General features: G+C 51.7%; 1 protein-coding gene across 3 annotated transcripts; it reads left to right on the top strand.

Annotated features, from left to right (window-relative positions):
• Positions 1-39,576: 39,576 nt before the first annotated feature.
• GFRA2 (GDNF family receptor alpha 2) lies at positions 39,577-115,572 on the top strand (the record flags this gene model as incomplete). 3 transcript variants are annotated; one of them, XM_084246167.1, is made up of 9 exons in its annotated part: positions 39,577-39,616; positions 44,762-45,076; positions 50,661-50,744; positions 69,755-70,109; positions 105,791-105,900; positions 106,605-106,745; positions 108,613-108,785; positions 114,529-114,582; positions 115,450-115,572. In XM_084246167.1, the coding sequence occupies 9 exons, from the start codon at positions 39,577-39,579 to the stop codon at positions 115,570-115,572; spliced, it is 1,395 nt and encodes a 464-aa protein (XP_084102293.1). The 3 variants fall into 3 exon arrangements, with proteins under 3 accessions (XP_084102293.1, XP_084102294.1, XP_084102295.1); XM_084246168.1 differs by lacking the exon at positions 44,762-45,076; XM_084246169.1 differs by lacking the exons at positions 44,762-45,076; positions 50,661-50,744.
• Positions 115,573-141,475: the final 25,903 nt, after the last annotated feature.

The following is a 141,475-nucleotide window of genomic DNA, read 5'->3' as shown; positions in this document are numbered from 1 at the left end:
GAGAATCAAAAGAAATGTGCAAAATGTGAATAGGTTGAAAATGAGTAAAGTGATAGAACGCATGTGTTACTGTGAGTGGTCAGGAGTAGGACAGAGATGAGTAGGGTGGGGCCAAGTCTGGGGAGTCCCCTATGTACTCCCTTCAGGGGCACCCAGTGCATGAGAGGGAGGTGCTGCATGCCTCCCCCTGCCCTCTAGGCCTGGCCCTGGCCCTGGGGTAGAGCTGACATTAATTCATCCAGAAGAGATGGGTGCTTTGGGTGACTCTGCAAAAGTTGACAAGGTCATACTGCTTGGGGTGGGGGGGCGAGTCCTCCAATGTAATGTTTCTTAGCATGGGGTCTGGGCCTGCAGCAGCATCAGCACCACGTAGGAACTTGCTAGAAGGCAAATTCTGGTTCCACCCAGATCCAATGAGACAGAAACTAGGAAATCAGAAACGGTGTTGGAATCACTTCCAATGTGTGAAACAGCCGTGCTGGGGACTGGGCATTTGGCAAGGGCAGGAGGAGGCTTCTGCTGATTGAGTGAAATGACTTACCTGACAGAAGACGATGTTCTCCTTCTCTGTTTTATCTTCTACCACATTTCCCCCTCCTTTGTCTCCTTCCACTTCAACACCCGCCCCCACAACACAAAATCAACCGCCACCATAGATGACCCCAGAGATGCTCAGACTTTCTGGCTTACCTTGGAGAATAGAAGTGTGTTTCTAACATGGCTTCTACCTCAAAATAAAAAGAAAATGACCAAATGACTAACAAGTTTCTAGGGAAAGGACCAAGCACAAATCAGAGGAATGTTAATGTGACAACTGTAAAATGACTGCAGCATCAGAATGGCGGAAGTCAGAACCGTGGGAACGGCTCCAAGAGTGTAAAGCAAAGGCCGCTCCTCAATGGCAGGAGTATCAACCGGGCTCGCTTGTTTTGGAAAGCAATCTGGCAAATTTCGTGCAATTTATTTTCTTTAATTATTTTTATCAACCACACCTTACTAATGTTTAAAGTGTTTTAGCCACTGTGCTTGACAATTTACAAACCTCGACTCAAATAATTACCATCTTACTTACTTGTGTACCTGACGGCCTTAGCGTCCAAGGAAAGGATCTTGGAGAAGCTGTCACGGTCGGTAATGGGACACATATGGGGGTGCTGTCTGTGGCCCCGTGGGTCCACTGTGGGAAATCAGACTGCCATGGAGGCACTCTGTGGGATCCTCCTAGGTGCTGGAATCGTCTCCCCAGACACCCACAGTGAGGACAGATCTCAGGAACACAGCATGGACTGAAAAAGTAAAATGCAAAATAACATTCATAGCATGATATCTCATATGAGAATTCAGAACACACACAACAGTGCTCCCTAATTTACAAGGATATGGGCAAATTTAAGGGTGTGCAATGAACATATCAGAACAGGTGCTTGTGTGGAGGGGTGAGTTCTAGGAGTGGTGGAGATGGAGGGGGACCGAAGGGAATAACCAGGGCCACGCATTAACAGGACCAAGGCTTGTGTGCCATGTGCTGAGGGTATGTTGATCCTGACTGTCTGAACTCATGCTTAAAAATAAAAAAGGAAAATAAAACTGGCCTTTTCCTGCCAATGGCTCAGAGCTAAAGAGAAACAGGCCTGAGGGAGTAGGCTGAGCACATGGCAGGGTGGGGTGTTTGGTCAGACTTTGCTCTAAAACTGGTCACTCAGATCTCTGTAAAATAATTTTAATAACAATAGCATGTAATAATATGATATTATTTAATAATAAATAATAGTATTTATAATAATAAGTATTTATGATAGTTGTGTCACATGTTCTAAAGTGACTGGCCCATGGCAGGGGCAGGGGGGGAAACCAGCAGTGCTGATTTCCTACTTTTCACTTGAGTGACCCCTCGGAGGTCATTCAGGCCTGGCAGCCCCTGACACAGGCACGTGTGTGCATGACAGGTCAGGGCCAGGTGAGACCTTGTGTGGGTGTGATTCATATCCAAAGGGAGAACCAATATCATAATGGCCCCTCCCCTGGTCACCAGGTGGCCAGTCCTGCTGGAGGCGGCCACAGAGAAGAAGAGAAGGACAGCAATGCCCGATGTTTACATACAGTGATAGAGTCCCGTCCACGACATCTTTTACATTCAGTGTCTCATTCAGTTTTCACAACAATAGTTAAGTAGATATTGTTAGTACTGTTTTAGAAGCAGAAAGTCTGAGGCCCAGAGTGGCCCAGTGACTAAGACGGCCTGCTCCGGCACTGGGCCTGGGCCTGTGGCCTCCAGCCACTCTCCTCTCCTGCCCCCATGAACAAGCTCTGTAAGCAGCAGCTGTCAGTGCCACCCCACGGCCTGGTTGAGTGACCAGGCCCCTTTTCTTTCTGACTCTGAGAAGCCCTTGCTGGGCCTGGGGTGGTTGTGCCTGCTGCCTGGCCCCTTCAGTGCCATCTGAGCTCAGTGCCATCGCTCCCTGGTGTGTCCTACTTAACAAGAAGTGGAGCAGTTTAGAAACAACCCAGAAAACAGAGCCAGGCAACCCACGCAGCCCCAGAGCCCCAACTCCAGGGGCCCGGTGCTGGCTTTGGGCCACTGGTTGGTGAAAAGCACCCCCAGGAGGAGGCGGTGGTGGTGGGTGAGCAGGAAGAGAGGCCCCAGGCTTCCCTGGTTTCTACCCAGACTTCATTTTGGCTGCTGAGGTCCAGAGACTGGAGACCTGGTGGCTCATAGGAAGCCAGGAAGAAAACGGAGATGTTTGCAACTCGGGCACGCTTAGCTCCCAGCCAGCAGGGCACCAGCTTCAGGAGATAGGTGTCTCCTTTTTTAAACCATATTTCACCCATGGTGACCCATTTTCAAACAGACGCCCCCACGCCCCTCTGGTCACCTTTCTCAAGGCCCCCAGCTCTGGGTGGGGAAGGTACCCTGGGGCTTAAGCCAGAGACCTAGTACCCTAGGTTCCCGGAGCCAGCACTCCTTGGGTGTGGAGCACTGGCTTGGTTTCCAAAACACACATGGGAACCTGTCTTCTGAGTTCTGTCACTCTGCATGGTGCTCTTAGGAGCTGAACATGGCGGGGAGGGTGGCAAGGGACATGGAGGCAACGGTGCCAGCCAAGGAGCATCCAACATCTGCATTGACCACACCCTAGACACCCTGGAGACGATGCACTGGGGCACCTGCAAAGGGCTGTGGGGGCTCTTTGGGTGTGGCAGGAGTCATACCCAAGGGGGCAGAGGTAGAGAATTCCTGTGGGCTGGACATACTGGACACACAGCAGGGCCAGGGCTCTCTTACTGCCCCTAAGGGTCTAGTTTAGTTAAAGACACACCTATGTACTTGTGCACACACACAGACAGGGGCACACTCACACAGGTAGAGACACGGCAGCACAGGGAAATTGAAGAACATTAAGCAGGTGGGTTCTTTGGTATAAATTGAGGTGTTCTGAGAAGAGGTTGATCCAGTTAGAACAAATAAAGAAGGTTCTAGAGTGGGAGCATTGTTTGCTTAGGGATATGAGTAGGGATGTATAGGAACCAAATATTCCAGGTATGGACAAAGGCGCGGAGTCTCACTTGCTTTGTGTTCTCGCAGGACTCTGAAGGAGCCCCCCCCTCCCCCGCCCCATGCTGGGATAGGAGCATCTAGACAGTCCTCTCCATGTGGCCACCTGGTGTCCAGCAAAGGTGGGTGCAACTAGGTCTTTTCACACCCAGGGAGACTGGGAACTCTGGGCTTTGAATGCCACTGCACTTTGGTTCATCTGGGCAGGGAGAGATGGTTCTGAAATCTAGGCAAACCTAGAGGAGGGAGAGAATGGAGACCCTAGCCCTGGGGGCCCAAGGGGAACCAGCAGGGTCTCCTTTCACTGGTCACCGTGAGCCTAAGATTCCTCTTCCCAGCCTCTCTCTGCTTTGGGGGGGCCTGACAGCTCCTCCTCCAACCTGTCTTTCCCTGGAATAGGGATTATGATGGTTCGCACCTCCCACCCCCCTCAGGGCTGTGGAGATTAAATGAAGAGGCCTCTAATTTCTTAGCTGGGACCTGGCTAACTCCTTGTATGGCGATGAAAGCTGTTCTGTTTATGGAGTGCCTTCCTTCTTCATCTGCCTAGTGCCATTGCTTACCTTCAGATATGGGTTAGGGTCTCTTGACTGGGGTCTTTGTGCTCCACCTGCTCTGGTAACATAGCCCCAGGGTTGATGCAACCTCATGGCCAACAGGCCACAGGAGCAGGACGGTGGAGGGCTTGGTGCCTGCCTCCTCACTATCTGGTACCTGCCTCACAGGAGAGGCTCAGAACACTTCTGAATGAATGAAAACTTGTGAGTGCTTTGTATAATAGTAAGAATGTACAAAAGTTAGTTAATACGCTTCTCCAGAGAGTAAGCCTTGAGCAAACACATAATGGCGCAAATAGAGCCTGATTTCAAGGCCAAGGCCAGACTGGAACTGGGCTGGGGAAGGTTTGGGAAGCGGGGGTGGGAACCACACCTTGTCTTTCCCTGGCAAGCTCGTCTGCTCTCCCTGGGCCCAAGCTCTCCTGGCATCTAGTAGCAGAAATGCTGTCATTTTCTTTTCAAAGGAAATTTGTGTCTCCTCCACTCCCCTTTCATGCTTTTTCCTAATTATAAAATCAATTGCTGTAAAACACTCAAACTTCAAGCAGTAAGGAAATATTTAACATGGAAAGTACAAAATCTCTTCTTACACATCCTTGTGCCCTGTGAGATAGCTAGGATATGTCCTTGTAGATTTTTTCCTGTTACATCCGCTAAGTTTTGGTTTATTTATATACTTATATATGGAGGTCTATATAGCAGAGGTCGGCTGGCGAAGCAGTATTCTGTCACTTTTCTACATCACTTGACAATATATTGTGGACATTGGTTTTTTGTTTTTGTTTTATCTACACCACATTCTTTTTAATAGCCATATAATATGCCACAATATGCAAGAGGCATCACGGCTGATGGGCCTCTGGATTCTTCTAAATGGAATTGCATTTTGAAGGAGGCCTGAGTGGTGAGGGTGAGGGTGGGGAAATGAAGGTGTGATGCTTTCAGGATGTCACGTACAGGCTTTCCTTCTTCCTCCCACCTCTTTCTTCTGGTCCTGCCTCTGTGAGATGGCAAAATCAGCTCCCTTCCCACCTCCATCCACCCCTTGCTTCTTTTCCAGAGGGCTGAGATGACACCAGAGGGCCCAAGCACACCCCTACCCCACATCTCTTCCATTTACAGCTTTACTGACCTAATCTGCATCCCCTGGAGTGTGGGGTCCAGCAACCCTGCTAATGGTGAAGGCAGGCAAGGTGAGGGGAGGGAGGTGGGTGGGTTGCTGGAGTAATTGCTGGTGAGGAAAGCGCGGGTTACCCCCTTCCAGGACAGGACAGCCAGAAACGACAGAGTCTGCTGTTTGTGATGGCATTTGGGGAATTTGGATGATGAAAAGGAGGCTTCTGGGGACCATAAATATTCCCTAGGCTACCACTTAGCATGGCATTCCCAGGCTCCCTAGGGTAACTGAGGCTGCAAAGGGTGGGATGGGTCCTTTACTTGCCTTTCCTCTCTCTACCGGTTCTCTTGGCCCCTCCTGACCTCTGGAGTGTGAAAGAGGCAGAAGCAGCGGAGCAAGCAGAGAGCAAATTGGTCCCCAATTTGCCAGTTTCGCTGTGACCTCCCTGGGCCTTTATCTTCTCCCTTGTTCTCTTCTCCCACACTGTGACCATGGCCTGAGAAAAGAGCCTGAGGCAGAAGGAGAGAATTAGAGGACTCTGGATAGAATCCTGGTGCTCTTTAAACAGATGGGAAAACTGAGGCTAAGAATCTAAATGGCAATTAGACAACAGAACAGGAGCTAGGCCCAGGCTTTCTGACTTGGGGTCTTGACATCTTCCCTCTCTGTTCACTCCTGACGCCATATTAGTCCATTTGCCAAGGCCCCACATGCCCAGTATAATATCCCTTCCTGCAATATTTGTATACCTGATTCTGAGCTACTTCCAGGAAGCCTGCCTGCCCTGTGCACCCCAGTCAACCACCACCACTGCTTCCTGGACCCCCTGCCACCATTCTTGGTTATGACATTTCACACTTAGCACAGACATCCTGGGGTAGTTATCTTTTTATTTATCTTTTCAGGTGTCACCCATTTTCTGAATTTAGGGTGGAGTCCATGTTTTATAGATCCAGCCAGAGGTGTGGGGTGATCTACCTTCTGAATTCAAACAAAGGTGTGAGGCCTGGTGATTACGATTATCTTGTAAGCACCATAGGAGGAAATGTGTGACATCAGGACTGTCCAGATAACCAGTAAAAAAATATATATCTAGGGCCTCCCTAGTGGCGCAGCAGTTGAGCGCTGGGTTGCGAAGCTGCCCGCAGCCTCTGTAGCACCGGTTCAATCCCCGGCTGCAACCCGGCCACCGGAGGAGGGTCCCACATGGCGCGCAGACCTCTCCTGCCGCCCCCGCTGCTCCCCTCAGCAGTGTACTTCGGTCCTTCTGCCTGCTCTGCTCCCCGCTCTGGCTCTGGTGAATTCTCTCGCGCTTCTGACTGTGCCCAGTGCTTGTATAAATAAATAAAAATAAATCTTTAAAAATATATATATATTTTATATATATATATATATATATATATATATGCTGAGATTTAGTCTCAGGATGAGATAGACAGAAGAAAGGAATTAGAGGTCAATGGTTTTAAGCTCTCCCCTCCCCCTTGTTTTTTTATAACCACCAATCCTTTTGTCAAACGAAATCTTACCCGAAGCCTTATAAATAAAAGATCAAAAGCAGTGCTGCCCAGGTGCAGGCTGAGCCCACATCCTCCTGCTGACTCGTCCCCTTGTCTCCTTAGGAAACTCACCACACAGATATGGAAACTGAGGCCCAGAGAGGCGCAGGAATTGCTGGGAGTAATTGCTGGGCGCAGGAATTGCTGCACACAGCATAGTAGTAGCAGAAGCAGAATTCAAAATTCCACTGCAGGAGGCCTTGTGGGGCCCCTGCCTACTGGACCCTGAGTTTTTGAGGTGCCCCTGGAAAAGTTTTGGGTCAACCAGGCAAGCAGGTCTTCCCCACCTCCAACCCACCCTTGAAAACCAGCACTGGCTGCAGGCTCGGGAGGAGACAGAACGTTTTGAGCAGGAGAGTGAGTCGTGGCTCGTTGGTGCAGAGTGCTCAACTCAACACTTTGGTGACTAAGCCATGAGCCCCTTCTGGGAGCCATAAATCCGGATGTGATGATGTGATTGCTCTGGGAGGAGTCCATCTGATCTTGGACTAGCTGGGTGAACTTGGGTGAATCCCTTTTCTAACTGGGTCCACATGGATAGAAACAGGCGTGGCTGAAGTCATTCTCCAGCCTTGGGTCCCCTCACTGGAGTCTTCCCCAGCCTCTGCGATCGATTCCCATTTTCCCACTTCTTTGCTAATTCATTTCTTGTAAGCAGAGTGGGGAAGCTGGTTTGTTTTCTTCCCTGATGTTCCAGAGTGGAGGGATCAGTACCTCCTTCCTTCCCAGGCACCGCGCACCCCAGCTTTGCTGTCAGGAAATGACTGTCCATGAAGGTGAATAGGCTTCTACCGCTTTTCAGGGCTCTTCTACAGAGATGTCTGTGAGCTGAAATAAGCACCCCCTCTCCTTCCCTGGGAACTGGGGAGGGGCTGAGCGGGCAGGCCACCCACACCACACCCCGTAAGCCAGCTGGCCGAGTCAGAGAGTGTTCAGCAACAAGGCAGGTGGGATCGTCCTGGCCTGGAGCTACTTGGAACCCTAAAAGAGGTTCCAGGCAGGACAGCAGGACAGCAGGTTCCAGGCAGGACAGCAGAGGTCCTTTCAAGAGAGGGAGCAATTGTTTGGTGGTCCCCACCATAAGCAAGTCCCCTCTCCTGGGGAGAGATGAATAAGGCAGGTAGGGCCTTTCCAGTTGGTGCCTGTGGCTGGGAATCTAACACAGGACTGGAGGCAGAGGCAGCAGTGAACTGGTATGCAGACATCTTTTCTCCTCCCTAGATGGAGCAGGTCACACGAGTAGCTGGATGATAAGTACAGGATGAATCTGCTGGGGTATTCAAGGTCACAGGGAAGCCTGTCCTGTCCCCAGGTGTCTCTAATTATGCCCCGAGCCTGCTATTAACACTAACCACTCTTGACAGAGACCAGAGCTTAGACATTGGTGTCTTCTCTCTGGGACATTCACTGAGGGCCAGCAGAGAGTTGGAGAGACCTGTGCAGAGATGAGGAGGGGTGGGGACAGAGATGAGGGGGAAACTGCCGGGTGGGGCTCAGGGCCTCAGGGGAAGGGGACAGAATGAGGAAAAGTGAAAAAGACACAATTCCCTGACCATGCTCCACTCTGAAGGAGCTCCTCGGTCTGGGACCCATTCACGTGGGCTGAGCCAGGCAGGTCCTGCTGGTGCAGCAGTGATGGGACTGTGAAACCAGGCTGGAATAGGCACATGTCTGCCTCCTTCACTTCTAGCTGGTGGCCTTGGGCAGGTAATCTGATCCTCTCCAACCAGCTTCTTCATCTGCAAGACAATGTACAGGGAGGAATAGCGGTGATAAAGTGGGGCACCTGAAGAGTGCCCGGCATGCAGCACGTGAACCAACAGACAAACCTCTTGCTATCACCGCAGGGAAATACCACAGCCATGTTCCCTGAAGCTCCTCTCCACCTGTCTGCTTCGTCCTCTGGATGCCCGTCAGCCTGTCTTTCCCACTAAGGTTCTTTTTATCTGCCCCTTTCCTCCCTGTTGCTCAGCTCATGCCCTCTCTAGCTCCCTCTCTAGCTGTCCGCTGTCCCATCATGCCCTCATCTCCTTCTCTCTGCCTGTCTCCACCCCTCCTCACCCCTCAGCCTGTCCTCCCTCCTCACTGTAGCACTCTCCTTGCCATCTGTTTGGCAGTCTGGCAAACATGCAGTGGCTCCTGTCCCTGCCTGGCCTATCACCCCTCCCCAAGTTCCCTCCACTGGGACTTCCCTTGCTGAGCCCTCACTCCCAGCCCATCTCCCTCTGCCCTCCCACCCCTCCCCCATCTCTGGCCCTGGAGCTGCTTCCTGGCACCCCAGCCTGGTAGGCGGCCTGGAGTGGAGCAATGCAGGCAGATGAGGGCGGAACGTGGTCTCCCTAGGCGAGGGTCCGCCTGCTAATTCCCCAGCTCTGGGTGGAGGATGTGGAGGCCTCATTCAATTATGTCACATCCACTCAGCCTCTCCACCCAGATGACGCAGAGCAGCCCTCTCGCCCTGCCCTGCCAGGATCTAATGGAGAGAGATCTCCTCGTTCTGGCTGACCACAGGGGTCCTTCTGGAACAGGGATGGGCCTGGCCTGTCTAGCCTCCGGGTTCTCAGGCTGCCTTGATTCCTTGTTCACCCTAATTACACACAACAATTGGCCTCTGGAGTTTGTCCCTCTCACCTTAATCGTTGTGGAATTGGATCTCAGTGCCTCTCATTCCATTACTGCTCCCTCCAGCCCCCCTCAACTTGGCTGCTGCTGGAGGAGCCAGGCCGGCTCTGCCTCTCCCTTGAGGTATGAGTCTCGTGAGTAAATGGGCCAGGGAGGGGACTAGAGGGACACTGGGGCCAGGATCCAGGCCAGGCAGCTCTCCTGTCCAAGATATAGACATACTGGAGTTTAGTCCAGGTGTCAAAACTTTACTGACTAACAGCTAGGCCAGGTACTGGAGAGATCCCAGAGAAGCCCCAAATCCTGTCCCTTTCCTCAGGAAGCTTAACTTGAGGAGACAAGACCAACAGAATGAAACAATTAAGGGCAGTGCCAGCCATAAATAGAATTGGATTCAGAGATGGAAAGATCAAATAACCAGAGAGCAAACATTTACTGGGAATTTACTGGGTGGCAGGTTCTGGGACTTACATTATGCCCTTTACTCCCCACCAACCAATCTGTGAGGGAATGATTGTCTCCATTTTCAGCGGGGCAGGAAACATTAAGAGGCTTGTCTGAGCTCAGGCAGCTGGTAAGTGACAGTCAGTGCTCTCCTTCTGTCCATTGGGGCTGGGGTGTGTGGGGGGAGAGGTCCAGAGGTGGGGCCCAGTGGGCAGAGAGGAGGAGGAAGGACAGCTGAAGGGAGAGGGAAGGAGCTTGTGGAGAGTCTAGTGAATAAGGACACTGCAGGAGACAGGGAAAGGGCTGCTGCAGGGACGTGCTGTGGGAGCTTAGGAAAGGGGCCCATGAGTAAGCTGGGGACCCTGATTCACTCAAAGGAGAGTCCAGATCTCAAAGTTTGGTGGAAGGGATCCCCTTCCAGGGAATGGCCTGTAGACCTGTGTGGAAGGACAAATTGTGTAAACCCCCCACCCGGCCCCAAAGGTATGTCCAAATCTTAATGTCCAATCTGGCAATGTGACCTGGTCAGTGTTCTTAGAAGAGAAAGAACCAGGAAATTTGAGCCATAGAAACATAAGGAAAGGTCATGTGAAGACAGAGGCAGGATCAGGGTGATGTTACCCCAAGCCAAGGAATACTGGGAGCCACCAGAAGCTGCACCAGGCAAAGGAAGATTCTCTTCTAGAGCCTTTAGAGAGAACATGGCCCTGTTAGCTTCTTGATTTTGGACTTTGGGCCTCCAGAATTATGGGAGGATAAATTTATTTTGTGCCACCCAGTTTGCGGTAATTTGTTACAACAGTTACAGGAAACTCCTCTCTCCAGCACAGGGAGAATGACCAGCAGTGAAGATTAATGGGAAGCTGCTTTCCCAAGAGCAGCTGGGGTCCTCCCACCCTTCTACTGGGAACCCCTGAAACCTAGTATGATCCCCCACATGTGGCTCATGGCATCAAGACCAGCCAGAGAACTCAGCCTCTTGCAACTTGCGTTGAGTGGGAGCATGCGCTGAACTGCAGAAGGAGGGACCCTAGGGAGCCAGCGGGAGGCAGCTTTAGACCAAACAGAAAGCAAGCCCTGAGCTTCCTCAAGAGGAGCTCCTGCTGGAAAGATAAACAGGTCCACTCAGGCTTTCACTTTGTGGATGATGGCTCCATGACCTATTATTAGAGGAAATTAAGAATGTGTTAGGATAAGAGTGTGGGAAAATAACTGCCTCCAAGATCCTCCCTGGAGGCCACTTCCTGACATAGATTCTGGGTTAGATAAAACAGGTTTCTACTCAGATGGGAATTCTCAGGCCCTGACAGAGTGGTCAACCCCAACCAGTTCTCTATGAGGCCCATTTCCTCCCCAAGGGCCTAACTGACTAGTGGACTCATGTCTACAAGCAATAAGTCTGATTTCCCCGGGGCACCTGTAGTCCAGTCCATGGAGTATTAAGAGCAGAATTCAACAAGGTAGAATGAGATTTGTTTGGAGAGAAGTTCATGATGGACAGAGAAGTCTCCAAGGAGGTCGACATCAGAGAGTGATGCCTGGAGTGTGTCTGGGAGTTAAGAATCTTAACAAGAGGTAAGAAGACAGAGATCTAGGGCATGAATTATCTTTGGAGGCTCCTCAGAGATAGGGTATATGGACAAGGCGAAGAAAAATGAGGAGGCGCTGCTGCGAGGCCATTTATTTGACCACAGGCTTTGTGCTTAAAATGTCCCTCTTCCCTCCCTGCTGGTCCCCAGTAGGGGATGCGGTGCTTGCACACATTGTCCCTCCCTCTTGCCTTGCCAGTAAGTCAAATTGTCAGCATCTGTCCTGCTTCTCGTTCATTCTCTAAGAGAACACTTACTGAGGGCTGCCTCAGTTTCTTTTTCTGTAAAATGGGTAAGTTATATAGCCTTGCACAGGACTGAAGCAGAACAAGTCCTCTCTCAGTTACTCTGTCATTGTCCTCTCTGCAGCTCCTTCTCCTTGCAAGCCCCTTCCCTCCTCCTCAGCCAAGAAGGCACATTAAGGCAGCTATTCTGGGTCCTATTCTCATTTGTTTTCTACACTTTTGCACATGCAGTCCTCTCTGCGTGGAAGGCTTCTCTTCCTCCTGTCTTTCTAGCTCCTATCCGTATTTGAGACGCAATTGAGTCTTGATTCCTCTGTGAAATCTTCCAGTCCACTCAAGTATCTCCGTCCTCCAATTCCAAAGCTCTGGTTATCTGGAGCACTCGCTGGCTCGAACCACACACCTTCTCATTACACCCAGTGTCGATAGCCAGCATTTTATGGCTACCCTTGTCTTCACTGAAAGGGCGGGAGCTGAGTCTAGACGTCTCTGTGTGCCTGTCGCATTAGCACAGCCCTGGGAGGGGAAGAAAGACTCAACTGGGGGGAGGGGAGGGAAGGAGGTGGAGAATAAAAGTGTAAAGGTAGGAGAGGAAGGGAGAGGAAAGAAACACTTACTGCTGTAAACCTCCATGTCTTTGGAAGGGCAAAAGCGGTATTTGTAGGAAGGAAATGAGTGGGGTGCGGGGGTGGCCAGGCGGCCTCAGCCTGGAGAGACCAGCTCCATTCTGCAGAGACAGCACCTGAGTGAGTGGATGTGGAGGAGGGGAGGGCAGGCGAAGGAGTCTGGCCTCTGTTGTTTCCTCTGCTGGTGAGGGGAACTGGGCTGGGGTGCAGGGGTGTTGCTAGGGGGTGGGTGTTGATGCCTTTAGTGGCAGGAGATAAATGAATTCATCCTAAAGAGTGGCTCCTTTTCGAGAAATGTAGCAGTTCAGCTCTTGACTTCACTGCCTTGGGGTTTTAATGAAATGTCAAATATAATTTAGGGCTGGAGTGTTGATGTGTGTATGAGTACCAAGTCCAGCACCTCCTCTTTTTTAGGTCTCCCTGGTGGTTACCTAATGGCGGGGGCGGGGGGCGGGTTTAATTTTTACACTATTTTTTTTTTAAGATTTATTTATTTATACCAGCACTGGGGTACAGGCCAGAGGTGTGGGGGGTGAGAGAATTCACCAGAGACAGAGCAGGGAACAGAACAGGCAGAAGGACCGAAGTACACTGCTGAGGGGAGCAGCGGGCAAGACAGGAGAGTTCTTTCTCACCATGTGGGAAGCTCCCTGGCCTGCCAGGAATCGAACTGGTGCTGCAGAGGCTACGGACAGCTTCACAGTGCTGTGCTCAACCCACTGTGCCACCGGGGAGGCCCAGGTTTTACACTCTACCTGAAAGCGGCATAAGAAAACATCTGACTTTTCCTTGGCTTTGAAATAATAGTTGGAAGAGTTAAAAAAATCACCAAACTTGCATGTATGATATATATAGAGAAAGAGCTAGATTGGGATCTGGGTAATTTGAGACCTGCAGAAATATGTATACTTGATCTGCAGTTTTTTTCCCCCAAATCAGACTTATGGTAGCATAACTATTGACCCATTTTCTCTGTTCAGTACTTGGTGGCTGAGGGCCTTAATCAAGCCATCCCAACCACTTGTCTGCCTTCCCTGTTGCTTGGTGGAGGCGGTCCCAGCCTGAGGTAATTGCAGAGAGCAAGACTAAGTTCGACACCTAAGTTTGGCAGGTGATGCTGCTAAGGCCCAGAGAGGAAGGTGAGGCCAGAAACCAGGTGAGTGTCTGAGCCAAAAGCACACCTGCCACCTTTCTGAATAGACTTAAGAGTTGATGGTAGCAGTTCATGTCAGAAAAATAATTCAGGTAACTTTCAATTTGATTCAACAAGTATTTAAGCAGTGAATGTATTAGAGGCCGTGGACAATACAAAATTCTACGGGACACTACTCATAGGAGATTGTGCATGACTTTCAGGGGGTGAAGGTCTCTGTATGATTGACCAATTATTTTCCAAAACACAAATATGATCATCTTACTCCTGTACTTGAGCTCTGAAGCCTCTCTGATCTTCTTCTCTCCCCAGGCGGGCCTTTTATATTCTGTTCTTCTCTTTCCGCTGCAACTTCCTTGTAGGCAGTGTGTGATGCACACTGCATCCCCTGACATGCCTTGTGGCACCAAGGCCCCTCTGGCTGAAGGCTCCCACTTGGGTTGGTTAGCACTGCATTGGTTGCAGGTAGAGTGGTCCTGGCAAAACAGGGCTTGAAGCTGTAGGACCTTATATTTCTCACACGACAAGAAGGCAGGTAGCTGCCAGACATCATTTGTCTACTCCACCTCACTGTCAGAACCCCAAATTGCTTCTCCCTTTCCTGCTGCCATCCTCAGCTCATTGGTTTTGTCCTCCCACTCAACACTGGATGGTCACAAGATGGCTCTGGTGGCTTGAGACATCACCCCTGCATTCTGGGCAAGAGAAAACGAAGGGACAACAACAAACCTGCCTGTTCTTTTGCTCAGGAAAGCAAAGTCAACCCTAGAACTCTTCCCAAACATGTTTCACATCTCACGGCCAGTTACATGCCCACTGTAAGGCAAAAGAGAGGCTGCAAAGCCAAGAATCTGGCAAGGGAATGGGGATTTCATGAGTGGTTTTAGGGAGTGCGTTGATAAAAACCTCAGTTCCCTCAACCCTCAACTGGGAATAATTTTGAGGTGTGCTTCCTACTACTTCTCAGAGCTTCTCCACAGGGTTGAGTTTCAGACACCAACTGAGATAGCAGACTTAATAAAATGAATCCCTTGGGTTGCTTCCTGCACTCTCTTAGTTCCCTGTCCCCTCATCCCCTCAAGTAGGCCAGTGGTCTCTGGTCTTGGCTCAAGTGTCTACTTCAGGGTGATCCACATTAGGACACTGTCTTAGTCGTCTCCGTATTTTCAGAGGTCAATTCAGTCCTAACTTAAGAGCAGATGCCCAGAAATTCTGTGGAATGACTTGCTGGGTAGATTGGGAGGGAAGGTGTGCAAATAGAGTGAAGCAGAATTGAGTAGCAAAGCAAAACAGCTCCTGCAGGGCTAGAGACATTTGCATTTAGTGGCGCAAACTCTGCTCACCAAAGTGCCTGTGTGCTTCTCAGTATTTCCCATCTTCCTTGCAGTTAGGTGGAGGCCACGTGACAAGGACTGGCCACTGGTTGGGAAGGGAAGTTCCAGGTCACATGCACAGTCCTCTGACTCCCTCTCCTGCCACAGTTATGGTTACTGGGCTCAGGCACTCACCAACACAGCAGGCAGTGGGACCTGAAGCCAGTGGCCCAGTTTTCCAAGTTCTGCATGGAGTACAGCTGGCCCAGAGCGGGCTTTGAGTGAGTAGGAAATAAGCCTCTTGAGCCACGGAGATAGTCTTTGTTATCACAGAGTAATCAAGCCTAAGCTGCACCATCCACTCCCCAGCACTGACTTTTGAGCTCCTGCTCATTGGTCCTAGGTGCTGGTGAGAGAGGTAAGTGCAGAGGTCAAGTCCCTTCTTGTCAGGAAGGATGTGGACAGTTTGCCAGCTCCTGCTTTCTCTGCCAGGTGGGAACAGCTCCTCTTGGCTTCCCTCTTCTCCTCTCCATGATCTCACTCCTGGCATCTTGGATGGAGAAGTTGGAAGATTATAGGTTCGTGGTACTATTGCGCATGGAAGGCAATAATAGGTAATGTTTTTCCAAAAGTTTCAGCTGCAACTCATGGGAAGAAATGTATTTTTTCCCATGTAGACGCATGTGTGCAAGGGTGCACTAGAACCAACATTGGCCATTGGCATAGATCCTGATATTTTGTATTTTGTGCAATTTGGTTAAAAAACACTTATTGGAATCCACTGAATTGATTTCCATGACCCTCTAATGATGTATAATCTGCAGCTGGAAAATGTCAGTCTACACATTAGCGATTTCAGAGAGCTAGAAAACGGTGGTAGATACTGGACAAGGGATGATCTTACAGGAGGACATCCTGGAAGTAAAAGCCCAGGGTTCCGATGGATGGGTAGGAAGGAGCTGGGTCAGTATAGAAAGACCTTCTAGGAAAGAAGACTATGAGTAAGGTCTTGGAGGATAAATCTAGGTATTAGAGAAACGATGGTCAGCTTGCTTGTAAAGAAGTATCCGTATGGGGGTAATGGGAGAAATTAACATTGGCAGGGTTGATTTTCAAAATAGTTAATACCAGCAATAGTTTTAATAACTGATGAACATGGACTTGACAAATTAGACCTTGTAACAGATGTGACACTGCCACCTCCCGGCCCCTTCCCTGCCTCAGGGCAGCAGTACCAGCGTGGGCTTGTCTATCTTTCCGGAAGCAAGATAGACAAGGGAAGAGGTTGGTTGTGAACAGGGGTGGAGGTGGAGCTAGGAATGGCGAGGGGGTGGGGGGTGGTGGGGGGTGGTGGGGGTGTGTGTTGCCAGAAAGCCCTGGTAAGATGTGAAGACATCACTGCTTTGTGCTCCTATAAAAAGAGCAGTCTCATCTCAGTGCACAATTCCACTGAACTTCAGGGTTCTGAACATCTCATTTCCAGGTGAAGTTCCTGTCTGGCTGAAGCCTTGGAGAGATGCAAGACAAAACACAGGGCAGATAGCAAATAGAACTGCCTGTGCCTGGGGCAGGGCCTAGGAGTAGGCTGGCTGTGTTCACAGTTGCTGGACTGAGCGCTGACAGGGGCATCAGGGACTTGGATTCAGAAGTGCAGCCAACAAACTTCCTATAGCATGAATTTCAAGATCTAATAAAGGAAGTGTAACAGCGCCTGCCCCACTGACCTCAGAATTATGCTGTGAACACGTGATGAGGAGCAGTTAGAAATCACCTTGAAATCGAGAAGTATTTTATGAGCATAATCGCAGCCTTGAGATGGTAGAGGGAGCACTTTCCTCCCAACCTGCCTGAGGAGGACAATTTTTGTTTAAATAACACAAATGTCACAGAACTGTCCAAACTACGCAATTTCAGCAATGAAATCTATGAGACCTAACTCATAGTTCTTTTAGTTTTATAACAGGTAAAAATAATGCATTTTCATCAAGATAGAAATAAAAACAATAATAAAAATCTAACATTTATTGTGTGCTGATTATGTGCTAGCAACTATACCAGGTACTTTGCATCTCATTTAATTCTCACAACCAACCTGTGCAATGCATGCTATTATCATTCTCATTTTGTAAAGAAAAACGATGAGAAAGTCTGTGCAACTCAGTTGACGATGACAGGGCATGGTTTCGCCACCTGGAGAGCGCTGAGAAAGCACGCCCCCTGCCTGCAAAGCTTTCCAGTGTATGCTGCCCACGCCCATGATGCCTTGCATCATGGGAAGTGAACCCCTCCAGTCCCAGCTTGGGTGAGGCTGTGTTTTCCCCACAAACAGCCACTTCTTACCCCTACCCACACTTGTTCTCTCTTGATTTTCCCCTAATTTCCTTTTTCTTAACTTCCCAAGAGCTTGGGTAGGAGTGTGGTGCATGGAGCAGATGCCTCAGGACGAAACCATCCTGTTATTTTCCACTGTGGCCCGAGCAATCTTCCTGTCAGGAGGGGAAGCAAAGAACAGGGCAGGGGTGGGCAGACATCTGAGGTCTGGATCAGTAGTTTGAGGTCCTACTCTCTTCCATGTGTATAGCTTCCAATACCCAAGAGAGGAGAATGGGGCTCACTAGGTCCTCTTAAGACCCCATCTATTCCGGGAGTCTCCTTGCTCTCCTCAGCCTCCCAGCTCCTCCCAGGGGAGGTCAACCTCCAGGCACATCTTTGAGAACCCTTGCTCTGCCTTTTGTGTCAGGAGCTCTTCTGCATCAAGGTTCCCTGCTCAGTGACATTTGGCCCCGAGTGGTCCTTCCTGTGCATGTTGAGTTGAATGTCATCAGTGGACCCACAGCTGGTACATTCTAGTAGGTAACTTTCGGGACCTCCAGCATTGGGGCACTAATGTGCTCACAAACCTGTTCAGACTTGCTCTTCTCTACCCTTGATGGGTACTGGTGAGAAAAAACAGTGCAATGAACTTGAATCCCTCATTTACCACTTTCCGTCTGTGTGACCTTGGGCGAATCACTCCATTTTCTCAACCCCAAAATGGCAGATAGTGATACTTCAAAATGTTGCTGTGAAAATTAGAAATAATTTCTGTAAAGTGCCCAGTACAGTGTCTGTCTTAAATAAATGGCCCAGGGTAGGGGAATAAACCAGGAGTCAAGGAATCAAGTCCCATCCTCCACCAGGGATTCTTTAAACTGGAACAAGCAGCTTCTCTCTGGGTGCCCAGGTCTCTTCATTTGTGGAATGAGTAGGTGGGGGTGGTATTTGAGGTCTCATCCAGGTGGGATACTGTCTGACACAGTCCAGCCCTCACAAGGTCCACCTAAGCCAGCTAGGCCTTTCGAAAGAGCATGCTTTTCTAGGCTACTGGTAGCCTCTCCTTTGTGGATTGGGGAAAGCTGGGTCCTTGGCTATCTGAGGCCTGGCTTGGAGAGTAGAGAGAGAAGGGACAGGAAGGAAAGAAACACGGGTGTCTGAGAGGACAGAGTGACCTTGAAGTTAGCATCTCAGGTTAAGGAGGGGCTCTGGTATACTGCTCGTCTCATCTTTAGCTACTATAAATTCTGAGAAGACTCAGTCTAAGCCATAGAACTCCTCCATGGAAAACTGTGTCTTTGCAGCGTCTGCCGACAAGGACGAACGTTGCAAACTCGCAGTCAACGCTCCATCAACTCCCCAGGCAGGGAGGGCCGTGGCTGACAGATGGAGGTGTGTTTGCAGCATGGGTCAGAGGCTGCAGGAGCACCTTCCCGCGTGTCTGGCTCCCCTCTGCCTGTGATCACAGGGCTCCTCAGCCACAGTCACAATTATAGAGATATGGAGATGTCTGTTGCCTCTCAGGGAAGGACCGGGGTGGTGGAGAGAGAAGACAGAGCAATTCTCAATGAGAAAAGAAGAAAAGGTGAGGAAGCAGAATTTGGGTGTTTTGTGCTAGGTGGCATGCCCACGTCAGAGGGGTAGTGGGGCCCTCTGAGCGTGGTGGGGGCACTGTGTATGCATTCATGTGTGTGTGCATGTGGTGCATGCGTGTGCGGTGATGGTGAGGGACAGGGGAGGGAACAGCTGGTAGGGCTTGGAGAAGCCTGCTTTTCACCAAAGGATCTTACCCAGTCATCAGATAACCTGGAACCTTTCCTAAATCTGGTATGATTATTCAGTAATTTCAATGTTGATTCTTGGCAAAATTCCAAAACTGATGACTGAAACTGATGATTTGTGAGTTCTTGGAAAAGCAAGGTGATTGCTAGAAGCCAGCATGAGTTCACTTAGAACAGAGCAGATCAAACACTTTCTTTTTGTCTTTTTGACAGCTGATTAGATGGATAATCAGCATGGCAGGGTGCTGCTGCTGGGGTGGGAGTGGGTGAGGAGTTCTGATAATGTCTTCTCCTGACAAAGTCTGTGTGCACGTGTGACTTAGGTACTGTGGGGTGTGGCTAGCACTCTCGTAAGTGCCCCCACAAAGACTGGGGAGTGGAAACCCATGTTCACATTGATGGATGGGAACAGGCAGGAAGAAGAGCACCACTCCCTGGGAGGAAGTTCACTAGTAGAGAAGGGGGGAGTTGGGGTGAGGGTGAGACCTCACCCAGAGGATGGGACTCATTGTGGCCCACGGCTAACTTAGAACACTGCTGGCCTGGGGCAAAGTTGAGCACTTCTGATTACAGGCACAAAACCTGGGTCCTGTGGGTCTGTTGAACTTCCTCTCACCTAGAGAGCCATTATGGCCCCTGAAAATTAGACCGAGATGCCTATGGCAAGGGCAGTGAGCAGAGTTAGCCTCTGAATCTTTGCTTTCTTTTCAGATGGTGGCCAGGTGGCCTGAAGAAGGGCTGAGTTTTAGACAAGTTCATACAGTCCTGGATATTCTTGGAAGAATCTGGGAATCAGATTCTTGGTTAGGTGGGTAGGACTCAAAACCCTACCCACATGTAACATGGTATAAAAGGAAAATTGACCTTATCTTATATTTGCAGGCTGGTGAGGCCCGGCCCCTTGGGTTGGTGAGTCTGTGAGCAGGCAATGTGGAGTCACTCATGGCAGTTTGTGAGTAAAAGGAAAAAGTGAAGTCCAGTTGACCAGGCACTTTGGTGGACAATAGTCCCTGAAGGGGATTACTTAAATCTCTAATCCTAAACTAGAAGGGGAACTCCTAATATTGTGCCATAGAACTTGGACCGAAACCATATTCAATGATTTCATCTATGACATGGGTGAAGACACAGAAAACAGGATTATTAAATTTTCAGATGATAGAAGAGATAATTGAGGTCCAGAGGAAGAGCAGAGGGTTTGGAAATGTCCTGATAAACTGAAGTGATGTTTGAAACAAACAGATGAAATTTAACAGGAACAAATATTTAGCCCCCTATTTAGGCAATAAAAATGAATTATGTAGGTACAGTTCAGGGAAGCATGACTTGGGAGAATTTCTAATTAAAATCTTGTGTCCTGGGCATATTGAATGCAGACTACCTGATGGGGGCAGCAGAGAGCAGTTGCTTTAGGGGAGCGGCTCAGGGTGGGGTGGGCTGCCTGGGAAAAGAATACTGTGCAGGGCAGCAAGAGGCTTGGAGGCAGAACGAGACACAGGCAGATGAAGACTGGTTTGTGGTTCACAGGTCCCAGGTGTGTGGGTGGTCTGAATTCAAGGGAGGTTGGTGTCCCTGTGCCTTAGGCCCCTCCTGTCTTGGGCCTGCCAGCTCCGGTGGGGGCCACTACTCAGTGGGGGTCTTCCCAGTTTCTGAGGTGGTTTTCACTGGAAACCACACACTTCAAGAGATAGAAAACAAATTAGTAAGAGCCTGGAGTTTGGGAGGGAGACGGGGAGCTTAGTGGGAGAAGGAGGAGCCTGGTGTTGATGGAACAGTTCTGTCTTGATTGCAGTGATGGTTGCAGGAATCTGCTCTTGTGAGGAAACTATGTACACACATAGTACCACCTTAGCTTCCTGGTATAACATAATAGTGTAGCTGACATAACATTGTAGCCATTTGGGGGAAATTGCCTGAAGGGTCTATGAGATTCATCTGTCCCTTTTTTTTTTTACAACTTCTTGTGAACCTGTATTTTTTTTAATTAAAGAAAACAAAGAGAAAAAGCTAATCCAGACTCAGCAATGAGTGCCTGCAGGTGGTAAACTGAGGTGCCAAAAGCACCATACCCCACCCCACCGCTCAGGTGGCAGGCCCATTTCACAAGTGAGTCTGTAGTGGATCCTGTGTCCCCTTGTGATCATGTAGCTAACTGGGAGCTGTGGCTCCCTGCTGCTGCCCAGGATCCCAAGAATATTTTTTTAAAGATTTATTTATTTATACAAGCACTGGAGTGCAGGCCAGAAGTGTGGGGGTGAGAGAATTAACCAGAGACAGAGCAGGAAGCAGAACAGGCAGAAGGACCGAAATACACTACAGAGGGGAGCAGCGGGTGAGACAGGAGAGGTCTGCCTCGCCATGTGGGAATCTCCCTGGCTGGCCTGGAATCGAACTGGTGCTGCAGAGGCTGCGGACAGCTTCACTGTGCTGCGCTCAACCCGCTCTGCCACCGGGGAGGCCTGGATCCCAAGAGTATTAACTACGCAACTCTACCCTAGGAAAAAAATCAAAATTCAAAATTCCAAGTATGGTTTATACTGAACATGTGTCACTTCCACACATCTCAAAGTTGATAAACTTAGATCCATGGTAAGTGGAGGGTGTCTCTATAAAGTTTAAGCAAGAGGGAGACAAAGGCTGCTCCCTAAACCCACAGGTGCCCCAGGTGGGTGGAGGACTTGGGGAGATGCCATATTCTTGGGCCCCTGCTAATGAGTTTGGTTAGTGGTTGCCAGGGAGGGATGCTTTGGGATTTAATGCTGGGAGGGGAGCTCAGCTGTCCCTCTGTCCAGCCTGGGAAGACCTGGCTGAGGGAGGCCAGCTCTGACTTCTGTTCCAGGAGAGGCATGAGTCACAGTGTGTGGTGGGATGCTCCTAGGAGCCCAGGAGCACTGCCAGGAGGACCTTCCACCGGGCTCCTCGTGGCTTCCTAGGAAGTGGCTCCTGCAAGGGCCTGCTCAAGTGTTTGGGAGCATCCAGGTATCTGTACTCAGCTTCATCTCCTGGGGTCAGGGAGATGCCAGCGGCCTGGTCCCAAGACCAGTGGGGAAGGACAGAAGTGTCAAAGACTTGTGCAGGGTTATCAAGAGGCAGCCCCTTGCCCTGATATTTGGAGGTGGGGAGAAAGGGGCTTTCCAGGTTTCTCTTCCTGGTATTACTTGCTTGTTGGGGCTTCCTGTCAGTTCTCAAGATTGGTACCCAGGACACAGGTAGTACTGGGTGTGCCACAGGTCACTGCTCACCTTATTCATGGGACCCCTTTCCAGGAGCAGAGGCCTTTGTCCTGCATGGCCGCTTCTCCTGGGTCCTTGCCACTGTTGCAGTCCTGCTGAGAATGGATGGGTCTTTCCATCTCAGCTCCTTTGATGCTTTCCCCAGGTCCTGCTGGGACCCACCATGCTCCTTGTCCCCAAGAGCCCATTTCTGTTGCAGCCTCAGCATGCTGAGGAGATAGCACCAAGTACTTGCAGAGTTTGAGCGATGCTGTCAGCAAATGCTCTGTCCTGAGTAGGGGGAGGACCTGAAGATATGGGGGCTGTCAGTATGGGACAAAGAAGCAGCCTTCGGGCTCCAGACCACTCAGGAGAGGAGGGAGAGGAAGGGAGGCTGACCATACCTATGTTGGAGACAGACACCCCTGGCAAGTAGAGTGGAGAGGGACTGTATGTTGCAGATCATTTCCACTCCCGATGTGCAAGCTTTTGATGGCAGTGGGCGTCATGTTTGGGCTTGGGGGCCTTGAATTCATTAGAGCAGGAAGAAAGGAACTGTGTCATCTGCCATGTCCCTTTTGTATTTGACTATTTGTGCAGCCTTTGGGGCTCACAAGTTCTGTTTGTTGAGCTGGACTGGTGAAAGATCAGGCCTGGCTTAATCCGCAGCCTATTGCCCACCATGTGTTGGAGGATGATCAGGGAGGTAAAGTATGTGTTCCGGTCATGCCCAGGGATGTAGGAGAAGCAGCATCTGGGGGCTTAAGGTGCAGGCCCCATCACCTGGTGCAGGGTCTGTCTGGCCTTGCCAGAGCTATGTTGCTGGGTGAGCAGTTTGCATATGCTCCTCTCCCTTCCCCTTCCCCAACCCTGTCTCATACCTTAAGGCCTCTCCCATCCCTGACATCCACTGGGCTGCCCAAGGAAGCCACTCCAGGGCTGCTGTTTACAGATCTAACAGGGGTTATAAACTCAGAAGCCATTAGCGTCCAGATGGCAACATGAACATGGATAATGGGGATTGATGCGCCAGGGCTCTGCAGGGCCTGTGGGGGACCAGGGAGTCTGCACCTCCGCTGAAATCAGTGGGTACAAATTGTTCAAAGACTATGAGTGCCAAAAAAGATACATTCGCAGATAGAGGCTCACAAATGCACGTGTAGACCTTTCTCTAGCCCCTGCCCCCAGAAAGGGCCTCCCCAACCTGGTGCTCAGATTTCCTTCCACACCAATCAAGGCATGAACATGAGCCAAGTCCCAGCTCATTAACCTGTTTCCTGTACAAATACTTGGGCACGTACTTGACCCTCTCTGCCTTGCTTTACTCATCTGCCAAATGGGTATGAAACCCTTCTTATCTGTTTTGAAGCATTGTTCTGAGGGCAATATGAAACACTGTATTTTTAAAAATTCATATCCAGCTTCATTCCACAACAGGTTTGAGGCAGCTTCTAAAAATACCTGTGATATGAAGGGATAAAAATAAAAAATATGTGAAATCATTTTACAATTGTACCATAAACATGTTTCCTTATGATCAACTGGTAGCATGTGAAAGTGATAATAGATACATCATTTCTCTGACTCATTTTCAATTTAACATTGGCCTTCAGGGCCCTAACTGAAAGGTAGGTCAGCTGAGAACCTCAGACTCTGAAGCCTACCATCTAGTGGGCTCTGGCAGGGGCTGATTTTGCTTGAGGTTACTTGGAGCGGGGAATGTGTTCTGCTCGTTAACTCTTGCACTTCCCGATAGTTAATGCCAAACTTCCAATGGGCATCCCTATTGCCCCTCGCCTGGGTGCACAGACACAGAAGAAAATGACCAGGTCCCCTCCTACAAGCCTGTCAGGGAAGGAAGAGATGCCACCCACTGGGCTTAACCTGACTTGGGGAAGTTGATGAGTTCTTTCTTATTTCAATTTTTTGTCCATAAGATGGACCTTGTACCACTCCTCTTCCTCCCTCTTAGCAATGCTGGAAGATAAAAGGAGGCAGAGCTCTGATAAGAAAAATTGCTATGCAGATGTGAAAAATCATCATCTCTATTCAGTGCTGCTCCAAAGTGATTTAAAAAAATAACAGCTATTAGGATTTGGGAGTCCACAGGGCCAAGAGGGTTTCCTTAAATACGCCACCGTGGAATTTTTCAGGGATTTGTGTAGGCCACAAACCCAGTGATCCCCCTACAGAATACAAAAGGGCTGTCGCCTCTGGAACATGTATTGAATGTTTAACATGTGCCCCATTGTGGGGTGAGAAGTGTGAATTGTGTCCCCCAGAAATTCCTAGGTTGAATGCCCAGTGCCCCACGATGTGACTGTACTTGGAGAGGAAGCGTTTGTAGAAGTGGTTATGTTATAAGAGTGCTGCCAAGGTGGACCCTCATCCAGTCTTATAAGGGGGTCCTTATAAGAAGAGAAAAGGGGACACGCAGCGATGCCAGGGATGTGTGCCCAGAGCCCAAGGCCACCGAGGACACTGGGAGAAGGTGGCCACTGCCAGCAAGGAGAGGGGCTCAGGAGACCTCAAACCTGCTGACACTTTGATCATGACCTCTAGCCTCCAAAACTGTGAGAAAATTAGTATGTGTTGTTTAAGTCCCCCAGTTTGTGGTCTTTTCTTCTGGCAGCCCTCTAAGACTAACAGATTCTATGGGAAAGTGTAAGTTATTTATACCTTGGACAAATACCCACTGAGTTGGGTGCTAGGTGGTACCAGAGAGAAAATACAGACAAGAAGGATGTGGTTCTGGCTCATAGGAGGCTTGAAGTCCAGCAGGGATGTTGCCTTCCAGACGGGAAAGTGACGCCAGGGCACCTGTGTGTCACAGGTGTGTTCGTGCACTTTGACCAGTGCTGGCTTCAGGTGCTAGAAGCTTAGAGAAGATGGAAATAAAAGAAAGCTGCTATGGGAGGCTTTGTGGAAAGGGGGCTTGAAAGATTGTGGTGGAGGTGACGATCTGGGCTGCCCGGGACATTTGTCGGGAACTTATGGGACCAACCAGCTGGGCCCTGTCAGTGCTGACATGCGGGCAGGTGCCAGGGCCAGGGCCCGCTCAGGGCTTGCATGACCGGCCACGGCAGCCGTCTTCCCCAGGAGCCACAGCTGCCATCCTCTCAGGCCAAACCTTAGCGCTGGGCTTTGACTGGCCCTTCTGTGGTTATTTGCTGCCATTTCTCCAGGCAGATGGGGACTGCTGGCTTTTCATCAAGTTAGCAATTAACAAGTAATTCATTAGGAGCCTAATGAACAAATTATTAACCTGGCAAGCCATGTCCAGCTGCTGAGTGTGGGGGGAGGGGGGTGGAGAAATGGCTATTAATAAGGTCTTGGCGAGGCAGCTGTGGTTTAGTGGTTAAGGCACTGGGTTGGGAGACAGAAGATGAGGGCCCTAGACTCCTGGGCCAAATTCTTTACCTCCCTAGGCCTTATGGGGTGCCCCCAGGGTGGGAGTAACAAAAGCTATTAGTGGGCAAATTAGGTGTCAGAGACAGTCTGGATAAATGCAGGATGTTGTGTTATATAGAGTCTAAGGCTGCTTCTTTCTAACTTCCTGTGATTCCAAACCCCCAAGCCAAGGGGGTTTCCCCTTGACCCTACAATGTTACCAGGTGAGTCTCATTCACCCTGAGTGTGTGCCTGGAACCCTAACATGCAAAGAGCTCTGAAAAGCAGGCAGATGTGCCCAACGTGGCCCTGCCCTCGCGGCACTTACAGTCAGGTTGAGGATGCCAGACAGTCACGCACAGCAGGCTAAGTAGGGTACAAGGCCATCTGTGAGGGGCTGAGAGCTACGACACTGCAGAGGGGACCTGGGGCTGCAAGCTGGCGTGGGGGGGATGCATGCAGGAGGGCAGGGACTCGACGCATGACTTCATTGTGTTTTTCTGATTATAAAAATAACATGCGCTTATTCCCTCAAATCTCCAAATAGAGAAAATTGGAAAGAAGAAGATAAAGATAATCTGTAATCTCATCACCCAGAGATAACTGCTGTTGACATTTTGTGTGTATCTGGGGAAGATTTTGACAGGCAGAGATGGTAGGAGGATATTCGAGGCAGAAGGCATGTTTTGAGTGAAGGCTCTAGGTGGGAAGGGTGAGCCTGTGGTGGGGGCTGTGAAGGATGGGTGTGTGGACCCAGTGGCCTGGACTGGAGCAGGGCTCCTGAAGCAGAATGGAATCTGGTGGGGGAGTGCACTGGGCTGGAGGGCAGGGCAGGCTATTGTGCTGTTTGTGATAGTGTCTGTGCATCAGACCAGAAGCCCAGCCAGCAAGCCAGACACCCTGCTCCTCAATCACATCCGTGATGCAATGGAACTTATTGATGTAGCTGTCCCACTTAGGAGAAATACTGCAAAAACCTCGGCAGGAAAAATAAACTAACACGAAGCTATGGCAGAGTTGCCAAAGGGAGCATGGGGCCAGGGGAGGAAGCCAGGGAGGGCCATGTCTAGTTGTTGGCTGGGGATGTTTCAGATGTGTGACAGGACTCTTCAGGGGGAGGGACCTGTCTTGTTTTGTCCCCCATCCAGCAGGTGCGATCTCCTTTCAAATCCTTGTCTCATCCTTAGGGGCTGTCTAATCCGCAGCAGCTTTATATTGTCATTGTAATAGCAGGGAAATTTACAGTTGACAAAAACTCTTTTCTGTAAGATAATTGAAAAAGATAATCGTTTGATTCTCTCAACAATTCCATAAATAAGCATTTCTATCACTCTTATTTTACTGACAAGGAGATTGAGATTCATAGTGGTAAAGTGACTTATCCAAGGCCATATAGTGAGTGGCAGAAAAAAGAGCAAGGCTGAAAATCCAGACCTTGGATTATAAAGTGTGTGTGTGTGTGTGTGTGTGTGTGTAATTAGTTCTGCTGTGGAAGACAGCAGACAGCATAGCTTGCTGGTAACATGAATAGCTTTTGGTGACAGGATAGTTCTGTATTCAATTTTCTAGTCTTATTTTTTTCACTGAAGCATATGAAGAACCTTGGACTTCTTTATTATATTATATATCAATTAGGCATAACAGTACCATTTGCCTCCCTGGGTTATTGAGAGGCTTAAAGGACACCACAATACAGATGACATAGAGTTTGCACGTAGTAAGCGTTAAATAAATGTTAACAATGATTATTACTGTTTTTACTCGAGCTCATCAGAGTCACAGAGATAACCTATATTTTGTGGTTGTTGCGTTTAGTTCTCTGTTGTGGTCTATCACTTTGGACTTAGGAAGAATGCAGGTCCAGTCCTGTTCCCCAGTGATTGGCTGGCCCTGGGGGTACCAATGTGGAGTTCCCTAAAGGATGCTCTGATTAGCCAAACAAACACCTGTGTTGCAGGATACAGAGAGCTTTCCTTGGTCCTGGTGACATGACATTGATGTCCACCAGATAGTCCACCTATTTCCTCACATCTACCAGTCTGAATGTTGTTACAGGGGAACCTTCAATTGGCCTGAGCAATGTGTTGGGGGTAAAATTGACATATTTCACTCTGGCCAGTTCCCGACACTCTATCCCTCCCTTTTTTTGCTTTAATGATGGAGGAGACCTTGTGTTCCAGGAGATGGAAGATAACAGACTATCATTCTGCCTTGATCCCTGTGCAACTGCGTGGAGCAGAGTGTCCTGCAAACCTACACTGAGCACATTGCATGAAGAATTATAACTTTATGGTGTTAACCCTCAGAGACTTTGCTGCTTTTTGCAGTAGCATAGCATAGTTTAACTAATGCAACCCATTTTGGCTGACTGAGGCTTGACATTTTACATTAATCATGAAACTAATATCTTGCACTATGCAGCTTTCCACAGTCTATTATAGAGCAGGTTCACAACTATCAACTTTTTTGATACTCAGAACAATTTAATACGTGGAAATGCCCCTGGAAAGAGTTCAGCAGTAAATGTTATTTCTTTATGTAATGTGTTCTTTAAAATCTTCATTTTTATACATATACAGTTTTCAATCAACCTCTCTCCCTACTGTACCCTAATTCTACCAATGTGGTTTCCATACTTTTTTGTACTTGTTTGTTTATACATCTGTTTCCCTCACTAGGATAGAAGCTCTTTGACACTGCCACACTCAGACACTGCCAAACTCAGACATTGCCACACTCAGATACTGCCATAGTCAAGACAGAGGCAATGACTTATCGATTTTCCGTGTCAGTGTCTATTGCAGCAGGTCCTTTAATGATGACTGGGTGAGCCACCAATCGTGTGAAACAGGTAGCAGATGCCTACTGTCCTTGTAATGAGGTGCAGCCACATTAAGGGACTTGCCCAGGGTCACATGGCTAATAAGTCACAGAGCCAGGAGCGAATCCCTTCTTCATGACTAACAATCATGGCCTGTTGACTGCCCAGGCAGTTTTGAGGCTCAAGTGGAATCATAAGACATTTCTGTTACTTTTGTATTTCTTATCCCAAAGGCTGGTCAGGAGTCCTGCCAGGAGAAACTGGAGACAGGCCTAACTGGGCTAAGGTGGCATGTTGAGGAGGTGACTGGAATGGAAGTCCCCTGGGGCAAGGGGTCTTCTCTGCCATCCCCTCAGTAGCAGGACAGTGCCTGGAGCCTAGGAGGTGTTCAGTGAAGTGTCCCTTCAGTAGCTGGGAAGGGGGGAGCAGGTGAGGGAAGGCAGGAAAGGAGGCACTCACTTGACATCTGAAGACAGGGGCTAAGGCAGGGGTGTAGGGGCTGGGAACATGCTCAGGGTCCCTTGGGCCCAACTTGTGTCTGTCTCCTGCCCCTGTGGAAGTGCTAGAACTGGGTTGGCTGCCAAGCAAGTGACGCAAGAAGGTGAACCTGCCCAGGTATTGCCCTGGTGCAGCCCATGTGGGTGCTCCCAGACACTCATTAGCAAAGGCAACATCAGCCCTGCCTTCTGGCTTCCCCTCTCCTGGCTCCTCACCATGGACCTGAGGGGCACTTCTCCTCTGGCTGTGCAGGTCCCACCGACTAGGAGCAAACTGGATGGCGCCTTCTTTGCGGTGGTCCACGGCTGAGTCGCACCTGAGGGCAGAGTGCCCCTCCCTCTGGCCGACAGGAGGTAGAAGCTCTTCTGCAGCATGAATTTTAATTATCCTCAGAGTCCAGCAGGGCTGGTTGGGTTTTTGTGGCACAACAGGTCTCCAACAAGTTCCTCTCGTATCCTCCTTTCGAGAGTGGGAAAAGCCTTTGAAAAGGCTTTTGAAAAGCCTTTGTCCACCTCCGGCATGGTTGGGCACACCTCAGGACCAGCCCACCATGTTATTTGAAGGGTGGTGGGAGTTGCTTGCCAGTCACCTCCAGAACCCCAGACCTTAGAACTGGAAGGCAAATAGGAACCATCCAGCCAGGACTTGCAAATGAATTTGATGAATTTGAGTGCCCACTGCAGTGACCGGTGGTGGCTGACTAGAACACAGTACTGGCAAGTCTCATCTGCAATCAATTAACAGTAGCTACCTGGGTTAGCACGGGGGTGTGGTGTGGGAAGGCTGCAGGTTCACCTTCTACCACCTGGTTTCCCTGACTCTACTATTTTAGAGAACTATTAGCTCACGTTAAGGCTTTGTTGCTTCTGTTTCTATTCCTTTAACTTGCAGGTAGAGGAGTCACAAGGTGGTGGTGAAGAATTCAAGAATTGATTGGTTGGGATTGATTGCAAACAAAACCCCATTATCAGTTTGCTGTTCTGGAAAGCAATGCACTGGCAACTCTTTGACTACATAGATTATCATTTGGTTTAGAATGATTTTATCAGTTGCCTTCCAGATGGCAGCTGGCTGAGAGGAAATGGGAAAGGTGAGTTTGCTGGAAGGAAGGTTGGAAATTGAAGGTGGCCCTCTCCTGGGGGTGAGGGAGGACACCAGGGAGCTAGAGGTTTGGAGACACTGGCCACCAGTGGGAGGACATGGGGCCAGCTCTACTCTGCTATGTAAGAAGCTCCTTCTTGGGAGCTCCCCCACCCCCAACCATATATCCTGGCACTAATGCCCCCTCTCTGTGGGCTGGGCATCATCACTCACTTCAGGGGGGTAGGGCTGAGGGTGAACTGAAGTTGCAGCTGCTTTGTTTCTTTAGACTGAAAAATTACTGGAGTGGCTGGGCTAGAGTGGGGCGGGGTAGGGGACTGTTCTACCAACCAGTAAGCACGAGCAGTTCACTGTGTCATGGAAAATGCCAGTGAGGTGACTCCCTGAGTTGACGCCCGTTAATGTACAGTCTTTATAGAATTAGACTTCAAAGTGAGCAGCATAAGCCAATCTAGTTTGAATTAAAAGACGTTAAATGGCAAAAAAAAAAAAAGAAAGAAAAAGAAAGAAAATCCTCCAGTCAGATTTATCAATTTTTCCCAAGGTGAACAGATGGGAAGAAACAGACACACTATTATATGGGTCAGTTATAGCCCATATGTCTAGTAATAGGGGAAACGTGCTTTGAACCAGGTCATAGCCTGAGGTTAGATCAGGTAAGAGGTTTCATTCATTCATTTATTCCACAAGCACTTATTGAGCAGCCACATGTGCCAGCTTCTGAGGTTATGGGATGAAGATGACAAGGATTCTGTCTGCAGGGCAGGTCTGGTGAGGAATATAGACAACAAAACAGGCATTTGCAGCAGAGTGTGGTAAGTGCTGAGCTCTGGAGGCCTCAGCTTGCCCGCCTGTGAAAAGACTGGAGTTCCAGGTCACTGGAGCAGCTCTGGCTGCCTGTGCCACGCTCTGGGCATGGGCTGCTCACGCCTGAAGCAGATGGCAAAGACTGGCCCCAGAACTCACCGTGGGGTCTGGGCTGCCCAAAATGTAGCGACTGCTTCTTGTGTCTGCAGTGTCCCCTGCATGTCGACACACTGTCATTGTGAGTGTCTCATTTCTTCTGCCTTCTCCCTGGTGAGGTTGGCAGGGTGGGGGATTGTTATCCCAGGCCACAGGCACACACATAGCCAGGGGTAGAGCTGGAGGCTAGAACTCAAGTATTCTTTGCTGGCACATTCCATGGGGTGACTCAAATGGAAGATGAATTGGGAGTTAGGATGGAGCACAGAGATGAGAAGACAGTTCCTAGTAGTATGCCCATTGTCCTTCCTTCCTGCCTGCCTCACTTGCCCCTTTCTCCCTCCCTCCCTCCCTTCCTTCATAACCCCTCCCTCCCTCCCTGCTCTCCTTTCCTCCCTTTATCTTTTCCTCCCTTCTCTCTGGCTTCTAATTTTCTTTTGAATGGGAATCTGTGTTGAGGTTACTTAAATATGTGGTGTTACCCCCGACAGTGCTGACTCTCTGGGCTGCAAGCTAGCAAGCTGGAGCTCAAGTCTTAGTGTGGGGCATCTTTCCACAATGCCAGTCTGGCTACTGGGGTGTTCCTCCCGGTGTCAGGCAGCAAGAACATGGAGAGGTGGTAGTACCCAGGGCTGGGAAGATTGTGGAATCCCAAAACTCCCATTGCTATTAGGAGTGCAGACCCCTCAGTGCAGCCAGGCCCTCCCTATACCCCTAGTCCCTGCTGCTATTCAGGAGTTGGGAAGCAGGGGCTGGGGCTCCCTACCTGCTGGGCACAGGTCACCTTGAAGTCAGCTTTGCAGATGTGATGACTTCCTGGTGGTGACTGGCTATGTGGGATGGTTTTAGTGGGAGCAGCCTCTGCTCTGCTGAAACCAAACTGGGTGCCTCAGGGAGGCTGCTGACTGTCCATGGGTGTGTACAGTCTACAGGGCTCCTGGGAGACTCCTCCATCCTTCCCACCCTTGTGCCCCAGGAGCCCTGAGGAGGTTATTTCCATCTTGGCATAAGGAAGAACTTCTCAATTATCAGAGCTGTCTGGGCCATGGAATAGAAGCCCTGAGGGGAAATCAGCACCCTGTTTCTGGAAATGTTTCTGTAAAATCACATTCATTTTTATAATTAAAAAGCATTTTATTTCTTTATTTTACTGATTGTTTAAGCAAACAGGGAATAGAGAATCTGGAATCAGGTTTTGGCTCAAGTCCAACTTCAGCAACTCATGACTATATGATCCTGGACTGGTCACTTGGTGCCTTGATTGTAAGATTTCTCCAAGGATGGGCCTCCCCTGGTGGTGCAGGTGTTTGAGCGTAGCGCTGTGAAGCTGTCTGCAACCTCTGCAGTGCTGGTTCGATCCCGGCCGACCAGCAAGGGTCCCACATGGCGAAGAAGACCTCTCCTGTTGCACCTGCTGCTACCCTCAGCAGTGTATTTCATCAGTCTGCCTGTTCTGTTCCCTGTTCTGTCTCCGGTGAATCCTCTCACCCTCCTGCGCATCTGGCCTGTACCGTGGTTCTTGTATAAAATAAATAAATAAAATCTTCAAAAAAAAAAAAAGATTTCCGCAAGGAAAAGTGCCCAGCAGAGGCTGTTCACAGAGCTTACGGGAGACAAGCTGACAAGAAAAAGCTTTGTGCGCTGTCAGTGTATGTACTTGTTGGCTGTCCATGATTGTTGCAGCAGAAGTTTCCTTTCAACCTGAAGGACCTGAGGGCTGAGGATGATTGAAATCTTACCATTAGCAATTCATTCTTTTAGGTTAAACTATGACCCTCCCCTGGGAGCAGCATCTTGTCCTACTGAGGCCAGAAGGGAAGAAGAACCAGTGCCTGGGGAAGGTGGGGCGAGAGAGAACATTCTTGGACGCTGGCAAAGAAGTTCCCAGAACTCAAAGTCTGGGTGAGGGGGATGGGCATTCAGGTAAATGTTCTCATCTGGCTGACTCTAGATTGGGCCCAAGAAAAGCGTATTTGGTCAGAGAGGGACACTCTGGTCCCCATTTTCTGTGAGCTGCTCTAGTCTCTGCGACCATGCTGGGCCCTTCAAGTGACAGTCCATCTCAGACTGTGCTCTGAAGCTCCACCCACCATGCCAGACTTGGCTAAATAAAGACCTGTCTCTGCGGGGAGCCGCTGGGGCTGAGAGCTCTCCTGGGGGGCTGCAGACAGCAGGAGCTGGCTCCCCACAGTTTGGCAGAAGCAATCACTGCCCCTCTTTCTGGATTCTGCCTCTGACCTTGGGTAACCTGGCAGATGGCCAATGTCTGAGAGCTAGGGTGGGTGTGCGTGCTCAGGAGAGAGAATGTGGGGTGTGCTGGGCAGCTGGGGTCTGCCAAGCTCAGTGTTGGCCCTGGGACAATGCTGGGGCATGGCTGCAATGCTGCCAACATAGGTGAAAGATTATGTCATGTTGGGGGGTACAGAGACTGGACGGTGAGCAGGGATTTTTTAAGCTGACAGGAACTCACCAAAAGGCTATTTTCCAGGTTAGCACCAGCTGCCATGGTGGAGTGTGAAGAGGTAGGGTGGAGTGCACGTCCATGGCTTTCTCGAACCCTGTGGCTCAGGGTCTCTAAACTCAGATGAGTTTAGAGAAACAGCCCTACCTAGACTCGTCCCGGATGCAACTAAGACAATGTCAAAAACTGTTTGGGGTGCTGTCTTCCCTTCCTCTCCGATCTCCTAAGTGGGGGACAGCAGAGGAGAGGATGGCTGTTGGTTTCTGTTAGGAGAAAGTTGACTGGACCAGGGTGGGGGAGCACCCACTCTCTAGGCTGCTTCTGTCATGAGCTGGCCATGTTGTGACCTGGGCCATGTCCCACAATTTCAACCTGAGTTTGTTCACTAGGAAGGGAATGTGATTCTGCCACGCCTTCCTCCCAGGGGTGCTGTAAGGGTTTTGAGATCCTGGAGGAAGAAGTGAAACTTGTATGGTGCTGCAGCCACAGGAGGAGGTGTTGATAACCTCCTGCCAGATACCTTTCCACCCACACCCCTGCATTCCTGCTGCAGCAACAGCTTGACCCCTGTAATGTGCTTGTAGGAGGCTTGGGGCTCCCTGGCCTAGGTGGAGCTGCAGCGAGGTCTTGGAGGCCCTGGGGAGAGGCTAAGTAAAGCCGGATTCCCACCTCCTGCAACACTGACTTTAAAGAGAATGATGAAGCATGGAGAACACTGACCGAAATCAATTCGAGAAATCAATGAAGGGCTTGCGGCCCAGCAGCGGCGCCATCGCGGCGGCAGTGGCGCGGCGGGGCGGGCGGCGGCTCCTCGGCGAGCCCGCGGCGCCACACTAGGCCCAGCGGCCCGGAGCGAGCGCCTGGCTCCCGGGGTGGGTGGGGGAGGGGAGGGGTGAGAGGGCGGCGCGAACTCGGCTCCCTCACTGCCGGCGCGGCCGCGAGAGCGCCATGGAGCCGGACGCAAGGACGCAGAACTCCCACGCACACGGCCGCGCCGCCCGGCAGCCTCCGGCCGACCTTCGCCACGGGTCCCCGCGTCCGGCAGTCACGACTCCTTCTCAGCTGCACCGGAGGAAATTATTGAAAAATGGCGGGAGATTCCCCTCCATTTATTTATGCATACAAGAGCTGGGGTACAGGCCAGAGGTGTGTGTGTGGGGGGTGGGGGGTGAGAGGATTCACCAGAGAAAGAGTGGGAAGCAGAACAGGTGGGCTGACTGAAATACACTGCTGAGGGGAGCAGTGGGTGAGGCAGGAAAGGTCTGCTGCGCCATGTGGGTAGCTCCCTGGCTGGCTGGGATCGAACTCATGCTACAGAGGCTGCTGAGGCTGTGGACATTTTCATAGGTTGCGTCTTAACCCCCGTGCCACAAAGGAGGCCCTCTCATGATTCTTTACACTGTTGCTGGACAGAGCAAGGAGACAGGGAATATTTAAGATATTCTGACTGGGACATGAAAATTTACAGCCTGGAGAGCTGTCACCTTGCTTCCTCATTCAAGATATAGAGGTTACCAGGGCAGGACCTTGGATCCCAGCTGCCCACCCAAGTGGACCCTTGCCCATTGCAGATCCAATAGCTTTGTTGTGCTAGGAGAGGGTAAGAGAGCATTTAGCTCTGGTTCTACTTAAATACTTAAAAAAAAATATTTTATTTTTGTATAGAACTGGGGTGTAGGCCAGAGGTGGGGTGTGTGTGTGTGTGTGTGTGTGTGTGTGTGTGTGTGTGTGTGAGGATTCACCAGAGACAGAGTGGGGAGCAGAGCAGGTGGATTTACTGAAATACACTGCTAAGGGAAGTAGTGGGCGAGACAGGAGAGGTCTGCTGCAATATGTGGGTCAGCTCCCTGACCAGGGATCGAACTCAGGACGTCAGACGATAGCCCAGAGACTTAACCCCTTGGCCACTAGGGAGGCCCTTAAAACACTTCTTTGGCCTCAGTTTTTTCTTTTGTAAATGGAGCTATTAATAGTATTTACCCCACAGAGTTGTAAGAATTAAAGGGATATCAACATGTATCTTGCTATACATCTGGTCACTTAATGATGTTTTACAATCGCCAAGCCTGGGAAGGCAGGCTGGTGACTTTGTCCTGGCCTGGCTACTGTCATGGGTGCCAGCTCCCCTCCTCCCTGTCTCCTGCTGTGTCTGTCACCATCATCTTGCCAATTCATCTTTACAATGCTTCTGACATCCACTCCTCCTGTCCATGCCCACCGCCACCTCCTCCTGTTTGGGGTCCTTATTACCTCAGCAGAAACTGTTAACAGTCGCCTTCTAACTGGTCTCTTGTCTCTATCCTTCACAGACTTGTCAGATCAATCTTCCTAAAACACCATTCTTGTCATGTCAGTCTCCTACTCAAAAACTTTCAGTGGCTGCTAAGGTTGCAAACCCAAAGTCTTCAATGCCTGGTCCTCCACCGAGCATCCCAGTTGGACCTTCCAGATCTTCTCCCACCAGCACCCTCTCCTCCTGTGCCCCTGGTGCCTTCCCATTCTTGCCTGAGGAAGAAATAAAAGGCTAAGCGCTGTCTTCCCTCCCCCCTGCACAAGAAAGCCGCTGAATCTGTGATGGGCAAAGGGTCCACTTGGGTGGGCAGGAGCAGCTGGGACGGGCCCTCATGGGGGAGGAAGTGGTATCAGTGAACCTGTTTGTGGGTCTCCGCTGAGAGGCTCTCAATTCTCCCAGGACTCTTCTTGTAAGATCTCCTGTCCTTGATCCCTTCAAAGTAGTCTCCTTCTCATTTAATCTTGTCATAGTTTCCAAATTCTTTCTCTGGATCCCAGGGAGAAAGGGTAACATTTTATGATGATTTCTAGGAGGCAGGCATTCCACTGGTCTGTGTATAGTATCTCATCTAATGTCTACAAAATTTTTTTTTTTAATCCCTGCTTTGTCTGCAGATCCTGGCACTGAGTGGCTTTACCCAAAGCAGATGCTCAGGAAATAAGGTGTGACACTTGACGCCTCCCCATCTAAGGGCAGCGCAGGCTGAGGATTCAAGTTAGCAGAGAGCAAGGTGCAGTGGGAAACCCTTGTACAGAGAGGAAGGGAGAGGGTACAAGGTCAAGGGTGCCCCACCCACACAAACTGAATGGTCTTGGCTGGTGGTGTCCATTTCCCTGTGAAGACGGGGTGCGCCCCTCAGCCACTCATGCCTGCTACCAGGTTTCTCCCCTACTATGGGAAACAGGTGGGCGCCACGCTGGGTAGCCATTTGCTGCTTTCTCAGGCCCCTTCACTGGAGAAGAGACAGACAAAAGCTCCACACATGTTTCAAAGTGTTTTCTTTCTTTTGTCCAGCCAGAGTTAAAAGAAAGCGGAACATTTTTCTGGGGTGGGTGGGGAGGGAGGGAGAGGGATGGCTAGTGATAATTTTGGAGCCTGGAAAAGGTTCCTTGGGAGAGAAAGATCTTCCTGTAATATTAAAGTGTGTGTGTGTTTGTGTGTGTGTGTGTGTGTGGGGGGGGGTATTTGGCTGGCCACAAGGCACTGGTAGTTTGGGGGAGGGGGAGAAGAGTCACGGACACCAGGATCCCAGATTCTGGCTTCTGGTCCTGGACTGCCAGGCAGTGTATAAGTCCTGTGGGCTTCCATCCTTTAACCCACACGTTTCTGAAGCCAGTTCCTTTAGTCCACGATTTTTGGGAAGAAACCAAGGGACCGTGTCAGATGTGAGGAACTGGCCAGACCCCGAGGAATGACAGAGGGCCGCGGAAGGGGTTTCTCTCTGCTCCAATCTCCAAGCCCTCTTCGCCCAGGCCCTCCACCAACCCACCAGAGCCACTAGAGCCGCACCTCCTGCCCGTGCCACTGTGTATGCGCGGGGGAGGGGGCGGGAGGGGGCCAAGTGTCGGGGCGCAGCCGAAGGCCAAAGCCGCCTGGGGTGGCTTGGCTTTAGGAGGAGGCCCGCGCTCTGTCATTGCAAGCCTAGAGAAGCCGGGTTCCCGCCTAAATCTGCAAGATGGAAGTTGCTCCCTCTAGCTTTTCCACTGCTGAAGGCGGCTGATTCTGTGAGTGACCCCTCCCTTCGCGCCCAAGTCGATTTTTAGCATTTACTCTCTTCCAGAGTCTTGTTCATTTCAAAATGCAGCTTAAGAGGCACTACCCAATACACTGCAGATCGAGCCAACACCCGGTTTGGGGTGGCACAGAAAGTTTACTAGGCGGGTGCACCCCACCCCAGTAACACAGGCTCCCTGGAGCTGCCTGCAGGACTGTGTGCACAAGGGTTGAGGGGTACAGGGCAGTTCTACCGAGGCTAAGGATGTGCCGGGGGGAGCGTGAAACAGGGGGCCCCTGCGCGCGGGAGTGCATCTCCCCTGGCCACAGCCCCGCCACAGCGCTTCCTCTTGCGGGAGCGCGTCGGCAATCTCTCACCTCTGCTTCAGCCTTTCCCAGCCAGACGCTTCCTTTTTGGTGCTTCTGGGCGTTTATTGTAAATTCCGTGACTAAAACACGCCAGTGAGCCCGGCCCATCGACAGATGGATCAATCGCCCCCTTCCCGGCTGGGGGAGGGAGGCCCCACCCAGCGCCTCGCAAGCCGGGAGCTGCGGGCTGCGTGGCGAGCGCTCCCGGGAGCCAAGCCCGCGGCCGAGCCTGGCGTGGAGCTCGGCCTGGGTGGGTCTCGGGCGCTCTCGCCAGGCTGGGGTGCGAGGCCCTGCCCGACCCCTCCCGCGCTGTTCGGCCAGGTTCGTGGGGCCAGGTTCGTGGGGCCTCGGTCAGGGCGCCCTGGCACCACCGCCTTCTCCCTGAGCCGGGGAAGGGAGACCAGCGAGGGGGTCTGGCAGGGCTGCGAGGCCGGGGCGTGCAGGGAAAGTTCTAGAGCCCCGCGTGGAGAGCACAAGTGCATGCGTGCGCGGGTCTAGATCCCCGCCGGCAGGCTGTGCGCGGACGCTGGGCGCAGACACAGAAAGGGATCCTTGGAAAGACGCTCTTGACCTACGCCCGGGTCGAAAGAACCATCCATCCGCGGAGGGGGAGTCTCCTCCCCAGACCACCCAGCCGCGGATTTTCCAGGGCCCTTCCCCCCTCCCCCCCGGGGGGGCTCGGGCGCGCGGGCTCCACACCCCCAGCCTCGGGACCGGCGGTCGGTCGGGGGCGCGGGGGCAGGGGTGGGGTCGGGGCGCGCTACCCGTTCGCCGTGTGCCAGGTCGGGGCCGAGGGGTGCGCAAGGGCTGGGGACGGCCGGGCGGAGGCTTCGGTGGGTTTGCGCCCGAGCGGCGGCCGGGGGAGCCGGTCGGTTTCCGGCCCAGGCGGCAGGTCAGTCCGGGAAGGGCGCGCGGCCGAGCCGAGGGGGCCAGCAGCGGAGCCTGCTCCCCGCCAGCCTTCCCCGGCGCCGGCGCCGCTGCAGAGTGGAGCTGCTCCGCCGCGCGCCCGCGCCCCGCGCCGCCCGCCGCCCGCCGCCCGCCGCCTGGGAGCCGGAGCGCCGAGCCCCGGGCGGAGGAGAGGGGCGCGGGCGCGCGAGCCGCGGCGAGGGAGCCGCGCGGGGGGAAGGGGGCGGGCGGAGGGAGGAGCAGGAGAGGGGGAAGGGGAGGGAGAGCGGGCGAGGGAGAGCTGGGGAGAGCGAGAGCAAAGAGCGAGAGCCGGGGAGAGGCGCGGGAGGGAGCGGAGAGCGAGACACACGCGCGCAGAGACACTCGGGCCCTGGAATTCCATTAGAAAAAAGTGAGGCGAGCCGGGGTTCGCGGGAGAAGATTTTTTTTTTTTTTGAATCTTTTCTTCTTCGTCTTGGTGCGAAAGAAGCGACTCTCGTCTTCCGTCCTCGAGGCTCCCACTGGATTGTTCCCTGGCGCTGACACCCGTCGGTGGATTTCTTTTCTGTTTGCATTTTATCCCGACCCCCACCCTCGCCGCCTCCCTTCAGCCCTACCTTGTCAGGTCGCCTCTGGCCACCTCCCCATCCCCTCTGGGAGGCGCGGGGGGCTCGGACCCGCGGGGATCGCGCTGCCGGGACCCGCGCCGGGGAGGGCAGCGCGCAGGACCCGGCTCCGGCTTCTAGAGCAGATCTGCGCGTATAGACGTGTCGCTTGATTTTAGTGGGCACGGGGGTGTCGAGAGGCGGCTCGTCGCCCTCTCCCCCCACCCTCCAGCCAGAGGCGAGGATCGCACGATTCGGGATCTTCCTCGGGTGCACTAGCTGGGATCTCCGCATTGGATTTGGGGCTGATTATCACGGCTTGGCTGTTATTATTGTTATTTTTTTTTTACCCAAGGGAGAAAGACAAAAAAACAACTGTGGGATTTATTTAACATGATCTTGGCAAACGCCTTCTGCCTCTTCTTCTTTTTAGGTGAGTACCCGCGGGCGGCGAGGGCACCTCGTCCGCGGAAGCCCGGGGGGCAGCGCGGGGCCTCGCGTTGGGGCGCCGGCTGGAGGCGGGGAGCGCGGGGGGCGAGCCGGGCGCGGGGCCGGGGCGCAGGGGAGCGGTGGGGAGAGCGCGCCGCGGAGCGAGCCCGGGCGGCGGGGATGCAGGCGGGCGCGGGAGCCGCGGCTTGTGGGGACGCAGGGGCATCGGGAAGGAGACTTTGAACACCAGACCGTCCCCATCCACGCGCACGCAAACGCACACACATGCTCGCGCGCCACGAGAGCTCTCGTTCCTCTAAATCATAGGTTCCAATTGCGGCAACTTAAGAATGAAAAAATCCAACTCTTGCTCTGGAAGGGGGCGGGAGGGCTGAAGCTCAGGGATGGGGAGAGAGAAATCCTGCCCGTCCCACCTTCCCCAGAGCGTTCCCTGAGGGCTGTGGTGGAGGGCTGGGGTTTCTCCGGCAGCTCCAGGTTGGACATCTGTGGGGGCAGTGCTGGCAGCCATCCCCCACCTGCCAATCAACCTCTGGAAAATGCAGCCCGCTTCCCAATCCCGACCCACCCTTGCCAGCGGCTCCACTACCCTGCAACACTTTTCAAGTTTCTCCCTACCCCTTGCCCTCCCTCCCCGAGCCAGCTAGGTGGGCAGGAGCGGAGGGCTGTGAGCAGTCTTCCGCTGCCCAGCCTTTTCTACCTTTAAGGGTCTGGGGACCCCACCACTGGTGGGAAGAACGTGGGGCGAGGTCAAAGTTGACTACCTTGGGTGAAGAAGAAGAGAGGTGAGGGGCAAAAAGCTGAAGCTGGGTTTGTAGGCGCCCTGCACCTAGACAGGGTGGCTGGTGCCCCTGAACACAGAGGTCTCTTTCTCACCCAGAATTCCCAATCCCTGGCCTGCCCCATTTTATGCTGTGTGGAATCTCAGCTTCTTGGAAAATGGGTACACAGGGAGCATTCTGAGAGCTGAGGTGAGGGAAAGGGTGTTTGCAAGGCTGAGTGCTGATCAGGCTCTCAGGGGAGGCTGCGTGCCTCGCAGGGCCCCTCCCCCAGGAGCTGGAGGATCTGTGTTGAAGGAGCACACATCTGCTTCTGTGTGGGGTGTGGGTGTTGTGCCAGCCACCCTGGCCTGCTGGGCAGCCCTTCCCTCCAGGAGGATGGGAGAGGGAGACAGTGGGGAGGTAGGTGCTTGGCAAGAAGGTGGGTGGTGGAATAAGTGCCCTCTTCACTGGGAGGGTATTTGAGTCCTGTGGGTTAGGCTCTGGGCCTTTTGTCCACCCTCCACCCCCCCCACCCCCACTCTCCACCCTGGGTCCCCCTGGGGCCTGGCCCTGCTCGAGGGTGTGGCCTTCAATATTTGGCCTCTCTAAGCTTCTGTCCAGGGTGGGAGGGGCCGAGGTGGAAGCTGGGAAGGTGTTCCAAGCCACTGCCATCCTGAACCCTGCCCAGCAACCCTGATTCTGAAGGGGCTTTTATAGACCTGACCTTTCTCCCACTGCTGTGTTGAAACCCAACTTTCTGGGGCCAAGACTGAGCAGGGCCAAGAAGAAAAGAAAATTGTATTTCAGGAGAAGCAGCCAGATAGCCCTCAGCTCCTGAGACTCCTAGGTATAGGTGTGTTCTGACATCCCAGGTGGAGGAGATTGGTGGGCATTTCTAGGCCCAGACCCCCCTGTTGCAGGCAGGCTTTTCCTAGCTGAGGAACTCAGGAGTCTAGTCTGTTCTCATGGTATGTGTGTAGCTGTGTGTGAGTGTGTGAGAGTGTGTGGTGGGGGGAATGCATGTGCACATGAGTGTGCATGCCAGGGGCTCTGTTCAGATGGTGCCCTACTGGGGGTCTGCCGCTCCTGGGGTGAGAGTAGGGGAGGAGCTGGGGTCAGTAGCCCCTTTGGTCACAGTCCTTCAGTTCCCTTCACTAGAGAAGTCCCTTTTGAAAACTAGAGTGAGATTTCAGCTGGACGACATGGCTCAGGATTAGAGCTGTCAAGAAGGAAGGAATAGGTTGGTGGTAGGGAAACTTCAGCCTCAGGACCCTTTTCCTGGCAAGGAACCCATAATTGGAAGTTGGTTGGAAATTCCACTTGGGCAGAGGCTTTTCTGAAGCTTGAGATACTGGTAGACAGTGTTAACTGGGCATGATGAGACAAGGGCCTTTCGGTGTGCTGCCCCAGGTTCTGAGCCTGACCCAGGCACCCTGCCCTCCAGTGTTGAGAGTTCTGAGGAAAGTGCGTTGAGGGGTGCCAGGCCGGTCAGAGGGCCATCTCCCTTTGGCCTGCTGATACATATTGTATATCTCGTGAGGCTGGTTAATGCAAGCAGGCCTTTGTGACTCTGGTCTCTCAGTCACTGTAGGTATCTAGAAGTGTTTGATGTGTCTTCTTGATGGATGTGAGTTTTCTTTCTACCCCAAGCTTGGAAATGTTACCAGTTACTTTGACCTTTGCTCTCCCAGCATTTTTGGCTGGAAGCTCAGAGTTGCCCTCATTTCCTTCTTTGGTGGGACTGATGTGTTCCAGGGGTGATGATGGCCTCTAGACGGAGGTAGTCAGGGAGTCTGGTGAGAGGCTGCCTGACCTTCCACAGAGCACTGCCCAGTCTAGTCACATGTGCCTAACTGGCAGGTAGGGAAGCCCTTCCTTTTTGCATGGGACCCTAGGATTCTGTAAGAAGCACCCCTTGATTGTCTCGACCTTCCTGTAGGGCAGGCAGGGTAAGTGTCCTGGCTAGTGTCGTACCTTAAGCCTGCCATGGATGCCCTTTTCTCCGTCCACCTCCTATGATGGTGTAGCTACAGGTGCAGTCAAGGTTGGACACTGGGCATAGTCAGTGAAAGGAAGGAAACGGTGGTGGTAGGGAAACTTCAGCCTCAGGACCCTTTTCCTGGCAAGGAACTCATAATTGAGAGTTGGTTGGAAATTCCACTTGGGCAGAGGCTTTTCTGAAGCTTGAGATGCTGGTAGGCAGTGTTAGCTGGGCATGACGAAACAAGGGCCTTTCACTTCCACCTATGAAGGAAAGAAAGGAGCTTAGACAAACCAGGTCTACCCCGCTTGGAGATGCAGAAGAAAAACAGGGAGAGGCCTGGGCCGGTATTGAGGCTCTATCAGGCTGGCTGGCTGGCCGATGGGGACAGCAGGTGCGTGTGAGGCCGGGTCAGCTCAGCTGCTCCTGGATGGCCCAGATGCACCCGAGTCTTGTTCAGGAACCTGAGAATTTGCTGAAGCTGGGAAATAAAGCTGCTGTCTCGGCTTGGATGAAGGACATCTCTAGCCAGTGCCCTGGCAGATGCCCGCTGTCAGTGCCCACCCTCCATAATGGCTTCTTCTCTGGTCTTGTTTCAGCCTGACCACAGCCTTTAGCTCTTCCTTTCCGGAGGCACATGTATGGCCAATGGGAGTATGTCTTTTGCTCTAACCCAAAGACCACCTCTACTGCAGGGCCTCTCCCCGTTTCTCTTCTGCATCTCCAAGTGGGGTAGACCTGGTTTCTTTCCTTCATAGGTGGGAGTGCAGGCATGCAGTGCTGCGCTCTACCTCTAGGTGTCGCTGTCTCCCTGCCTAAGGTAGCTCCCCCTTGAGCGGGGGCTCCAAGGGGGAAGCAGAGAGATGTGGCTCTGGGTGGAAATGGGGGGGACAGTGTGGGGTTCCGAGGAGGGGACTTCTGGCCTAGGATCTTACTCTATTTGGGGCAGGGTAGGTGGAAGAAGCCTCCCATATCACTCCTCGGGTCTTGGACAAGTTGGTCTTGCCTCTGGGCCTTGATATGGGCTTTTTCTGGGGATCGGTCTGGCACCAGGGGCTTGGAGAGGACAGGGAAACCAGGGAGATGTCTGCCTAGAGGAAAGCGTTTTGGGATCTTGATTTTAAAGCATCTGAGCCTCTCTCAGCCCTTCACCTCAGTACCTTCTTCTTTGACCCCTGGCCTTATTAGGACTGGGTTCGGCTGCTGGGCTTTGGGGGTGATGAGTGAGAAGAGTGGACTAATTGTGCACTTTTGGGGAGGTAAGGTTCCAAGTGTGAGGCCAGTGCTAAGGGTGGGAAGTGATTTCCTTGCAGTGACTTGGTTTTGGAAAGAAAAAAAGGTGAGACAACTTAAGAGGGTTTAAAGGCAGGGTTGGAAGGAAAGGATAGCGAAAAAGACATGAGGGGAGAGGAGAGTGATTGGGGAGATGGTGAGGGAGAGACTGAGAGAACAAAGCCATTCACAGGGAAACCATGATGGGAAGTTGACCCCTTAGAAGAGAGGCGTGAGAGAAACGGAAAGGCACATTTCAAGAGAGAAGAGACAGGGAGGAAGTGTCTCACCAGACGCGCCTACGGCCTTTTCTTTTGCTGGGGTTTGGGGCAGAACTTGGCCATGGGAGGCCAAGTTTTGAGATCTGAAAGATGGACTTGGAGGGAAAAGGGTAGCCCCTCCCTTCTGGCATGCCTCCGTGGAGCCCATGGGGCTAGACTGTCTGCTTTTTAAAACCTAGGGATTCAGAAAGGAAGGTCAGAGTGGCCTTTCAGCCTGCATGTGACCTTGAGTTGTCAGCTCCCTTCTTTGGGCCTCAGTTTCCCTAGGGTAAAATGAGAGGGCTGCATTCTGTGGTCTTTAGGTCCTGACAGGCTAGGAAAGTTCTGCTGCTTTCCAGGCCTAGCCCAGCACCGAGGGTGGACCTCTGGCGGACCTCTGGCTGGGACTGAGGTTGATAGGAGGCCTGGGTCTTGTGAAAGCCAGACCTGGGACCTCTGCGCTCCCAGCAGGTCCTGTAGCCTCAGCTCTCTGCTAAGCTGGCAACAGTCTTAGACTGGTCTTGAGGGTGAGGCCTCTCCTGGCTTTCCTTGCGGTGCTCCTGGGCCAGGGTGGGTGCCGAGTAGCTGAGGGTGGAACTGAAGAGAACTGGAGAGCTGAGGCAGAAGGATAGCTTGAGGTCTCTTTTGGGATTCAGGAGGGATGGTGGGAACTTGGGGTGCTTGAACCGACACCCCCTGACCTGGCTCTGTTGGGGAGAACAGCCTTGAGTCGGCCTTCGTGTGCTTTGGAGGCACATGGGAGTGATGTTCCCAGCAGGGCCCACGCCCCCAGGCCTCCATCTTGGGTGGGAGATTGCGGAGCTCTCATTCACACTTGTCTTCCCTCCCCACCTCAGACGAGACCCTCCGCTCTTTGGCCAGCCCTTCCTCCCTGCAGGGCCCCGAGCTCCACGGCTGGCGCCCCCCAGTGGACTGTGTCCGGGCCAATGAGCTGTGCGCTGCCGAATCCAACTGCAGCTCCCGCTACCGCACGCTGCGGCAGTGCCTGGCGGGCCGGGACCGCAACACCATGCTGGCCAACAAGGAGTGCCAGGCAGCCCTGGAGGTGCTGCAGGAGAGCCCCCTGTACGACTGCCGCTGCAAGCGCGGCATGAAGAAGGAGCTGCAGTGCTTGCAGATCTACTGGAGCATCCACCTGGGGCTGACGGAGGGTAAGCTTGGCGGGGCCCCAGGGAGGAAGAGGTGGTAGCAAGGGGTTCTTGGGGTGGGCCCAGGCTCCGAAGTGGACTTGGATGTGAGTGAACTGGTTGGCTTGCTCTACCTGCCAGGGGAGCCTGAGGGCCTGGAGGAAGTAACCGCCCAAGCTAGGAGGGCAGCAACTCTTGGGGACAGAGGCAGGTGACAGCCCTGGAGGTGGTGTGGGGAGGACAAAGGCTAGAGGAAGGGGAGCCAGCAAAATGGGGGGAGGAGAAGTAACCAAGGTGGAGGGGCCCACACCCAGAGCAAGAGAAGTTGCAGTAGCAGCTCCCTCCTAGGTGGATGGGATGTGAGAATGGAGAGAAAAGGGGCGGCCATGTGCCTGTAGAGCTTTGCCAAGGTGCGCAGAGGCTCCTCTGCTGCTCCTCCAGCTCCTAGGAGGCCTGTCTTTCAGAGGGGAAGTTCCTTGTCCCATGGCTACCTGGTGTGGGCTGAGGGCCAGAGCAGTGTGGTCTATACCCCTTGGCAGGTCTGACTTGGAGTCCCAAGGCAGATCTATAGCGTCATCCCCCCACACCCCAGCAGCCCCCTCTTTCCAACCCCAACCCCCTGGAGCATGGTGTATTTGCATGTGCTTTGAAAGTTTGACCACCTGGGTCGCTACTGTTCATTTGTTGATTTGGCTGTTCTATAACTTCTGTTAGGCATTTTGGGAAGAGTATAGAATAAGCTGGGGTAGCCTTTGCCTGCATGGAGCTCCTAGTCTGGGGGCTAGGGGCATGCAGATAAGAGAGTTTCTGTCATTTGGTGGCAGAAATGCTGTTGGCAAGCACTGAGGGGAGCATCTAATGCCTTATTGTGAACTCTAAATAGCCTTCCTGGAGGAGGCAGCCTCCAAGCTTAGATCAAGAGTGAGTAGCATTACTGGGTGAGGGGATTTGTGGGGAGTGTAGAGGTTGGGGGAGAGCTGGGCAAAGCTCTGCAGTGAGGCACCTGAATCCTTTTACAGACCTGCAATTCACTCAGTATGGGGGGGAGTTGGAAGTGCAGATGGGGTGAGGAGGGAGCAGATAGCAGTGAGCCCTGACCTGTCATCTTAAGAGACAGGATTGGGCCTCTCTTCAGGAAGATATTTATGTGGTTCCAAGGAAGGGGTGTGTGTGCGAAAGGAGACTGTGGAGGCCGCTGTGTGACTTGGGACAGGAGTCTCCGGGCTAAAGGACAGTGGCAGGACAAAGGCGAGGTAGAGTCAGCAGCTCTTGGTGACAGGAGAGAGGAATCAAGGAGGACACCCAGTTTTCACTCTGGGCATGCCAGGTGGGTGATGAGTACCTCACAGCATGGGACTGAATGAGGAGGGCAGGTCTTGGTCTTCCAGTTGGCCATACTCTGCAGACAGCTGGGCAGGAGCTTTGTGAGGGAGTGGGTGGACAGAGAGGCTGGGGAGCCACCATCCACCTGGAGGTGGTTACAGGGCAGAGGTTGTGGGAGGCGGGCAGGGGAGAGGCCAGGACCTCAACTTTTTAGAATGGGCAGGAAGGGAAGGCTGCCAAGGGGACCAAGGAGGCTTCTGGGAGAGGTGGGAGGGATAGCAGGCGGCCCCAGGAAGTGTCAGCCTCAAAGGGAAAGAGTGTTCCCCCAAGTGCTTTAGTAAGGGGGTGAAAAAGTGTCCCTCATGCTCTTGGGGTGAGCATATTAGGTAGCTGCTGGGACAAGAGTCTGGCTCAGGAGTGAATGGGACTTGGAGCTGGGAATGATGACTGGAGAGCAACTCCTAGAATTTTAGTGTGAAAAAAGAAGAACAAAGGGTGATCATTATTATTTTAAGATGTGAGAGGGTAAAGCAATTTAAATTCCAAAGCAGTGATAGAGATATTGAGGTGGAGAATAGAGGGGTACTCTGTGGAACAGTACTGGGCGGGGTGGACCCAGAGCCTGGGGGATCCAGCCTTGGAATGGTCCGGGGTGCTAGCAGGCCTCCTGGGCGCTGGAAGGGAAGGGGAAGCGGGATCAGGTGCTGGGAATTCCTGAACTGGGGTGAAATTGTCCAGACATGCCCTGAGTATAGAAATGAGCTGTGCGCGTCAAAATTAATAGCATCACGCCTTTAATAACAAAGTCATTCCTCATGAGTCAGGTGGGCGTGTCTCCCATTTCCAACGCCCTCAAGTCCTAGAACCAGACATGGACACAGAGCAGGAGCAATGCCATCCAGCCACCTGCTTCCTGCCATGGGACCAGAGCAGCCTTCACGCAAGGGGGGCTCTGATGCACAGAAAGTGAGGCTCCCCAATCTGCTGGCATGGCTGTGTATTTCCTGTTTCCTTTCTGGCAGCCTGTGCTTCAAGCCATGGGAGATTGGGCAGTGGTTGGGGTGGGCATGCGCGGGCTGCAGATAGGAGGGCAGGATTGCTCGCTAGAAGACCTGCTGGAGGGGTCCTGTGAGTCTTCCCATGGGGCAGCTCCCTTGGGCATCACCCAGTGGGCCGTGCAGAGAGAGGACCGAGCTGATGGGCGCCCGGAGACCAGGCTTTCCAGTGCCAACGGCAAATATAGCTCCCGTGTGCTGTGCTCCGCCCTGGGGCACTCACAGCCCTCCCCACCCAGGAATTGCAGTGTCTCTCCCACTCTTGAGATGGTTCTTGGTTTATTTACTCAGTAGGCACCTCTTAAACACCTACTGTGTGCCTCAGTGAGTGACAACACTGAAGAAGCGATGATCTCTCCCAGCTAGTGCTGGGGCTTTTGGCCTGGACCCTGTCCTTGAGCCCTCTCTAGAAAGGCAGACCCCTGCTTTTCTCTTCCGCAGAGCAGAGCCTTGTACCAGCCTGTGGGACTCCATAAAACTCTGCCTCTGGGTCTTGGGGGACAGAGGTATTTCTGCCCAGGACTGACTGGGGAAGCCAGAGAGGGGTCTTTCAACAACAATGTTCCTGCGAGTTACAGGATCCTACCTGCGACTTCATCATTCATAGAGTGGGGGAGCGGTCCCCCTGAGGAGGCTGCAGATACTGCCTCCTTGTTCCTTAATGACACTTGTTAACCTGGCTGGGGTCTGGGGAGGGGCAGTGCTGAGCAGAGGGGAATCCCTGAGAGGGTTAGATTTAGATTCTTGGCTTCTCTTTGGCCCCTGCTGGTGGTAGGGTCCCCCTGGAGACTTGGCCCCACCTTATCCCTCTATTTGAAGCTGAGCTTGCTGCTGTCAACATAGGCTGACACCCCTCACAAGTAGAAAGAGCTGGAGGTGGCAGGAACATGGCCTCTGCTGAGCATGTAGACTGTTCCAGCTGCAAAGGACCTGGGGGTCATTTGGACCTACTCTTGTTTTGGTGGAAACAGGCGCAGGGAGGTGGGTGGCTTTTGCACACAGCAAACTGGTGGTGAGAGCAATACTTGGGCACATGCAGGTCCTCTTTCACTGCTCCTGGGAGAGACTGGCCTTGGCCTGTCTTCCCCTTCTTTGTCACTACTCATGGCTGCCATTGGTCTCATGGAGAGGCTTGAGACCAGGCTACCTTTCTTCTCTAAAGGTGACTCTGAAGTTTGGGGCTACCCTGTTTATCCAATAAGAAAAGAAAATGCTTCTGCCATGTGTCTCCTCCCAGGTCATGACCAGGAGCCTGATGTCCTGGATTTGGCTCCAGCCTGGCTGTGGGGATGCCCTGTGGGCCAGGCTTCAGATTTCCCACTGGTAAATTCTATTGCAGTTGTTTTAAATAGGATGGGCCCCTCTCAGCCAGTCCTGGAACAGGCTGTTTAACCTAGACACCCCCTGGTCAGTCATACTAGTGGACCCATCCCCAGATGTTGCCTGGCCAGATGTAGCAAGGATGACAGACACTGATGAGGGGGAGCCAGCCAGCTGGCAGGGCAGAAGCCTGATCCTGTGAAAAGTCCATCAACAGCAGTACTTGTTTAAGAGCAATTTGGTTTCAATAACTTTATTTTTGGAGACAGTATTCATAATGGCTGGACTATGAGCCAACTTGCAGGGTTTGAAATTTGCCTCTGCCCACTGTGTGACTTGCAAGTTAGTTAATACCTCTTTGCCTCAGTACCTTATCAGTAAAATAGGGAGAATGAGAGCGCCTATTATGGAGAAGTGGATTAAATGAGTTAGTATATCTCAAGCACTTTCGACAGTGCCTAAGTGGAGAAAGCACACTATCACTCTCATTTTTATTATAAATGTTTCCTAAACTCTTATGTTATTTGACCTCAACAAATAGTAATGGCTGGTAACCCCATTGAAAGGAGTTTTTCCATTGCCCGCGGATAGAGTGTGGGACGCTGAGATCATACAGGCCCCTGGTGGCAGCCTGGTCAGCCCCAGGGGGCGGTGGGATGAAGGTGGGCCTGAAAGAATGAGAGGTGTTTGGAGGATGTCATTCAGCAAACACCAGTTGGGTGCCCATTGTGCAGAAGGCATTCTGGGTGCAGGTGGAGCAGGGCATAAAGGGTGCTCCTAGGACATGAAGAGAAGGGTGAAGCCAATTCCTCCAGGGGGACAGCACCTATTCTGTGTCCTCCGGGTATAGCAGACAGAATCCTTGTTCTGTGAACCAGCAGAGGGCTGGTTAAGCTTAGTATTTGGGTGAGCCCCCAGGGCTGGCAGGACAAGACCCTTACGGGAGGGGCTCAGGGGTCTCTTCTAAGTGGGGACCATTTCTTATAGGTGGCCCCAAGGGTGCTGTCCCACAGGGCCTCCCCGCTAGGTGGCTGCTTAGGGTGGCCCTGGGTGGATGGGATGTCAATGTGTGAGGCTGTGAATCAGCACCTGAGTTCCTGCCCCCTCGCTCAGTCTGAGTGATTTTCCATTGATTTCTCCTCACCTGTAATGTTTTAGGAGGATGCACTCTCTTGTGCTGAGGCACTGACAGAATGGGCGGGGGTGCTGAGACATGGTGAGGGGGCTCCAGGGCAGCCCCCTGCCATTAATCTTCTGTTGCTTGCTTTTCCATTCTCAGAGTCTGATGCTCCCCAAAGCCTCCAAAAAAGGTCGGAGAAGCCAGCAGGTGGTGGGGAAGATGGTAGGAGGGGGATCAGGCCCCGGGAGCTTGGGTTCAGGCCTTTACTCTGAGGACCCACCAGCTCCACCGGCCAGATTCTACTGGTGACAGAACAGGAAGCAAAGAGGAAATTCTGTCTCTGATAGGGACCTGGGCATGCTGTCAGGTGTGTTGGGAGGCAAAGGTGACGTGAGTCCAGCTCTGGCTCCGCTCTGAGGAGCTGGGTGGCCTCAGGCTGCTTTTCCTGTCTGGGCTTCCTCAGAGCCCTCTTGTGAAATGAGGACTTTGTACTGAGGGTTGTGGAGGGCCCTGGGCTTCACGCCCTCTGATTTGTGTCTGGTTTTGCTTGGACTGTGATGGTTCCAACCTCCCTGCAGCTTCTTTCTGGAAGAGGCAGGACGTCCTCAGAAGAGGGCTGCACACGCAGGGAGGGTGTGAGAGGGGAGTCTTTGACAGTGCTGCCCCGCTCTGGGGAATTGCTGCCCTACTTGGAGAGAAATAGCTCACTCGTGTGAAATGTTCGGCTTGCCCCTCTCAGGTGGCACTTTGGGAGGGAGGAGCTGTGCCTGATGCTGGCTCTCTCTTCCAGGTGAGGAGTTTTATGAAGCCTCACCCTATGAGCCCGTGACCTCACGCCTCTCGGACATCTTCAGACTTGCTTCAATCTTCTCAGGTAAGCGGGCTGGGGCCGGTCTTCGCCAGTTCTCTGCACCTGGTGGAGTGGGCTCAGGTCCCTGGGCTCGGCTCAGGTGGCCTGGACTTGGCTCAGATGGCCTGGCCTTCGGCTGGGTCTGCCACTCACCAGCAAGCCCCTTAATGTTTCTGAGCCTCGGGTCCTCAGGTGAAAAAGGAGGCCACGACACCCACTCTGTATACTCTGTATAAGGAGTATTTGTGGGGATTGCCTGTCATGCAGTGGGCCTGAATCTGCAACCTGATGTCACTCTCCTATTTGGTCAGTTGATAACTCGCTCAGCGCCTCCGTTTCCCCAGTTGTGCAATGGGGTGAGCACCAGCACATACATCATGGGTTGTCCCAAGGTCTACAGGAGCCAATGTAAAGAGGTTGCATGCTGGCACGTGGGAGCGGTCAGGGACTGTCAGTGTGACAGTTGGTGTTAGTTGCACAGCGATCATTCAGCTCTGGGTTTCCCTCTCCGTGAAGGCTTTGCTTCTTGTACCCACCGAGGGGGCCTCTAACGGAGGACTCTGGATGCCAGGCCATTCCCACCTGCCCTGCTTCTGGGAGTGAGAAGGGCCATGCTGAGTTCTAAGCCTCTTGAGATATTTGGTTTTCTCCTTGGCTTGTTCCTCTGGCAGTTGGGGACCAGTGTGCCTGGCGCACCCACTTTCTCAGCACTGAGGAGAGAGGCTTCTGGATCTTGGGCCCTGCTCTGTGAGGGCTGGGTGTGTTCTTCTGGAGCCCCTGCTAGCGCTCAGAAGTTGCTGGAGAGGCTTGTTCCCTGGTTTCCAGGGAGTTTTGTGACAGTATTTGAAGTTTTTTGGTTTCTCAGCAGCCGCAGCACTGATGACATTTTGCCATAGGAATTCTGTCTGTGGGAGGAGCCGATGTGGCTGCTGTAAGGTGCTCAGCAGTTGCCCTGCTCTCTGGACACCAGTAGCAGCATCCCCAGACTGTGACAGCCCTTAATGTCTCCAGACATTTCCAGCTGTCCCCTGGGGACACAGTCGCTGCCAGTAGAGAAGCTCTACTCTCTAACTGCAAAATGGGAGACTCCAAGCCCTGGAGTGGAGGACTCTCTAGGACAGTACTTCTCAAACCTTTTCCCTTTTCATTGTTACCATCTTAATGAGTTCTCTCTAATAGAGAGATATTGCTTTAGTCTGCTTGAATTGCCCAACAGAACACCACAGACTGGATGGCTCAAAAAACAGAAATTTATTTTCTCACTTTTCTGGAGGTTGAGGTACAAGGTCTGGCAGGGTTAGGTTTTTCTGTGAGCTTTCTCCCTGGCTTGCTGATGGCCTAATTCTTATTGTGTCCTTGCAGACAGGGGAGTGGGGAGTGGGGTGGGGGAAGGAGGGGAGAGAGAGAGAGAGAGAGAGAGAGAGAGAGAAGAGAGTTGGATCTTTTCTTCTTATAAGGCTACAGTCTTACTAGATTAGCACCCCACCCATTTGACCTCTTTTAACCTTAATTACCTCCTAAAGCCTTGTTTCCAAATACAGTCACATTGGGAGTTACGGCTTTGGCAAATGAAATTTGGGGCTGCACACAATTCAGTCTGTAGCAAATGCCAAGAAATAAAATTTTGTCAGATGGGGTTGAAAGTTGGAGGGTCACACACCATTGTTAATAGTTCCTTCTTTTTCCCCCTGCCTAGCCAAGCACCAATTTTTGCTCCCTGGTAACACCCTCCCTCCCTTGAAAATGCATGTCACTGGTGGGGGAAATCCTGGAACCCACTGACCAAAGGGTGGCCACCTGGACATGACTTTGTGCCTGCTTGGTGGTTGGGGGCAGGGGTGAATGGGATGGAGACTTTGAAGATGGTCCGTGCATTGAGTGTCTTGTCTGGGCTGTTACCATCATAAGGTTACGGGCTCAGAGCGGGTTCCTCCTGGCTGTGCCTGTGGGTGCTGTGAGGGCTCTATGGTGAGCTTGCCCACTTGGCAGGGCTGGGTGGTGTGAGGGGCTGACCGAGCGCCCCCCCATTTCCTGGATAGACCCCCCCACTGGGGACAATTCCTTTGAGCTGTGCCCAGGGGCTCTGTGCAGGACATTGAGGATGTGTTGGTGTGTGGCTGCCTTGGTGGGCCTGCCCTGGTGGCCCTGGGTGCACCCTGCCAGCAGCTCAGGGACCGGTAGAGCAGGACTTCCAGTAGAGCGCCAGGTTTACCTCCAGTAAAGACATGACTTTGGTTGAAGTTCAGAGGTCCTCACCTTAGCCTTGGCCCCTAATGCTTCCCAGACCCTCACTAAGTATCTTCTTAGCAGAAGATCTTTATGTGATGAACTTGACACTGCGGAACAAGGCTGTTGACAAGACAAATGAGGAAATGACCACGTCTGCCTCTCATGGATCAGCTTCTCTCACCTGTCCAGTTCCACACAGCCCTTGATCTCTGGGCTTTAGGATCCACTCCCTACAGTCAGGACAAGGCTCAGGGCCTGTGACGTTCTCTCCTCATCACCCTGTTGGCCCCACTGCACGCAGGACAGCCCTAGAGCTGGTGTGGGTGGGTGGCTCTGTCTGGGGAACAGGGGCACACAGCTGGGTGGAGGGGTCTTGGCCTGGCACCCAGAAACCAGATGAGCCATGGAGGTGCAGACCCAGAAATGAGATTGGGTGGGGCACTGGGAGGCCTGGGCTCCCGGGCATTTTCTGCCAGAGATTGCCTGGGGGGCTTGGGGCAGGTCACTTCCTGCTCCAGACCTTCTATTTCTTTTCTGAGAGAAGACACATGCTTAGAACAGTGCTCCCCAGCCTCTTGCCAGCCAGGAGCAGGCAGTGGCTGTGCTGTGGGGTGAAGTAGGGTGCTGTGGGTCAGCAGAAGATGAGCAGAGTAGCTTGGGGCTCAGGTGATGATCACCGGCCCGGCCTAACTGCCCTGTACGCTGGGGGTCTGGACACCCTCCTTGCCTCACTGTCTGGTCTCCCTGGCCTGGGTGACCCACAAACCTGCCCTGAGGCTTTAGGGTTATGAGTCTGCTACCCAGAGGCTGCTGTGGAGCCTCGTCCCATCCACCCACCTTCAGCTATGTGCTCCCGCATCTACCTGTGAGCGCTCAGAGGCCATGGAGGTCTGGAGTCTTGTTGGCCCTCCTGGAAGCTGTGCAGCCTGCGATGGGCCCAGGGTAGCAGGAAGGTGCCACTGTGAGCTTTGGCACAGTTGCTACTGTCTTTACTGTCAACTGTCTGGGAATTGAGGGCCTGGTACAGGATGTGTATTCTTTTCTCTTGCCTTCTCTCCCTGTTGGGGTTCTTGGGAAGTCCTACTGGGGTTCTGTTGGCAAAGAAAACTGCCAGGGTTCCTTGGTATCCTCTGGGGGCCCTACCATCTCCTCCCCCTCTCTGTCTCAGTCAGAGAGTGCCCTGGGTCCACGATGGGGTCTTGCATTCCTCTTGTCCTGCTACTCCCAAATGCAAGGCCGGGAGGAGAGCGGTCTGACTGCCCGGAAGCAGGGCGACAGTGATGTTGAAGGCACCCAGATGTCCTGACCTGGCCTTGGAGATGGGAAGGGAGATTTCGGGAAGAGCAGTGACGTATGTCCTTTCTCCAGAAATTCCAGCTGCCCTTGAAAACACGAATGGAGAGTTTGGGGAGGCAGCGTAGTGCATGGGAGAAGCCTGGCCTTTGTCCCAGGCAGTCCTGTGTTTGAATGAGGACTTGGCCACTTAGGTGTGTGTGATCTCAGGCTTGGCCTCTTTGAGGTGTAGTGCATGTTGGGTTGATAGTGAGGGCTTGCGAGAAGGATGTAGGCAGAGTGACCCAGTTAGTAATTGTCTGTGCCAAGGATGTTGGGTAGAGCAGGGCGTGTTCTGGAGGGGATACAAAGTGGAGTTGCTGAGGTTGGGAGTCCTCTGGCCCCAGCGGTCTGTGACTGTGCATATCGAATCCCGGCTGGTCCCATCTGAGGAGGCAAAAGAAGGTGGCCCAGGGTGGAGAAAAGGAAGCTTCTTAGGGGAAGAAAAGAGGTGGTCTAGGCAGAGGGAGGAGGTGAGGCATGATGTGGAGAATGAGGGAAGTGGAAACGCTTGGGAGGCCATCAGAGTGAGGATGCAGGCCTGGGTGGTCGAGCGGCAGTTTCTCTTCCAGCCACCGGCCAGTCCTAAGAGACCCGGAGAAGAAACAGGCAGATGGTCTTGGGTGTAGCTGGTGCTGCCTTTGCATTCTTGGTTGGGGTGGGGCCTCCAGGGCCTCCGCAGCCCGTGTAAGTGCTGCCACATGCACGGACGTGGAGCACACTCAGGAAAACAAGCTTTTTCTTCTGTCACTGGATGGGAACAGAGAGATCACCAAGGTTCACCCCTTCACTGTACAGAGAGGGACACCAAGGGCCTGAGAGAAGGGACAGACTAGCCCAGGATTCCAGTCCTGGCCCCGCTCGCCTACTGTGTCCCTTGGCCAGGCGCCTTGCCTCAGTGTGCTGGTTTCCCTGCATGGCACGGGGCTGAGGAAACACGTCTGCTTGGGTTTTTGTAAGTACATGGCCCAGTGCGTGGCCCAGTGCCTGGCATATTGTCTGAAGCTTATTATGAAGTGGTTTCTCCAAAGTCAGCTCTTTGGGGGATGGAGGGAGCCCATTCTTTCATGTGAGGTATTGAACCTGCATGGGAAAGGAGGCTAAGGTGACAGGTGGGGGGGGGCAGGTTACAGGGCTGGCCTGGAGGTTGCCCTTGGTAATGCCTGGTTCGGCTGCTGACGTGGGCTACCCATATCCATGTTAGCACTTGATGGAGGCTGGTGTAGTGGCGTGGCCAGGCAATCTTTAGGGAACCAGAGGATCCTGAGGCTCCTGCTAAGCCACTGTGACCTCGTGTGCTCCCTTGTGACTGGGAGGGTCATACGGAAGCTGGTGAGAGGCCCGGGCTCAGGGCCTCCGTGGGTTGAGGAAGAAGAGCTGGGTAGTGTCCACTCAGCCAGCAATCGTCTGGGACAGGCTGTCTTTCTTGCATAGAGCCAGGAGAGGTCCACAGATGTTCTTGTTCCTTTTGGGGGGGGGGCTAAGGAGAGGAGGGAGCTATACCCCAGCCAAGAAAGTCTTATAGATGGCCTGAGAGATGAGCAACCCTCGTCCCCTTGCTGTCCCAGCACTTTGTCCTTCTTTACGGCATTCTCTCTCTCGTGCGTGGTTGTGGGTGCCTGGATCCACTCCCCTGTGCGTCCCCTGGGGCCTGTACTGTGCTGTGCTCCTAATACATGTGCAGAGAGGATCCTGGAACCTTGGCTGGAATGTGAACATTGAGGTCTGCAGTTCTAGCTTGAATTCTGGCCTTGCCTGACCAGCTGGGTGATGACAGGTCGGTCACTTGACCTCTCTGACCCCATCTGTAAAGTGTTCAGCCTGCCCTGTGAGGGTTGGTGATAATGCTTCATGGGCCATTGCAGCATCTGGACGGTGGCCATGAGCAGCTCTGTTGGGGCTGGAGGGAGTCCATGTTTTCATGTGAGGGGCTGAGCCTGCTTGGAAAGGAGGCCAAGGGGTGCGCACGTGTGAGGTGTCCTGCGTGTGTGACATCTTAGGAGGCCCGCCCACCCACATGCTCCATGTGTTCCTGATGGGAGAGGAGGGGTAAGGCCGGATCTGGGAGGAACATGTTCGGTTTGGTAAACATGCAGCGCCCCATGTGTCCCAGGCCCTGCGTGAGACTCTGTCTGTGAATCAGACCCAGGTCCTTGCGGCTGGCGGGCCAGCCTAAACCTGCTAGGTGCTTTCGTTTTGGTGGCAGTGTAGGCCAGATGCTGCCCAGGAGTCCAGGCGGGCTACACTGGGCGGTGCCTGGGGGAAATAGGGGAAGTCTTAGGAGAAGAGCATGGGATCTGGGAATGGCGTGGCCCGCAGCATCGTGGCTTGGGGCCCGAACAAGCTTGAGGTGGTGAGGGTCAGTACAGCTCCTGAGCCTGGTGGGCTCAGAGGACAGAGAATAGAGTCCTGTGGCAGGGGGACATTGGCCTCTTCTGCTGCCCAGGACTTGACTTGAACAGAGCCCAGCATGACTGTCCAGTTAGGGGCCTGGGTCCCTAGAAAGCAGTTGGGGTGGGCGATGGTTAATTCTGAACTGAAGAGTCAGTCCCCCGTGAAGATTGTCTCAGTGACTGTAGTGAAGGTGTGAGGAGATTGGGTCTGGCTCAGCTCTGTGGGTGTTCGGGAAGCCCCTGCCCCAGTGGTTCTGCTTCCTCACACCGGGGGGTTCCTCTAGCTCTGTGCCTCCAGCAACTCCTCCCCTTGGGTTGCTGTTCAGCAGGTCAGGCTGGTGCCTCTGGGAGACCTGTTTGAGGTGGCCCCTGTGTGTGGAGAGGCCTGGGGGTGGAGGGCAGAGGAGGAACTGGAGGACCAGGCTGCTTCCCCCCGTCCCCCTGCACGGTGGCTCTGGCGATAAACTGCTTATCCTCAGGTTGTCTCCCTGAGCCGAATGCAGAAATGTGTTATTTAAATTTCAAAATCACATTCTTCTCCTAACAGCTGTCAGAGGCTCTGAATGTCAACGAAAATTGGGCTTTAGCTGCAGCTTTGTCACCTCTCACGCCTCCCCTTTCAGGGAGAATTCATCTGATGGCCAAGCAGAGGTGTGGGGTGGGGAGAGGGAGACTGGTGACCAATGACCTCGCCATGCTGATGGCATTTGTGACCAAGTGGGAGGGGTCAGCTTGCCTGGCAAGGAGTGGCTGGCAGCTGGGGGAACTGAGATGTCTGCATTTCCCCTTTTCTGTCTTTTTTCTCATATCTCCTGTCAGTGCCGCTAAACCTCTGTCAGTGGATAGAGGGATCTACTGGCATTGGTGTGAGCAGGGCATTGGTGGCTTCATGTTTGGGTGTCTTTGTGTCCAAGGAAGAAATTGATGTGTGTGTGTGTGTGTGTGTGTGTGTAACAAAACAGGAAAGAACAAAGAAAGGCTGTTTAATTATAGGATTTCAGGTGCCATGGTTGGACTGAGGGTTTTGGGGTGAGGTTATTTTCTGTTACACTTGGGATAGCATCTCCTGGGAGATATCTGTTCCTTCAGCAGTGGGATGTGGAGCTTGGGCTGGTCTCTGGCTTATTTGTGGCTTTCAAGATGGCTTTGCCATCTCGATGTGGTATTGGTTTGTCCAGGCTCTCCTATTTATCTGGATGGAGGCAGGGTTTATTTTTGTGTAGAAGAACTGGAGTGTAGGCCAGAGGTGCTGGGGGGTGGTGGTGAGAAGATTCCCCAGAGACAGAGTTGGGAGCAGAACAGACAGATCTACTGAAATACACTGCTGAGGGGAGCAGTGGGCAAGACAGGAGAGGTCTGCTGAGCCATGAAGGATTGAACTCAGGCCATAGCGGTGAGACTTAACTCCTAGGCCACCAGGGAGGCCAGAAAACAGGGTTTGAATGCTCCTCCCAACCATATCTATCAGCATAACCCCAGGGAATGCATCTTTGTGACTAGAAAGGAACTAGTCTGAGAGAGTCAGAGTGTGAACATGCAGTGTGTCTCTTGTGTATAGGTGGGGAATGCAGTGTTCTGGTACATATGTGGTTTGTATGTGTGCGTGTGTGTGTGTCGTGGTCTGTGTGAGTGATGTGTGTGTGAGGGAGGTAGTATGAGGTGGCGAGTGTGTGATGTGTGTGTATCTGAGGTGGTATGTATGTGTGTGTGTGGCTTTTTTGTGGATAGTAGCTTTTTAAGGTAATATGTGTGAAGTGGTGTGTGATGTGTGTGGTATGTGTACGTGGGGTGTATGAGGTGATATATGTGTGTGGGTTATATGTGTTGGTTGTTTGTGTAAGGTGATGTGTGTAGTCTGTGTGTGAGGGGATGTGGGGTGTATGTGAATGTGGTATGTATGAGATGATGTGTGGGGTGTGTGTGGTGTGTAAATGTGAGGAATGTGTGTTGTGTGTGTGGGCTGTATGTGTACAGTTATGGTTTTTTATGTGCAGTGACCTCTGCCTGCTGGTGGATGAGGTCGGAAGGGAGACAGGGATGGAGAAGGCCTGAGTGGGATGTGGAGAGGAGAGATGTGGCCCATCCCTTAGGGGAAAACCATTGCCTCAGATTTTATCTTGGGGAAACCCAGGGAACTGGGGATTTTAGAAGCTGGTAAGGCCCTCACCGCTTCCTGCTAAACAGAAACAACCAATGTCCTAACCCTTTCTGTGTTTTTTCAGGCTTTCCACAGCCCAGAGGTTGTGCCATTGAACTCTGGCAGCCCTCTCCTTGGGGCTGTGTGTGAATGCTTTCCCACGTGTTTCCATCCCGTAAGTGCCGTCCCTGTTCTAGGTATGAGGCTGCCTCATGAGCAGGACAGAGGAGTTTGTTGCTCTTTTGGAGCTTATGTTCCATTGGTGACAGAGGAAAACAGAAAATAAGCCAACAAACAAATAAGAAAAATGTATGCTGGTGATGAATGGTGAACAAGGGTTACAGTAGGATGTCGGGATAGAGGCTGCTCCTGGGAAGGGTCTAGCTGTAGGCAGGCTGGGAGGGCCAGAGGGAGTTACCGGGAAGGCCCTCAGGCGGATACTAGTGGTGGTGGTGGCACCTGTAAAGACTGAGTACCTGGGACCCAGTGGATGAGCTGGAGGTGGTGGCTTGGGAGGTGGCCCAGAGGCAGGCAGGGTCCAGACTGCCGAGGTGCTGTAGGCGAGTTACGGAGTTTGGATTTCATGTTAAGAGTGATGAAAACCTTTGGAGGATTGTAGACTGTTCAAAAGCAGTATGATATGCTTTTAAACAGATGACTTTGCGCAGTGGGGAAGTGGGCCATGGGGTGGTGCGTGGCCTGGCCAGAGAGGAGATAGGGATTGAAGTTTTAGAGGCTGCCAACAGGGCCCATGTCCTGAGACATGGGGAGGTGGAGAGGATGCACAGATCTGAGATCTATTTTGTGGCGCGGAGGGTGTGGAGTTGGTGTCAAGGATGACTGGTATTTTCATCTTGAACTGCAGTGAGACTGCTGCCATGTACTAGGCTGGGGAAGATGAGAGCAGGACATGTTGGGGGCACCGACATCCAGAGTCTCTGTCCAGCTCATTATGGTTGAAATGCTTGTTCACGTTCTACCTGCTCTTCTGGAAATGCCAAGTAGGCAGTTGGATGGAAGCCTGGAGTTCTGGGGAGAGGTCAGCATTGATACAACGATTAAGCATCATTAGCATGTAGATGGTATTGAAAGCTCTGGACCCCCGGGGTCGGGGTCGGGAGGGGGGGTTGTGCAGACAGAGAAAGGGGAGTCTGGATTCTCCAGTGCAGAGGACTAAGAGCTAGCAAAGGAGGCTGAGAGGGAGGAAGGGGTGCCAGGGGGACTCAGACAAGCGCAGCTCAGGATGGAGGAAGTGGTCAGCTGTGCCATGTGTAGCTCAGATGTCAAGTAAGAAAAATTGTCGCTTGTATTGGGCAGCACGGAGGTCACTGACATACATGATGTCCTTAGTGGTTGTGGTGGGTTGGAAGCTTGATTTGGGGGAGAGAGGAGAGAATGTGAGGCGAGAGGGTGAAAATAGCAACCATAGGTGGCTCTGTTGAATTCCTCTGTGAAGGGAAACTGTGAAAAAGGAGGGTGTGAGGTCAAGGGGAGGCTTGACAAAGATGGGGCCTATGGAGGCTGTTGGGAATGAGCCGTTGGAGAGGGAGAAAAGAAATTTCTAGAGTGATGTCCAGGAGCAGAAGGAGGGTGGGACTAAGGGCTCAAGGGCCAAAATCCTCCTTGGGGGCAGATGGGGCAGCCCTGGGGAACATAGATTGGTCTTGCAGGGGTGGGAAGGTGAGAGAGTTTCCGTCCAAACCTTCTATTTTCTTGCAAAGTATGAAGCAAGAACAAGGGGGAGGAGAAGGTGTAGGAAGGCCTGCAGAAGGAGGTGTGAGATGACACACGAGGTGTGAGATCAGGACTTTAAAGGGAGACCAGTCAGCCAGGTCTGTGTGTTTCTCTAGCCACAGTCTGCTCCAGGCAGATGCAGAGCAGGAAGGAAGGGGGTCTCAGCAGGGCTGTGGTCGGCGAGCATGTGGAGGAAGAGGGAGGCCGAGGCTTGAGGGTGTTTGCTGGGTAAGGAGGGGGGTTGCCTAGGAGGAGAGCAACCTCCTAGCAATGGTGGGATTGGAGATCAGGGCCTGGGAAGATTGAGGCGTGGGTGTGGGGGGCATCTGGTTGAGGGGTGATGCTTGGCGGCAGTGTTTCAGGTGTGATATGCTGCAGGAGAAGGCTGGACAGAGCATGGCATGGTCTTGGGAGCTGAGGCGGGGAGAGATCCCCGGGGCGGGCAGGATGAGCATCCAGTGGAGTGGCTCGTTGGGGTGCTGCACGGGGGGAGTGGACAGAACGAGGCATTGAGGCAGGTGGGCAGTCATTCCTGAGGGCGGCTTGGTCAGGAGACCCTAGGAGTGGGGGCGTGGGTTGGCACAGGATCCTTTAAGGAGGAGAAATGACTCAAAAATGGCTGTGAGGAGACGGCAGCACCCCAGCCCCCAGGCTCACCTGTCCACAAGCTGCTCAGAGGTTACTTCTTTAAATTCAGCTAAATGATTCAACCAGCCGATTCAAATCTACTGATTTGTGAAAATGTGTTTCTTTATTTTAAAAACTTAAGAGATTCACACGGAATGATTTTGATGACCTCTGAAGATTTTCTGAAAATAGTTCTCCTAGTTTTAAAGATATATTTAGCTTTTTTTTTTTTAAATCTAAGGGTCATTAATTGATGGAGACTTATGGTGGGAAAATCATGTTTCATAATCAGTAAACAAAACGTGCGCTTATGGCCGGTGCCTCTAGTGCTGTGTCCACTCACCACAAAGAAAAATGCTGCCAAAGGCTTTAGGTGAATCACAGCAGTATGAGATGTCTCAGTTTCAGTTTTTAACTTGGTTTTTTGTTTGACTTTAATTGTTTTGGTACAAATTTAAAGCTCATATGGGTATTGGTTCGTGAAAGGTAAAAATTCTAAATTTATATTAAAAAATCCACAAAACAGTGTTTAAAAGGACATAGAACCCTCAAAAGTGGCTGGAAAAGTCCCTTCAAATGCTATATAATAAAATTTTAATTTTTAATTGCCTGAACCACAAAATTAAAACTGATAGGCCTTTTGAGGAACTGGAGAAAGAATTCTGACAGTGGTTAAAATTTGACAAAATACAAAATGATATTCAAAAGCAATTGATTTTTTTTCAAATTGATTTCAGTGAATTTGTCATTCATCAAATTGACTTTTAGTGGGTTTGCCTGCTTCCAAAAATACAGCTGCCCCTGGCATATAAAATATGCCTGTCCTACAATGTGTCTCGTGGGTCTAGGGGTGAGAAGTTTCTAGAGAAACTCGAGGCATAAAAAGCTTGGCCCAGGACTGGCAGGACCTGTTTGAGGAGGGTGGGCCCCCATAATTGCAGAGCAATGGCGGAGGCAGGCTGGGGTCCTCAGCCCTTGAATGACCACAGAGGGCTGGCAGGTGAGACAAGCCACTGCTGACCTGGCCATCTCTTGGGGGAAGCTGAGGTTACAGCTCTTGCTGGATGGGTCAGGGTACATTAATGGGAGGATTGTTCCAGCCAGCAAGTCGTTCTTAAACACACATATATTGCCTCTGTGCTTTGGGCTGCAAACCAAGTGAGGCATTTTCATTGATATCCCATTTCATCTTCGAGTAGCCCTGTGCTACTATGCATGGTAGCATAGTAGCATAGCCGGATGGGCATTGCACCCCCAGTTTGCAGGTAAGAAGAGGCTCAAGGAGGTCACCAACCCTATGCACACTTGCTGACCTCGCATGCCTCTGCTGGGCAGAGGTCCCTGCTCTTGATCACTAGCTCAGCCCCAAGCGGGGCTGATGGTTGTTCCTTGCTCATGTCTCATTGCACAGAATGTAAGCTCTGGGAGGACAAGTGTGCATTTCTCCAGTAGTGCTGTCCACAAGCGGGCACTCCCCATGCACTGCTGTAAATGAATCTGGAGGGAGAGCTGGGTATGGCGGCACCATGAGCGCAAGATCTGGGAGTAAAGGTGGGGGTCACAGCTCAACAGGGACCACAGGGCTCCTGGGGATCTCTTAACCCAGACCCTCCCTCTTCCTACTCACCACCCAGCAGTCTGCTTTCTGCTCACCCTTATGTCCCTAATAGTTTGGACTCAGTTGACCATCCTTCTTGAAACGCTCATCTTGGCCCCTGTCAAATCAGTTTCTCCTCTAAATGGTCCAGTCTTTTCCTGTTTCCACCAAATGGTGGCGCTCTAGAGGTCTGTCTTGACCTTGTTTATTTTCACCTATGCCTAGGCAGCCTCATCTAGTTAAGGAGCTTTAAATACCTCCGGTGTCTGTTATGCTTAGTTTTATGTCTCTAGCTCATACCTCTCTCCAAACTCCAGAATCATCTATGCTTCTGCTTTTCACCATCTCCTCTTGGACATCTAACAGGCATCTCAAACTTAAATTGAAAATACAATTATCCTTTTAGTCCTGCCCTTCTTTTTTTCCTTCTAAGTCTTTCTTGTTCCACAGAACAATTCCACCACATACCTGGTGCTCAGGCCAAAGTTTTCCTTGATTTCTTTCTTCTTATTCAGCATCCAACCTATCCCATCGACTTTATCGCTGAGTTATATGAAGGCTGGACTCATTTTTCACCATCTCTGCAACCACCACACTACCTGTCGTCTGTCTGCTATGGTGGTCTTTGTAACCCCTGCTCCTTCTTATACTCTGCCTTCCATCTGTCAACCAAAGCGATAGGATCAGGTGACTCACCCCTTAAAAATCCCCTAGTGCTTTGCATTCTAGAATTGAATTTTCAGGAATCGTTCTTACTTTGGTTTCATTCCAGAAGCTCCAGCCAGCTCGCCCTTCCTCTTGTCTGTGGACATGCCACACTCATTCCTGGCTTCGGACCTTTGCACTGGTTCCTCCCTTTGCTTGGGATTCTCCTACCTTAGTTTTTTTTTTTTTTTTTTATGTTTCACTTGTGCCCATCATTCTGTCTCACGTTGGATGTTACCTCCTAGGACAGGTCTTCCTTATCCCTCTGTCATTCCCTTCTGAATTCCCTTAATTAATTTCTTCATAGCATTTACCAGCACTTTAAATTCCTTTATTCACTTATGTGTTTATTTCGTTCTTTGTCTCACCACAATGAAAACTGGGTGGGCCTGGCGTGGCACCTTTGTATGTGAGTAACGGGCAGCTCTAAATGCTACAAGTGCACCAAAGTTCTAGAACCTTGAGTTATGTCCCTCCGAGGGCACACAATGCCACTGCTGGCAGGGGAAGTGGTTATGGAAATAAATGGTTTTATTTTAATAGCAGTGCATTTTAACATGTAGTTTAAAAATTTAGTACTGATATTGATGTTATCATTTAGGACACATCTAGGTAGGTTTTGAAAAATTTAAAAACTGAATCACTTGAAGAAAAAGGTTCATTTCATTTACGAATTACAGAATTCAAAGAAGAAGTTAATTAAATATTAGTACAGGTGGTACTGGAACATGGCCAAAAAGATAAAGGCGGGTACCTAGGTGGCTGAGGCTTGGAACATTGGCTCTGAGTGTCAGACACATGCCTAACGATAGCAATATTAAGATCTGGGATAGGTGGTCATGGGCTTAGGGCAGCACCCCCTGAGGGAAAAGAGGAGATGAGTGAGGAGGCCCTGGTTGTGAATCCAGCTGCCTCCCTTGCCCTGCCCTCGCAGAGGGAGGAGGGCAGCTAAAGAAGCCAGAGCGTGTTCCCTGAGCTGGAGTTGGGAGGAGGAATCCACTGAGGTTTTGGACAGTGCCAGGCCTTGTTAAATCCGCCTTGCTCCCCTGGAACAGCTGCCGCCCTTTACTCCTTGACCCATCTGGGCTGCTGTCTGCAGGCCTGGGAGACCCTGGCCAGTGCGAGTGGGAGAAAGTCTGGAGAGGAGGCTGGATGAAGTCTGGGCTGAGTTCCCAGCTCCTGCATCCCTCCCAGTCCTGTGGTCTCATCTCTCTGCAGGGCTGGATCCAGTGGGGTGGGCGGTAGCAGGACCTGGGTACTGTCCCTTGGACATTTTAGTTCAGCAGCTGTCGCCCACACTGGGTAAGGCTTGTGTTTGGAATCCAGCACGCCCTCCTTGGTCCTCAGTGGGAACTCCTGAAGATGAAAAGGGAGGGACTGCAAGGGAGGGGCCTTGGTGTGCTTGAGAGGGAGTGGATGTGCTAGGCAGGGCTGTCCAGGCGGCCTCTGTGCCCAGCTGCCAGCAGAGATGTACGAGGAAAGCCAGAGCGAGGCCTGCTTGGGGAAGGGGCCTGGGCAGGGAGCCAGCGCCTAGGCCCACTCCGGGGCCTTTTTCCACTGCACAGTGGGGCCCCTGTACCTACTCCGGGATGATCCGAAGGGGCATCTTCCTGGTAACAAGGCAATTGGCTGTTACTGTCGCCACTATTGTGTGTGTGTGTAAGTGTGTGTGTTTCTAGGATATTTACCAAGTTTTGGCCCAGGGGTTTACATTTCTCACCCCCCTAGCAAAAGCTTTCACTGTTCAAGTTCCAAGTGGAAGCCACTGAGGCTATAATTACACCGGCAGTAGCTCAGGAACATGCTGAGAGGAGCAGGAACCAAGCACCTGGGGAACCTGAAAGCAGCCTTGGGCCTAAATTAGCTGCTGTTCTGTTCGCGGCTGTCGCCCTGCGTCTCTCTGGGGTCCCTCTCTGTCCTTGTTCTCCTCCACCTAGGCCCCAGGCTGCCTGGCTCTTCCCTGCCACCAGCCAGCTTCCTGACAGGTGCATGGAAAGTGAAAGGACAACCTGGCTGGCTGGCTGGCTGGCTGCAGGGAGCCCTCCTGATGCACAGTGTCACGGAGCAGCCTTGGCGCAGCAGGCATGCTCGGTCCTTGCTGGGCCCTGCCTGTGGTTTGGCAGCTGCTCAGGAAGTGGCTGGGAGGTCAGACACCCCACTTGTGCCCACTATGTCATCCCTCTTTGTCCACCCTTCAGTCTCCATCTCCAGGTTCACGGATGCGCTGTCCCTCTCTCAGCTTGTGCTCTTGCACTCCCCTCTGCCTGGGACCGCTGTTCTGCTCTTTGCTTCTCTGACTTATCCTGCAGATTTCAGGGCAGGTGTCACTGCTTCTGTGACCCCCAGTCTGGACTCCTGCACACCTGACTTCCCTGATACACACTCAACATTGCCCTTTGTCCCCGGGGAGGTGACTGGCACATAGTAGGCCCTCAATAAAGATCTAATCGATTGGTTAGGAAAACATACCTCGATTCCCTTTTATTTTTTTCTGAGAAGAGAGGCAGCTTCACTTTCTGCCTTATAAGGCCGTTGTTGGCCAGACAGGGTGATGGGGTGATGGCTCAGTCTTCATTGATCATCCCACAGCTCTCACTTGGGAGCCCGGACCCCACATCCATACTTGATTGTCTGTATTGACCTCTGTTGATGACTCTGTATCAGTTTGATTTGGTTCATGAGCTTTCAGGAACTAAACATCATTGTAGGTACAATATTCTTTAAGTCATCAGTTACACATTTGGCACCCATTAGGCACTAGGCACCAGGAGCTATGGATGCAGCAGTGGACACCACCAACAGTGCCCCTGCCTCCATGGAGCTTGTATTTGTTGTAGATGGACAAATGAGTAAGCAAGTGTGTATGATGGCAGGCAGTGATGGGTGCTGTGGGGAAAGAGATCAGAGTATGGGGTGAGGGGACTGCTTGTTACAGTGTCTGTGGTAGTCAGGAAGGACTCGTAGATAAGGGGACATCTGAGCAGAGACCTTGATGAAATGTCAAGAGGGCCCATGTGGTCACAGAGCTTTGGGGAGAGCCTTTCAGGCAGAGGATGTGACAGATGCTAAAGCCCTGAAGTCAGGCTGTGATTGGCATGATCCAGGAAGAGCGGGAAGGCCAGAGTGGCTGGAAAGGACTAGAGTGAGCAGGGGGAAAAGAATAGGAATTGAGGTCTTTTAGAGCAGAAGGGGCTAATAGAAATATAATACTTCATACATGTAATTCCAGATTTTTTAATGGCCACATTAAAAAAGTAAACAGAAGCAAATGAAATTAATTTTAATAATACATTTGCTTAACACAATATATCCAAGCATTATTGCTTCAAAATGCAATCAGAATAAACAATATTAATGAAATACTGCATATAATTTTTATTCTTATTAAGTTTGCAAATCTGGTCTGAATTTTCAGAGTTGGCATGCACATCTTGTTTGGGTTAACCACATTTCAGGTTCAATGGCCTTGTGTGGCTAGTGGCCTCCATACTGGTCAGCACAGATATAGAACCTCATAGTCTGTGCCAACGCATAGGAATGAGATGGGAGAGCCACTGCAAATATCGGGGCTCAGGAGCCCTATCTCTCTGCCTTAGCTTCTAGAAGTTTCTCACAGCTGTGATGAGAGTATTGTTATGGGGCAGGAGCAGAGCTTGGGGACAGGAAAGGAGCTCTTACCAGCCTGCAGAGATGGTGCTGGACGAAGGGGTAGTACTAGTGGTGAGAAGTGGTCAGCTTCTATATGTATTCTGAAGGTAGAACAGCCAGGATTTTCTGACATGAGAAAGGATGAAGGAAGTGCCAAGATTTTTGGTCTGAGTTACTGGAAGAAAGTGTTGTTTTCAGAGAAATGAGGAAGAGGGGTATTATGGCAGCCTTGAGGTGAGATGCAGGTGTTGGCCTTTCAGGTAGAGTTGGTGGACAGGTGTTTGCTGTATGAATCTGGGGTTCAAGGTGGAGGTCTGACTGGGAATGTAAGTTTGAAAGTTGACAGCTTATTTTTTTTTAAAGATTTATTTATTTTCATACAAGAACCAGGGTATAGGCCAGATGCACGGGAGGGTGAGAGGATTCACTGGAGACAGAGCAGGGAACAGAACAGGCAGACTGATGAAATACACTGCTGAGGGGAGTAGCGGGCGAGACAGGAGAGGTCTGCTTCACCATGTGGGATTCTCGCCAGCTGGCTGATCGAACCTGCGCTGCAGAGGCTGCGGACAGCTTCGCGGTGTGGCACGCAACCACCTGTGCCACCAGGGAGGCCCAAAGTTGACAGCTTGTTACTTGTGTTTAAAGATCGTGAGGTAGCTGAGGGTCTTGGGGGTCGATGCTTGGAGAGAAGAGGGGTGCTGAGTGAGCCCTTTTGGAGAAGATGGTCCGGTGAAACAGACTGAGAAGGAAGTACAGGGAGGCAATAGAGAGAGGAAGGCTTTGAGGCCAGGGGGCCAAGGGGAGTGGCCACTGTGTCTGGTGCTGCTGATGGACTGATGCAGGAGAGGCTTGGAGGACCTGACCACTGACATTGGGGGATGCAGATACCAATTTGCAGTAGTTCCAGGAGAGAATGCAAGAGGGGGAGACAACTAGGACAACTGGTCTACACAGCTGTTTAGAGAAGTTTTGCTTTAAAGCAGAGCAGAAAAGTAGGGCAATAGCTTGGTATTGGGTACATGACCACAAGGTAATCTTTTGTTTTCTTAAAGATGGATGTGATAGCTGATGGGGATCACCTTGTGGGGGAGAGAAGAAGCATGAGTTAGCTCCTTCACACTCAAACAACACAGTGTAGTAGGTGCTATTTTGTAAACCAGGAAACTGAGGCAAAGGAAGCTCCAGTCACTTGGGGAAGACCTTGTCACTAACCAGCAGCAGGGCCAGGAGTCCAGTGCAGGTGTCAGTTCTTAACCAGTGTGTTAGGCTGCTTCTCAGTCTCTTGTCTTGAGCTGCTCTTGGGAGTGGGACCTCCTGCTCCAGCACAGAATGAGCAGAGAGGTTGCACAGAGATGGGACTTAGGACCTAAGTACCACATGATCAGAACACTGGGGTCCCTGCTGGAAAATACTGGCACCTGGGCTGGTGGTGGAGGCCAAGCCTCAGCCTGCCTACCCGAGTCCTTCCCCTATTTTGCAGGCCCTCACCTGGAGGGGTGGTGCTCATTCAATATTGCATTTGTTGGGTGCATGAGGAAAGACAGAAAAGGCGGTGGCTCCTTTAACACCTAAGCTGATGATTTTCCCTGGTGTTGGCATCATCTGGACTCCTCTGATTTCTGCCAGTGTGCTGGGTGGCCTTGGGCAAGCTCTGTGCCCTCTCAGGGACTCAGCTTCCCTATCTGTAAAATACGGAGGTTGGGTTAGGTCATCTTCCATCCAGTTCTGTCACAATGCCTATGAGGGGTGTGTGCGGACAGAATTCTCCTCCCCCTACCGGGTCTGCTGCCATTGGGATGGACAGGGCTCTGTGGGTGGGAGATGGCAGGCCTGAAGTGTCGGGCGCCCTGTGTCATGTACTGCTCTCAGAACAGCTGAGATTTACGAGGTGGGGTGGCCACTAGAGGAAATGAGTTGATTCCTGGGAATCCTGCTTTTAGCCCAGGATGGTCCAGTTCACAGACAGCAGCACTGATGCAGACATCACCCACACCCCATTGTTAGGTGCTCAGCCCTGATAGAGCCCGAGGCTGCCACCAGCCCCCACTTTCCACTGTGTGGGCTCCCTGAGCTGTTTTGGAGTGTGTGGTCACAAGGGTGAGGGCGGGGATGGTGGTAGTGGTGACATTTGTACCATGGCTGCTGAGGGTCCCTCCGTAAATGGCAGCAGTGTCCAGGACTAGAGGCCTGCTCCAGTGTGCCACTGTGCGGTCTTGGCAGCCCTGGGACCTGTCTCGGCTCTCAACTATCACTTAGATGTGTGATTGTGACCTAGCCACATTATGTACCTGTCTCCCACATAGGGACTGTGAGCACCCTATGTGCTCAGGACTTAACCAGGACCATGAGAACCTCCCTGCTTGCCTTTTAGGCCTGTGATAACTTTGGAACAAGGCTTTGGGTTAACAGTCCCCATCACAACACTCACCATCTGCATAGCTTAGCCTGTGCCAGGCGCTATTCTGAGCACTCGGCGGATCAAATTCATTTGTTTTTGCTGCAGCCTTAGCAGGTAAGACCTGTTAAGTGATCCCATTTCACCGATGAGGAAACTGAATGCTGGCATGTGTCCCCAGCACACAAGTGCTGCATTCTGTGCGGGCCTCTGACCTCTCTCCACCCCCTCCAGGGACAGGGGCAGACCCACCGATCAGCACCAAAAGCAACCACTGCTTGGATGCTGCCAAGGCCTGCAACCTGAACGACAACTGCAAGAAGCTGCGCTCCTCCTACATCTCCATCTGCAACCGTGAGATCTCGGCCACTGAGCGCTGCAACCGCCGCAAGTGCCACAAGGCCCTGCGCCAGTTTTTCGACCGCGTGCCCAGCGAGTACACCTACCGCATGCTGTTCTGCTCCTGCCAGGACCAGGCGTGTGCCGAGCGCCGCCGGCAGACCATCCTGCCCAGCTGCTCCTACGAGGACAAGGAGAAGCCCAATTGCCTGGACCTCCGAAGTGTGTGCCGGACCGACCACCTGTGCAGGTGCGAGCACTGCCTGGCTCTAGGAGGTGCTGATGGGTTCTCTCCCTTCTCTGCTTTCTTGGGGTCAGCTGGGCTAAGCTCTTGAGCCCAGCAAGGAAGGGGGCTGGATTTGGGCAAAATGAATTGTCATCATTCATTCATTCATTCATTGTTTCATCCCTCCACGCTCTCATTCACTCCTCCACCTCCTTGTTCATCCGTTCATCCATCCACTCCACTCATCCCTTCATTCAGCACGGTGTATTGTTTGTCTATTCTGTGCCCAGCCTCAGGCTAGGCACTGTGGGGGAAACCAGAATGAACTACCCAGGGAATGTATAACTTAAGATCACAGGCAACTAGAGGCTCCATGCCTGTAAGGAAAGACCTTCAGTGAATTTAGCCCCGCCTCTAAAGGGAGCCCCACCTAATCTCTCAGCAGACATCAGTCACGTGGCCGCCTGGGGCGGAGAGCTGTAAATGCTAGTAAGTGTTAGGATGTTTTTTGTTGTTTGGTTACAGTGAGTTGAAATTTGCCTCTTCCTAATTCTCAGGTTTCCCGTTTGTTGTTAAATATTTCTGGAGCTCCTGCAGAGTGCAGAGCTCACTTCTGAGATCTAGGTGTGCAGAGGTGAAATCGATGCTCCCTGAGGGGCATGCAGTCTGGAAGGGGAGACAAAGAGAGCACTGATGCTGGTGCCATGGGGTGAGGGCTGTGGGTGCCCGTGGTGGGAGGGACATCTGCCTCCGCCTGGGGTCCTGAGGAGGGGCCTTGCTCTGGGCCTTGGAAAATGAGAAGGAGAAATCCAGGGACCGAGTCAGCCAAAACAGCACGTGCAGAGGCTGGAGGGCAGGAGAGAGCGGCCCAGAGGAGCTGCAGGGTGGGCACACGCAGAGTGTGGGCTGCGAGGTGGGCATCCTGCTGGGAATAGGGATTGCTGTAGTGCAGGTGTTCAGAGGTTGCTGGCTACATCTGGACCCTGGCTCTTCTTATTTAATCTGTGCAACAAGGTTATGAAGAGGGTGCTGTTACCATCTACATCTGCCAGATGAGGAAGTAGAGCCATAGAGAAGTATCTTGTCTAAGGTCATATGGGCTAAGACATTTCAGAGCTGGGGTCCATTCTGCTTCCTTTCCAGGTTAGCATAGCAGCCAGGACCAGGATAGCAGGTATGGGCATGTGACAGTGTATCATTTCAGAGATGATGGGTAAGTTGACTTGACAAGACTGGGTGACTGGCTGAAAATTCCTGGAGGTGAAAGCTATATCTCTTTTATTTGCTCCATAGTTTGTCCTGCACATGGCATGTGCTCCGTAACCGTGTGTGTGGGTGAGGGAATGGGTGCCGCCATGTTTCCTGGCTGAATAGCTATGGGCGATGTTGTCACCAAATGGGGAATTGTTGGCGTGTAGCATTTGAGCTGCTTGGGGCACCATTGTCATCCCCATGGCAGTGTGTGTGGGGCATTTGGACTTGTAGAATTGGGGCTCAGTAAAGGGACTGGAGCGGAGAAATGGGTTTGGGGGTTGTTGGGGGCCTCCTTGGTGAGTCACAGTGTTGAATGAGATGGCACAGGGAGGGTGTCTAGGCTGGAGATGCCTGAAGATTTGTGCATCTCAGGGTTTAGGAGATAAGTGAAGCCACTGGGTGGGCTATGAGGCTGGACTCCATTGGAAACACCAGTTCTTGAGGGAGGAGCACAGGAGGGGGAACCTGAGATGCAGAGGGTGGGAGGTGGGACCACCAGCAAGAGAGAGGAGAGGGTAGGAGGACTGAGGCATGATGCTTCAGTGTGTGTGTGCATGTGAGCATGTATGTGAATGAGTGTGCAGGTGTGCATAAGAGTGTGTGTGCACATTGCAGTGGGTGCAGGTCTGTTGGGAGGCAGAAGTGGAGGCAGTGGTATAGACCCCCTTGGGTGAGGGACTGGGTGAGGTTGGGCTGCAGGGGAGGGGGGAGGAGCAGAGGCCTTATTACTACTGTGAGAGTAGGAGCACTGGGCCCTGGGGCTCGTGAAGGGGAAGCGCTGCTGTAGTTGGGCGGGCTGATCCCTAGAGTTAGCTGCAAGACTCAGCAAGACTGAAGATGGTGGGCTTTTTTTTTTTTTTTTGCCTGTATTATTTATTAAATTGAGGTCACTTAAATAAAACTGTGCCTACTACAAGGGGATGCTCCCTGAAGGGGCCAGTTGTGTGGCCTGGCAGAACCGTAGCTGGAGACTTGATGGGCTACATAATTCCCAGCAGGATAGGAGAGAGCTTCTAATTCTTGGATCCAGCGCATTCTCTTCCATTCTAAATGCTCAAAATGACCTTGCCAGGCCATATTGCACACAGGTATGTGGTATGACAGAATGGGTGAGGATTGGTGTTATGGGGCACTGGGGGGGCCACATGAGAAGAGTCTTCGGGCCTCGGATGTATTGCTCACAGCTGTGGGGCATGGAGGTCAGGGAAGAGGTCTGGTCTCAGCAGAAGGCACCTGGACACCAGCACCCGCTTGGTGAGATGTGTTTTAGGGAAGGACATTATGTGTCATTCCTGTGGGTTCTGAGACCTTGACTTGAGAGCTGAGAATTTGAAACAGGATGATTTTGGTGGCTTATAAAAAAAATATGTATTTGTTTGTAGATCCAGAGGAGCTTTTGTTTGTTTGTTTATCTAGAGGTAGGGGAAGCCAGGAATAGGAGGGTTGGGGGATAAATTTAACATTGAAGAGGTGTTTAAACAAGAGGAGGTGTGAGGAAGGTCAAGAATGAGGCATCCTGGGAGCTAAGGGCTGATGATTTGTGAGACTCAGCTCTCAGGCACCCTGCTGGGTTGCAAATTTAAATAACGGTAACAGAGGGTCCCTCAGATAGTGCTGCATCTAGATGGTTGAGTTGGGTCGTGAGCAGAATGCTCTGGGTGCTTCTGCATGTGCCTGAGTGAGCTTCTGGTCTGGAACTGGGGCTTTCTTCCCACCCAATCCTGCAGCACCCATGGTCCTGACTGTGGTAGGAAAGGGAGCAGGGCAGGACCTGGGGGAATGGGGAGGCATGACCAAGTGACCTTCGGGCGCTTTGCCCAGAGTTGAGGCTTGGGGTGTTATGGGGAGAAACAGACATGGTGGGTGGAGGTCATTGCCGTGGTCACCCTGGAGCCAGGAGACCTGCGTTGGTCCTTGCTCTGCCCTTGTCTTCCGAGGGGTCCAGGATGGACTGTTTCACTCATGTGCCCTCAGTCTCCACTGATTACACAAGGATGCATCACCCTGTCTAAGGCCCTTCCAGGTTTGTGGACTGTGTCTGCGGAAGCGGCTTCCCAGCCTGCCCTCTCTGCACCTGTGCACTCCCCTGTGCCTGCCTCCCCACTTGCTTATGTTCCCAGAGAGATGGGCTCTTGGCACCAGAGGGAACCCCTAGGGATGCCTCCTTAGAGGTGGTGTGGGTCAGTAGATTTGAAGGACCCAGGGGTGGAGCTGGGAGAGGAACTAACTTCCCTCCCTGCTCTGCAGGTCCCGCCCATTGACCCATGGACGCTGTTCCCAGGACCCTTGGAGCCCCTGGAGAACAGGCAGTCTGGGAATGAGCCCTCTCCCATCCCTTCTGGCCTTGGCTTCCTCCAGGTTTCTGCCTGCCAGGCTGGGAGACTAGGGGCACATCTTTGCTGTGTGAATGGTAGGGCCCAGTGCCATGGTGTTTGGGACAGGAGTGGGAGACCCCCAAACTTCCTCTCCTCTCTACTCCAGTGAGCAAAACTGGCCCTATGGAGATTGTGGGAAACCTTCGTGGGGGCCATGCCTTGTAAACGAGGCCCTGGTGTCCGGCACCTCCAGAGCATGTCCAAGCTGCCGTGCTGTAGCTCCCAGCACCCTCACCCCCTAGGCCTGCCCTTTGCCTTCTGCTTGGGGAGTCAGCCCAGCTGCATCCAGGCTTCTCCCTGAGTGAATCTTGGTCCGGGACTCCTTGGGGGCAGCTCTGGCAGAGCCGACCTTACCTGGCACCACATTAAAGCCTGTTGCTGATGTTCTTGGTGGCATACAAGCAGCAGGCCTTGTCTTCCCCTCTGTGATACTTAACAGACTCCGTCTGCTGGGCTGTCTTATGAAATGTTCCTGATGACAGAGTGAGGCCTTTGATGAAGTCTTTGGTTAAACAAGGCTACTTCCATGTTGGGCCTGGGGTGTTATTGGGAGTGCTTCCAGACCTTCCCCCACGCTTGGACCAGGATCCGTTTGGGGTGCAGGTGGAAGCTTCCAGCTCTAGCAAAACTTGAAATTGCACCCCAGGACCCTCGCTCTGCCTTTCATCTTTGTCTGTTTCACATCCCACAAGCTTTAGGGTGTAGGCTGAAGTTAACAGAGAACCTAGAGAAGATTGGGAAAGGCTTTCTTTCAGATCTGGAGTCTGGAAAGCCCAGACAGTCTCTTGGATGAATCCATGGAATTTGGCTGAATTCCCTTGCCTCGGTCCCCAGTGGGCCATGACCTACATATATTTTTTTAATGCAATCTTTTGGTTTCTTTCCCCCTCACAGCTTACACTTATTGCAAGGGTGGTCCAGATTGTGTGTGTGTGTGTGTGTGTGTGTGTGTGAAGGGGGGGTGGGAGTGGGGGGGGCTGCTGTGGGAGGGTGATTCTATAACCCTGTGAACTGTGCCCCTTCCAGGAGGGGCCCTCTGAAGTGCCCAGCTCTTGGTCCACCAGGAGGATATAAATAACTCCACACTGGCTCCGTGCCATATCCTGGACTGCAATTTAACCTCTGGGTGCTGAGCCTGTGTATAAATAGACTCCACCCTGGGGCTGCTCTGGCTGCCTAGGCCCCTTCCTGCAGTGGATGCTGTCCTTGTCTGACAGGATTTCTGGGAAGGTAAAGGGATTGGCGTCTCCTTCCTGAAGGCATTGCAGGGTGTGGGGAGGAGTCCCATCAGCAACCCCCTCACCCTACACACACATTTGAGTAGCGGGGTGGGGAGGTGTCTGCATCTGTCTGCAGGTTCAGTTTTGATTCTTGGCTCCTTGGGGCTATCCTGCAACTTCATTTGGACTCTGTAGAATTTGTTGGGTGATTTTTTTATTGGGTCTACACGGCAGCAAAAAAACATATGCCCAAAGACTGTGGGTCTTCCAAGTCTTCATTTCTTTTAAAGGAAAGATTCTTGATTATCTTGAAATCATATGCAAAATCCTGTGTGTATCTTCTAGAGAGAAACCTCATTGTTTCTGTTAGCTACTCAAAAGGTTCCTTGACCACACAATCCTTAGGAACCTTTGCTTTCTCTAAAAATTCAGTTTGGATTGGCTGCCTGGAAGATTGTGAAATGCCTCCTGGATCTATAGCAAAAAGGCCTGTGATTGAGTCCTCCACCCCCATCATTCCTCACCTTGCCTCTCTTTCCACTGATGCTTTCTAGAACTTGTCTGTATCTGTCATGTGGCACTGATCATGCAGCTTTCCTTTAACATTATGCTTTCTTCCCAGTCAGGTTTCTGTTGTTATATATCTTACATTAGTACCATGTCAGTTTACTCATCTGATGAATGTTGATGGTGCTGGGCACTCTGCTAGATACAGGATGTGGCAACCGCAGTGGACATGATCCCTGCCCTCTTGGAGCTTGTAGTCTGATGGAGGAGAAAGCCACTAAACAAACAGACAAGTCCATTATTACCATTTTCTAAATGAGCAGAAAGTAGGAAGGGTGAATAATGGGATAAAGGAGGACCTTCTTAGAATGGGGTCTCAGGAAAAGTGTATGAGGAGGTGACATTTAAAATGAGACCTGAGGGCCTCCCTGGTGGTGCAAGGGCTTAAACACTGTACTATGAAGCAATCCGCAGCCTCTGCGGCACGAGTTCGATCCCTGGCCGGCCAGGGAGCAACCCACATGGCGCAGCAGACCTCTCCTGTCTCACCCGCTGCTCCCCTCAGCAGTGTGTTTCAGTCAATCTGCCTGTTCTGTTTCCTGCTCTGTCTCTGGTGGGTCCTCTCACCCCCTGCATCTCTGGCCTGTACCCAGCTCTTACATGCATAAATAAATATATCTTTAAAAAAGATAAAATGAGACCTGAGGAATGAGGAGTATGACAGATGGGAGAACGAATATTTCACAGAGAGGGAAGGGCCCGTGCTGAAGTTTGGAGCCAGTTTTCCTCAAGGTGAAAGCAGGTGGGTGTGGCTGATCAGAGGGGGCTCAGGAGAAAGGTGCAGGCAGCCAGGTAAGGAGTTTGGATTTATTCTGAGTACTGTCAAAAGAAAGCTTCTGAAGCCAAGTACTGACATTATTAAAATTATGATATAAAAAGATTGCTCTGGCTACATGTGGAAGAAAATGAGGGGAGGAGACAAGAATGGCCTCAAAAATACTGCGGAAGAGGTTATTTCAGTATCACTAGATCAGAGATGATGGTGGCCCAACCACAGGGGTGGCTGTGTGGAGAGAGATAAGTGGGTAAATTTGAGATATTTTGGAGGTAGAAATGATATACTTTGATGTGGGAGTGAGGGAAATGAAGTCAAAGATAACTCATGGGCTTCAGGTTTGAGCAAATTGGGTGATGGTGGCATTTTCTGAGATGGCACAGACTTGAGGGGACGCTCAGTTGGGACTGCCATTTTTGCCACATTAATCTTTGAGACATTCCTTCCTGGAGCTTGACTGGAGTTATGGATTCTGGGTGATTAGAGTAATTTTGGTATTGAAGAGTGGGGTCTTCTAGGGGGTATCCACTTGGGAGGCACTGGGAATGTGCCTGGTGCCTCTAAGTGCCCTGAAGTGTTTGGAGGTGTCAGTGGTGTCTTGGAGTCAAAAGGAGATTTTTGAAAAAGAGAGAGTGGACAGCTGTGCCAGATGCTATTGAGAAATCCAGAGAGATGAGGACACACAGGTCATCCCTGGATTTGGGAAAGTGAGGGGGTTGGCGACCGCTTCCTCAGCAGTTTTGATAAAGTGATGATTACAGACATCTGATCAGGCCTAAAGACATGTTTGTAGGATGGTTGCTCAGAGTTTCCTGGGAAAGAGGAAAAGGCTCTTGGACAGGGAAACTGTCAGTGTGGAGAAGTTGCTCATCTGTCCCTTCAGTGTCTTCAGTGGCTGAGGAGAATCCAACGCTGGCCCGGCTTTGGGCCGTGTGGATGGGGAGGGGGGTGGTCACTGCCATGGTGGGCAACCCCAGAGGCTCTGCCACGGCATCTGCAGGTCAGAGGACTGCACTTTTGGCCGGGGCAGTCAGTGATCCTGAGGCCCCTCAGCCTTGAGGATGGTCCTTGTCTAGGCCACACATGCCTGGGTGGTCTTCGGTGCTCACGTGTACACCACAGTGAGATTAGGACCCCAGACATCTTACCTTCTGTGCCCCTGGGCACTGAGGCTGTGCTATGATTGCCACCAAGTCAGCTTCTCTAGCCTTGGCAAAGAGTCCTCAGGCCCCAGAGCAGCCTGATTCCAGCCCTTCAGAGAGGACCCAGGGGGTCCACAGGGGAGCCTGATTTGTCAGCCTTCTTCACCAAAGGGGCGTTTAGAACAGCTCAGAGGAGTATTTGAAGGGTGCTTCTGGGGTTCCCAGTTTTTGGGTTCCTCTCCCTGGTGTTTTGGGTGGCTTGTGACTCTGTGCCAGCCCCATTTGTCTCCTGGTCAGTATTCACAGAGGTGAGGCCGGCCTGCTCCCTGTCTTCCTGTGTGGCAGAGCCTGGTGTCCTGGAGCCAGCTGTCTGCCTTGGGGCCCTGATGGGGGCACTCTTGTGAGATCCAGAGACCTTGTGCAGGCGACCCTGTTATCTGGGATAGTCATTGGTGTCCTTGTGCCTGCTCCAGGGGCAGTAAGATCATAAGATATTGTTCCTCTTGGATAGCGAGAGGGGAGTTTTGGGATAGCAGCTCAAACCAGTCTTGGCCCAGGATGCACTGTGTAGCTAGCAGGGACCCTCCTGGGCTGCGACTTTGCCTTCGTTTGGTGCATGGGAGTGGAGGGTGCCCACTGAGCTCTGTGACGGGCTCAGCAAAGGACCCCAAATGTGTTCTGCAGAGCGCAACACGAGGATGCTGGAGTCACAGCCCTGGCTGCAGACCCTCGTGAGTAGTGTGCAAAGGCAGGTGGGTTCTTTAATGTCTCAGTCTTTGTGCTCCTTGTCAAATTAGGGAGGCTGACACCCACACAGAAGCCTGGTGACCTGCTCAGCAAGACTTGGATGGGCTCCATTTCCAGGTACTTAGCACCCAGGGTGCTGAGGTAAGCACATTGGCCCTCTTTGGCCCCCTGGGCCGGGCTGGCTACCAGGCGGGGCCTCAGGAGAAGCTGCAGGGGCTGTTGGGAAGGCAGCTGGGAGGTGATGTCTGAGTCTGAAGAAGCCTGTCCAGGAGCCATGCTTCTGCTCCCTACAAAGGTAGTATGTGTGTTGGGGGTTTGGTGGTGGGGGTGGGGGTGGCAAGGGGAACCAGCTCATAAAACCCTTGTACATTGTGCCAAGGAGTTGATTTTCTCTGGAAGACAGTGGCAGCTATGAAGTATTTGACAAGATCCAGTTGGCATTTTAGAAAGCTCCCTTTGGCTGCTGTTGCATCAGATCAGGTCAGAGGAAAGGGAGGTGGAGACTGGCCTGCTAGGGATCCATGGCAATGGGGCCTGAGATCGGGTGAAGGCCCTGGGGGGAGACCGACTTGGAGCCGTTCAGAGGTTGGTTCCGGGACATACCAGATGTGGTCAGTGGGGGAGGAGCCGAGTCTGGATGTCGCCAAGGTTTCTGGCTTAGTGGCCGCCTGTCTGGTGAAGCCAGTGCCTGGAGAAGAGGAGAGGGAGGAGGAGTCTGGGCACAGAAGAAAGATGTTTAGGTTGTGAACTTGTTTGAAAGCCTCGGAATGTGTAAATGGAAATGCCAGTGGAGTGTTTGTATATGTGGGAGTTCAGGAGAGAGAGGGGTTTGAGGTGGAGATTATGGGATTAGATGCAACAATCAGGAAAAGCAGTGCGCATAGGGCCTGGTACACAGCACATGGTAAACATTAGTGCCTTCAAAGAGTTTATAAGCTCATTTGGGGGGCAGAGTCACAAGTGTGAAAACAGCAAATATGAAGAGGAAGCCCTGCTTAATTAAGTGCTGTAAACAGTAAAGGACTTGCTGCAGGCATTCAGGGGAGGAGTCTGTGGATGGAAGAGCTGAGGAAGGTGCCCAGGGATTCAGGGTCCTGCCTCTGGGTGGGAGGGGATTGTGGGACAGAGTGGTCTAGGAGAAGTGATCAGGACAGGGATGCAGGATTGGGGATGCTTTGCCAAGGTGGGAGCAAAAGAGTAGAAGGCACCAGTGGAGGGAGGAGTGTGTGTGTGTGTGTGTGTGTGTGTGTGTGTGTGTGAGTGAGAGAGAGAGAGAGAGAGAGAGAGAGAGAGAGAGAGATAGGGAAATTCTGAGGTGGCCTGAGGAGGTTCCTGCATCCCCTCCCTGGCCTTCCATCTGTCGGTCCCTAACTCCCGCAGTTCAGTTGCTTAATGAGAGGAAGAAATAGGGATGAGTGGAAAGAGTTTGGAATTAGGAGTTATACTAGAGTGTATTACATGGATGACTGGATAAAGAAAATGTGGCATATAAATATATCTATATTTATATATATACACACACACTGGAATATTATTCAACCACAGCGAAGAAGGAAACCTTGCCATTTGTGATAACATAGATGAAACTTAAGGGCATTATGCTAAGTGAAAAGTAAGTAAGACAAAAAAAGACATATACTGTATGATTATGTGCACAGAATCTAAGACAAAAGAAAACCACCAAAACTCATAGATACAGAGAACAGATTTGTGGTTGCTAGAGGTGGGGGATAGGGTGATAGATAAATGCTTGAAGGAGACAAAGGTACCATCGTCCAGTATAAAACAAATAAATCCTGGGATGTAAAGCACAGCATGGTGACAGCTACTAATACTACATTGTATATTTGAAAGTTCTGAGAGAACAGATGTTGAAAGTTTGCATCACAAAAAGAAATTGTAATTACATATGGTGATAAAGGTTAACTAGACTTAGTATGGCGATCACTTTGTAATACATGCTCATGTTGAACCATGTTGTCCACCTGAAACTAATACTGTTATTTGTCAGTCATATCTCAATTTAAAAAATCCCAATCCCACTACAGTGCTAAAACTCCATGGGTGACCACTAACTGCGATCTTGTTGGAAACGAATGAGTTGCTGTGGTAGGTAGTGAGTTCCCCATCCTCAGAGGCACAGAGCAGAGGCTGCAGGCCTTTGGCAGGGCCCCCGATGTGTGTCAGGCTGGGCGGCTTTTTTAGGTCCCTTCTGAGCAGGTACAATGTAGGTTTCCTGTTCCTTGGGATCAAGTGAAAGGAAGGAATTACACGATCCATCCAGAAGGTTCCTTCTTCTTCCTCTCCCCCCACGTCCTCCTCTTTCTTTTTCTCTGAATTTTTAAATGAAATTCACTTTACTGATTTTGCTCAGTATAATAAGCATGACAGCATATAGGTGCAAGACAGGAAGGTATACTAAAGAAAGTGGGAGTCATTCTTAATTCCAGAATTCTTAAAATAAGCCACGGTTAACATTTGGAGAATGTACATGTCCAGACTATTAAAATATGCATAAACATATTTTAACAAAGTAGGGTGTCCTGCAGTGCATGCTCTTGTAGAAGCTGCTTCTCCCTCCAAATCTGTCATTAACATTTCCCATCTCAGTGCACACGGGTGTGCTGTGGTTAGTGGGAGTCTAGTTTGCCCTGTGGTTAGTGGTGGTCTAGTGTCCCTGTGTGTGACATGTCCATTCACTCCCATCATGTAAGGAGCTGCTGGGTTCCCCAGGAAGCTTTTGAAGTGTTCTCAGAGCCAAAAAGTTTGTCTACCAAATTCTACCAACTAGGTAGAATACTACTCTACTTGGATATTGGGGGAGAAGTGCATACATGATGGCATCATTAAGAAAAAATTGGCTGGTAAGGATGAGAGGTAGCGAGGTCACAGGCATATTGGGGGCAGAAAGTGCTTGGGACAAATCTGGAAGGAAGGGCTCTGGTGGTGGCTTATTTTCTCCATTAGATTTTCCTGAAGGTTTTTGTTTCTCTGCGGGAGTCTTAACTGAACCAAGAAAGGACCCTTGCCAGTTACTTGTAATCCCTGTTTAGTTCCCGAGGAGATGCTGGGAAAATCCACATACTAGCTACCAAGGGGAGCCAGGGAACTTAAAGGACTTGGGGGCCGGAATAGCATGGCTATTAGTTGCCAGTTCTTCCTGCCAGTGATATGAGGTTCAGAGCTGTGCGTGTAGGAGAGCTGGGCCTGTCTCCCAGAGGTGGGGCAGAACAGAGGAAAACTGGGCAGGTGAACAGATCCAGGTGCTGTCTTTTCCCAACCCCTGTTGGGAACTCATGCCCACGGGTCCAGAGAGGAGCCAGATTCGGCCACTTCTTCCTATTTCTCCCTTTGCTGGTTAATTATATTCTAGATGCTTTTATTTGGGCTTGTGTCTTTTTTTTTTTTTTTTAAAGATTTATTTATGCATACAAGAACTGGGATACAGGCCAGAGGTAGTGGGGGGTGGTGGTGGTGAGAGGATTCACCAGAGACTGAGTGGGGAACAGAACAGGCAGACTGACTGAAATACACTGCTGAGGGGAGCAGTGGGCAAGTCAGGAGAGGTCTGCTGTGCCATGTGGGTAGTTCCCTGGGCGGGGATTGAACTCGTGCTGCAGTGGCTGTGGACAGCATCTTAACCCCTTGCGCCACCAGGGAGGCTTGTGTCTTTAAGGAGGCTTGTGTCTTTAAGGAGGTTAGACTGGTAGAGGTGGCTTCAGCACTGGGCCCCAGGATGGGGAGTAGAGAGCCCTGGAGGACCCTACCCACTGACCTCATGCCCACCTCCCTCTACTGCTAGAATGGGGCCAGCGAAGTTGCTGGTATTTGGGGGGCTGGTTGGCAGGGGTCAGTTGTCAGTGCTGTGTCTCTAATATCTCATGTGCCTCAGCCTATTCATGATGGGATGAGGTTGTGCTCTCTAGAAAGTTACAACTATGGACAAAGCTAGCTATCATTGTACCTAGAAATGTGCCTGGGTAGAGCCTCAAAAATCTATGATTTCACCCTAAAACAACTATAGGAGATCTTATGGCACAGCCCAGCAAAATTTCATTTTATAGATGAAGAAACTGAGGCCCAGAGAGGTAAAGTTATTTGCCCAAAGTCACACTAGGGGAGTGGCAGGACCCAGGCAGAAGTCATCTTGCCTACCTGGGCAGAGCCTGGGCATGGAGGCAGCCCGGCATGGTGGAGGGCGCTTGCATTGTTTTCTGATGCTCCTGTAGCTGTACAAGATTGCTATTAAATGGTCATCAAATATCAGCCTCTATCCCATCAATAGTCATAAAGTTGGGGAGATTGAACACTGGAACTGTGCCTCAGTTTCTCATTTAAAGAAATGGGCAGAGTCAGAGCTCTCCTGGCTACCTCATGGAACTGTTGTAGAAAATGAGAGAATATCAGTGAAAATATTCGCACATCTGCAAAGAATCCATCCCTTCCTGCTGGGAGCCCTGCTCCCTCCTCCCTCTACAGGTTGATGACCTGCCGACCTGGGGGAAAAGGTGGGGCGGTAATGGGGCTATTGCATGAGGCCCCCAGAATGGAGACAGGCAGAATGTGGGGACATTCAGGCTTTGGTACTTGCAGAGACCAGAGGTGGCTCTTGGCTTCTGGCTGTGGACAGAAGGTGTAAGACCACTTTGGCTCGTGGGCCAGACCAGACCTCTGCTTCCTTTCCTTCCCTTCCAGCTCTTCCCCCGGAGCCTGTCAGACAGGCCCGAGCCCCTGCAGCCCTGCCAGGAGCACAGCTGGTCCTTGGCTCACTGAGGGCACATTGAAGGAAGGGATAGGGGGTGTCCATCACTGCGGACCCCAGTCCAGAGCCCCCTCCCTCATCCTTCTCTCTCCTGGAGGGCTCACACCTGCATTCTCTTGTTATCCCACCCCCAATCCCCCCTTGAATCGACCTCTCAGAGGTCAATGGCAGAAAGGAGGGGGAGAAACAGAAATGATGATGACTTTGATTTTTTCCTTCTGTTGGAGCCTGGGGAGGGTGGTTGTTTTGCTTCCTGGACCTCAGCGGAGAATTCTCTGCCAGACAATCATCTCGGCGCTTTCATTGCTTTCTGATGCTCCTCTAACTGCACAGGGTCGGCTATTAAATGGTCATCAAACCTCAGCCTCTATCCCATCAATAGTCATAAAGTTGGGGAGATAAAAGCCATCAGTTTTCCATTATAGCTGAAAGCAATACTGTAGATAGCTATTTTCTGGATGCTGCAGATAGATGTATTTTAACTAGAGCAGGTTTCCAGTGGCCCCCAGCTCGGCCCGTGGACCCTGCTGGGCCTGGCATCACCTGCCAGGTGGTTAAAGCGGAGGGGCCAGGACTTATTTTCCTTGTTTCCCCTTTCCTGGGAGAGTTGAAAGGGCACCTACTCAGGCGGGGTGCTTGGCGGAGGTGGAGGGACATTGGGCTCTGACCCCTTCTTCTAATTGGATACTGAGGCTAAAGGTGGGGGAGGTCATTATTCATTCTAATGAGAAATGAACCCCTCTGCTTGATTGCAGGCTGCCAGCAGGCCTGGACTGGGCCAGGGTGGGTGCCTGTACGTTGTGGGGGTATGGGGGAGGTGAGAGGTCAAGGCCTGTAGACTGGGTGTGTGTGGAGCAAGGAGCAGCTGGAGGAAGCTGGGAGACGATGTGGGAGGTTGGGGAATGGCTGCTCCTGATGTACAGTCCCTGGAGCTCACCGAGCAGGCCATTTGGAAATGGATTTTGCAATCAAACAGCCCTGCAGTGAGCAGCCATCAGATAAGTCCTTAGGATGAACTTTTCAAAGCACTCAAACCCCAGGCCCTCCTGCCTCTGCCTGCCTCTGGTTCCAGAAGAACCTGAGTGAACAACTCCCCCCCACCCTCACCCCCAGGACCCCTTCTGTATCTCCTCACAGCTCAGCTGGCTGCAACCTGGCTGCAACCTCCCTGGCTGCAACCTACCTCTGGGTTTCTTTTCTTTGGAATCTCGCAGGGACAGGACCCCTACCTGGAAGGGCTTCCCAACTAAATGGAGGTGCCTGTTCATTTCAGAAACCTTTGAGGTCGCCTCCTCTTTGAAGCCTGTCTGTCTTCCAGGAGGCTGTGTTCAGTGTCCTGGCGCTCCAGTGCTACCGTCGCCGCCCTGTCCCAGCTGTTCTTGCTGCATTGCACATGTAGTGTGTGGATTTTGCTCCCCAACACTCTGGGGTCAGATTACATTTCCTGATTTTTCTAAATGGTTCCAGATTTCCTCCTCCCCACCCTGGACAGCAGGAAATGCAGTCCCAGTTTGCAGGGCTGTGTTTCTCAGTGCCGCATGTGCACGGGCATGGGTGTATGAGGTCCTGGGCAGAGGAGTATGATGGAGACTTGGGCATGCCAGGCAGGCTGGAAGGGTTGAGCTGTCTATCAGGAGAGGGTTTGTCCCTAGGCATTGCCATTTGAGGCCTAGGGGTATCTATCTTGCCATCCCCCCATTCCAAACTGGGTTCAGATGCACCCCTTTGGGTGTCCAGCCCAGCCTGGGTTACTGCTCTTCCAAGGACAGGCTTTTACTCTCCAGGAACCTTTCTGGTGTAAGCCGCTTGGTGTGCAGTGGTTTGCTACAGCCGCCCTTGGGCACTGATAAAGGAGAGGGTGTGGTGGTGGCTCCCAGCAGGGGAATCCCTCTGGCCAGGGAAGGGGAGTTCTCAGCTGCGGTGCTGTCCCTCCTGACAGCTTCTTGGTGGCTGCCCCAGGTGCCCCAGGTGCCCCAGGTGCCAGGCACCCATGTGCCCCCATCTGTAAACCCCACTGACCTGAGGCTTCCCTAGAGAACCTTTCCTAATCTCCTTCCGCAAGTCCAAAAGGTCCCCTGTCCAGCAACCCCCAGCAGTCCCTCATGTGGGCCCAAGGGTGGTGGCGCTCAGATATCCTTTGGCCCGGGGACGCGGCCTTCTCTTCCATCTTGTGGACTCCTCTGCGATCCCCATGCCCTGAGCTCTGGGTGTCTCCAGGTCTTGGCCTGCCTTCCCGAGGCTCCTTAGCATCAGGGACACTCCAAGCCTCTGTCTTTAATATCCTGCTCGCCTTCTAGAAGGGACACTTGGGGCGGGAGGAAGGGAAAATGCCTCTCATTTTAGATCGCTCTTGTTCTGCTGTGCCTGTCGGAAGGTGAGACCAACTGTCTTCTCCACGAGCTGCCCTGGCTGGAGCAGCGTGCACCTCTCCCGCGGGTGCACGTCCCGCACAGGGCGGGTGCGAGGCAGTGTGCAGCACAAGCTCGTGAGGTCTCGAATGCCATGTTCTTACACAGGGGACACGGGCGCCTGTGTGTAGGGCGCAGGGCTGCCCCTGACTACCTGTTAGGGGCACAGATGGTGCTCAGCCATGCCGCCAGCAGTCACGGCTCACAGAGTTTTCCCCGACACTAATTAGCCCCCGATACTGTGAATTTTGAGTCATTGTTTTTTTCTGCTATTTCTGTCCCCTTCTGTGTCTTGAGATTTCCCTGTTTGCTCTCACTTGTGGCTGGTGGTTCTGTCTGGCCCTGTCACCGTCCTCTGTGGCTGGCTCTCCGTGGAAGAGACTGGATCACCCATGCGTTAGAATCACCAGTGCACTAGGAGCTACTAGGCTTTAAGTGAAGAGATAAAGGCTTTTCTTGGGAGCAAAATACCTGTTTTAGTGCACAAACTGAGCTCTTTATGCACGCGTCTTGCTTGTCCTTGGCTGGCTGCCAGAGGAGTGACCTACAAAAGTGCTGTTACGGTGGAGCCCTTTTAGATGAAAAATATATATTTCAAGATGGCTTTGGAAAAGGGGCAAGGGAGCATATTAAGACTTTTGGAATTAGAGTTGGCTGTTTAGATGGAAGAGGATACGCTAAAAGACCAAATCCCGTTCGGTCTCAGTTTCCCCTGATGACCTTGGGTAACAGCACACTTTACCCCATGTTTCGTTACTGGCTGTGGCTCCAGGGATCTGGGCGCAGGCTGGCTTGGTGGGTATGGTGGTGGCCCCTGCATTGAATGTGGTGTCATCCTGGCGCCGTGATTTCCTCACTGTGTGATGCTAAGCATCTGGGTGCGTGATGGTCGCTGGGACTCATGTCATAGGGAGGGCTCCCTTCCCCTCCCCCCAAGTCCTGGCAGGAAGAGTGCACCTGAGGGCTGTTTTCCTCATATCAGGGAAGTGCAGCTGGGTTATGGTCAGTAGCTTGGTGGAAGGGCTGAGCCCTGGGTCAGAGTTCCTGGGTTCTAGCCCTGAATTAGTCTCATCTCCCTGGGAAACATCAGGGGTACTGCATAACATGGAGTTTGCTCCTTTATCTGGAAACAACGGCCCTGAATGAAATAACACTGTCCCCACATCTGTGTTTCATGAACTGGGATTTGCCTTCTTTCTGGAGTTTTTCTGGAGAGGAAGAGCAAGGATGTGATTGGAGGTGAGCCATAGGTCCAGGACATTAAAACCCCTTCCACTTGGCAAGGTCAAGAACCTGTGGGCTTTGCACCCTGTGCTCTGATGCTATGTCTGCAAGAGAGCTGTGCATCGGGGCTGTGTGTTTCTGAGTGCCGCGTGTGCATGGGCATGGGTGTGTGAGATCCCAGGCAGAGGAGGACGGGGAGACTCGGGCATGACAGCAGGCTGGAAGGGTTGATCTGTCTATCAGGAGAAGGTTTGTCCCTAGGCATTGCCGTTTGCACCCCTCCCCTGGCACGAGCAGAGAGGCACCGAAGGAGGGGTAGTGGGTCAGCCACCCCCTTGGGCAGATGTCTTCATTTCTAGTGAGGGGTTGGGCTCACTGGTCTCTACAGTGACTTCTTCTTTTTTTTTTTTTTTAAAGATTTATTTATTTATGCATACAAGAACTGGGGTACAGGCCAGAGGTGTTGGGGGTGAGAGGTTTCACCATAGAGTGGGGAGCAGAACAGGCGCAATGACTGAAATACACTGCTGAGGGGAGCAGCGGGTGAGACAGGAGAGGTCTGCCGCACCATGTGGGTAGCTCCCTGGCTGGCTGGGGATCGAACTTGTGCTGCAGAGGCTGGCCACCCCATCCTGCTATGGTCTGAATCTGCCCTATTGGGTGGGCTGCACTTGGGGTCTATGAGCTGGTGCAGCCTAAGCAGGTACAGTGAATCCTCATGTAATGCCACTTGGTTCTTGGAAACTGACTTCAGGCAAAAATGATTCATAATGAAAGCAGGTCCTTGAATAATATCATTTGTTTCAGAATTGACTGGGATTGTTTTTTCTCATCATATATATTTTTCTCATTCATTATAGAATGTCATCATTATAATGAAATGATAGATGTTGAATGAATCAGTGTTATTCTTTGCATCCAGATCCCAGAGGCCAGGGCGATAGAGGGGACTTGTCCTTCCCTTTGTAGTTTGCCCTGGGAACCCACCTTGCAGGGAGGCCTGGGGGATTGCCCAAGAGGATGTGGCCAAGCAAGTCAGGCAGTGTCCATGTGGCTCTCCTATGCTAGGTACTGTCACTGTGTCAGCACCCCTCATGCCCTTGGGGACCTCACATGCTCCTTACAACCATTTGGAGTAGGCAGTGTTGTTATTTTTCTATGTTCAGATTTGACACTGAGGATCCGAGATCTTAAGTGACTTGCCCAAGGTCACACAGCTTATAACGTGGAGCAGATGCCTGAAGCAGCGCTACTGCCAGGCTGTTTGCCCTGTTATACCCCCCACCCCTGCATTCTCAACCACCTGTGTGACTGACTCCTAAACCCTCCTACTGAAACAGAACCCCAAATTCAGCTGATGTTTTCCCACGGCAGAGGGACCGTGGCTGGCTGGAGAGTGACCTGCCATTTACTGTGTGAAATCCAGATACTTTTCTTTTACTATCTAGCTGGCATTTTTACTATTGAAACCACCCCTGCTTGTTTATCCTTTGGAAAACAATCAAGATATTTGCCAGGAGTGCTGATAGTTGTTGGAAATGAGATGTCAATGTGGGGAGACCACTGAGTGTGAGTGGAGCAGATGGACGGTGTGAGACTCAAGGCCTGAGTCGTTCGGATGCAGACCAGCACTGTGGTCGGGCAGGGGAGGCTTGTGAACCCCGTTACAGGGAGGTGAGTTGGCTGCCAAATCTATGTCCTGCATGTCCTCTCTAACCCCTGTCCCAGGGGCTGGAGGTGGGTGGAGGACATACCTGGCCCATGGAAAACAGGGTTGGAATTTGGGGATAAGCAGGTGAGGCCAGAGCTCCACAGCTGTCCCCAGGGCATGGCAACAGCATGCAGTCCTGATGCTCTCCCACAGGGCAGGCTGGAGACCACCAGAGAAAGCCCCCCTTAGGGGAAAGGGAAGCTCTGTCTGTCTCCCATGGGGAGCTGGACCTAATCCCAGATTGGCAGCACAGACTGAGACCCTGGAGAGTAAAAGCCTGTCCTTGGAAGAGCAGTTACCCAGGCTGAGCTGGATACCCAGAGGGGTGCATCTGAACCCAGTTTGGGGTGGGGGCATGGCAAGACACCCCACTGCAAGGGGAAGGGGATTGATGAGTATAAGTGTCTCGAACAGTATCCCTTCCAAAATTCACATTCACCTGGCTCTTAGAATGTGGCCTTAGTTGAAGAGGATCTTTGCAGATGAGGTCATCCTGGATTAAGGTGGGTCCCAAATCCAGTGGCTGCTGTCCTTAAGACAAGAGAACAGAGAGACATAGGGGGCAGGTCAGTGGAGACAAGGAGAGGGCGGGGGATGCAGCCAGAAGCCAAGGAGCACCAAGGATTGCTGGGAGCCACTGACACCTGGAGAGGGGACACAGCCCAGCTGACCCCTCGCTCTCCGCTCTCTGCTCTCCAGCTTCCAGCCTCCAGAACTGTGAGGGGAACCTTTCTGGTGTGCAGTGGTTTGCTACAGCTGCCCTTGGGCACTGATATCCTGGGGCAGCGCTGCCTTTCTTCTCCGGGGCTTCCTCTAGCCAGAGAATCACTCACTCTTTTGCTGCTGTCACTGTGACCCCCAAAGCTGGTGAGCCCTGAAAGGCCACTGACAGTTAATACCCCACGAGGGGCAAGTGGGGAAGGGGCTCAAAGGGGCAGGCACTGCTTAGGAATGGCTGGAGAATACGGGGGAGAGGCAGTGGCATGGTGGCTGCCGCGTTCTTGGGGAGAGGATGGGCGGGGGTCTGTTCTGGGGTTTCCTAGGCAGCAGAGGAGCAGGAGAAGGATCATGCTTTTGTGGGCAGAGACCAGGTGGACCGTATGCTGTCAGGGCTGACCTTCCTCCTGCTAACACAGCCCAGTGCCCTCGGGTGGAGCCTGGCTCTCGTCTCTTTGTGGTCCTCTCTTAGATGCTGCTGCCACTGTTATACCCAACCCTGGAGGGCCATGTCCACCCAATACTAGGACAGCAGCTCACAGCCATCCACACCTCAGCACTAGTGCGGGCTGGGGGGTGATGGGCATACACCACAGACAGGCCTGGATTCAAGGCCAGCCCTGGTACTTCCCAAGCCGCTTCTCCAACTGGGAAGTTTTTGTGGCACCTGTCTTGGGGTGTTTGTGAGGATTAAATGAGTTAATCCTTTAGAGGTGCCTAGTAAATTCTCAACATTAGCAGCTCTTGTTATTTCATTTGATAGGTCTCGGTAAATGCAGAGGCAGGACAGAAAGGAAAACTTAGAGAAAATATGAATAGCATAAAAATGCAGGAGTCCATGGTACAAGTTTCCACCCTCAGTGTCAGGGACGGCTCAGCACCCTCTGGAGGGCCGCATGCTGATTCCAGTGAAGCTTCCCTGAGGCCCTGCCCAGTGTCCCCTCCCAACCCCCAGCCCCGGGAGCCTCTTAGACTCTTCAGTGTTGCTTCCTGGGCAGGAGCTGGTTAGAATAACCTGACTCTGAATTTCGTTGTGAGAGAGACTCAGAAATCTCCTTTGGGATGAGTGAATTGGTATGAATCCTGGACTTCTCAGCTTCTCCAAGCTGCTGTGTCTGCTCTGAAGAGGGAAGCTCTTGTGCATGTTGCTGCCTCCTTTGCTCTCTTTCAGAGGACAGGTTTTGAGAAGGTCATCTGTAAGACTGACTAGTCCCAGCCTGGCAGGCAGGGGGTTCAGAGACTGTCCAGGGCCATGACTTTGTTGTAACTGCCACCACAGGCTGGTCAAGACCCTGATGTGTCCCAAAGGATTGTCTACTGGGGTGCCCCTGTGTGTTGCCATGGGTCAAGGGTCATGGACACTGTCGCTTCCTCTGCCAACTCCCAAATGCAATTCCTGGGATATGATTATTTTTGTTTCATTTATGTTCAGTTTCATGCACATGGACTTAACCACTGTCTTGGGATTCTGGAAAACTTCACTAACAAGGGTGGCCTTCATCCCTTGCAGATCCTCTGCCTGTGGATCCCCAGTGGCCTGATCTCACATTGCCATCCCCATTTTGCCTCCTGGTTTGGAGAACTCTGCTCAAGGCTATCCAACAGCATATTTATCTGCTGTTAGCATCCCTGCTGCTGTAGAGGAGTGTCTCAGCCTATAGTCAAAGACTAGCTCTCCTCTAAGCTGTATAACTGGTCTACCTTTCTCACTGCCAGAGAGTCACACAAATCAAAACTCATTGCACCCCACTACAGGAGAGTGGTAGATTCTACTGTCTTTTTCGTTGAACCCCAACAGCTCTGCCACCAACAATATCCAGTGAAATTCAGGTTGCCTCTAAGGACATCCAGTACATGTCCAGTAGGCCAAGGGGCAGCAAGAAGGAACTTTACAAACCATCAGGGCCTCAAGAGAGAGATCTGTGGGGGGCCTGCCAGGCACTCCTTTGGGGACATGTTGTTTTCCTGTGCAGGAAGCAGGAGGACTGTTCCTGGAGCCTGGGCTCAGATGCTATCAGCCTGATTGACTTTGCTCCCTGCAGGCCTCTGAAGGCTAGTTTGACTCTTCCTGACTGCCTGTGGCCACTCTTCTTACTTGCTGGGTCTGGCCCATGCTTTACAACACCCCGCTCTGTGCCCCACAATCCTTGATTTCTTCTGCCCCATTTACCACTTTCACTGGGGCTTTGTCTCTTGAGTCAGCCCTCTTGCCTTGGGATCCATGTTGGCTGACACACTGAGAGGATTCTTCTTCCTCACCCCCCAGACTCCCACCCCAGGAGCAAGATTAAGGAACTGGAGTTTATTTTACAGGAGGTACTGGTTGTCCAGTGGTGTATGACCAACCCACTCTCTAGCCAGTTGAGAAGAAGACTGAGTGGGTAAACAGTCTTGGGACTCTGCATTCCACTCTGAAGTTCCTTCCAAGCAGATCTGGTGAGCCCTAACCCTTATACCCACCAGAGAGAATGAAAGCTTGGGGGCAGACCCGCTCAGTCCATTTAGGTTGCTTTGATGGAAATACTCTAGAATGGTAACTTATATATGACAGAAATTTCTTTTGTGTGTATGTATACACACACAGACACACACATACATACATATATGTATATATTATGCCATTCATTTTTGTACAATATTTGCTTTCTCCTCTCAAAGAGTCGTGTAAAAATCCCACCACCAATTCACTGGTGCACCATCACCATAGTCCCTTGTGCTCTTCCTGCCCCTGTTTTGATCCTTCTCCCTCCCCCTCACCTGCAGAATGTCTCTGATTAATAGTTGCCTATTGATTTTGTTTATTTATTTATTATTATTTTCCCCCTGATCTCTTATTTGGTTCTCCTATATTCCTCCTATAAATGAAACCATCTGACATTTTTCTTTTTCCTTCTGACTTATTTCACTGAGCATAATCTTTTCCAGCTCCATCCAAGTTGCTGTGAATGACATGAATTTATCTTTTTTGATTGCTGAATAGTATTCCATTGTATGTATATGTAATTATTTCCTAAAGCCTGGAGGCTGGAAAGTCCAAGATCAAGGTCTTGGCTGATTCAGCGCCTGGTGACAGCCGATTGCCTAGTATGCCGCCAGCCATCTTCTAGCTGTGTCCTCTGAGAGTGGAAGGGACCAGAGCACTCTCTGGGGTCTCTGATAAGGGCACAAACCCTGTTTCTGGGGGACTCCACTCATGACCTAATCACTCCCCAAGGCCTCATTTTCTAATACCATCACATTGGGGTTTGGGTCTCAACATACGAATTTTTGGGAAACACATTCACTCTACAATGACCCCTCAGGGGCTCCCTCCCGCCCAGGCTGGAACACAAGTGCCTGGAAAGGCTTCTGTTCTTTGTACCCAGACTCTGGAGCATTGCCCTGGATTCTGCCCTCATCCCTTCCCATTGCTGGTCCATTCCCGGGTTCAGCCCCACTGCCACGGTGACCTCCCTGTCTTCCTGAGTCTACCCCTGCCATGTCTAGACTTTGATTAGGGCATTTCTTTCTCCTATATCTTGTTCTCCTGTGTGGTGTCTCCCACCCCACCCATCTTTTTAATCTCAGCCTTGGCAGAGTCCTGAGGGAAGCCCAGTAGAAGCAGTGGGGAATTTTGTTGGGTCCCGGAATCTGTATTATAAGGTAACAGCTTTCAAGTTCTTGATGAGTTGAGAACCTCGCTTCTTACCTGGTGTCAAGTCTCCACATAGGAGTCACTGTTTTTCCTGGCACCTGGGAAAAGTCTACCTGTGTACTTTATTATCTCTGCGGTTGAAACCAGAGGCTTCAGATTGAATTCTTAGAAGCTCCAGGGTCCTGATGTTTCCCTGATTTAGTGGTGGTTTTCAGAGGACAGGCGACTAAGCCGGTGGGGCCCAGTGACCATCTCTCTCCCTTGGGGCTGTTATGTCCTCCGACTTCCCTCTCCCCTCTCCCCGAGGGAGGCAGTGGTGGAAACCGACCCACTGGAGTGTAGTTGGTGCTGGTATATGACTGCCCATCCGGGGCCCTGTCTTCCCACCCTCCGTGTCGAGAGGGGGAACATGAATTTGGAATTGGGAGCAAAGATGAGAGAATCTAGCCAAGATTCAGGACTCCAGGGAAGGACTTGTGATTGGGGGGAATGAGGACATGTTGCCCGAGGGGCTGCTGGTGTATCTGTCAGGGCGGCGGGGCTTCATGTGGGATACACATGGGGACATGTGTGGGGACCCTTGTGAGTTAGTCTGCTTGCAGCTGAGCCAGATGGCCCGTGCTCTCTCCCAGGATGCTGCATTCTGTGTGCGTGATCTTAAGCTGGCAGGTTGGAACCCCCCAGTTTATAGATTTTATTCTTTTAAAAACCCTTTTTGTAAAACACTAACCTCAGCGAAGGAGAAAGAAGGAAGAAAAAGAAAAGCTGAGTTCAGCAGCTGCCGCTGACTGTCGTTTTCATCTTGCATCAGCAAGTTGGGACCACAAATAATCTGGTCTTATATGCTTCAGTGAGGCTGCAGCTTAAGACTTCGCGCTCCTCCTAAGGTGGTGTGTTCCGGAGCCAGCCCCTCTCCCCTTCCCCAGCCTGCTGGCTCAGGGGTGTGATCCCTGGAGGTGGGTGATGGGCCAGGGGCTCCCAGTGGGGGGCAGGGCACAGAGGATTGCTCTGACCAGCAAAGCAAAGTGTGGGGGGGTCATTAATTTTGGAATGGTTTCTTAAATTAGCTGAACATTTCCTTTTAACCAGTTTCCCCAGCATCACATCCTTTGTTAGTTCAGGAAAAATGTCATTTATAATGGATGTTGCCTTGATAAATTGCTCCCGAGAAGCACGGCATTCTCATTAGTCTATATAATGAGAAAGACTCCTAGTGGTGGCATAGCTGCCCAGATACTTGCCTGATAGGAAAATATTTGTCTATGCAGGTCACTCTCTAGAGGACCTGGATCGCAAGTGGTGGGGGTGGGAAGCTTAGGGCCCAAGGCTTCCTGCAGCATCTCTGGCTCTGTGTCCCTCCAGGGGTATCCCGGCCACAGCAGGCCCACCTCCCCTCCCCGGTGAGCAGGCCCTCACCCCTTCCACCACAGCAGCCTCCTGTCCTTGCTCCGGCTCCTTGCTCTGGGAGCTGTCTGTTGAGTCAGCTGAAGAAGAGAATTTGGGTGCAATTGTTTGACCTTATTCTCTTTTTTTATTATTCCTAAGAAGAAAAAGAATAAACACGTATATAGTGGATTCTATTTTCCAGAAGCACTTTTGCATATGCGGTTTCATTCCAAGCATTCCTTTGTGTAGGTAGCAGAGCCTCTGAGGCACAAAGAGGTGCAGTAATGCCGCTAGAGTTTATGGCTTATAAGCAGCAAGTGTTTTGACCCAAATACTCCACCCCATTACTGATTCCCTTTGCCCTTCTGCTTGTTTAAGAATGGACAATTTGCCCAGCCTTTTTCCACTGGGACACATTGGGTTTTCCTCTGTAGGTCCCCAAGGTACTTGTTCATGTTAAGAGTGGTACTTAAGGATGTGTGTTAATTCTTGCAGGCCACTGGGGCCTCCTTTAGCGAATGGCTATTACCAGAGATAGTGAAGGTACTTTTCCAAGTTCCTAACGATCACCAGGGAGGATCTGAAGAGGAAAGGAAGACGGACCCACCAAAGGACATTTTGGGGGTCTGAGCTCTTTTGCTGCCTGGGTTAACCCAACACTGATGCATTTTGCTAAGCTGCAAGCTAGAGACCTGATGGTAAAGGGAGCTGTTAGAAGACTTCTTGGCTCTCCTCCTGCTTAGAGGAGTCTTTGTGCCTCCAGATATAGTCCTTGTTCATCCATCTACTCACCCATCTGTCCACCCACCCATCCATCCATCCATCCATCCAGCCAGCCAGCCAGCCAGCCAGCCAGCTAGCCATCCATCCATCCATCCATCCATCCATCCATCCATCCATCCATCCATCCATCCATCCATCCATCCATCCAGCCAGCCAGCCAGCCAGCCAGCCATCCAGCCAGCCAGCCAGCCATCCTTCCATCCCACCTACCCACCTGTCCATCCTCTCATCCATTCACCCTCCCATCCTCCCATCCATCCATCCATCCATCCATCCATCCATCCATCCATCCATCCACCCACCCACCCAACCACCCACCCACCTGTCCATCCACCCATCCATACATCTCTTCCTCCATCCCGTGGCCATTGAGTCTGTCTTAGGTGTTAGGGACTACTCTGGGCAATGAAAATACAAACACGAATGAGACAGTTTCTATTTTGAAAGAACTCAGTATAAAAGGAGAAGCAGATAGGAAGAATATAAATTATAATGTGGCTGGTGGTGTAAGCACAATAACTGGAGTTTTTGAAGCATGTTCAGAGTTGGGACAAGGCATTCGTGTTCTAGAAGAGGTGGCACCTGAATTGGGTTTGGAAGGGTAGATGAAGAGGCTTTAAGGAGCACATGGCATTCCTGGCAGGAGGAGCAGCCCAGGGTAAGGATCTATGAAACACCATGGGTGGGGAACATGTGCCATTCGTTGTTGCTACAGGAGTTTATGTGGGAGTCAGGAGGAGAAGGGGTGGGGGAGAGATGAGACAATAGAGATCAGCAGGGACTTAATTGACTGTGCGTGGGGGTCAGGTGACATGATCTCCCAGGTAGACTGGGCACAGTCTTACGTGTTATGCAGGAATCTCAGTATTTCTTCCCAGAAACAACTACATTTTTTTTTAATGGATGAGGTGCTCACAATGGAGTGAGTAACTCGCCCTGGGTCATACCCTTTGTAATTGGCAGAGCTGGGTGATTTGGTGCCTGGGATTTTGCTCTTAGCTACCATGCATTCTGCCTCTCCCCTTGGTCTGCAATTTAGGCTAAGCATCCATCTCTGGATTTTTCTCTGTGTGTTATGTTTCAGGAAATGGGATTTGATGTAAGAACCTCTCTGAATCCCTGTAACAATATGCCAGAGAATAATAGGGTTTGGATGGATTGTGAAGGCTGAGAAGCATATTCTGTGGCGGCTGAGTGAGGGGAGATGCTGGGAATAACAAAGATGGGAGGGATCAGGGTCTTTGAGTGGGAGGTCTTCAGTGTGGGGACTGGGAAGAATATAGGTGGAAACTGCCAGAACTAGGAATAGGAGAACTAAGCTAATGAGACATGGGTGCAGAGTCTCAGGATTAGTTGCTGGGTTTAGAAAGACTCTGATTGACTGAACATTGGCAGCTGCGCCATTGCCTTGCCTGTCCCTGCCATTCACAGGGTCATAGACTTAAGGGATGTAGACCTAGTACTTTTTTGCTCTGTGCAGGAGGGTGGGAATGGTCGGGAGGGAGAGAGGGGAGAAACCTAACCTCATACCACCAGCAAGAGCCATATCAGCATTCAGACAAAGTTGAAAGAAATCTTTCAGCTGGCTGGCTACCTAGCTCAAGGCTAACCACACTCTTAACACAATAATAAGTCAATCCTCACTGAATAATTAAATAGAGAGCCTTCATAAGTATTGACTTAATGTGACAGCAAGTCTATAGTGACTCGGGGTTTGCTTATGTAAACACAATCTCTTGTTCAGCTTACTTAGCAGTTCAATGAAATAGAACAGTCCTTCAATTAAAATCAAATGATGCATTCGTTTAATTCTTTTCTCCTCTTACTGGCTAATAATAGGTTTGGAACATAGGTGAAAGTATTGGGAAAAGTGGAGACCAGGGTATCTTCCCATCTGCCTGTGTTCCCAGAGGACATGTAGGAGTCTATGCCATGGTGGTCTCTGGAAGGAGCCAGCCGTGCCTCCCATCTCCGGACATGGCAGGGAGAGACCAGTGTGCTCAGATTGGCTTCTGCCCCAGCCAGACCTTCCTGACGCCCTCCTGACGTGCTCTCTTCATGGTGGCCTGGCTCTTTGATTGCTTGTGGTCAGCTGGGAAGCCATCCTAGCCCTGTCCACGTGCTTTCCTGGGGATGCCCTCATGGCTCCCTTGGAAGAGAGAGGGGATGCTGGGTGAGCACTAGACTGGATGGAAAGGGGGCATGGAGCAAGGTGGCAGCTCATGATTCCCTGGGATAATGCCAGAGAGAAAGAAACCTCCCTGTTCCATGGCTTCCTAATGCTGGGTAGGGGCGGGGCAGCATGGTGCATTGCAGAATCCACTGGCTCTGGGGCTAAGATGTGAAGCTAGGACTTCTGGCCTTGCTGCTGTGATATGAAGTGAGTTAATTAACCTCCGTAGGCCTTTGTTTCCTTATCTGTAAAACAGGGGTAATAGTGCCAACTTCAGAGAATTGTTGTCAGAGCAGAAAGCAGTGAGTTAATGGAGGCACTTTGTGTGACTCTGTGCAAAAGCAGGGGGTGCTTGTTAATAGATGAGAGATATTATGTCCTTTGGCCCGGAGGGAGAGAGCTCCAGCCTGCCATGCAGTGTTCCTGCTTAGCTGCGGGCCTTGGCGACCCCTGTTGTCAGTGCCGGTGGCAGTAGCACTGATGGGGTCCTACTGTGTGCTGGGCGCCATCCTGGCTATAGGGGCCTTGCTTATGGGACTCCTTGTCTAACCCTCGCCATGGCCATAGTTGGGAAGTCCTGTTGTCCCCTCCATCCTGCAGTTGAGGAAACAGGCCTGATCACACAGTAGTGACCACACAGGTTCAAAAACCCAGAGAGGGTGACATCAGAATTTGGATCTCATGCTGGACATGCTTCTGTGTGGGGAGGGCTGCCGTGGAGAGGAACGGTTCTCACGAAAGTCGGGACCTCTTGTGGAAGGATCAGCCATCTCTGCTTGCAGCAGCCTGCCCTGAGGTCTTAGTCATGTCCAGAAAGGTTCCATCGCATCTCCTAATGCAGCGCAGGCTGTCTCCAGCCTCCAAGTGCCTGGTTGCTGAGCAGCGCAGCAGCAGGGAGCCAGCGCTCCCACATGGCAGGGCTCTCTCCCGGCCTCTTTGTTTTAGGACAGAGGTTTAGTTTAATTTGCTGATGCTTCTGGAACCAATAACATTTTCTGTAACCAAAGGCTAGAAAAATCATTGTTTATAATCAGTCAGGATTCCTGAGGCCTCATTCAATTAAACCTACATAAATAATTATGATCTTAAAACAACTTTATTAAAATAGAGCATAAGGAACAGTGTATTCTATTAGCATCTGTTCAAATTTGCTTCTGGATTTTGTCAATTTATGCATTTGCCATTTTCCTCCCATTTATAACCAGAGAACATAAAGTATATTGTCTCCTGCTTTTTATCCCTTAATGAGATTTCATCTGAGAATCTTCATATATTGGCACAATCCACGTCCTTATCATTCTTAATGGCGATGGAGTGTTCTGTGGCTTATCCATCTGGGTTGTGCCTCTGGTTGGGCTGGGCCAAGAGTGGGGGTCAGCCTGTCTCTGTCATGAACTCCACATCTGCTGGGGCTACCCCTAAAGTGCCCCTGCAGTCTCTCTTTTTTTGCATAATTACACACCGCTCTGTGGGTTTGGGTTTTGGTCTGTGGCCTTTTCACTACTGTGCCTTACCTGCTTGCTTTGTACTTGAACAGAGACATTCTTATCAAATTAGAGAGCAGAGCTGAATAGTAGTCAAGAATTTTCCTGTTTTAAGTGACAGAAACTAAACTAGCTTAAGAAAAATGAAGAAGGAATTATTGGCTTACAGTCAAGTATAGAAAGGGCAGGAGTGTACCAGGACTCAAATACAGATGAGTCTCTCTGTCTTCCCTTGTCTCTTGTTTCTGCTTCTCTCTGTGTGTCTCCTGATGTTTATTCTTACTGTGACCGTGAGGCCATAAAGGTAGCTCCAAGTTATCCGGGCTCTTATGCCTGGTCCATTAGGAAAGCCTCAGGGTAAGACACTGATTGGCCTGGCTTGCGTTTCTTCCTTAGCCCTAGACCAGTCAGCCAGGAAAAGAGTTCTGTGGTTCTGTGGTTGGCGCAGCATGGTCCATGTGCCCATCTGTGGCCAGGAGGGTGGGTGCCACGGTTGACAGCTTTATTAGAACTACCCGACCAGCCTTCGAGGGAATTGTGTGTAAAAAGGCAAGTCAGAAGAACAAAAACAAATACTGGACTTTACGTAATGACAACTTGGCTAAGTAAAATACTTATAAAAACTAGGGGACATTTATGAGCACAGTGAAGGCTCTGAGGTTACGAGGGAGGGATGGGACAAGGGGTTATCAGGAATAGTGGTGGGGAAGAATCTTCTATAACCATCGACCATCAATGGAAATCCCTTTCTCCCAACCCACCCCCGAGGCTGGGTTCTGGGCAGAAAGAATAAGAATCCACTGTACACTAAAAAAATAAACAAGTTGGAAGAAAGCCAATTTGGTAGTGGATTTTATAAAACATGAGCTGTCCACAGCGGCCCCTGGAGTGACCTGGAGGCGTCAGAAAGCACCCATGTGGCTGAAACCCATTTTCCCTTTTCTTGGTGTCACGTAACATTGAGCCCACTTAACCAAGCCCTGCACTGCTGGAGGGGACCTCAGAAAGCCATTCCAGAAGCACTGGGGTCTATTAAAGCCATTTTCTCTGCATTCCCATAAATTGTCTATGAGGCCCATCATGAGTAATTTGCACTTCTTGGGGGCCCTTTCTCCTCCATGAAATACTCAAGTGCCCTACTCATTTGCATGAGACAGTGCTGGGGGCTGCTCCTAGAACGTTGTTAGCAGTGGCTGTTCATAGCAGCAGAGCTGGAGAAAAGACCATCCTCCTTGGGCAGGTGCCTGGCCCTGCTGTGTGGGCTGTGGGGTGTGTGTGAGGCCTCTCAGGGCTGCCGTGTCATCACCATCACATATGTCTACTTTGTGGTACTGTCCAGAAAGCTAAATGAGATGACCACCTGGCACATAGTAGGTCCTTTCCTCCTGCTCCCCTTCTACAAGCAGTGGAAGCCCGTTGACTCTGTGATGGCAGCATGAGAGGTATAGCCTGATAAATGGGCACTTTGGGGCACCAACAAGAGCTTGGATCCAGAAGCCATGTGTTGGCCTGCACTGGCATGCATTCCCCTGTGAGGACATCACGGTGGTGTTATTTCAGGCCAGGCCTCTTTGAGAAAGTCTTTTTGGGAAGAGATTTACAGTCTGACTGGAGGGGGAGGCTCTCATCAATACAGGTATCTGTACTTTCTCTTGGCTAAGACCAAAGCGTAGAACTGAAAGCATGGTTCCAAGTATAACTGTGTGTCTGTGTGGGGGTGGGTGTGGAGGGGGTGTGTGTGTGTGCGCGCGCAAACACTCATCCTTTGCCTTGTAACCCTGAACTTCTCTGGCTTTCCTGGCTTGGCCACAAAGTGGAGATACTTAAAGCTGAGTGCAGGGAGTGGGGTCTGAAGAGGCCCCACAAGCCCAACTCTGAGACCTGTGCAGAAGGCCATATCCCCTAACCTTGGTCTACTCAGAATCCCCTGGAGGGCTTGTTAAGCACAGATTGTGGGGCCTACCTGCCCCTCGAATTTCAGATCTTGGATGTCTGGAGTAGCCTGGGGAAGTTACATTTCTGGGCAGTTCCCAGTGGATGCTATTGCCTTTGGGCTGTGGAGCACACTTTGAAAACCACTAACCTCTAGGACATCCACCCCCCTCCACACACCCCAATCTGGATGATCTGTTTGTGCAGGTTGATCTAGCCTAGGCTCTTCTTTCCATCTGCCCACCAAATAGGGCTGCCAGATCTAACAGATGAAAACACAGGGCACACAGCTTAATTTGAATTCCAGATAAACACTGAAAGTGTTTTTATAAGTATGTCCCACATATTGCATGGGACATCCTTTTTCTAGAAACAATTCATTGTTTATCTGAAATGCAAATTAACGAGTCCTGTATTTAATCTGGCAACTGTCTAATCAAATTGGGGGTCAAGTGTCTCTCCCTCTCCCTTGCTGCTCTCCTGTGATTGAAATGGCTGCAGCTGCTGGTGAAACAAGCCCAGAGAGGGTTTGTGTTGATGCACTCGCTGCCCTGAGCTCATTTGCAGTCTTTGCTGAATCTCGCTGAGATGCACTTGGCTTGTGTTCATATTGGTTCTCTTGCTGGTTCTCTGTTTTTCTCTTTGTCTCTCTTTCTCTCATGCCACCTCTTGTGGGGACTCTTAAAGGCAGAAATCTGCAAAGTGAGGGGGCTGGTCAAGGAAAAGTCCAGGGAGAGCAGAGTTCGAGGGACAGGTGACCTCTTGGGGTCTGCAGGAAAAGTGGCATCTGGCTGGGAGCTGCCTCCATGTGCGTTATGAAAAGGATAACATTTGCCTTGGAGCTGGCACCTCCCTGGGTTGGGCGCCGTCCCCCTACTTTTTCACCTCATAGTTGGAGGTGAGTGTGAAGCTTGAAGGAAATGGACACCACTTGGTGTCTGATGCTGATGGAGGGAGAGCGCTGCCTGGACTTGAGTGTGAACCTGAGCCATCTACGGCGTCCTGGAAACTTGGACACGGCATCCCCTACATGGCCATTTGTCATTCTTGCTTGCCAAGCCCCCCTTGATGCTGGGAATGGAGAAATGGAAGACAGAAGGCGTCGGGGCTTCCCTTCACTCCACCCTTCCGCTCTGCTGTCTGCTGGTCTCAGGCCTACTTCCTCCCTCCCTGTGCTCTGAATAGAGCCATCGCCATGCTGGAGAGGAGATCTCAGCCTCGGGAGTGAAGTGGCCCTTCCCTGTCACCCCAGGTTCGGACGCGGGCTTCGTGCATGTTTCCCAGCTCCGGGTGCCTGTGCTCCTCCTCCTCTGCCTCAGTGTGGCATGGAGAGTGACATGGAGGGAGAGGGAGAGACTGCGGAAGGGGTGGGGCAGCCATCGCTCCCTGATGCGGTTGCTTTGCCCTGTGTGGGTCCTCCCCCCTCCCCCCTCCCCACCCCGGCTGGGTAAATATGTATTTCCCTGTTCCTATCACATACAGGAAATGCAATTCCCTGTCTGCACTTGCCAGTGGCTGGCACAAAAGTGGTGGGACGAGATGTCAGTGTGAGAAGGTGAGGGCTGAGCCTCTGTTCTGTACTTCATCTTCTCCTGTGGCCCCTAGGGAGAGAGACTGGCTCTGCTCACCCCATTTTATAATGGGTGACACTGAGCGCAGACACGACACATCTCTCAAAGTCGGATGGCACACGTGACGGGCCCCCTCCTCTCCCTGCAGCCCATCCGCCCTCTCCCTGAGGGCCCCACTGGCCTGCTCTGCCAGGTGCTGGAATCGTTCCTCTCCATTTCCTGCTTTGCTTCTGTCCGCGCTTCTCTGGATGGCCTGGTCTCTCTTGGTGGGCCATCCTGTTCTTCATGCTTTCACTCCTCCAGCCTGTGGGGCTCAGTGACATTTTGAGCAACTCTTGGCTGGTGAGTCAAGATCCTCAGGGTTCCCAGTGGTTGCAGAAGGGGAGTGAGGGCCTGTAGGGGGTGGGGTGAGGTAGGAGTGGAGCTGTCTTCAAGGCTGCCCACCCTTTGGGTGGAGCCCGGCCCTCAGGTCTGTGGAAGTCTTCCTGCTGCCCAGGAAGGCGAGCCACAGCCACCTCTCATTGAGCCTTGGCCCCTGGCCTGGGAGGCATTCTGCCTGACCCCGCGAGTGGGGATTTCCCTTTGGTTAGCACACTGACGTGTCTGCCACTTGCACCTGTAGGCTGTTAGTCATGTGGTAGGGAGCTTAGTACATATTTGAAGAAAGGGTGAATGGATGTCTACCACCTCACCCCAGCCCAAAACGGGTTTGGAGGACATGGATGAAGAAATCAGTAGAGTCTGCCAGTCAAAGACCATATGTTCCAGTTGGAGAGACCAACCAGGGCAATATTAGTGCCTCTCTGTGCAATTAAGCGAGCCATTGCCTGGAATACAGAGATAGGGAAATCCACGAGGCTGGGATGGTCCAGAAGGGGCTTCAAGCAGAAGGATTGCAGACGGGCCTTGTGGAGGTGGAAGGAGGGAGTAGGCCCTCCTTGTCATTAAAGATTTATTTATTTATGCATATAAGAACTGGGGTGTGGGCCAGAGATGCAGGGGGTGAGAGGATTCACCAGAGGCAGAGTGGGGAGCAGAACAGGCAATTCTACTGCAACACACTGCTGAGGGGAGCAGTGGGCGAGTCAGGAGAGGTCTGCCGTGCCATATGGGTCAGCTCCCTGGCCGGGGATCGAACTCAGGGCATAGCAGTAATAGTGAGATTCAACCCCTAGGCCACCACGGAGACCCCTGAGATGGTATTTGAATGCCTCTCTGGCGGGGAGAAGATGGCAACGAGTGGTTTCCTTGTGATCTAGCATCTCTTCCCTGCCCCCACCCTGCAGGGGCTCAGTGCTGGCCTTACGCTGTGCACCTGCAGCTGTCAGCTCACATCCCCCTGACTTGTTCTAGAGGGTGACAATTGGCTAAAGCAGACAAGGAAGTCTTTGAAGGGGTTGTCGGGTTTCCTGTGGCCACAAGCTGGGTGGCTTCACACTTAGTTTCTTACAGTTTCTTACAGTTCTGAGCCCAGAGTCTGAAATCGAGGTGTGGGCAAGGCAGGCTCCTCTGAAGGTTTGAAGGGAGATTCTTCCCTGCCTTTCTTTTCACTTCCAGTGTTGTCTGCCATCCTTGTGTTCCTCTACCTCCATCTTCACATGGCCGTCTCCCTGCATGCCCACAGGGACATCTGTCAATGGTTGAGGCCCCTCCCTAAAAACCGAGACATCCTCTTTAACTCAGTTACGTCTGCAAAGAGTTTGCTTCCAAATGAGGTCACAATCACAGGTCTTCAGCCTACCTTTTCAGGTAACACATTTAGCCCCCAACAGGTGTAGACACTTTGTTTTGTTTGCCTCCAAAGCCTATTTAAAGCCTCTGTCCCCCTCAGCAACTTTTCAGGTCCCTAGAGCTCCGGTGGGGGTGGGTGGTGGGCAGAGACCACTCACACACCTCCCACACCTTCTCCCACTTGCTCGGTTGTGGAGTGGGGCAGGCCAAGTCTGATTCTGCAGGGCTGACGGTTGGTTTGGCGCTGCTCCCCCTGTGTGGGGCTGGCAGTGAGGCTCTGGAGTGGTAGGAGGGATAAGAGGGGGCTAGAGAAAACTGCTGATTTCCTTTGTGTTGGCACTGGGGGGACCACTGAGGGCTCTTGGCCCCTGTTTTGCACAGGAATGAGGGGACCTGTCAGGCATGCACTTGTGCTTGGAGTTCTGGGCTGGTCCCTGGCTCCCTTGCTCAGGAGCTTTGTGACGCTGGGTGAATTATTTCACTTGTCTGAGGCCCAGCTTCCGCCTCTGTAAAGTGGGATAATAACAGCTGCTTGTCACATCTCACAGCGTTCGTATGAGGATCAAGTGAGGAGAGACGGATGTGAAAGCATCATTTTAAAATCATTTTTTATTGTGGTAAATTATACATAATATCAAATTTACCATTTTAACCATTTTAAGTGTACAGTTCAGTGGCGTTAAGTACGATCACATTGTTGTGCAACCGTCACCGCCATCCGTCTCTGGAACGTTTTCATCTTTCCAAACTCAGAATACCCATGAAAATCTATAAAGCGGGAACATTTTTTAATTCATTCACTAAATAAGGAAACCAAAGAAGTAAGGACTGAACTCATGCTGGGGGCAGAGCTGAAGTGAGGACTCTGTCCCCTAACAGCTCGGTGCTCATTGGCCTCCATCCCCCACTGCAGGCCTCATTAGGGTGGAATCCACTGGGGGCTTCTCTCCCTGAAAATCTCTTGGTTTGAATCAGAATTGCCCCCATGAAGCTGCTTGCCCTGAGAGCCTTCCTCTCAGGCCTCCTGGCCTCTCAACTGCTTCTATCTCCTGCTTCCTCAGAGTTCCAGGGGAGACCCAGGCCAGTGGGGCCTGGAGTGACCTTTGGGATGGTTTTGTGAGGTAACTTGTGGTATGGACTGAGTATGTGCCGGATGTCTGGTGGGCTGAGTTCTGGCCCTTCCTTTGGTTGCCGAAGTGTTTTCGCGAGCACGTTTGTTGCGGTCCCACTGTGTGCCATCATTGGGTGGGTAAACAAGACCTCATTACTCTGCCTGCAGTTGTGGGGCATATATGATAGGATTTGTGAGGGTACTCACAGGAGGTGATGATGGAATTGGGGGAGGCAGCTGCCTCCAGCCTGGGCTGATGGTAACAGGACAGGAGGAAGGAGGGAGGTGAGTCCCCCAAAGGTTAGACTTGGCTGCCCCGGGCAACACATGATTGTCCCTGTCTGCAGACTGGGCCCGGGACAGATCCAGTCCGACAGCGTCTGCCTCCAGCTGAGCCCAAGTAGTCCAGAAGCCGCCTTCAGTGTTGGCAGATAGGAGTGACTGGTCGTGGGTTTGGTCACCAGGAGGTGGGGTTGGGGGAGCTCATAGAGGGACAGCCAGGGAGGTTTTGCTCTGATTTTCTGCAAAAAGAGACCAGGAATGCCTGGGGGATGTCTTACCCTGGGGACTCACTGCCTCCTTTGACCCTTAGATGGATCCTGTGCGGGGTCAGGGATGATGGTCTGCATTTGGGGTGTGAAGAGTGATGTGGTGAAGGACTCAGGCGAGGTCACCCAGGAGTTTGCTGAGCAGAGAGTGAAGCCAGCTTCTCTGCCCCTCCCTGTCTCAGGCATTCCCAGCAAACCCACTTCTGGGCCTGTTTGTTCCTCTCACAGGTCCATTCAGAGCAGGCCATGCCTGCCTCCCCAGAAAGCCTCTGTTCTCAAGGAGTGACCGACCTGAGGCTCCCTGGGGCTTGGTTCCGCCACATTCCCACGTGCCTCTTCTCCCGCTTCCGGCCTCCTCCAGTCCGGGAAGCTGGGGAGCAGCCCCTGTAGCAGAGGCGGAAGGAAGGCAGCCAGACTAAACTTCTCTCGGTGGGTCTTCTCCAACACCAGGTCCCGGCTGGCGGATTTCCACGCCAATTGTCGTGCCTCCTACCAGACGCTCACCAGCTGCCCCGCTGACAATTACCAGGCATGTCTGGGCTCCTATGCTGGCATGATCGGTAAGCAGACCCCCATGTGCCTGGGCTCTCTGGGCTGCCCCAGTCTCAGCGGGCGGGGCCGGGCCCCCTCAGGGCTGGTGGGAGCAGCCTGAGCTCGCCTCCTCAGAGCAAGTTTTATATAGAACTTCCTGGGGAACCAGAGGAGAGTCCAGCTCTATCCTAGGGGAGGAGGGTCCTGGGGACCTTTCAAGACTTTCAGAATCAGTTGAAAAGGTACCACTTATTGCCTGGTTCTGAAATTCCAAAGATTGCACTAACCAGCCCAGCAGTAGCCCTGGACTGTCTTATTTAATTCAGACAGCAGTGCTCCCTAGAGAGGGGTTGGTGTCTGCGTTCTACAGATGGGAAAACTGAGATGTGGAGAAGTTGAGGGACTCGACAAGCTCACTGTGCTCGTGAGTGTGGGCACTGCATCCAAGCCAGCCTTAGTCTCCCTGACTCTAGAATACACATACTTCTGGTTAGTGGAGAAAGCGAGGGCTCAGGCTCCGGGAGGGCCGCTGGGCATCTCCACTGCAGTCCTGCCCTGTCCTCTCTATGCCCTGCTGTTGTGTTGTGCTAGCGATGCTGACATTGGGGTGTGAGCTGGGATGTATGCGTGATTGGGGGATGTGGAGGAGGAAGGACAAAGCCTCTTCTCTGCCATGCCTGGGTGGGGGCCCAAAGAGCAGGCCTTACTGCTCCTTTCCCTTTCTCCCTGCCAGGGTTTGACATGACGCCCAACTACGTGGACTCCAGCCCCACCGGCATCGTGGTGTCCCCCTGGTGCAGTTGTCGTGGGAGCGGGAATATGGAGGAGGAGTGTGAGAAGTTCCTGAGGGACTTTACCGAGAACCCGTGCCTCCGTGAGTCCTGTTGTGCCCCTCCCCCCGGGCCTGGAACCCCCAACCCCCTGCTTTCCAGAGGGGCCCTGGAGTTGACTCTGGCCTCCCCCTTCTCTGTCCGTGGCTGCTGATCCATACGGGCTTCTCCAGCATGGGCGCTACCCACGGGACCTTGATATTGTGCTCTTGAAGATTCACACCTGAGCTCTTAGCTGGCTAGCCTCAGTTTACCACTGGAGTTCTTGAGCCTATGTCAAGTCAAGGATGAGTTTCTGGTCTGAGCTCAAGCCTTCAGAGACAGTCCTGAGGTGAGGGGTCTATTTCTTCTTGAATCAGGGACTTTTGATTCAAGTCGTAAACTCTTAATCCAAAAGCTAGCAAGAGAGGGATTAGTACAAGCTCTGTTTACCTTGATTTTCCTGGTCTGACACCCTGGGCCACGCCCACGTGACGGTCTCTTCCTTTTTTCCTTTTCTCCTTTCTTCCTTCTGTCCATCTGTCCAGTCTCTCCTTTTTTGTGGTGCTGGGATTCAGAGATGCAAGTTGCAGTATCTGCCATTGAGGAGCTTGCAGTCTGATGGGGCTGCCTCATCTAGGGTCACCTGAGACCACAGTATGGGGTGAACAGTGCAGTGGTGGAGGTCTGCACAGGGATCACCAGAAGCCCAAGGTGGGGGTGCCTGTCAGCCTACAGGAGGAGGCCCTAGAGGCTTCTTGGATGCTGGTCCTGAGCACTTCAGCTGTAGAGGCAGAGAGGATAGGACTGTCCACCTGGGCAGAGTTGGATTGGGGGAACTCCGGATTGCTTAGCCTTCTGCAGAGCACAAGAGTGCTGGAGTTACCTGGACAGGTGGAGAGTCCTTCTCAGGAAGGCCCTGCAAACTGGAAGCTGTTTGGATCTGCTGGTCCTGCAGGCTATGGGGGTGGCTGTGTGGGTCACTGAAGGAGTGTCAGTAGGTGGAGCTGTGGGCAGCTCTTGGCTCTGGTGGGAAGCAGGTGTGGATAGGCATGTGGTTCTGACAGGTGGCCCAACACAGAGCCCACTTGGAGGGTACAGTAACTGCTCATGGGACTGTGCCTGCCATGACCCAGGCCAGTGGTGGGAGGGTGGAGAGGAGAGATGGAGAGAGAGAGCTTAAGGACATACTCCAAGTTGAGGGCAAGTGGTGGTTAGGGAGGTGTGCGGGGTTTGTGGGACCTGGTTTGGTAGAAATGGCACCTTCGAGACTGGAGACCAGGGGAGGTAAGTGTTGTAGTTAGAGGGAGTGGTACCTGGTCTAGGTGTGCAGATGTGATGGATGGAGTCTGGCACATTGGCGGGAGGTGCCGTAGGTGCTTGGTTATAAGGTTATGTCTTGGGAACAGAGTTTTGTCTGAAAGTCTCATTAGTTAGCCCTCAGCGAACCATTGCTAGCTGATGGTGTGGGAGATGCCCCCTCCCCCCAGGGAAGGGGTGTGGTGTGTGGTGTGAAGAGGGAGGAGTACTGAGCCTGGCACCCTTGGAGGCCAGCGGCAGAGATCTGGAAACATCCCAAATGGCGGTGGAGCCAGAAGAACCTGTGCCTGGGGAAGCTTCTGGAGTGCTTTGTGGCACAGAATGAAGGTGTCCCTGACCTGTGCATGACCTGCTCCTCTCTTTCAGGTTCCCCAACTTCTTTTCTTTCTTTTTCTATGTTCATTCTTTCCATTCTGGTTTTCTGCCTTTTTTCAACTCCCCCCTTGCTATTCTCTAGATGTCACACCTCACAGGTATCTGAAAGGGAGCTTCAGCAAAGTTAAGTTTGCTGTGCCTGCAGTTTTTGGGCTGTCTCAGGGAGGTGGTGGTTGGTTTGGTGAGGGGCAGAAGTGATGGCTCCTGATTTCTGTGTCTACTGCTCTCTCCCCACAGGGAACGCCATCCAGGCCTTTGGCAATGGCACGGATGTAAACCTGTCCCCTAAAAACCCCTCCTTCCAGGCCACACAGGCCCCTCGGGTAGAGAAAACGCCTTCTTTGCCAGATGACCTCAGTGACAGCACCAGCCTGGGGACTAGTGTCATCACCACCTGCACATCCATCCAGGTGAGGGGTCACAGTTCTGCCACTGGGGACAAGGAGTCAGGGGTAGGCAGGGGCCTGGAGAAGCACTGTGATGCCAGGGGCAGGTGTGGAAAATGAGCAGGGGGCCAGGAAGGGAGCCTCAGGTCCCTCCCTCGGGAGGGGCTCCCCAGTGGTGGGGGCATGTTTCCTTTGTACTCATTCACCAGGCAGCTGCCCTGCACGTATGAAACACCTGTTCTACACGGAATTGTGCTAGGAACCACGGGGACCCCGAGAAACATAATGTCACCGCTGGTTAGCCATCTGCCAGCGAGTGTGTCGGCGCATGTCCACCAGCGCATGTAATTCTCACACAGTGAGGTCTTGGCCTCTGGTTTCATACACAGGAAACTGACACAGAGGGGTTCGGCGACATGCCCCTGTCACTGCCACCACTGGGCAGTGGTGGGGTCAGGTTCCAAACTTTCATGTGACTCCGGTCCCATGATATTCACTTGTCTGTCCCTCCATCCATCTGTCCGTCTGTCTAGCACGCACGTGCATGCATTACGTAAGCAGTGTGTACAGACAGATTGCTCAGTTTCATGCCGAGGTGATGGGCAGCTCAGCCAGTCAGGGCTTGTCACCTGTCAGGTGACCATGCTCTGGTGTGTCCACGTGTCCCTCGGAGCCCTTGGAGCTGCTCACTGGGGATGTGCTGACTCAGCAGTGGCTGCTGCCCTTTCTGAAGACTCCCATGGGGAGTCACTGTGGATGTGGAAAGTCCCGTAGTGTGGACACTGCAGCCCCCGTTTTCCCTCAGCAGTTTGCAAAACCATTGCCCGCCTTTCTGCCCCAGCCTGGTTCTCTGCTGACTCTAGTCTGGGGACCCACCTTAGACTTGGCTTGAATCCAGGGGAGTTCGTGCACCTTCTGTAGGAAGTGTCTGTGTGGAGGTGTCTGGTGCGCTGTGGAAAACTACACACGTCAGGAGTGATAATTCCCAGGGGCTGCAGAGGCCATCTGGCAGGGGTCTCTTCTGGCCTGGCTCCAGTTGTTACAGGGCAGGGAGGGGGCACCCCAGGCCCTGCAAATCTGCCTGCTCTAAATAGGTTTCTGCCGTCTACTGCATCAACACAAAACATCTGAGACTTTAATGGGAAGGAACTTTCATACAATTAGGAAACAATACAGGGAAGGCAAAGAGTATAGTTTCTAAATCAAGCACCCAAAGTTACCCGTCCCCACGTGGATAAAAGTCCACCCAAGCAGGATTGGCCCAGAGCAAGGCCCCAAAGCCTGCCACAAGTCTAAAGCATCTCCCAATGGGGATCCACAGAAAAGGATCAGAAACAACCAGAAAAGTCTGGAGGGAAAAAAGCAAAATCAAAATCAAGACAAAAACCACCATTGTCACCTCCCCACGGGTCTCACCCACATCTGTGTCACCCAGTCCATGACCAAAAGGCAAGTGTAGTTTCTTCACGTGCCTCTCTGCTCCATGTGCCTCCTCCAGGTCTCCTTTTGGCTCCATCCTGCTTCCTTCCTTCCTCAGTCTCCTCTGCAGCCTCTTCTCTCCCTCTGTGTCTGTACCCCTTCCCCACTCAGGTTCTTAGTCCCACCTGCAGAGCGTGATCTCTCATGCTTCTGATGACACCTCACCGTGTGGGGCAGCCCCTCTCACAGAGCCCCAGGATTTGCTGTTGGAAGCCTGCCTTCTGTCACCCTTGGGCCTGAATCTTCTAGGACCCTGTAGACCCACTCACCCTGATCTTGTTTCCAGGTGTGGGGGGCTCAGACGAAGGGTGGGGGCAGGGCTGGAGCAGCCCACCTCTGTTCCCCCAGACCTCTGTTCCATTGGAATCCAAGAACTTTGGGGAGATGGTCTTAAGGGTGACCTGATGGTCTTAGAGGACAGCCTGTGCCCTGGGAGTTTGGGAAGTGCAGCCTCTCCCCTTCCTGTTCACTTAATGGTGTGGTGTGACTTGTGGGCTGTTTATTTCTCTCATTAAGGTGTGAGCAGGCTGCCCATTCCTCTTTGGAACCCCCTCGGGGAGTTAATTGGGGAGGGAAGAAGCAATGAGTTTGAGCCACAGGTGGTTTGGCATGGGGTAGTGGAACTTGTTTCTCTCTGCACCTCCCCCACAGGCCACTTGCAGAAAAGGTCAGGGGATGGGCAATGCCCCCATTGTTCTGTGTGCCAGGAGTGGGTGAGGGGTCTTGGGTTTGCAGATGGGGAAGGTTGCTGCAGCCTTCACTGTGTTTTCTGGAAGTCAGGGGGAGGCGCTTTCAGGGCTTGGCTATCTGAGCTCTTAGGGTAAGAGCTGGGTGGCCCTGGCCTAACCCTGGGTTTCACCCCACCCTGGCTTTTCCTGCCTTCCTCATATCTAAGCTCTGCTCAGCTTCTTGCTTCTGGATTTCAGAAGCCCCGATCTTTGTGCAGAGCTTATAATCATCACAGTGGGTCAGCGAGTGCATCTGTCTGTCCTTGTTTTATAGATGACACTGAGGCCCCAGTTTGAAGGGACTTGACCCAGGCCATTGGCTGAACTGAGATTCCAGCCCAGGTCTCTGGCCTTTCCGGCCCTTCCTTCCCTAGACCCAGCACTGCCTTGTAGGCATGGACACCAAGAACTAGGGCCCTCTGGTCTAAACAGGAGAGGCTGGGCTGACTCTGTGAGAATAAAAATCTTGTAAACTAGACGTTGCTGCACTTGAAGGCAGTTGCTTTAGGATGACCTGGAGGATCCAGGCCCCTGCACATTTGTCCAAATGCAACGTGTGGTCTTCTTACAGGGCAGGAAGAGGGGCAGCCCAAACCCCGCAAACCTGCCTATTCTAAACGGGTTCTGCCATCCGCTGCATCAACACAAAACATAGGAGACTTTAATGGGAAGGAACTTTGGTACAATTAGGAAACAATACAGGAAAAGCAAAGAATCTAGTTTCTAAATCAAGCACCCAAAGTTACCCGTCCCCTCGTGGGTAAAAGTCCATCCAAATGGGATTGGCCCAGAGCAAGGCCCCAAAGCCTGCCACAAGTCTCAAGCATCTTCCAGTGGGGACCCACAGAAAAGGATCAGAAACCACCAGACAATTTTGGAAGGAAAAGAGAAAAATCAAAATCAAGAGAAAAACCTCCATGGTCACCTCCCCATGGGTCTCTCTTCCACATCTGTGTCACCCAGTCCACGACCAAAAGGCAAGTGTAGTTTCTTCACATGTCTCTCCACTCCATGCGCCTCCTCCAGGTCTCCTTCTGGCTCCATCCTGCTTCCTTCCTTCTCAGTCTCCTCTGCAGCTTCTTCTCTGCCTGCTCAGCTCCACCCTCCTTTTTGGGTGGGGCAGGGAACCTGGAACCTCCCCCTTTCCTGGGGCCCACCCTGTTACAGTTTGGGGGCCCTGGGTCTGGAGCCTGCGAGCCGCACCACTTGTTGCTGCAGAATGGATGCTGTGGATCCAGTGGGTGTCACCATGGGGCACGGGAGGTCCCGTCCCTGATCATCACAGACGTCGCCAGCCCTTTTCTCCTACCAGAGGTCCTGGTGACCCTCAGACCACACACTGGGCTGGATGCCCTGGGGCCTGGGCAGAGAGCTTCCCGTTATAACTTGAGTCAGATGAGAGAGTGGCGGCTCCTCCTCCGATGCTTATTTTCCTGCATTGTTTCTTTCCTTGGCCTCTGGTCTCTCCCCTCTTCCTCTTAGCCCCTGCTCTCCCCACTCCTCCCACCTCCCTGCTGCTCTCCCCTCCTTTTCAGCTCCCTCCCCTGCTCTGCTTTCTCCCCACTGAGCTCTCTCCCCACCTCTGTCCTGCTCTCCCCCTCTGCTCTCCCCCGCTTCCCTGTATTTTTCCGTAGGAGCTTACTTTTCCTTTTCCCTCTACTTTTTTTCCCCTCTTGCCTCCTCATCCTCATTTTTCCTTTCTTGACACCCAGCATCTTGCTCCGCTCTCCCTCTCATAGGAGCCTGTCCATCCTGCTCACTTTGAGGAGTGAGATCCAGCCACAGGCCAGCTGCTCCAGTGTCACATCCGCACTCCTCCCCTCCCCCCAGACCTCGGCCTGCTCACTGTGCTGGCTGCTTAGCTGGCTGCTCTCTGCCTGGGTTGAGGCAGAGAGGTGTCACCTTCGAGATCTGGCTGTGTCCAGGTCTGTGTTGAGGACCCCAAGAGCTGGTTTCCTGTCCCAGGAGGCCCTAGAGGTCATCTGGTTTAATTTTCTCAGATTTATTGATAAGGAACACACTATTTTTAAAAACAATTTCGTGCATAACTTCAACAGGTAAAATAGAGCTGCTTTGATTGAAGTTATCAAGGGGTGAGGATCTTGAGCTCATGCCGACTGCAGGTGATTCTGTGGAGCCTCCATATTCAGGGGAGGGGGCAGGAGGAAGACATAGACCCCCTGGGGTGTGGTGACACATCTGCTCTACCTGGAGCAGTTAGAGTAGGAAAGGACAGAAGGCACAATGATGCTGGGCTGTTTGACACAGACTGTGGCAGGACCCTGACAGGCAGGGGGCCCAGTGGGAGCTGCTCAGGAGGTGGGGCAGTGAGGCTGGCCTGGGGGAAGGACCTCGGACTCCATCCTGTAGTGGCCTCCCACAGCCCTGACTGGAGCTGCACAAGGTCCTGGGTAAAGAATGCAGTCTGGAAGGTCCTTTCTTTGGGAACGCATGTTGGTGGCTTGATGGGGCTGGATCTGGGTACCTGCAGTCTCAGGCCCATGGGCTTACACAGGATCCTCCTGGGTTCCCTCTCCTAGGACCTGGGGTCCCTGGTTCCCTTCCCACTTCGCTCATGGCTGGTCACTTCTCCACCATCGACGTGACTCTGCTCTTGGCTGGGGCTTCTGAGTGACAGCTGGGATCTTGTTTAGCTGACCAGATGCCCTGGGTGGGCGATGGCTTGTGATGGCCAAGGGATTATGGATACTTGTGGCCAAGACTGGTGATTGAGGCATCATTTCTTGGGCTTTCCAGTTGCTTCTGGTGGCCAGAGCTTCCCCACAAGTGCTTTTGGAACTAAGCCAGTTGAAGCCAGAGAGGAACCCAGCTGGTTCCCATGGATCTTTGTTATGGTGAATGCTGGCACAGGACTGCTCTTAGCGCTCACCTTCTGGCCCTGCATCCAGGGCCCTGTGGCAGCAGCAGAGAACCCTGAATTGTCCCCAGCCAGCCTTCCTTTCTCCTTCCTCACCTGGGCTCGAGTCCCCAGGTGCCACACATCTGTTTAGGGCAGAATGGTCAACACCTGGTAACAACTGGCAGCTTTCCCCCTCACACACACTTGTGACAGACATCACTAATCAGTCACAGCTCTCCTCCTAGGAGCCCAGAGGAGGGCTCGGGATCTTATTGGAACTATTTCTGATATGTGGTCTCCATTTGGCCACCGGTTTGTTCATTTACGCCTCTATTCAGACATTGCTGAGCTGCTGTTATGCACTGGCCACTGCTCAGTAGAAGAAGAAGACATAGTCTCGTCTAGTCAACAGGAGCCCTGGGTGTGGTAGACACACATGCAGGTGGTTTGCTGCCGTGTTATGCTGTGAGAGAACAGAGTCAGAACTCTGCTGGAGCTCAGAGGAGGCAGGACCTAGTGGCTGAGGGTGTCGTGGGGCAGGCTATCCTCGGGCTGTGTGGGGTTGAGATAGTGCTCTTCGCTGCACCCAGCACTGAATTATGACGGCGCTGGAAGAGATGCCCAGTCCGCGGAACGGACAAAGCTCACCCACAGCCCCAGCCCCAGTGACACATCCTTATTGGCACCTTCTCTTCCACAGGAGCAGGGCCTGACAGCCAATAACTCCAAAGAGTTCAGCATGTGCTTCACAGAGGTGAGTGGGGCCTGCATGCAGGAGACCAGACCAGGAGAGGCTGTTTCCCACCGACCTCAGACTCAGAGCCCCCAGGCTCATTGCAGGACCCTGCCTGGACTGGGGTGGGCACTTACTGTGCTGCGAAGGGGGGTGGGCTCAGAGGTGCGGCCAGGGCCCTTGGTTGTCCTCTTGGTGAGCAGAGGGCCCCCATGCCTCCCTGATTAAGACAAATGTCCCCGGAGCCCTGCTCTGCTGGTTCTGTGATGTTGAAGGAGCTCCCGCACAGGAGGAGACCTGTGCTGACACAGATATGGGATAGCATAACCCGGGAGAGGAGAGGTGGCATAAGGATCTGCAGAAGCAGAGCGAGCTCAGCAGACGTGTGCAGGGGAGGGGGCTTGGTGAGGAGGAGGGACTCGAGCTCATTGAGGAGCAGTCAGTAGAGCTTCTGTCCCGTCTTCTCAGGAAGCAGGTCCTTGTGGACCCAGAAGCATCTCCTTGAGCTCTTTGCATCTAACAAACCTACTAGGAAGCAGTTTGCCTCTGCCTCACTCAGGTCTGCCTGCTCCCTTGTCTGGTCCTTGGCCTGGTGCCTTCTTGAGGGACACAGACCCTCTTCTTTGCTTGACATTGTCAGCCTGAGGCGAGCAGCCTGCGTCCCGGGCACCGCCACCCTGCTTCCTGAGCCCCAGCTCCCCAGAAGCCTGGCTTCGCCCTCCCCTTTTCGTAAACTTAAGGAGAGTCCCCCTGGGTGGGCCATAAGGACAGGGGCTCGAGGGGCCTCTTCCCTTGCCTTTTACTTAGCTGGACGGCAGCCGCACTGACGCCTGCGTTTCTCTCTTGTCCTTCTCCTGGCTTCTTTCTCCCCTTCTGCTGTGATTGCAGCTCACGACAAATATCATCCCAGGGAGTAACAAGGTGATCAAACCTAACTCAGGCACCTGCAGAGCCAGACCGCTGGCCGCCTTGACCACGGCCTCCCTCCTGATGCTGAAGCTCGCCTTGTAGGCGCTGGAGTCGCGTCGGGAGATTTCGGAGAGCTTCGCAGACGAGAGACCCGCCTGACAAAATGGAAACACACAGACACACACACACCTTGCAAAAAAAATTTTTTCCCACCTTGTCTCTGAACCTGTCTCCTCCCAGGTTTCTTCTCTGGAGAAGTTTTTCTAAACCAAACAGACAAGCAGGCGGGCCGCCCGAGAGCCCAGAGGTCCCCGGCCAGGGCAGCCCAGCGCCGAGGCGGCCTGAGGATCTAGAAAGGCCCTTCCCTGGCTCCTGGTGTTTGCCTCTGTGGACCTTGTTGGCGGAAGAGACCGAGCTGAGACCCCTGCAGCCCACGGGCCTTCCTGTCGTGCCTGATGCGGGCGGGGCAGGCTGCTGTGGCTGTTCTTCTCCAGCCCCCACCCAGCGACCCGCAGGGGCCAGCAGATGACCTCAGGCCGCAGGACAGCAAGGCTGGCCGTGGGGACGGGATGGGGAGGGCCCAGCTGGGCGCCTCAGAACCTCCTCGGGCCTTCAAGAATGAAGGTCATCTGGTCCTCCCTCTGGGCCTGGGCTGGCCTGTGTCTGACTGGGGGAGTATGGTGCTGACCCCCTGACTGCAGCACGGGGGTCTGGGAGCCCAGCCCACCTGGGAGACCCCCTTGGGGAGAGGGAGCAAGACTTGGGCACTAGCTCTAAGCCGTCGCTTCCTCCTTGGTAGCAAGAATTTTGAAATCAAAGAGAAATGATGCTTTGTTGGCTTTTTTTTTTTTTTTTTTTTTTTGGTTTCTCGTGGGTCCATTGGGTGGGTCTCCTTTGGGGGAAGGGGCTGCTGAGGGGCAGAAAGGACCTGCATCCCCTCTGGTCTCTGAAATCTCTCCTGCCCCTCTTCTACCTGCTGTGTCTTCATTCCGAGACATACACCAACTGTATGTACATAACAAGGCTCCTTCCTCAACATATATGTATATACACATCCATATACATATATCGTGTGATTCCCCTTTCTTTCCTTTTTTTAAGAATCAAGATTATGGAAATAATGCCCCAACAGATGAGCGAAAATGTATTATTGTAAAGTTTATTTTTTTTAATAACGTTGTCTATGATGGGAGAATAGAAGACTGGCCCCGTGTCCTTGCCCTGGTCGGGCTGGCTGGGCTGGGGGAGGGAGTCCGATCCGTGCTCACGCTTAGCAAGACTCTAATAAACCTACTAGGAAGCAGTTTGCCTCTGCCTCACTCGGGTCTGCCTGCTCCTGTTTGGGTCTTGGCTCTGTGCCTCCTGCTGGCAGCCTCTTGGTGGCTCCTGGGGACCTTGGGGAGGGGGGGGTGTGTACCTGTGCGCACAAGTGTCTTCTATGTGTCCTCGGTGTGGGTGGTGGTTTCACAGCAGGTGGGGGTGAGCCCTGGGGTGCAGGACTGGATGACACGTCTCAGCGGTGTCTTGTTTGAAGGCTGCCTGGGTGGACCTGTCAGGTGACTAGTGTGGGGTAGCTCTTCCGCCGGGGACTCCTGGCATACTTCATTATGCCATGTGAAGGTAGGGACCTTCACTCATGGCTCATGGGTCTCAGTGGAGAAGGAAGGCAGTTATGGGTATTCTAGGGTCTCAGTGGAGAAGGAAGGCAGTTATGGGTATTCTAGGGTCAGGGTCCAAAAGAGCAAAGATGTTTTTGTCTCCTTCCTTCCTTCTATATTTCTCCATTTGCCACTTAGACTTCACCTGCACCTGCCCTGATTTCCCCAGAGAGGACGATGATGTGTTTCCCTAGGCTGTACCTGATCACAGCTTGTCTCCTTCAGGAGAGGAGATGCCGTCTCCAGTCTCCCAGTCTTGGCCCCCTTCTACTCTGCCCTCCCTACCAATGACTCTAGTTTCTAGTTGCACATACACTAGGAACATGGGGCCTTGGTGGTGACCAAAGGGTGGGGGTACTATGTTTTGGCCCCTGCGTGGAGGGACAGTGAGCCAGCCAGCTCTCCTCCCCAGCCACCATCGGCCTTACTGTGGTAAAGGTGGTGGTAGAATCCACTTGGGGATCCATGTTCTTTGTAAACAGCAAATATGGGTTAACTTAAGGGACTTTTAGGGAACATGACTCGGGAAGCCTAGTGTTGGAGGTTGGGGTGCTAGGCAGGAACCAAGGACATCTGGAGGGACAGAGGCAGGATCTCCGGGATCAGCCTGCTGCCATCTCTGTGATGAATAACCCATTGTTCCAATGGCTCAACTGGGAATTTCTGCCTGTCTTCTATTCTTGTGGGGGAGAAGAGGATGGTTTGCTTCTGGCATCCCTAATAGGAGTTAAACCCTTAGATTGCATAACGGGAGGCATCAATTTTTGCCAAAGAAAATGTAGGTAGCACTGTGAAGGCGGAATGGATGCTGGCAGCTTCACTCTGCTTTAAACATCTCCCCATTCAGGTATCACATGGTTCAGATTCCATGATTAGATACTCCTCCTTTTGGTTGAGATGATTCCTGTTCTCTGTCATCCTCTCAAAATATGTCAATAAAATTGGGAAGAATAAACTGTTACTATCCTTATGTTAATTAGTTTAATGGTTTGAATGAATCTTAGTAATGTTAAGATATTTGGATTTGACATTGGGATTGGGCTTGGGAGGCAGATAAGGGTAGAGAAACAAGATTCGGGAGATTAGTAGGGGCTGTCAGAGATATATCTAAAATTATTTTTGAGTTCTGTTTTAAGTTCTGTAGGTGAGAGTCAGCCACATGCAGTATAGACCCCCCTCTGTGCCTTTTCTTCTGGGTTGGCAAAGCTGTCTTTGCCACTAACCTTCTGGGGGTTCCTGATCAGCCAGAATCTGTCTGCAAGGCTGTCTTACCCTGTTTTCTAGGCTCTAGTACCTGGTCCAGTCTGAAACCACATTGGAATGCTCCTCTGTAGGAAAGCTTCTAGCTGGGGACAGTATTGCTCATCCAGGAACCCAGACACCAGATTCCTGCCTATAGTGTCACTACCTCCTCTCACTTGGATGAAGCTAAGGCCCTGTGGAGATCCATGGCGGTGGATGGTCCAATGAGGCTGGTTTGGGAGCAAAGGGCACTTGGCCTGGAGCAAGTTTCTATCCCCAGCTCTGGCACTGACCTAGTGTGGGCCTCACAGCTGAGTGTAGGCCTTGTTCTGATACCAAGCCTAAGCCTGTTATCTGAGTTCCCAGCCCTGCATTCATAACCTGGTTGGCAACACAGATTTCAGGGCTGGGACTGATCCTGCTCTCACGAGTCCTTCCAAGATACAGGCCTTGTTTGACCCTCAAGCCCTCACTGGGCCCTGCTGCCTCCATCAGGCCTTACAGAGTGGCCACCTCTGCCTCTTGGCTCCTGTCTGTGGTTCAGTGGTCTACTGAGATGCCCAGCTAGCAGCCCTGATGTGACCTTACCAGTGCTGATTAACCAGTTGCCCCTGGCCTTCCAGGGTCTGATGTCCACCTACAGTGGCATAACTTCTGGGCCAAGGTGTGTGTGTGTGTGTCCCTAGTTCCCTGCCTGTCCCACCGACCACCAGGTGCCTGTATAAGACAAAGACTTCAGCCATTTTAGAGCAAAGCACCCATGTTGCCTGTTGGCTGGAGAAATATTTCACTAGCCTTTCCTAAGTTGTGGAGTGAGTTTAAATCAGGGTCCCCAAGTCAGCTAGGATATGGGGGTAACCAGTTATCTATGTGCTATTACAAGAGAATTTAGTCATTGCCCATTGGCAATTCTTTTAAAAGTCTCAGTGGGGACAGATATTTGTCTTTTAAAAATTGATTGAATTTTTAAGGAAAAGTTAGTCATTTGGTGCCTAAGCTGGTAATTAAGGTTGTAACAATCGTGTGGGTTTGAGTGGTGAAAGGCTGGTTCCCGTCCCTGCGTTCACCTTTGTTATGTTAGTAGCACAAAGTTCTGCTAGGTGGTGGTTAAGGTCCTTCTCATCTCTAAACAGTCTCTGGAGGGGCAGAAGGGAAGGGAGAGGAGAGAGACAGAGATGCACAGAGGCTGACTGAGGTGGTTCCCTGCCCAGCGCCTCCAGTGTTCTGACAACGGGTGGCTACTCTGTCCGGGTGACCTTGAGTTTCCAAGTTTTGATGTGCTTTTAAAACAGCCATCCACACTCCTTCAGCTGCACCTCATATGATAAAACGAGAGTACACAGAAGGGGCTTTGACACCTCACCAAGTTGCTGGTGACTTAGTGGTACTAAGAGTCCATTAAGCCAATTACTGCCACATTCCACTTCCAGAGGGAAGGGGCTTCTTGGTGCTATACTTTCTAGAGCAGAAAAAGGGGGTGAACATTTAAAAAAAATTAATAGCATAACTGAGTACAAAACCCCAGAACAAATGTAGATGGACTCATTGATGGAAGAAAAAGCCAGAAGAGAGGCCCAGGGGTGCAAGGAGAAGAGCCACAAAGTCCATGGGCCATGCACACACAAGTGGGGGCTGCATGTATGGTTGCAAAGTCTTGCTCGGCCCGGGGCATCAGGCAACGGGGTTGAAATTCGGCTGTGCTCAGCTCATCCGTCCTGTGCCCAGCCTGGGCCTCAGCCCTAAGGAGGGAACAGCACTTCCTGGTTTGCACAAAAGCTCCTGTATGAGCTCGGGCAGGACCTGTGGCCCAGAGCAAGCAAAGCCGCTGCTCCAGATGGGAGAGGAGAAGGCTGGACATGGTAGTGGGGTCACAGGGAGCCCCTGCATGGCTGTTAGCAAGTTACTTAGGCTGGACCCTGCTTTCTTTTTCCATATCCGCCAAGGGGAGGGTCAGGGGCACTGCTGTCCACTTTTCCTTTCCAAACGGGATCCGGAAATTCCATGACTACAGTCATTTCTGAGTCCACCAGCCTGGCTCAGAATGACTTGGAAGGAGACAGAATTCATCTCTCTTTCAATAAACACTGCCACCCTGCTTGGTTGCTCCAATTTTTCACCAAAAATTGGTGAAATTTGAGTAGAGCTGCGGAGTGCTGATGTGGGGCTGGTTCTGGCTATAGTTGATGGTCATGACCTTTGCACCCTGCCCTGCACCCCCTCCTTGCAAGACAACCTTCCCTGGAAAGTCAATACCTGTGGAGCTGACGTTCCATCCTGGGCTCCCTCCCTCAGTACTGCTGGGTAGTCAAAGGTCATTGAGCCTTCCTCATGAGGACCACCCAGCTGGCGGTGACTGGTGTTCAGGAAATTCCTGCAGGCTTCCAGCAAAACATCCTCCTTGATTTCTCCTGGGCCTGCACCATGGGCTGACCCTCCCGGCTCTCCCTCTCCTGGCAAACCAACATGCAAGAGGTGACAATTTAAAATAAGAGCTCAGTTTTCACTCATTTGAAAACCAGAGTCCAGCCTGCTTCCAAACTAATCCTTGTAGGATGACACTTCTGGCCCAGCCCATCCTTCACTTTCATCCTCTGTGGAAGATGAAAGGCCTTTTTTTCAGGGACCCCAGCAACCTGAAATCACTCTTAATTCTGATTGTGTTAGGGAGCTGCAGGAGTGTGAGGCTGCCATGACGTGAGAACCCACAATACACCGCCGCCTCCAGGAGGTGGTTTACATTCTTTGGGGTCCGTGGCTGTCACCAGGGGCTGCTGAAATACCCTGCTTTTCCAAATGGAGGAGACTTGGGGGTGTTGTCATCCCTGGCAATGGGAGTTGCTAGCCCCTCAAACTCCCCCAATTTGTGCATCTCCTTGTGTCGCCCCAGGGCAGCCATGGCAAGGTGGGTCTACAGAGAACCCCAGGCAGTCTGAGGCACTGGTGTTAGCGCCCACACTGCTGGGTCCAGGTGCTGAGCTGTGGGTCTGATTCCTCTTGCGCACTGGCTGGCAGGACTTCCTCCACACCACCCTAAACCTCCTCCTGAGTGTTATTGGACAGAAACCCTGCTCAGAAAGTAGGTCTTGGCCTTCCTCCCTGTGCTGTGGGAAACTGTCTCCATGGTGTGGACTGCTCAGTCTGGCCAGGCCTGGGCATTTGCATGTGGCCACCTATGACTTCAGGGTGAAATTGATGGTGGCAAGACAGTGGGAGGACTTGGGGGGGGGGTGCTACCTCTTCTTATACAATTTGACCGATGGGGTGATTGATAACTGGTGGAGAGAACCCAGGGGCTCTGTTCAGGGTTCTTTTCATCCTCTGCAGGAACTTCCAACCCTGCGGGCTGCTTCTCCAGAGAACCCCATTTTTCATATCCTCACTTCACTTACCGTTGTCAGGCCAGGGCCTCCAGATGCTTTGGCAGATGAGCGTGGGATTTTGCAGGAGGGTGGTTCAGGGCAGGTCTCTGGCAGATGAGCTAATGTCACTGAGCAATGAGGTGCCCATCGGTGGGCACACATCAGGTAATTACAGCAGGTATTTGAAAAATCAGCTATTTGTGAATCAATTGATAAGGAGGTAGGAGATAAACGCAAATCTGTCTCCCCAATTAAAAAAGGAAATGAGGGGCCTCCCCGGTGGTGCAGCGGTTGAGCGCTGGGTTGCGAAGCTGCCCGAAGTCTCTGCAGCACAGGTTCGATCCCTGGGCGCCTGGCGAGGATCCCACATGGCGCGCAGACCTCTGCTGCCGCTCGCTGCTCCCCTCAGCAGTGTATCGTCAGTCTGCCTGTTCTGCTCTCCGCTCTGGCTCTGGTGAATTCTCTCGCCCTCCCGTGCTTTTGACTGTACCCAGTGCTTGTATAAATAAATAAATAAATAAATAAATCTTTTAAAAAAATTATTAAAAAAAAAAAAAAAAGGAAATGAGGTTATGTGGGTTTTGAGGACCAGGGTTGAGAATAAAGGATTTATATTTTATTGGCTGAAAAGTGGGTTGGGACCAAGAACGAATTGTGGGCTTGGCTAGTCACAGGGTACTCCACACATGAAGTGTTCAGAGGCTTTTCTTCAGATAACGGGGTCTCTAAGTTCTGTTGGTGGTCCTACCTCTGGGGAGCCCTCTCTTCTGCATTCTTCGTCTCTAGCTGGCCTTGGAGCTCAACTCAAGGTTGTTTGCTTCTGCTTGCTGAGGCTGTGACAGGTAAGGGGCAGGCTCTGCTGTCTGTAAATACAAGCCTCAAGGAGAAATGTCAAGATAAGTTATTTCCTCCTTTGTACTTTAGGGTCTGAGATCAATTTAACTATGTAGCATCGAACTCACTGGTTGGTGTCCAGTTACCACGTCCCTGGCTAGGCATTCAGATCGGCACAGCCTGGGGTCCTGCTGGCCTCCTTCAGGAATTCCCTTTCATCTTCTTCCTTTTATACCTGCTTCTGCTTGGCTGGATTCCTCTGGTGTCACCTCTGAGTGTATTTTGCTCAGCATTTGCAGGCCCTGGAAAAGTCAAGACTTTCTTCCTCCAAGTCCTCTGCTTTAGGTCAGGTTGTACTTTCTCTTAGCTGGCCAGACCCAGCTGAGCAGATTCTCAGGGACTCGTCCATCCATGTCCCTGTACTAGTTGCTCTTGGGCCCGTCAAGACCATCCCTTTGGCCATCTCCCTACTCTTTGACCCAAGCCCTTTGGAGAGACCTCTACCTCCGTGGGAAGTGAAGTTGAAAGCAGACACCTCTGAGGTTTCTTTATCAGCCTCTTAGACAACCTCATTTCTATCCACCTGGTTTACTAAGTATTGCCCTCCCCTGCTGCCATCATTAACCTCCTCAGATGTCACTGCTTTTTCTTGCCTCCCTTCATCCATCTGGGGCAAAACTCTTCTCATTTTAATTAATTGCGAGGTTAAGGGAGACTTATCTAAATGCTAAAAAATCTAAATGAATTATAGACTTTCGCTTTGCAACTGTAGTTTAATCTCTTTAAAGTAGGCCAAAGCTTTGTAAAGGCCTGGAAGGCCCCATGGGATCTGGTGGGCTGCCTTCCCACCCCTTCCCAGTTGCTCCCCCTACCCACTCAGCTCCAACCACAGGGATCTCCTGGCCATTCTTTGAGCACATTCAGCTGGTTCCTGCCTCAGGGTCTTTATAGTGGCTATTCATCTGGCTTGGCTATTCTGTTCCTGCAGCCTCCCTTCCTTCCTTCAGGTCCCTGCTTAAATATCAGCTAATTAAGAGATACCTTCCCTGTCCAGGGCACCCTATCCGTCCCCTTCTCCAGACCTGTCACTCCCTAACACTTTGCTTTTCCAAAGGACTCATCACCTTGGACTATTTATCCATATGTGTTTCATGTGTTGGGGGTTTCTTATGATCTGCCTCCTTCCACCAGAATGTAAGCTCCAAGAGGGCAGATTCTGTTGTTTATTCACTGCTGTATCCTTAGCACTTAGAACAGTGCCTGGTGGAAAGAGGGCTTTCAACAGATGTTTGTTGATTGACCAAAAGAAGGTAGGTAGTAGGTATTTCAGTGGGTCTCTGGAGAGAGGGCAGGTGGAATTTTGAAGGAAAGCGGGGTGGCAGGAGGAACAGAGAGAATCTTGAATTAGCATATCGAAGCCCAGAGAGTGTGGGCTTCAAAGACCACTTTTCCTTATTGTTGAAGCTGATAGGGTGAAAGGATGTCCTGAGCAAACTCCACACAGGCTTTGTGGACTCCACCCCATGACACTCTGGAAATACAAATCCCATGATCACCAAAGGGGAGGTCACGAGGACCTGAGGGCGGAGTTAAGCAACTAGGCTCTGGGTTTAAGTATTAACTGGCCATGTGGCCTGGGGGTCGCGGGCTTGGCCACGGTGCGAGCTAGGTTTTTGCCAGCTTGGTGGGTCATTGGGATTCCAGGTCAGCGGAACAGGTAGGACACATTTACGAAATTATCTCCCTCTTAATTTTTATTCCACCATATCTATGGTGGCACAGATCTCAGGGTGTAGTCTTAGGAGACAGTCCTTTTTCAGGGTTATAATGAGTGTAAGAGAAGCAACTATTAGTCAGCAGCATTGGTGCACTGGTGAGGACCCAGTCAGGCAACCCATTTTATATTGGGGGTTGCCCTGTAACAAAGCAAGTCCAGAGCCCACCCCGATCCCATACCACAGAGCATGCCCTTAGTAGCAGGGCTGAGACTAGAACTCCCGCCTCTTTCCTAGTCTCATCTCCTTCCACCCTAGAAAAATTTTCTTCTCTTAGGTGGTTCCATACACCCCCTGTAATCACATTTAAAAGAATGAATTTGCTTTCTGGTGAGTAGAACAGAGGGAAATTGTGCCCAAGCCATGGAGTCTCCATGGTTTAGCTCTGGTGGAAATGATGAGGATGTTTGCAGATGCCTGTGTGGAGACCGTCTAGGTTTCAGGTAGAGAGGGGATGTCTGTGAGTCCCTCTGCAGGGAGCTTGTCTTGTAATCAAGCTGACAGTCATCTGGGTTCTGCCCATCTGTCCCTGTGAAGAAGTACATGACCTGGTTTACCCAGCCTCACCCTCCTTGTTAAAAAAGTGACACCCTAGCGCAAAAAAACCAGGCCTCCGTGAGTTTCTATCTGAATTTGCACTGAGAGAGAGTGCTTGCTCTGCACTGCGGTCAGATGTGCTGGTAAATAACCTGGGAAGTTCCTACTGAGAAATGTCACCAGCCCACAAATCTGAACTAAGAAGGGTTAAAGAAGGACCTCAAATAGAGAGTCAGAAGAAGGGGGGAGGGTGTTTATTGGCTAAGCAGGCGTTTGTGATAATAAAGGGGAAGTCAAGTCTTGCTTGTTCGAGTCTGTGATTGAGAAAGGCCATCAACAGAGGGACAAGGAGCTTGTTAGAAATCACCAGGCCATTATAACTGAGATCAACAGCTGCCTCTCGAAATAGGGAGGAAATAGATACAATCTCAGGAGGCCGATAAAATTGAAAGATTCCAATGTGCACTGTGAACAAACATAACTTCATGAGAAGACTGTTTGGGCGAGCGGCCTCCTCATGGTACTTATCTCCCAGTCATCAGTGATGGAGAGTCGGGAGCACTGATGGGGACTGACAGGAGCTGAGGGAAGTCTCGGTTCCTCGCCTCTGGGCAGGAATTGCAAAGTTACTGACTTTTTAAAGACAAAGGGGCAGGGGTGGGGAGCCCAGGAACTGCCTGCCCTGGGTCTTATGTTTTCTTATGTTTACTGACAGTCTTTTATCTAAAAAATTGCTTAGTGCATGCCTGACCCTGTGCGCTCTCCATGGGATGGCATGTTTAAAAGGCCAGAGCTTTGGGGCTGCTCCCAGAAACTCAACAGACCAGCTCGATTTCATTCAGAGAACCCAAGTGCATTTCTCAAACATAAGTGATCTTCACCCACAGTTCCTGGCTCACTACTCCCACAATGCTTGGAATTGCCTAAGTGCTGAGAATGTTGTTATGCTAATGTGAGGACTGGGGGGGAGCACATAAGGGTGGGGGCTTGTTGCCAAGGGAACCAATCTTTTGATAAGGGGCAGGACTTCCAATCCACCCCAGGTCTCTGAGAGGGGCTGGAGGTTGAGTCCAATTGTCAATGACCCATAAAAAATCCAAAAAGGAGCAGCTTGGAGAGCTCCTGGGAATATCTGGGGAGAGGCAGCCCTGGAAGGGCATGGAAACGCCATGCTTTTCTCCCACAATTTGCCTCGTGATGCATTTCTTCCACCCGCTGTTCTTGGGCTACATCCTGTGTAATAAGCAAGTGGACTAGTGAGTTAATGTGCTGCCTGAGGTCTGTGAGCTTGAAGTAAGTTTGCTGAATCTGAGGAGGGCTTAAGGGAACCTCTGGGTTTGGTCAGAAGCACAGTAACAGCTGGGCTTGTGGCTGCCTCTGATGGGAAGACCAAGTCCTTAATCAGTGGAACCTGGTGCTCTCAATGGTGAATTCTCGGACATCCTGCTGGTGTTTGAGAATTGCTTCCTGGAGTAGGGAAGCCTCCACACACTCACATTGGAATTGGTTCAGGAATGCAGTACAGGTACCATGGGGTCTGTGCACACCAATGGGTGTGTATACGCATGCACACATGTACACACACACTCGCGATAGAAGCAGAACATAGAGGGTGGGTAGGTGAAATTATTTACTCTTTTGTAATTCTCTAAACAAACCCTGAGTTGCTTTGTGGGCAGGTGAGTGACTAACAGATCAAATGTAAGTGAACTGAAAAGGTGACTGGACCATAGAAACCAGCCTCATGGTTCGGGCCCTATAACCTCTGCAGCCACCTGCTGCTTGTGGTCTCAGGTTACCATGGGGACCATCAGGGGCATGGCAGCAGGGGTGGGGGAAGCCCACTCTGTAGGTGGGTGATGTCTGCCTGCCTTCCTATCTCAGGATTGAGGGCTGTCAGCTACGGCCATCTCCCCCTGTGTTGGCCTCCCCCTGTGGAAATTGGTACCAGGTGAAGAACATCACTAAGCCCCTTAGTTGGTCTTTTACAAATGTCATCAGCTATTTGCACATCAACTCAGAGAGAAATCAAAGAAAGAGTGCCTGGGCAAAGAAGCATCTGCCGAGGAGGCTGTGGAAGGAGCTCCTCTCACTTTTCTTGCCTTCCCTGGGCACAGTGAGGATTGCCTCATAAGAGAAAATGATGGGATGGGATTTCAGATGCTGTGTCCCTTTGCATGGGGTTGGGAAGCGTTTGCATTCTGGAGAATTCTATGCAGGGCCCTCGGGGCTGTGTGAGGTGACCATGTCCTTGAAATGGAAGGCAGCCAAAGAGCAGAAAAATCCTAACAGGCTCCTCACCACTGAAAAGTGGTCACTAGTGGGGGCACTAGATTGGCTGTTGCCCCAGGAGAAGCAGGGCCCTCTGCAGGGCCTGGAGGGGAAGGCGTGAGGGAGTCAGGAAAGCAAGGCCGTGGTCCTATCCTACTCTAGGTCACTTGCCTTCTCTCTGCCTCAGTTTCTTCTCTGTCAAATGAGTGGTTTGTAGATGGGCGAGAACTGGGGGTGGATAGCGAGAGGAGAGGGCTGTCTTGCCGTGGGTGGGCACAATTTCCAGGTTCTTCAATCTGTTCCAGCTGTGGAGCCTTCAGAGGTCACTAAAGTTATGTCAGTCTCAATTTGTCACATGTGCTGGGGGTTAAACGATACTTTGAAGAGTTGGGATGATCGAATGAACTGCTGTATGCAAAGTGTCTGGTGCAGGACCTTGCACATAGTTAGCTTTTTAAAAAAACAGGCGCCCTTCTTATTTCTCCTCTGCCTGTGCCTACATTCTTCTTTCTCGGTTGCTGCACCAAGTTTGAGAATTGGAAAGTCACCTAAGGGGACTGCATTAGTTTGATTCCCTGCACAAATGTGTGCACTGGGGGACATTCCAGCATTCTATTCTTGGCTCTCTTAAGGGATTGCTGTAAGTCGCAGTCATTTGGTGAAGGTTTGCTTTCTTTCCAAACCATTCTGGAAGACAATGCCCATTAGTGGCAATGTCCTTATATATGGGTCTATCTGATCTCGGGCTGAGTACAGGGAAATGCAGCAGATCTTATTTCCTTTTTTTCCTTTAGTTGCCAGAAAACTCATTTAAAATTTTGTGCCTTAGAAACTATAATGTCTGAAATACTTGTACCACCCAACATCTCTTACACATCCTTTAAGGAAACCTTCTCAGACTCTCCAAGTCTGGGAAAGAGGCCACTTCAACGCTCTTGGCATCTCTGCTTTCCGCCCACAGAATTCTCTCAGGCTATTGTCTCATCCCCTTTCTCTCAACACACACAGACACACCCGCATACCACCCAGGCACACACCACACACATTCACACACAACGCAGGCACACATGCACCAACACATACACACACACACCACAAGGCACACACACAACTTTAAGTTCCTGAGGTCAGGGAGTGTGTCTTCAGCTTAGCTCTCCCAGCACAGAACACTCGGATCTGGAATCTATAAAATAATATGTACTGCTTTAGTGAAGAGACGAGTGTGTGAACAAATGGTTAAAGCATTTGTGTTCAGATGTCAGATATAATCATCTTCCTTCTATATATGGGTTTTGATCTTTTACATTTTTGATCTGTTATGATTATTGTATTTCTTTGATTATAAACACAACTTTAAAGTCTTTTGGAATTGTGTCAGCAAACCTTTGCTGACTCCAGCCAGTGCCTTGTGCTTAAGAACATAGAGCTCAGAGTAAGTCAAGACACACTTTTCCTGGCTCTGTCATGAGCTGCTGTGTAAACCTGGGCAAGTTCTTTGTCTCTCTGATCTTCTGTAGCCCCCCTTTTAAAAAGATTTATTTATTTATGCATACAAGAATTGGGATGAAAGTCAGAGGTGTGGGCACAGGGGTGAGAGGATTCACCAGAGAGAGTGGGGAGCAGAACAGGCAGATTGACTGAAATACACTGCCGAGGGGAGCAGCGGGTGAGACAGGAGAGGTCTGCTGCGCCATGTGGGCAGGTCCCTGGCTGGCCAGGGATCGGACTTGTGCCGCAGTGGCTGGTGATAGCTTCATAGTGCTGTCTTTAACCCCTGCGCCACCAGGGAGGCCCCCCTTTTTTAAAAAATAAAAATGGAGGTAGTGATATGTTCTCCCAGGTCAGTGGAAGATTAAAAAGACCCATTAAAGGACCCTGTTACACACAGGTAACTGCTCAGCAAAGTTTTATGAGTGAAAGAGAGTTCCTGGCACATCTGGATGTGATGTGCCTCTTGTGTCCTTGTCATTTGAACTTAAGTGTCCTGGAGACCAGGCCCCTTGTCTGAGGCTCCTCTTGTGTAATCTTGACATCTTCGCCCAGTGCTGGGCACTCTGGCTTTGCAAGCTCCTGATAAACCTGAGCACCGCTGGAGAGACTGTGCAGGCTGGCTTCATTCAGGCTCGTGACTTCTAGCATAAAGATGCGGGAAGTTCTTTGATGTCAGCTGGTCTGACTTCCGTTGTACAGAGGGAGAAATTGGGGTCTTGGCAGGTGCTGCTGTGGCCTCAGGCCCCACTGCTAGGTGAACCCCAGGTTCCTGACATTGGGAAGAACACCTTCCCCTTCGTAGTGTGGCTCCATGTGGCCATGGTGGACACACTGGCTCGAGCCAGCCTGAGCTTGCCCCGGGAAGTGCAGCTGTAACTGATCCGTGGTGCGGGTGTGGGGCTCTGCACTTTGAAACTGCTGACAAGCTCATTTCATCCTTGCACAGACCAAGTGGAGTAGGCGGCTGGTGTTTTCGTCTGGATTCTCTCATGAGGGCCAGAAAGGTTAAGTGATAGGGTGGTGGTCCCTCACCAGGTAGTGGCCGAGTTGGGGTCAGCACTGCAGCCTGGGACCCTTTTTAGGGTTCTTTGCCCCCATGCCTCGTGGGGCTGTCACCAGGGCCTGTGTTGAGCAGTTTGTGCTCTCTCAGTTTTCCAAAGAAGGTTAGAGCTTAACTCTCAGCCAGTCCAGCCTGCAGACTGAGTCCAGCCAGGCCCTTGGGTGAGGTCACCTTGGTCTGTGGCTTCCGTGGGATGATGGCATTAGAGGAAGATGGGGGATCTCACTTGGAAGGTCTGGGGCTGGATTCAAAGTCTGAAACCCCGACAGGCAGCATTGCCAGAGGCAGGATTAATAGCTGAGAGGGGAGGGCTGTGTGTGAGGAGTGAAGACTCTGAATTTGGCCTCTGAAGCTGCATCGTGTGCACACACTTGCCTCCGAGCCGAGTGGCTGCCCGGACACTTGCACGCACGGACTGGCATTTAGCAACTTTCCAAACGTGAATCGCAGTATAAAATTAAATCCACATTTAAGGGCTTTTAAAGCATAGCCTATTTATTCAGCTCTTTATGAAGCCTTCACCAATTTATAATCTAGGCGGTAACTCTCTCCACATTGCTGAGCACTGGGTGTTAACCCTTCCTGAGAAGAAATACATCTCTCCTGGGCAAGTGGGGCTGTAGCTCCCAGCTCCTAAGACAAAGGAGGCTCTGGGTTTTCTGCTGACTCAAGAAGGCAGGTGGGCCCTGGTAGGCCACGTGATCTGCCTGCCACCCTCCCTCTGCCCCGATGACCTACTGCTTCCCTTGGTACTTTGGGAATCCCTGCCAGCCTACAGCTGAGGTGCTGGGAACATTTATGACTCAACACCATTGATCCAGAGTCTTCTCTGTGCACAGAGAACTGCCTTTAAAATGTTCCAGTCAGTGGGCTGGGCTTCCCCCTCCTGTGTGTGAGCTATAGGTGCCCTTAAAGTCTTCTCCATACCTTCTTGGGGGGGTCGAAGAAAGACTTGATTGACTCCCTCTTTCCCTGGAGGACCCCAGATCTCCAAAGATTTTCAATTAAGCCTGTTCTAGGGAGGAAAATCCTTTCCAGATACTGATACTTGGGTTAATGTGAGCAACTTTCTCTGTGGTCTCCTTCTGGAGAATGACTCAGGCCTTAGGGGGTGTTTCTTTCACTTCTGTTGGGGAGAATTTGCGCTAATTATTTGCCATCTCAGTTACATAACCAGGTTTTTGTCAGCGTTTTCCAGTGGGACCTTATGTGAAGTAGGGGTTTGCTGCTCAGTAAGCATTTCTGACGGGTGCTCTGGAAAGCCCATGGCGCTGTATCTGTGCTCTCTCCTGCTGGTCTCTGCATGCCTGGGGGCTGACCCAAATTTCTGGAGCTTTGTGGTGTGTTCAGGTGCCCTCTGGCACTGAGCCAGGCCCTCTAAAGGATATTCAACTGTGGAAACGCCAAGTCCATGTGCAGAGGCAGGGCCTGGCGCACCATCTGTGGCCACGCTGGGCAGGAAGGTTTACTGGAGGGGCAGAGTGGGGGAGAAAGAGCTCGCCTACTGGACACACACACGTGAGACAGAGCCCAGCCCAGGGCACGCTTGATAAATGTAACAAAATTCAAACAAACTTCATTAACGAAAATCTCATTAATGGTAATGATAGCAGCTAATATTAATTGGATATCTTTTACGCATTTTACATGTGTTAGCTTATTTAATCCTATTAACAACCCTATGAGGAGGATAGGATTTTCCCTCCAATTTACAAGCATAGAAACTGAGGCTAATGGCTTAATGGCTTAGAATGTATTGGTGGTGGTAGAGGGTGGGATTTGAACCCAATGCCTCCTGCCTATTGCAGTTTTAGAACGTTCACCTTTGCAAACACATTGAACTTTCTACACATCCAGTACTGAAATATAGGTGAAGTCTGTGCTAAGAGAAGCTCAGTCTGGTGGGAAAGACTTCACTGGAACACAGTACCTGGGCACAACCAAGGGGTGCGTGTCCAGTTAGGGGAAGCAGAGAGCCCAGCTTGGGGAGACCCCGGGAGGTACTGTGGCAGTGACTGGAAGACAGGAAAGGGTCAGGGTGGCTTATGGCCCTGGGGGTGCTTGAGGCGAGTCTGGATGATGGGCAAGAGATGCCAGTCAAAGGGGAGAGGGCATGTGCCCAGAGAGATGAGAGTCACTGCTGCCTCTGTGCATCTTGAGGGTTCGGTGTGGCCAGAATATGATGGCCCACCCCAACAGCAGGCTGTGTGACTGGGGAAGGCTCATAAGCATGGTGAAAAGGGCCTAAGTTCCTGGAACTCAATGACTTGCTGAGGCCCATCTCTGTTATCCATAAATGCCTTTTCCTCTAATCTTTAAAACTTAAAACTCTCTTTGTGTGGCCCCTTTGGTATCAGTGCCATAGGTTTTGCCTGTATAAGCAGCTGCAAACTGCTGAGCCCAGCTACATACTCTGGGGCTTCTACAACCTATATTTCTTTGCAAGCCCTTCCCCAATCCCCCGACCCCAGTCTTACATGGGAAGCACCCACTAAACTGTAACTTGTGATCCTCTGTTCTTTTTGTCCCCCCACAGTGACACTGAGCAATCCTAATCCTAAATTGGATGTCTGGGGGACTGTCAAATTAGATTCCACATTCAGCTTCCATGTCCCTTATGTCCTCTTATAAAACCACAAAGAATAAATGAGAACAAAAAGCAATCAGGGTGAATTTTTGCATACAATGGCCACAAATACTATCATAAGAGGAATGGCTGGGGGAACACGGTCAGTTCAGATATAACACTCACTACACTCAACACCCCATGCGCTTTTTTTTTTTTTTTTTTTATAGAGGCATGCTTTATTTGTTTGTTTGCTGGTTTGTTTGTTTGTTTTGTTTATACATGCACTGGGTACAGTCAGAAGCGCGGGAGGGTGAGAGAATTCACCAGAGCCAGAGCGGGGAGCAGAGCAGGCAGAAGGACCGAAGTACACTGCTGAGGGGAGCAGCGGGCGGCAGGAGAGGTCTGCGCGCCATGTGGGACCCTCCTCCGGTGGCCGGGGAGCAGCCGGGGATCGAACTGGCGCCGCAGAGGCCGCGCGCAGCTTCGCAACCCAGCGCTCAACCGCTGCGCCACCTTGGAGGCCCCCCATGCGCTTTTTTCACAAGATCCTCCAGCTGGAATTCATTCACAGCAGCACCTGTGTTCTTGAATGTTCCTGGGTCTCCTTCCCCTTCCTTCTGCCCTCCTCCCTCTGTCCCTCTCTTCATCCATCCTTCCCTTCTCTTTCACTTTCTTCTGGCAGCCACTAAACTGTTCATCTGTTGTCTGTAGCCGTGAGCTTACATATTTTTTAAGCTCCACATTTAAGTAAGATAACATAGTATGTGTCTTTTGGTCTGTCTTATTTCAGTTAGCATATGGCAAATGTCATTTTTTATGACTGAATAATATTCCATTCTGTGCATACAGCACATCTTCTTTATTCATTCATCCATCAGTGGATGGATGGATATAAACAACAGGTTGTTTCCTTGTCTCTTAAACAATATTTAGTTTTTAATTTTACATAAAATTTTAGTATTTTAACTATATTTTCTAGCAAGACATCCTAAGCATGTTTATTAATTTAAAATATTTGCTTAAATTACTAATTATCAAATTTATTGAATTAATTTCATTAGACCTATATATAAATGTAAATCTATATAAAATTTATAACATATTTCCAAATAAAATGATTTACTCATGGGCCTCCCCTGGTGGCACAGTGGTTGAGCGCTGGGCTGCGAAGCTGCCCGCAGCCTCTGCAGCGCCGGTTCGATACCCGGCCGCCTGCGAGGGTCCCACATGGCACGCAGACCTCTCCTGCCGGGCCCACTGCTCCCCTCAGCAGTATATTTCATCAGTCTGTCTGTTCTGCTCCCCGCTCTGGCTCTGGTGAATTCTCTCACCCTCCTGCGCTTCTGACTGTACCCAGTGCTTATATAAATAAATAAATAAATAAATAAATAAATAAATAAATAAATAAATCTTTTTTTTAAAAAAAATGATTTGTTCATGACCAAGCACCATAAACAAACTTAAAAAGAAAAATGACAGCCTGAGAAAAGTGTTTGCAACTCATCTCATGAAGAGCCATTCTGCTAATGTAGAGAGAATTAGAAATCAAGAGGATCCATAGCCCAAGGAGAAAGGGCAAGGGACATGAATACCAGGTTCCAAAAGAGAGAGGTAAATGATCTTTACTCTGAATAGATGTGCCACCTGTTCACAAGAGAGATGGAAACTGAAATTACCCTGAGAGTTGTCATTTCTCGCCTTTCAGATTTGGCATAATTTAAAATCTTAACCAGTGTTGGCAAAATCGTGGGGGAGAACACACTCTCTGCCATTGCTAGCAGAGGGTAAAGTGGAATCATTCAAAGGAAGGGAGGCTGATAATGTGTACCAACATCACAAATGCATTTACCCTCCAACCTGCTGACGCCACTTCTGGGAATCTGTCCTACAGCTTCACCTGTGCAAGTACAAAACCACATGTATACAGAGTCACTGTTTACAGCATTGTTTGTACTAGCAAAAGACTGGCCACAACCCAGCACTTGGCAACAAGGGACAGGATGAATAAATTACAGTGTAGCCATAATTGTGGGGGAAGAAAGACATAGCTCCCTGTGTGGATATGTAGAAAGCTACAGGGTATTTTTGTGAAGAGGAAAAAAAAGCCTAGACTCAGAGCATATAAACATTATCATCTCTTTTGTGAAAGAAAGGAAAAAAGTAAGAATATATATTCATTTGTGCTTGCATTTGCAAAAGACACATTGGAAAGATAAACAAGTAATGGCTCAAAGGATTATCTGCAGTGGGGAATAGGAGGTGTGGAGCAAAGCTTCTGGGACATATCTTTTTATTTAGTTTGGGCTTTTGTTGAATTACAGATCTATTACTTGGCTTGGCCTAGAAGTTTGTATGTGCTAATTCAGCCTGATCACAGGATGTGTATGGTTTGCTTATTAAAATTAACCCAGGTCCCAAGGCTCTGTCTGTGGAGACCCACGGATGTGCATTTTCCTGGGAACACCAGGTTACCCTTCAAGGGGGAAATTTGGCAAAGCGCAGAAGCTCATTCTTGGCCAAAAGGAGTTAATCAGAAAGGCCCATTCCTGTGAAAGTCCTGACTGTGTCACCATTCTCAAACTTGAAAACTGAGGTCAAAATATAATGGACCTGGAATCTTTCTCCTTCCCTTTGGGGCTCCTGCTCCGCTCCCCAACTGGGCTGGTTCTCCTGTCCCATGGAGACTCGCCATGCAGTTTTATGCCTGCCCCATTCCCCAGAAATTCTAGGAGTTCCAAGTGATAGCCCTACCCCCCACCCCCACCCCCAGATCTCTCCCAACCTAGATCTTGATCAAGTAAAATTAATGGAAGATGCTCCAAAGGCACCCCCAGGCCCTCGCCCCCCAACCCCCCAGAGCTCCCTCCACTCCTGTAGAGGAGTTAGTGTGAGAGGGAGTTAGTCCTGAATGCTCGCCTAAGGGTCACCTTGACAGTCCAGGCCCTGGTGGCCCCTCCTCCCAGGTCATCTTCCCTTTCCTTTCTAGAGTGCCCCTCCCTCTGCCTTGGGCTGTGCGTCCATGGCAGGGAGTCTCTGCCTCTGCATCCCCTTGTTAACCTCGGCTCTAGGCACAAAGGCCCTTTCCTTTGGGGGATTTTATTGCCTATTTCTGTGGGGGAGCAGCAGGGAGTAACCCAAACATTACCCATAGGAGAGGTGCAGAGACAGGAAATAAGACCTTGGTCTTTCTCTGGAAAGTCTGTTTCTGGAATGCTATTGGGAAGTCAGGCAGATGTATTTTGGCTCCCTTTGTCCCTGAGCCTGCTGAGAACGCTGCCCAGAGGGCTGGGGCTCTCAGTGACCGCAGGCCCTGGCAGGACACTGCTGTGGCTGGGAGGACCCAGGCCGCCAGGCACTTTATTTTCTCTTTGCTGGCTTTGTCGTTGTTGTTTAGTGGTATTAGGATGAAGATGTCTGTTTCTTTCCTGTTTCTCTCTGAAGTCCCCACAGACTGAGAGCTCGTCTTGGAAAAATTTGGGGTTTTTGCTAACATTGAGGAATTGTGAGCCAAAAATTAGATTTGCCAAACCGGGTGCGGAAGGTATTGGGTAGGAGGTGCTGAAATGGGGGAATGCTCTGGGTCCCCTCAGAGCCTGCATTCCTGCCTGCAGTACCCAGCACTGGGCCCTCTCTCCAGGGAACACTGGGGTGAACAGGGACACCCCTGAGAAGCAGCTTTCTCAGCCTTGCCCCAGAGGACAGAGCAGCTTTGGGGGACTTTCTCCCGTGGCAGCCCCAGACAGTGTGGTCTGCATTGCCAGAACAGAGGGGACCACAAGGGGCTAAAAGAGGAATCAGTGCTCCTGGGGTTGTGGGGGTTGGGGAGGCTTTGGCGGTCTGGGTGGGAAACTCCTGCTGTTCTGCTAGAAACTTAGGAGCTCTGGCCCTCACATCCCACTTGCTCTGGGAAGGGGCTGCTCTCAGGCAGTGGGGGGCAAGAACTTCCTCCCTGCTGGCCACTACCTGCTATGCTGGAACCCAGAGGCGGGGAGCTGCCCTGCTCTGCCAGCAGCTTTCCCCAGCTAGCCCGGGGAGGGGGTGGGGGGCACCAACAAAGCCTGCACATTCTGCAGCTTAGGCAGCAGCAGGAAACAGCCAGTTTTGGCTGAAGCTTGTGCTGCGGGGATCTGGTTTCACTGCCCCTATGGCCCCCTTCTACATACCTCACACATGCTGGCACAGCCCTGTTTGCAGATGCCCCACCACAGAGCCCTACTCCCAAGTATCACACGCTCATTTGCTCTTTGGGGTGGATATGTGCAGCCAGGGAGCAGCCAGCCCTGCCTCGGAGGCAGTCATTGATGGTCAAGAAGGGGTAAGATGACTAATAGGCAGCGACAGGTTCAGCACAGACTTCTGGGGGGACAGAGGTAGGTGTCCTCTCCCGGCCGCCACACTCACTTTCCCTGGTGTTCAGCGGAGAGTGAGCTGAGCGGATATTCACAGTGGAGTGTGGCATCCCGGAGGCAGGTTGTTCTCTCCGGGGTTATGTCTGCCTCCACACAGAGCCCTGAGCACTGCTGTCCTGGAGGGAACGACCCTTGAGGACCCCTTCTGTTCTATTCCTCTCCAAATCATCATCCCACACCTCACTTCTGAAAAGCGCCCAAAATCTCATTATAGATGATCAGCATATGTGTGTATGTGTGAGTACGTTGAACACTATTTTTGGAAGGTGGCCAGCACTGGGAGTCCAGAATCCTGGATTTGGACTGCTATTAATTAGCTCTGTGACCTGGGATGACTCATCACCCCCCCCACCTCACTTTATAAAGGAAGATAAAGCTACCTGCCCTCTCTGCTTCAAGCAAATGCCACTGGGGGGATGGGGGCGTATCCATGTACTTACTGAAGTAGATAAGAACGCCAGGGAGCTCTCTGGCCTACCCCGCGTGTCCGTCGGGCAGGCTGGGACTGACCAGGAGCTTGGCTTCCCTTTGCACACATCCTCTAGGGAGCCCCTCTTTGAGTCCATCCTGAGCCCCTTCCCTATATCCAGTGAACTTTTGCTTCTGAGACTTATCCCAGAGGAGAACATCCCGGGGGTACAGGAGCTGCTGCCCCAAGAGCCTGGAGTCACTCTTCCCTACCCCTGGCTCTTGGTCTATGGCTGAGTTCAGGGATGGAACGATCAGGTCCCTGGTGTCACCACTAGGACCTCTCAGAGGTGTGACTCCTGGGACTTGACTCCACTCAGGTTGCCTCCCCCAGGCCCATCCTGTGTCCTCCACTCTTTCAGTTTCTCCCAGGGCACACCCTTATACACCACTCACACACGAGTCCTGGCTCAGGATAGCAGGGTCTGTTCTGAGAAGCTTCACTTTGTGTGTGTGTGTGTGTGTGTGTGTATGTGTGGAACTTTCTAGAGATAATGGGCTGTTATGGTTTATTCTGGAAGGCAGAGTGAAGAAAGACATACAGTTGAGCAACTATTAAGCACCGATTATATGCCAGGCTGTAAGTGTTAAATGTATAACATTTCATCTGATCTCTCTCTGCACCGCCCAATCTGCATGATCTCTTAGTCACTGTAATGTTGCTTAGTCACTGTAATGACTCCCCAGGTAACGCACTCAGCAAGTGATGCTGGAACCCAAGTCTCAATGCTTTCTGTTTCTGTTTCTTGCAGGGAGGCTGTGTTTGGGGCACCTGGGCTGGCTTTGGGAACACCTGTGAGCAGGCATCTCCTTGGGTCAGCCTGGGCCTGAGTGCAGCAGCCAGGGTCATACCCTGAACATGGGACAACTTTGTTTCTCTCCTCTGAGGGGCATCGCGTGTGTGTATAGAGGGTGGGGCTGGGAAGGGGGTATCCTTTTACCCCAGTATTGAGGTTTAGTTACCAGCTGCTCTTCAAAGGCTCTGAAGGTGGGGAGAGAAACTGGTTTTCAGTCTTTTCTGCTGTAACTCACTCTAACGCCGGTCAGAACCTTGTCTGCCCATCCTCACTGTAGCAACTTCTCTTCTGCCCAAGCACTGACCCACCACTGCATGTCCTGTTACCTGCTTTTCTCCCTGCCCTCTGCAAAGAAAGGGGATAGTGTCCTCATGAGCCATGAAACTGACGGAAGCAAAAAGCTCTGTGACCTTGAGCCACTCTCACTTTCTGCTCCCGGACCTCTGTTTCCTCTTCTGTAAAATGGAGTTGATTACATTCTCCTGCCTTCATGTTGCTGGCTGAGGAAAGAACAGGAGGGCAGGCACAGCAGCCTTATAGGGGGATAGCCCCAAACAAGCATCACACACTCTCACTGTACCTTGCCCTCCCATGGCAGCGTGAGAACCGGGGGCTCCCTGGAGCTGCCCATGGGGTGGGGGTTAGAGTTCACTGCAGACCCTTTACAGGACAGGGTACCCAGCCACTGTGCAATCTGTCACATAACCTGTGTGTCTCCTGTACGCCCGTCCCTTGCACAGGCCTATAAATTGCCTGGGCTGAATTCTGCACACACCTCAGTGGAAGGGGAATTATTTGCCAGATATACGGTGTCTGTGAGAAGGGCCTCTTATGAGTCAGTGTTCAAATATGTTACCGGCTCAATAAACAGAGGTTTGTTGTAAATTAAGGGAAGGAAGCGAGGTGCCTGCAACAGTCCTTGTTCATCTACTGTTTTCTATTAGCAGCACTTTCCCTGTAAGTAGTGCATAATTCCCTGGGAGCTGCTGGGCAGGCAGCTTGGAAGGGGGGATGTAATTACATTGCAGTTGTTAGGTAGTTAGAGCTACACAATAAGGTCAAGAGAGACAGGGCAGCCCCTCGGGAACTCGGATGGCCTCCCTGGACAGGAATATGAGCTGCTTCACTTTCCTTGGGCAAAATTAGGGCTCTAGGGGTTGTTGAAGGGAGGAGCAGCCTGGGCAGGGTTTGGTAAAGATCTGGAAAACACATCATGCCCTCCTGGGACTGGGACGAGGTGAGATTGGCGGAAACCCTGTGCTGGATGATTGGCAGGCTGTTGGCAAGGGCTTGGTCCTGGGACTGCCAAGATGCAGGCTCAGCGCAGTGAACGAGGCCATGGTAGGGGTGGGGAGAGGGCTAAGGTGAGGAGAGCTGTGGGCTGAGAGTAACCTGGGAACCGAAATGCAAGTTTGCCCAGAGGGAAGCTGCCAGGGAGCAGGCTGACTGGCCAATCTTACCCATGGAGGCATCTTCTGGCACATTTCACTACCCAGTTCTTTTCAGGCAGGCCCCATGGGGCCCCATGCCATCCACACCCCCAGGGACTGAGCCAATCCTGCCCAAGGCAGGGAGGATTTGGAGTCCCAGCCACCTGCCCCCTGCCTCCCAGCCTCGCTGGACTCAGCTCCCACTCCTCTGGGAAATGTCCTGAAATGTTATGCCCAACTGTTGGGCAGGGGGTTCTTGACATCAGCTGTCCATGCAGGTTACATGGAGCTGTCACTGTTCCCATCTGTCTCTAGATGCCCATTCATGGGGTTGCAGCTCGGCACCCCTGCCTCACCAGCTGGCCCTTTCAGATATGTCCCTCTCTCTTCTCAACTGGGCAAACATTACTTAGAAAGGAGGGAGGCTTGGGCAAAACCCTGGTCTGCTGAGTGCCCAAAGGTCCTGAGCTTTTGACACACTTTAGGCATGGGCTGAGGCTCCAGGGTGATTATTTTGTCTCTCCCCAGAGGCAAGGGTCAGAGAGACCAGGCTATTTGAATGGGGTGGGGAGATCAGCAGAGAGTAAATGGAAATGGAAAGTTGATGATCCATAAGATTTCCCACCCTCATGGAGAATGTGGGAGTACTAGGACCTTGGGTATCATGTGTTCAGTCTTAGTTCATGGATAGCGATATGGGGCCCACCACCCAGGACAGCTTCTTAGTGGCAGAGGACACTCCTTGTTCGATAGAAGAGTTTGCAGCTGACATACTGGAATGTGCTTGGCATGTGGTAGGTGCCCAGTATATTTTAGTTGAATGAATGAATGGAGGGTCGGGTGGTGGTGGGCGAGGAAGGAGGAGATTCAATGAGCATTACAGAGCTTCCCCATGGTTCCCCGCCTCCCACCCTTCTGCCTTACTTTGGAGCATGATGGCTTGGGAGGCGAAGACAGCCACAGCAGGGCACGCTAGAATAAATGGGAAAGGCTACATGCCGCCAGACCCAGGCCCTGCCCGGTGCCATGAGGCCTTCAAAGGTGAGTCTCTTAGCTGCTTATACACCACCCTGGCCCTGCATTGAACTGCAGCAGGCTGATTGGGAAGCTCTGGATGCGGCCCAGTGTGCACTCCTGGACTATGGAGCTGCTGGAAGCACATACAGACCTAAGGAGCTGGGATCCTGGCTGGGAGGAGCAGGAGGAGAGCTGGGAGTTTCAGCTCCAGGCTTCAGAGGACAAAGAGGTCTCGTGCAATTGGTGTTCGTGTAACAAGTGGCTGAAGCCAAAGACTGTTAAGGGTGGTGCCCCTGGAGGGGGTGCTGGTGAGGATGGACGGCCGCAGGAAAAATGCTAACAAAGTATGTGTGGAGGTGAAGACTCCAATAGGAAATATAAGAAACTGTGGAAGCAGCCCCCAGGATTCAGTGTTTAGGAGTCAGTGTTTTGGATTCAGAGTTTGGGATTCGGGGTTCGGGATTTCGGCATTGCCAAATCTTCAGTGACTTCAGGGTCTGTGATCTCTGCCCTCATCCTGCTGATCTTCCAGAAGGGTGTTGCAGGCTGCTGAAGTATGTGGAGAGGCTGCCAGCAGCCAACCCCAGAGAGGAAAAGTTCACAGGCTTTGCAAGTAGCTGAGCGATATAAACTGTGCCTGGTTTCGCTGTGGGTACAGCCTGGCAGGGGTGCAAAGACCCGGAGCTGGCACCTCGCAAGCTGGGTGAGTGTGGCCGCTTGTCGGGTCGCTGCAGCTGCTGCTTCCAGCGTCGCTTGTCTGGGGCTTCGCTGGCACATCTTGGCAGCTCTGGGAGCATCTCCTGTTGTGTCTCTGCTGTCTTCCTGAGTTGGACCCGGTCTAGGGTCTGGCTGCCACTTGCCCCAGGGCTGCAGCGGCGGGGAGACGCCCTCTTGGCTCGGGAGGGCAGCTTCGCCTGTGGCGGGAGGACGTTTGTATTCAGAATTGTAGACGCTGGCCTCGGCTGCAGGTGAGGTGAATGGTTTTCCCTGGTTTGTTAAATAAATCCCATTACTGTTGTTTCTGAACCTGAGTAGTCTTGCAGTTATGCGTGCAGGCGAAGAATTCAGTCTGTGGCCAGTAAACTATA

The sequence above is a fragment of the Talpa europaea genome (genome assembly GCF_964194135.1).
Source record: "Talpa europaea genome assembly, chromosome: 10".
NCBI lineage: Eukaryota > Metazoa > Chordata > Mammalia > Eulipotyphla > Talpidae > Talpa > Talpa europaea.
This window is presented reverse-complemented; position numbering and strand designations above follow the sequence as displayed.